Raw genomic sequence first — 121,896 nt, forward strand, 5'->3', positions numbered from 1 at the left:
GGGCCGACTCCATCAACAGCAGCGGCGAGAGTCTGTTTGTGTAGAAGGAAAGCGAGGAGCTCTTCAGGGAGCGGGGGGCGACGGAGACGCTCACAAAACTGACACTCTGATGTCAAAAGACGACTCCTGGATTTCTTTCCGCTGGGTTGAACCTCGGCGACCCCTGGACTGACTTGGCAGCTCTGCTGAAAGCAATGCTTCTACATGCGACACAGATTTAAAGGTCTGAAGAGTGAATGACTCATATTTCGCTTCAGGTGAATTATTGATACCACGCTGTCAACAATACTCCACTGCAAGGAAGTTATAGTAAGTATGGAAGTGTGGTCGGTAGTTAAAGGTCCCATACTCTGCTCATTTTCAGGTTCATACTTGTAAAAAGGAGTTTCCTCTAGAACATGTTTACGTGCTTTAATGTTCCACAAACACATTCATTTTCTCATTCTGACTGAATTGACCCGTTTGAGCGCTCCGTTTTAGCGCCTGTCTCTTTAAGACGCCATCCTGAAAGAGCCCAGTCCGCTCTGATTGGACCAACAACAAATAATCTGCTAATTGTTTTCTCTGTCCGGCTGTTCGGTCCGACCTAACGCCCTTTCAAAATAAGATTTCCGGGTCCAAAAGCTTCATTGAAACAAAACAGACGACAACGGCCGAACACGTGAACAAGTACGATCACTTCTTTCTTCGGTGCGACGCCGTTGTCAATGAGAGGAAAGAGGTCAAATTACATTTACGTTGTTTTTAAAAAACTCAGATCTGTTCGAACGACGGGGAACACGGCACCGCAGCGTTGTAGAGACACGAGGCTCGGACCGCCTCGGACACAATAATCACATTTTGAAATGGCGTTACATCACGACTGATGAGCCAGATCAATCCATCTATTGTTCAGCTTCTGTAAAAACTCGTAAAACAGTGTTTGTTTAAAACTAATAATTCATTAAAACACATTACACACATTTAAGAAGCTGGGACGCAGTAAGAGTCGACATTGGTGCATTCAAAATGATGGTTGTGCTTCTCCGTAAAGAAAAGTAGGCTATTATAAATGTTACCAGATAAACGTAGTGGAATAAAAGGTACCATTGTTCTCTCTGAAGTGCAGTGGAGCATGTTTATAAGGTGGCAGAAGAACAAAACTTGCACTCAAGCAAATGTTCTAAAGGCGCACTCACACTGTCCGTCCGTACCGTGCCCCAGCACGCATCACGGGTAAAGTCTAGTTCCTTTGACCAGTGTGAGTGCAACCGTACCGCGTCTAGCAGCGGCATGCTTGTCGTCCGCGGCCCGTTTGGGAGAGGTGGGCTTTTGTAAAGCACGTTTTGCACATGTACGAGCACGAGCGTGTGCATGTGTACGAGCACGAGGCCTACGGCGGTTCTGACTTCATTTCCTGTGCGCCTGTTGGGACGTAGAAAAAAGAAGGAGGGACCATGCGCGGACATTTCAAACTATGGCGGTGAAAGGTTCACGTTGGTGTGATGCGGAGGTGGAGTGTTTACTGCAGATTTGGTCGATGAAAAGATTCAAAAACAGTCGACAAGACGCACAAAAACTCTGAGGTCTACGGAAAGATTTGTAAACAAAGCCAAGCATCGCCATGACGTCATCAATGCGTGTGACGTGTTACGGCGTGATGACGTATAGACAGCAAGAAGCATTCTCCGAGGCCCAGGTAGTGTGAGTACAAACGGGCCTGGAGGGGGGGACAAGGACCCTAAAGCACGGGGCACGGGACGGAGGCACAGTGTGAGTGCGCGCTTGGTTACATTTAAAAACTACCATGTCGTGTAAACTTACAGAACGTTATAGAGCTGCACTTCCTGTGAAAAGAACCATCGTTAAGCATCCTTGTGGCCCGTCGGCAGCTCTCCCGTTCACACAAATGACGCAGACCTCTCAGAGTTTACGTGGTAAGGGTTTATTGATGTTAAAATGCTACACAGAGCACCTTCACAGGTCAGGGGTCCACAGTGGCTGAGCGCCACGGGCTGGGGACCCTCTGTTTACTGTCCGAGCGAATGGAAAAAGCGGAGGGCTCAGAGAGGGGACAGCGCAGCAGCAGCAGCGGCAGCAGCAGCAGCAGCAGCAGCAGCAGCAGCGGCGGCGGCGGCGGCGGCAGCAGCAGCAGCAGCGGCGGCAGCAGCGGCAGGTAACGTGCTCCCAAGATGTTTGTGGGTTTTTTTTATTTTTCACTTTTGTGGTTGAAGAAATCCTTTGTTTCTCAAAAGGAAGAAAAAACACGTTTGAAACCAAGCGGTTCAAAAAAGCGCACGGGTCGAATCTGCAAAACGCCTACGCGCCCCCGTCCCTGCCGCGTGGTACAACGTTATAACCGTGGCTAAAAAAAACCCAAAACAAAAAAAGTCAAAATGAAACTCTCCAACATCGTAAGCCTATTGAACGCGTCTCAGAAGTATGGCACCATTTCCAGGCTGTCATAGAGTCCAGTGTTTCGTGACGAGAGCGATATTTACAATTTAAAAAAACGAACAAACGACAAAAGAATCGAGGAAAGGAGTTTGATAAGCGTGTGTTTTAAAAATAGTGCTGAGACGAGTGACTTGACGTTAAACTATGTACACACCTGTAATTGTCAAAGCTTGGTTGCCTTTATATACACACACACACACACACACACACACACACACGTTTGTTTTCTTCACATTGTTAATAAGTCACGTCAATCGTATTAAATATAGCAAACATTTGCGCTGAAGTAAAAAGAAAAGGGGAGGGGGGAGGGGGGTCAATTCGAATGACATGTAACCACGCGTGTATCACATTTGGACATAAAACAATAATATTAATACCCATAGTCATGACATTATCGGAACAGTTACAATGGAAATCTCTTTTCAGCATCTCTTCGCCGTGGAATAGTTCGACCCTGCATCGCTTCCCAGTCCTTTCGCTATTTACAAGAGACATTCAGATCTGTGGCCGTTCCAGTAGAGATCTCTCTTTTTTTTTTTTAACACTCACATTTGGTTTTTCAGTGTTTTTGCCGTTCTGTCACTTCTCCTGAAATCACCGACCTGATGTGTCGTCGAGCTTTCTACCGTTTTAAAGGACGAGTCTCACATTTTGTCAGGAGCATAGACTGTTTAATAAAGATGGACTTAGGGCGCACTCACACTGTCCTTCCGCACCGCGCCAAAACAGGTTTTGCGGGTAAAGCCTAGAGCGTTTGACCAGTGTGAGTGTTACTGCTCCGCACCCAGCTGCGGCCAGCTGGCCGTCCACAGCCCGTTTTGGAGAGTTGGGCTTTTGTAGAGGGCTTTTGCACATGTACGAGCACAAGCGTGCGCACGTGTACGAGCACGAGTACGAGCACGAGTACGAGCACGAGTACGACGCCTACAGCGGATCTCACGTCATTTGTGTGTGCCTGTTCGGACATAGAAAAAAAAAAAGATGGACCATGCGCGGACATTTAACAACAACAACAATGGCGGCGAAAGGTTCACGTTGGTGTGATGCAGAGGTGGAGTGTTTACTGCAGATTTGGTCGATAAAAAGATTCAAAAACAGTCGACAAGACGCACAAAAACTCTGAGGTCTACGGAAAGATTTGTAAACAAAGCCACGCATCGCCATGACGTCATCAATGCCTGTGACGTGTTACGGCGTGATGACGTATAGGCAGCAAGAAGCATTCGCCGAGGCCCAGGTAGTGTGAGTACAAACGGGCCTGGAGGGGGGGACAAGGACCCTAAAGCACGGCGCACGTTGCGGAAGGACAGTGGGAGTGCGGCCTTAGGGGTCTGAGAAGTGAGGTGGAAGTGTCTTAAACCTGCATTCTCTCTAATGTCCAGCTGGGGGCGAAAAGAAATGTCGTTGTATAGAAGTCAATGAGAAAATTAGCCTACTTCTCATTTGATTTATTGCCTCAGTAAACATTTTCCTAATGCGTTTATGTCTCAGTCTCTACTTTCAAGTCTTCTTCATGCATTTTGAACTGTAGTTTCGTATCTTTTTTTTGTCTCTTAGTCTACGTTCAGGGTGATGCGGTTTTAGATTTTGCAGATTTTTTAAGAAGTGCAATTTCGTTAACAGGGGCGGCACGGTGAGGTGGTTGTCGCACTGTCACAGCACAGAAAGAGGGTTTCTGGTTCGAATCCCGGCTGGGGCCTTTCTGTGTGGAGTTTGCATGTTCTCCCCGTGTCTGCGTGGGTTTTCTCCCGGTTCTCCGGTTTCCTCCCACAGTCCAAAGACGTGCAGGTGTTCGGTTCATTGATGACTCTAAATCACCCGTAGGTGTGAATGGTTGTCTGTCTCTGTTCGTCTCTATGTGTCCTGTGATAGACTGGCGTCCTGTCCAGGGTGGACCCCGCCTCACGCCCGATGTCAGCTGGGATCGGCTCCATTCCCCCGCGACCCGACAGGGACAAGAGAATGAAGATGAATGAATAAGTCTAGGTTTACACTGCAGGTCTTTACGCACAATTCCGATTTATTGCTCAAATCAGATTTTTTGTTTGTCAGGCCACATTTAAAGACGTGACGTGAACGGTCTACAGATTTTTGTGTGAACAGCTCACACTGCTCTATCAAAAGCACAACCAATGAAATCGAAGCAGAGAGCGACATCAAGCCGGTTATAAAAGATGGAGGAAAAACTTAGTGTTTGTGCGCCCAAATTTTCCGTTAGATTAAATTCTCATCACGATATCGGAAGAAAAAGCATCACACCAGGTTTGTGAAGAGGCAGTTAACGAGCTAACGGTTGTTTTAATGCTAGCGTTGATTTAGCCGTTTACTGGGTCTCTGCGCCCAACATCGCGGTGAGCCCAGCGCAAAAAAGCTCATGTGAAGGCCCCTTTAGCGTGCCTCCCCAGCTCCGCCCTCTCGTCCAAATATGGTCACGGCAACAACTAAATGCTAAGTTAGTCCACTTCCTTTATACAGTCTCCGCTCAGGTGAGAAGTTTGATATAATTTCACCTGTGTGAGTGTTTATATCAATCTTCCCCAAAGATGTCAGACTCGTCCTTTTTATAAAACCGGGATCGTACTGTGATGTAAGTGTCTGGATTCACCGATTCCCTCAGGAGAGCGAGCGCCAACGCCGCTCAGCTGAGAGGAGGACCAAGCATTTTCTATTTTTTTCTTCTTTTTGTTTTTTTGTGTACAAGAAAATCTCTTACACGTCGACGTCAAAGACAATCAAGAACGCTTACTTGCTGCAGGAATAAATACAGAGAAAATGAAACTTTAAACCAAAAGAAAAAGAACAAAAACTCATCCAGGAGGTCCAAGATCGTCAACGTCATCGATGAAAAACAAACAAAACAATTCAAGTGGAATAACGACGACGACGCTAACGGTTGTACAGGAGTGTTTGTGCTTGTGAGGACATTAACCCATCACCTGAAATGTGCCTCAAAATAAGAATGAACAAAAAAACGCAAACTGGTCCGTGTTGCGTCCGAGAGAAACGCGTGGCTTTTACCCCTGACTGTGCATCTGCGGTAAGTGGGTGCTTGAAATAAAGTGCAGGATATATCTAAGCTTAATTTCCATACTCTATACTTTTTTTTCAAACGTATACGGGTTAATTAATCTCATTGTTGACCGGTTCCAACAAAGAAGTCACTGAACGCTGAAGGATTACATTCTCGTAGCATGACGGGAAAAAAAAAAAACGATGCCGTCGCCTGGTTTTACGTTGGAGTTGACGCGGATGAAAGTGTGTTTGGGTGGTTTGTGGTGCGTTCAGGTACGACACGAAACCAAATTAAAGTCGTGAGTCGGATCCAAATATACCTCTGTACATTCATGAAGAGGAGACAGACGACGACCTCTCTTTGCCTCGGTCTGTTTGCATCTTCAGAGCCGCAGCTAACGGTCATTTCCGTAATTTTCTGGGTTCTTGTGTTATCCGTCTCTTTCGCTGCGTACGCATTATAAAACGTCCTACATGAACTGACGCATGTATACGGCGTTTTAAGATTTTAAACATTAGAGCGACCCGTATTTGTCTTTCTCGTGTTGTATCTGAACGTGTGAAACATCTGTAATAACTCATATTTACCTCTCTGTGTTACCTCAAATAAACTCAACTGAGCACTCTTGACTGCATTATTGTAAACAAAGGACTCGTATGATAATATGACTCGAAAATACAACACAACGACCCCGAACCCTAACACACGCACACACACACGCACGCACATACGCGCACACACACACACGCAAAAGTTACAGATTGGAAAGGAAATAAAGAAAACACGTATAGGCCTACGTTTCTTCAGCTTTGTTTGTTGTGTTATCTAGATGTATAAGGCTGGTCCAGTCCTGCTGCACGACTGTTCCCGGTCAGCTGGTCAGAGGTAGAAGCCGGTGGCTGGCGGGTCGGGGAGGCTGGACAGAGTCTCAGGGACGGGCATCTGGACAGCGGGGGGCGCCGCTCCGTTTCTGTTGGGCAGAGCGCAGCCTCCTGGGTAAGTACTGTTCAGGATGCAGCCGTTCTCCATCTGCACGGGGGAGAGAAGACAGCAGACGGACAGCTGGGAGCAGCGGTATAAAACACAGTGTTGTGTGAGGAAGTGGGAACGTAGGAGAACCTCCTCAACGCCCAGCTCCACCCCGTCCAGTTTAGGTTTAAGTTCAACATTAAAAGCCTTAATGGTCTACCCCTGGGGTCTGCAACCCACAGCTCTTGGGCCGCATGCGCCTCCTCAGCCCCTTTTCAGTGGCTCCCTGTAGCTTTGCCAAAAAGTAACATGGAAATAAATAATGTTTTTATGCACAGTAGACAATATTTCAAAGGGAACACATACTGTTCAGTGTCTCTGCGTCCTTACCTTACTGGGACTGGGGTCATGAGGGATCTCTGAGGTCACCATTGCGTAGTGGTCCAACTGGGCTCGGCAGGGCTTGGCCACTCCCAGGATCTGCTCCAGGGAGGCGTTGGGGGGAGGGCACTGGGACAGGCTGGAGATGACCTGAGCCAAAGGAACTGGGATCTGCTCCTGCGGCCGTTTGTGGTTCATCCCCTGAAAGGACGAAACCGTGGACTCGGCCGCGTGCTGCTGTCCGCTACTCCCAAACAAACCGCTTCCACTGATAGCGTAATCCGCATTGTCAATACCAGGCATGCTGTAATCCATGCAAGAGTCTAGTGAGGTGTTTGTCAGAGGTTTTTGGCCGTTATCGAGGCATGAGTTGCCTCCCAGACTCTCGCTGAATCTGTAGTCCTGCCACTGGGATTTTCCAGCTGAATGCTCCGAGCTGGAGACGCCGCACAGTCCGTTGAGGTTGGCTGCCTTCTGTTTGGCATGGCACTGCTGTGAGAGGTGGTTCTGCATCCTGGGCTGCTGCTGCTGCTGTATGTAGTGTTGATGTGTCTGCTGCTGATGAAGCTCTCCGTCCAGCCCTGAGGCCTTGCCGTTGAAAATCTGCTGCGTCCTGTAGTGTTCCACGTGTATCCCTGCAGTGAGCAGAATGTCCTGGGCTGCCCATTGTCCGTTGACGATCGGTTGATTTTGCCCCAGCAGCTCTCCGTTGACTATCGTGTTAGCCAAATGGTCGCTCTGCTGGCCCCAGTCATGCGCCACTTTACCCGGTCGCATGCTGAGGTGCTGTTGCATCTGCTGGGACAGCTGGAGGATGGGCGCCTGCCCCACCAGGGGAGGCTTATGGTGAGGAAACTGCATTTGAACATTAGTGTCAGAAGAAGCGGCGTTACTTTCAGGAAGCGACGCTGTTGTGGCTGTCGACGAGGCGGTACTCGGAGGCACCTGTCCTCCGTGCCCCGTGGAGTCTATCTTCCCCTCTATGGAGTCGTAGATATATGAAAGGATCTCATCGTTTGTCAGAAGGTCGTCCAAGGTGGGCACGCGTTCCGGGTCCATCTCAACTCTGATCATCCGCTCGTCCAGCAGCAGCAGCTCCAGGTCCTCGGCGCTCAGCCCCAGCCCCTCCAGAGCTCCAAACAGCTCGACGTTTGAACAACCCCCCTCCTCCGAATCCTCAACCCCATGGCCTTCCAGGGAGAGGGAGTCCAGAGTGGCCAGCAGCGGGTCAAAGCTGGTGCCGGGCTCTGTGATGCCGGGACCCAGCCCGCCGTTGCTCGGCTCGTCCCAGCTCCTGTGCATGCTGGAGGGTTCGGAGTCAGAGAAGCCCATTTGGTCTCCAAAGAAGCTATGGAAAGACATTTTGGGCTCCAGGGCGGGCTGGCAAACATACACAGACTCGTCCTGACTCATGAGTGCCCCGAGAAGAGAGCCGGGGTCCAGACCCTCCCTCACTAGCCTTTCAGTCCTGCTCTTCTTTGACTTAGTGCCATTTTTCTCGTGGCCTCCGTCTCTAAAGGCTGCTATGGGATGGTTGGACTGGTAGAGCAGGGCCTCCCCTGTCGCGTAGGTAAAGGGTAGATGCATGGAGCGCTTACGCAAGTGTTCTCCTCCTTCTTCATCCCTATAAAGACAGAAATCAGGATTATTGTCATTTATTTAACATCAGAGTGGGGAGCTGTGTTTCTGACAGAGTTGCTGGTTCAGTTCTTACCCACTACTCCATGACTGAAGGTGTTTTATGTGTCGTATGTGTTTAAAAGTGTGAGTCTGGGCTCCTGTTTACACCTTACACCTGCATTAAAATGCGTCTCGTAACCAGATGTGAATAACCTGATTACATTAACACCTGCTGGAGATATGTGTCAATATGTGATTGATTGATTGATTCATTTAATAGTTACCTAATCAATCAATCGCCAACTACTAATCGAATAATTATTTTTAGACTGAACTCTCTGATTTCAGCTTTTTAAATGTGAATATTAATATAATATCTGGTTTCTTTTCTCCTTTCTGACAGTAAACTGAATATCTTTGAGTTGTGGACTAAACCAGACACGTGAGGACGTCGGTCGTTGTGGACTTCGGGAAACACTGATCCTTCTTCCACAATTTTCTGACATTTTATAGAGCAAACAACTAATTGATTAATGGAGGAAATAATCCACGGATTATTAAACAACAAAAATAATCATTAGTCGCAGCCCTAGTGTGCTCCCCTGCGCCCAAGCCCATTAGAAGCTGGTGCTGGTTGTGGATTGAAAACAGCTGCATCTCGACTTGATTGAGCGTGATCCCCGTGTCCCTGAGCACCTTCAGAGGCACTTCAAGCTGATTGCTCCCAAAACACATTTTAATGAAGGTGTAAAGTGGGCCTGTGTCAAGTCATAACTGAACACTAAACATGCTTCTCCACTTGTGATAAACCCCCTGCATAAACATTCAAACACATCATGTTCTCTCGAATAAACCTTGATATTATACCAAGGTTCTGTTGCTGTGATCAAGCCCGTCTCTGTATACAACTGATGCATTTTGTTGATTTACTACACAACATGAACCGATGGTAAAACATACAACAGAGGCCTCTGGGTGGCGATGATGTAGTCTGGTTTGCCGTTCTTGTACACCAGCCTGGCGTTGGCCTGGACCCACTTCCAGCGGTTCTCCTTGGTGAGGAGCCTGAACACAGTCAGACCGCTCTCTCCGGTCTTCATCACTACAGATAAGAGGAAGACAAACAAAGTTATAACAAATGAACCATCCATCTTCAACCTCTTGTCCCTGTCGGGGTCGTGGGGGGCTGGAGCCGATCCCAGCTGACATTGGGCGTGAGGGCGGGTCCACCCTGGACGAGACGCCAGTCTATCACAGGGCACATAGAGACGAACAGAGACAGACAACCATTCACACCTACGGGTGATTTAGAGTCATCAATGAACCGAACACCTGCACGTCTTTGGACTGTGGGAGGAAACCGGAGAACCCGGAGAAAACCCACGCAGACACGGGTCAGAACATGCAAACTCCACACAGAAAGGGGCCCAGCTGGGATTCAAACCAGAAACCCTCTTGCTCTGAGGCGACAGTGCCAACCATAACAAATGAACTGTACTACTAGATAGCTTCATTTGAGCAGTCAAAGTCAAAGCTATACTTTGCATTTTTTTTGCATAGCGGTGGCTACGAATGTCTTTAAGGAACACTTCTATTAAACGGGAAATCAATCAACAGAAATCATGTAAATCTCTGGGAACAAGTGGAAGTCGTGACTCGCGGATGGCAAGAAGAAGAAGAAGAAGAATTCCTTTTATTTATCCTGCAAGGGAAATTACATTTTTTCACTATACACATGCACAAACAGGACCTATATAAATGCAATTAATGGAGAGATGTCATAGCGAGGGGGCTGCCAATGGCTCAGCGCCCCGAGCAGTTGGGGGTTCGGTGCCTTGCTCCTGAATCTGGCAGTGCCAAGGAGATGAACTGGCACCTCTCCAGCCACCAGTCCACGCTCCATTCATGGTTCACACAGGGACTCGAACCGGCGACCCTCCGGAATAACAGGAACGTTCATTTAAATCTGGCCAGTGTTGGATTTACGACCCAACTGAATGACGTAACAATATATCAAGTAAGGTGCATTCACTGCTTCCTATTACAATGGATCCTGAGCACTTACACAAGATCATCTCGATATTAAAAAATGCTGTTTGTCAGAGCCCATGAATCTGCTGTTCCCTCTTCTTTCTGTACAGTTTTCAGGAGCATGGAAAGTAAACTGGGAGGACGACTCGAGCCGATGTTGAACTGAAAGGATGCTGTCGTGCTGAAGTTCTACTTGTGACTGTTGTACTCCGGTAAACCGGGACAGTGGTCAGTGAGATACCTGACCTCTGAAGTGTGTGTTGGTGCTGCTCTATGGATCATCTCTCATGCTTTGCTCATGCAGTGGATTTGTGCAGCCCTATCCTCGCCACTGGCAGCTCTGCAGCTTTGCTCAATCTGCTCCGTAATCCAGCGGGATTAAGAGACCGAAAGCTGTCTGAACTCTGTGACCAGGTTGGACCAGACCAGACTAGAGATGCTCCAATACCATCTTTGTCTTTTCCGATTCCAACTCCTATTCCTGAAACTGATCATCAGCCAATACTCAGTACCAGCGTGTTAAAGTAATGTGTTTAACAACTGTGTAACCCTGTATGGGTGTGATGTGATTGTGGTTCAGGTTTAACCTTTAATAAAACATGAACAAATACATACAGAGAATAAATGAGGAGCTCTTTTCCAAAACGCTATAAATTCATTTGAATAGTTTTCAGGAAAATGACATTTTTTACCCAGCTCCCCTGGTCCACATGTCGAAGTGTCCTTGGGCAAGACACTGAACCCTGAATTGCTCCCCGTGCTGCACATGGGTGTGTAAATGTGGTGTTAATGGTTAGATCAGATTAGATGGTCTGTAGATGTCCACTGCCATCAGTGTGAATTACTGTGTGAACGGGTGAATGTGACAAGTAGTGTGCAAGTGCCTTGAGTAGTCAGAAGACTAGAAAGGCGCTATATAAGTACATAAGTCCATTCACTATGAACCTCTTAAATAAAGCTTCAGTATAGAAAAATACGTTGTTGCCAATAAAAACTTCAAACAGCGAGTGTGACAGCGCTAAAAGAACTTACTTCTGACGTGGTTCTCCGCGCAGTACAACATATCTGCAGCGTGGATGAACTGATATCCAGATCCTCGTACCCGCAGCTCTGCCTCTGTGTACCCCAGCACTATCTTCCCCCTGTAAAAACAAAAACACTTTGCAAAGTACTGCAGCAGAACAAACACACATGCTATGTTATTATCATCATGATTTTATGAACATTAAATCCTGGTACTGTTGCTTCATCCTCATCATCTAAACAAGCGTCACGGGTTTAATGAGACGCAAAGCGCTGAGATATTAAATTTAAAGACATGCAGAGTGTCTCCGCAGCGGTGTCTCACTTTGCGTCACAAGCCAAAGGTGTGAAGTCCAGCTTGTGTTTGGTTCGGAAGATCATGTTCTTCGTCCGGATCTCCAGGATGGACGGAGGCTGCAGAGGAGTCGCGATGGCGAAGAGGGCGAGCTGAGGCGGCGCCTTTCCTCCGTTTTCTTGCCGCTGGTTCTGTCCGTGCAGAAACTTCAGTCTGCCCTGGATGTTCAAAGCCTGGGAAGAACAGAGGATGGAAGATGTCTGAGACCGCAGAGCGCCACTCAGCCACTCGTTTTACCATCCGTTCATGTGCTCCGTCACTTTTTCCACTAAAGTCAAGCTAAAAATAATGTTTTCGTCTCAATCCTTACACACAACGTACTAAAAACTCTCCTTCGGCACCTCTCAACCCCAGCCCAAATAAACTTCATTCTCAATAATGTTTGTTTGTATTTCCTCCTGGACTATGTGTGAATATCACGGCTGTATCACAAATCGTTTCTAACCAAAGTCTGCACGTGGACGAGGTCGTGGTGAATGGATAGGTCAGATTACCCGTTTGAAATAAGTCAAAGTTAAACTTATTTAAAGTTAGCTTATTAAACACATTTGATGGAGCGTGCCGCAGCGTCATCCCCTCTCTCCCCGACTTTGCTGTCGATCTTGAGCTGTGCTGTCAAATCAAAAATCCTCAAAAATAATCAAACAAATTAAGTATTTATCTTCAGTTACGTGTCACTTATTTTAACCCAAACCATGATCTTTCCCTGTACCAGGGGCGGGTATTTCCGGTCCTGGAGGGCCACTGTCCTGCATGTTTTAGGTTTCTCTCTGCTCCAACACACCTGAGTCTAATGATGTGCTCGTAATCAAGCAGCTGAAGCTTGTCACAGTTGGATTATTGTTAGGGCGCACTCACACTGTCCTTCAGCACCGGGCCAAAACAGGTTTCTCGGGTAGAGCCTAGTGCTTTTGACCAGTGTGAGTGCGCGTTTGCACATGTACAAGCACGAGCGTGCGCACGTGTACGAGCACGAGGCCTAAGGCGGCTCTCACGTCATTTTATGTGCGCCTGTTCGGACATAGAAAAAAAAAAGACGGAACATGCGCGGACATTTAACAACAACAACAATGGCGGTGAAAGGCTCACGTTGGTGTGATGCGGAGGTGGAGTGTTTACTGCAGATTTGGTCGATGAAAAGATTCAAAAACAGTCGACAAGACGCACAAAAACTCCGAGGTCTATGGAAAGATTTGGAAACAAAGCGACGCATCGCCATGACGTCATCAATGCGTGTGACGTGTTACGGCGTGATGACGTATGGACAGGCAAGAAGCATTTGCGAGGCCCAGGCAGTGTGAGTACAAACGGGCCTGGAGGGGGGGACAAGGACCCTAAAGCACGGAGCGCGGTGCGGAAGGACAGTGTGAGTGCGCCCTTAGACTCAGGTGTGTTAGGGTAGGGAGAAACCTAAAACATGCAGGACAGTGGCTCTCCAGGAATTGGAATCTCCACCCGAATTGCCCACCCCTGCCCTTTACCAAACCAAGTAGTTTGTCCTCTAGTTCACAAACATGCACCTGGCACTGAGGATGTGTTGAAGCAAACTTAATCTGGGAGAAAGTATATTTCCCTCTTCACTTCACTAAGAATGCAGTTCAGTTGTTTGGTAACGTAATCTTTATGAGGCAAAGCTGCTCAATCTGAACCTGTTTTATTAGACCTTTAAGAAGATCTCCTTCCTGCACAACTATGACATGTGCGATGACACATTTTTAAGAATAAACTCATATTGTTGGGTATCGGGGCAGGATCTCGATGGCACATCTGTGGGACATCAGGTGGTGGGAACTCTTGTTGACATAAACCTTCATCCTGCAGGCGCGCTCTCCCTGTTTTGTTTGGACGTTATTCGTACCAGGAAGCCGGAGGAGTTGTCCAGGAGGCAGCGGAAGCGACACATGAAGCTCCTCTCCAGGAAGGACGAGTTCTCCGGGGGGAGCTGTTCGGGTTTGTAGGTGACCACAGCTGAGCTGCTGTCCGGTTCCATCTCTGTCATTGCAAAAAAACAGAATCTGGTGTCAGTGACAGTGACTATGAAGAAGAGCTGGTTTAACATCTTAATCCTCCACAATTTTGTAGCATACATTTGTTCACTGAAAAAAAGAATTTCATCAAATTCTTCTTGAATTGACACCCAACTCACATATGAGTATATTGTGTTGAACACCTCTACAGTCATATATTTAATTGACACAGTGAAGAAATGTTTTTGATTCCTGGTTTGTTGCCTTAACCCTATAAAGTCTGACCCATGAAAAGATAAAATTCAAAATTTTTCGGGACTGAAATGTTTATTATACCCTCAAACAAAATCCAAATTTATTTTTTTGCCACACCATTTTGTTTATGATATATTTTTTGTATCACATTTGATACATGGGGTTGTTTTGGCAACTCTTTGTTCACAACTTATGTTCATTTTAGCTACAAAAACTGATTTTTCCCACAACATTTTGACAATATAGAACATTTCAGGTAGGTTTTCTCCTGGCACAGCGTTCATCTGTGCCTTCCTCAACACATGCAATGAAATCGACTGATTGAAATGTAATTTAAGATGGCATTTCAGCCATTAATTAGAATAATAAAATCGTCCAAATAGTCTGTGTATTGTAATACATGTGTTGATGTAGATTATATTACAAAATTCTGTCATGAGTGTTCAACGATAAATCACCTTATATACCTACAGTATCAAATTTGATACACTATTTTTTAACACAATTTAACTCTAATATAAATAATGAATAGTTAAATAATTATGCATTGTTACAATACAGAATATATTTATCATGAAAAATGAGTAACAAAAATGTTTTTATTCTTACTGTAAGTTCTTGAAAATGAGTGTTTTCCTGAAAAAGGTGTGTGGCTGATCTGATGACAGCAGCCATTTTGAAAAGGTCAAATAAAGCCCCTCCAATGACTGCATTGTAATGATAATCCAGTAGGGGGCAGAGTACAGGTATCAAGTCGTATACATCAGGTTTTTAAGGAAAGTATTAATAATGGTGATAAAATAGATCTCTCAGAAATTAGCGTAGCAAATATGATACAAATGGTTTTATAGGGTTAAAGCACGGTTTCTACTCATTTTACAGGACGGACATGGAAGCTAAGACACTAACTGCTGTGGACAGGGCAGCAGCTAAACATATTTTAGACTTAGAAGTGTACGCTATAATTAGAATATTTTCACAGCTTCACCTTTCCATCAGACAGCCCTGTTTCAGTTCACACAAGGAGAACAGAAGATGTTGTCTCTGCTCTCATCAAAGCCACCAGACTCCATTGACAAAAACACTAATTTTACCTCAAAGAACACGGGAGATGAGATGCTGATCTACCGCTGCCTACATCTGTTAGTTTGTTTGTGTTGTTGTGTGACTTTGGTGTTTAAAAAGATAAGGAACTAACAAAACTGGAGTGCTTAGGTACAAACAAGCTAACCGATGGAGGCAGCAGTAGACCAGCAACTTCTGTGTTTTATGAGGTAAAATGATTGTTTGTGTCAAAGGAGTCTCGTGGCTCTGACGAGAGAACAAAGACAACAGCTTCGGTTCTTTTAAAGTGTAATTCTGGCGTAAAATCATCTAATGGTCTTTTTTGACACTTGCACAGATCAAATAAGCCATCGAGACAGTTTTTTTTTCGTGTAAGAGCTATTAAAATCTGGTAGAGTCGCTAACAGCCGGACGTGGCTAGCACTGATTAGCTCGGGGCAGCACGGTGAAGGCATTAAAACGTCTTTTTTAACCACTAATACTGCTCAAAATAACAGCAAACCTCTGCAGCAGCATGAGAAGAGTCCCTACACAGAAAACAAAGCACCAATGGGCTCCTTCCTTTGGGATTGACTTTGGTAATCCACTTGAATGGACTTTACTATGAGAGGAGCTGGTACCTGGGCCAGTAGGTAAGTCTTTAAAACACTCTCTCAACTCAAATATTTCACTTTAAATAAACTTTAACAGGAGAAAATATTCTAAATATATCGTAGGGATTTTTTTAGGTAGCTTAGATACATTTAGTTGCTGCCCCCGTCCTCAGCAGCACATTTCTTAGCTTCTATGCCTGTCCTCCATCTACCGTAGGAATTACAACCACCTAATACAACCCCACTTCAAAAACATTCCCTTTAATAATGTCATATGTGAAAATTAAGAGCATGTTTTCAGATTAAACTCAACACCGAGTGACAGCGTTTGTTGTGGTGGAGAGACCGTAAACTGCTTCTCAGCGCAGCGGTGAGTAAGTTGTGCCAGAGCTGTGGGTCTTAGCCTAAACGCATCACCCAGAACCAAAGCACACGGACGTAAGCATCTTAAAACCCAAATACAGATCTGGGACCACTCCACCTCCTAAGCCACAGTGAAGATTACAGGGTCATGTGACTCGACCTGAGGATGGTCTTACAGCTTAATGCCTAAAACTGTGTGTACTTAACCGTCTGATATGGAAGTCCAAATGTATGTATGTGTTCACACAGGCTGCGGGGCTGCAGCGGAGCACAGTTAGCACCTAGCACTTTACACAGACCGGTGTTTTACTTCAGGAGACTCTGGGGATTCATAGCTTCCAGCTCATGAAGCGAATATTTCACTGAACCCTTGTAGTTAAGTTGTCGTTCAGATATACAGCGATATCCGAGTCTGCCTAATTTTCACCAAATGTCTGCAAACTCTACAGATGTAACAGCCATTTATGCATAAAACAATTCATTCTGGGAGCATTACTCGGACCTTGCAAATATGATAATTCCTATATATTTTTGTGCTTGCTCTTTAGATCACGATGTCAGAGTTCTTGTGGTCTTAGTCTCATTTAGAAGGAGAGAGAGAGAGAGAGAGAGAGAGAGAGTGATCACCTTGGGGGGAGTCCTGGGTTATGGCAGATGCAGCGGCAGGAGGAGGATTCAAAGCCCAGTGCAAGTTTCTCCTGAGCTCCTGCTGGTCCTCCGTATGGACCAGCTCGTACACGCTCTGGTGCATGACGTCCGTCTGAGGAACAATAACGAGAGGAAGGATGAGCCAAGATAAAAGTTGAGTAGAGTCATGCTACATGGAGGCAAAATGATACACACACAGAACTCGTAAGGAGATTTAATTAATACTGTGAAAACCAACAGACCCATTATACAGTAGCAGCAGCTGCAGCGGTAGCTTTGGCAGCACTGGTCCCATAGTGTGTGTGTGTGTCTGCAGCAGTATGTATGAGAAAACTCTCCCTGTGGTGTGTACTTCCTCAAAACATGAGTGCACAGGTACACTCAGCTGTCCGGAGAGTCTCGGTGTGCGCGGCTCTGTCGAGCTGTGGGGGCAGAGCTTTGTTGTTCCCTGGCAGACCACTGCTGTGACTGGTGGTTTGTACTAAAGGCCAAGCTATAAATAGGTCGGGTCTTTTTGCTGTTGTTTGAGCCTCTGACTCTGCACCATGCAGAGAGCACACCAATGGATCAAACAAGACCCCCGAGCCGCTCCCAGCAGATGCTGCACGCAAGCCGTCCACCCAGAACCATCTATCAATTTGTAAAACACAGCCTCTGGATGTTTAAAGGTCCCATGTAATGTGTATTTTCGGGTTCATATTTGTATTTTTGGGGTTTCTAACTAGAACATGTTCACATGCTTTAATGTTAAAAGTAAATGACAAAAATAATGCATTTCTTAACGTCTTGCTAACAACAGGAAAAGGGAAAATTGACTAAGGTTTTGCCAGGTAAGCTTCGTCAGCTGTTATTGGACCACAGCATAAAAAGGGGGTCATCTCTATGTATGTAGCCCGTTTTTCCATAAAAAGGGTCCTTTTTTCCCTGGTCGCAATGGACACCTCCTGAGATAAGATAAGATAGGACGCAGCCATGAATTTAGGAACTACTTCTGTAATATCCCCAAAGCAATTTCTGTCAAAAGCAACTGGACCTGGTTATTTGTCTAGGAAGACTAGGTCCAGTTGCTTTTGACTGAAATTGCTTTGGGGATAACGATGACCTGGACAAATGAGAACATTCACAGGCTTACTTCTGTAATACAAAGGTCGGATTTTTCTACCGAAAGAATGAGGTCGCGGGTACAATCGGCCGAAATGTGTTTCCTCAGGAGGGGGTCTGGAGTCTCCCTTAGAGAGAGGGGGAGAAGTTCAGCATCCGTGAGGAACTCGGAGTAGAGCCGCTGCTCCTTTGTGTTGAAAGAAGCCAGTTGAGGTGGTTCAGGATCATCTAGTAAGGATGAACCCTGGGCGCCTCCCTAGGGAGGTGTTCCAGGCACGTCCAGCTGGGAGGAGGCCTCGGGGAAGACCCAGGACCAGGTGGAGAGATTAGATCTCCACACTGGCCTGGGAACACCTCGGGATCCCCCACTTCGAGCTGAAAGGGAAGTTTGGGGTCCCCTGCTAAAGCTGCTGCCCCCATGACCCGACCCCGGGTAAGCGGTTGAAGATGAGTAACTGAGTGAGGATGAAACTGAAGTTACGTTACATTAGTTTGAGGCCCCAGGGTAAAGAAAAACTCTGGTAGTGATACAGTACCTGGTGGAAGCCCAAGTAGTCCTGGATGGTGTGAGAGGAGTAGAAGATGGTCCCACCAGCAGTGAGAACCATGACAAACCCGTTGAGAGCCTGCAGGTAGAACAACACGCGGACAGTTAGCTGATAACTCTCATTCACACACACACACAAATCCAGTTTTAAATGCGACACAATAGAGCCGTAAGAACTGTAAACAGAGGGGATTATCACAAACCAAACATGTTATTTATAAACTCATATGTGCTCAAATTTACAGATTTGATGGACTTTAAACTGCACAATTAATGTACAGAAATAAGATACTTCCAGACTATCCAGAAGTTGTTGAAAACATATTATTTTTGGTATAAATGCAGAATAAACGTGTTCCTTTGTAGACAAACATATGTGAAGCCTATGGGCGTACAGATGTGAGAGCTTCATCCATTTCTGTATGAGGAAAAACATCATATACAGTTTCGTCCATTTGTTAGTCACAGCTGCGGCGTGGGCATTCATGTTTGTGATATCAGAGTCGATGGCGGTCGTTCTCACTCCCAGGGCGTCAAATTCCGCCGGTTTGTCACGGCCCTCGGCGTTTGGCACAGATCACACCAGGCATTCAACTCTAAACCCTCCGATATTAGGCGCTCAGAGCATGTGCTCCAGGATTAAGAGCGCCAAACTCTGCATAAGGAGGAAGGTTGGGGAGGTGAATGGGTCAAACAAACACTGTACTTTCATCCAGGAGGCTGCGGTTTACGCCCTGTTCGTGTCACGCGTGTCACCGTATTTACAAACGCAGTTAATTTTAACCTCACCCGTGATCTTTCCCTGACCCTGACCAAGAGTTTTTGTTGACCTGAACTGAACCAGGTAGTTTCATGTGAGTTCATAGCGTCACACTTCTGACACGCAGGGCTCAGGCACTGACAAGTGACGCCAAAGGGTCCTGACAGAACAGCCGTGTGACGAGATGGGAACTAAAGTAAAAAACTGATTGGATCACAAATAGAGGTACAGTAGGAAAGAGAGAAGGAAGGAAAGGAGCGAGGAAGGAGGGAAGGAAGGTAGGGAAGAAGAGAGGGAGGAAGAAAGGGAGAAAGAAGGAAAGGAAGGGACGAAGGGAGGGAGGAAGGAAGGAAGGAAGGAAGGAAGGGAAGAAGGAAGAAAGAAGCGAGAAAGGGACTAAGGAAGGAAGGAAAAAAGGCAGAAAGGAAGGAAGGAAAGGAAGGAAGGAAGGCAGAAAGGGAGGAAGGAAGGAAAGAAGGAAGGCAAAATGGGAGGAAGGAAGGAAGGAAAGAAGGGATAAAGGAAGGAAGAAAGAAGCGAGAAAGGGACTAAGGAAGGAAGGAAGGAAGGAAGTGAGAGAGGAAGGAAGGAAGGAAGGATGGAAGGAAGGAAGGAAGGAAGGGAAGAAGGGAGGGAGGAAGAAAGGAAATAAGCAAGGGAGGAAGGAAGGAAAGAAGGGATAAAGGAAGGAAGAAAGAAGCGAGAAAGGGACTAAGGAAGGAAGGAAAGAATGCAGAAAGTGATGAAGGAAGGAAGTGAGAGAAGAAGGAAGGAAGCAAGGAAGGCAGGCAGGAAGGAAGGAAGGGAGAAAGGAAGGGAGGAAGGAAAGAAGGAAGGCAAAACAGGAGATAGGAAGTAAGGAAGGAAGGAAGGATGGAAGGAAAGGAGGATATTCCTTTATTAGTCCCACAAAGGGGAAATTTCCAAAGGAAGGCAGAACGGGAGGAAGGAAGGAAGGAAGGAAGGGAAGAAGGGGCGAGGAAGAGAGGAAATAAGCAAGGGATAAAGGAAGGAAGGGTGGAAGGAAATAAGAAGAAAGAAGAGAGAAAGGGAGCAAGGAAGGAAGGAAGGAAGTGAGAGAGGAAGGAAGGAAAGAAGGCAGAATGGGAGGAAGGAAGGAAAGAAGGAAGGCAAAATGGGAGGAAGGAAGGAAGGAAAGAAGGGATAAAGGAAGGAAGAAAGAAGCGAGAAAGGGACTAAGGAAGGAAGGAAAGAAGGCAGAAAGGGATGAAGGAAGGAAGTGAGAGAAGAAGGAGGAAGCAAGGAAGGCAGGCAGGCAGGAAGGAAGGAAGGAAGGAAGGCAAAACAGGAGATAGGAAGTAAGGAAGGAAGGAAGGATGGAAGGAAAGGAGGATATTCCTTTATTAGTCCCACAAAGGGGACATTTCCAAAGGAAGGCAGAAAGGGAGGAAGGAAGGAAGTGAGAGAGGAAGGAAGGAAGGAAAGAAGGAAGGCAAAACAGGAGAAAGGAAGGAAGAAGGAAGAAGGAAGGAAGGAAGGGAGCAAGGAATGAAGGAAAGGAGCGAGGAAGGAAGGAAAGTAAAGGAGGAGAGTAGAGAGGAAAGGAGGAAGCATGTGAGGTGAAATGGAGCACGCTCATTGTTTCTCTTTGAAGGGGGAGCAGCTGGTGCAACATTTCCACCTCGGTGAACACACTCCTCCTGTATGCTAACATGTCCTAAACCAACGCACAACAAACACACAACTGTCCGCACAGACATCCGTGCACGAGCACAGTCATCTCTGTCCTAAAATCAGCCCGCAGGGTGCAGGGATGACTTACGCTGGAGACGTGATTCTCTTTGATATAAAGCGCAGGTGACTCAGCGCAATTATCCTCCGCACCGTGCCCAGAAACACACAAACACACTCAGATGTCCAGCGCTGAGTCACTCGGATGCTAATTTCTAATATCAGTTTTTCAGTTGCGCTGATCTTGACCTGTTATGTAATTCCTCCGCAAAGTGTGTGCAAATTTAGGGAACACTGCACAAAACGCCGCGTTGGTGCTTGAACCCGATGTGACGCGGAACGCTGTGCAGCCGTCAGAAATGAGGCCTTTGTTAACACCAGATAGTCTACTCGTGTGCACTCATTAACCTTCCAGCTGACAGTGATTCGACGCGCTCACGGGTTAAGGGAGCGGCGACGGCTCACAGATTCTGCATTAACGTAGAAAATAAAGAGGTCGGCGTACGACGTTGGAGCAGGTCGTTGAATTCTTTTGTTTTCAAGAACGACTTCATAAAAAAAGAAAGCACAATTAACACATCCGGCCACGTTTCCTCCATTTTCGGAGTCTGAATTATTGATTTGCTCGCAGCTCCTCTATAATTCAACGCGTCTGATGTGAAGGACGGCAAAAAAGAAACGGGCTCAGACGTGGATTCAGAAATAAACCTTGCATTCCTCGGCCTGTGAAGCGCTCACTGTCTGTCTTCCCTCTCATCCCCACGATTAGGAGACGGGAGGAGGAGGAGGAGGAGGAGGAGGAGGAGGAGGAGGAAGAGGCCCCTGTGGAACGCTCACTCGCTTTTCCTCCAAATGAGCTTTCATTTCTCATTACTGACAAGCTGGGGGGAAATGTAGGCTTATGATAATAACGAAAGCTCCCCGGTCGGGTCGGGGTACGGCGGGCAGGCTGTTTCCTCTCCTCTCCTCTCTCCTGGAATGCCAGTGTGATGCACATTGGGAGGAACTGGACTGGAAAATCAATGACTCCAGCGGATCCCAAAAAGATCTGGCAGCCGGCGAGCTCGCCCTCCACTCCATCGCACATACAGTGCAGAGGGCGCATGTAGCCGCCGCGGAGACATTGTTTGTTTCCAACGGTTTCCATCGCGTTTTCTTAAAAAGCTGAGCTCTGACGTGAAAGACTTTTCAGATCCTCAAGCAGAAAAATGTTCCAATCACCACTGATGGTTAATATTTGGGTTTTATTTAACTCAATCCAAGTGGTCGTCATATTAGAGTAGTTTTTCACAACCATGTATGGAGGACGGAAGGAAGGAAGGAAGGGAGGAAGAGACGTGAACCTGCTCTTTAAAGAGTAGTTCTTGTTTTTTTTAAGCTTTTATTTTAACCCTCCTGTTCTCCTAAGGGTCAATTTGACCCCGTTTAATGTTAAAATCTCTTAATAATGACGTTTTTTTTTTTTTTTTGCTTTATATTTATGACTTTTCCTTATTTTATGGGGACAACTCATAAAAAACCTAAAATTGTCATGATTATATATACTTTTTTATTGTCCTTGTCGTACATGTACTTGTCTCATCGGTGTTCCTTTGGGTCAGTTTGATAATCTGGATGATTTAATCATTATTATTATCGTCTATTTTACAATTCAAATATTATATGAGGTCAAATTCATGCTGCTGTCCTTGATAACGGACGTTACTTTCATTCCAGATGTTACAAATAACACAAAACAGCACTTAAAATAACAGACTTTCTTTAAAACACACACACAGAAATCCCTCCATGCAGTTTAACATCAGTGATATTTTTCATTTTGTTAAATAAATTCATAAAGTTCCCGACTTTACTTGAGTCACAAATGAATTATGATCATTTTCGAGATGTTTAAATTGTTACGGTCAAATTGACCCCTAGAATAAATGGTGTTAGTAAAATTTGAGGGCAACAGGAGGGTTAAGAGTGCAGCTAAAGAGTCCAAGGAAGACAATGGGGGAGAGAGAGACATGCAGCAAAGGCCCGCGGACAGGAGCTGAAGCAAGGACTTAGGCTCTGTATATGGGCTCTACCAGGTGAGCTACTCTGCTCTACAAAGCCAAAGTGCATCAACTACGAAATAGTCCGGCAGCACACTGGCTTCTTTAAAGAGTCCACTGATGTTTCATGAGGGCACGTCAGGCAGTGCCAGACGTATTGAGTGGTAAGCTCCCCTGAGCCTCTGAGCCTCTGTCATTGGCCTAAATAGATTTTGGGCATTTGTTAAGAAGAAAAAAAACAAACACTGTCCAGAGCCGTCCAGACACACAAATTGAATCAGAGCAGTTGCCCGTCAACAATCACCGTCCGCCAAAACCATATTGAACAAACTGAACATGTTTGTTTGGCTGTTGAAGTGTTTGAGTTCCCAGATATTGGAACTTAAAACAATGAAAGAGTTCATAAAGAGATATAAATGAATATAGTAATGAGAATAGTGACCTGCAGCAACAGTTCGCCTTCAGGGATCTTGGTCTCCACCGCTCCCGCTGTTTTGCTGTCGTCATCGTTCACAGCCGCTGGAGTCGCTCCGTTCAGGGCAACTGCAAAGAGAGAGGGAGGGACGGGAGGGAGGTGGAGGTGGAGGTGGAGAAGAGAGGCAGACAGTTCTTTATTCCTGTGATAATGTTTGCAAAGCACTGCTGTGACTGTCAGACTGCATTACGCTTACGTACGCCAAAGATGCTGCATGCATGCACGCCCGACCCCCAGCACATTAAACATTCATCACATGCAAATCTTAAAGTCCGATTCACCAAATCCAGACCTGTTATTTTGTCTAGCTTGCTTTCATCATGGTTTCTATGACAACAGTGATGTATAACAGTGGTATACACTGAAATACAACAACAAAACAAAAGGAGTTTTGTTGTTTCAGTCTCCTAAAACCAGGGAAAGAGAACATATTACACCAGTGATGGCGGCATTAAACAACACTCTTAAATGGTTCATATCTCTGTGACTGCTGATGTGAGTTTGTTACAAACTGTCCCCTAAGGCACGGGCTCTCAAACTTTTTCAGCTCGAGATCCAGAAAAACTAATTTGGTGTCTCCCTGGGACCCAAACTCTAAAGGAATACATCGCAATTCCCACGATTGAGAGTGAATTCACACTCAACGTTACCTCGACCGCAGAGCGTGAACACATTTTCAGGGTCAAGGTTCATGAGAAGAGAGAGAAATGGGAAGTAAACAGTCCAAACCCCCCCCCCCCAAAACAGTATTAGAGCTGAACAGATCAACTCTTTTTCAAAGTCTTTGACTCGTCTCGGTCTCATGTCTTGTTGGACTCAGCTATACTGGTCAAGATGTTCCTGGCTGCTGATTCTGGATCAGTTGTACAGAAAATTACCTAAAGTCTCTGCATTGATTAGGCCTGGTCCACAAGAACACGGGTATTTTTGAAACCAAACTTTTACGGCCCCCGCCTCAAACTATGTCATGCACATGCCGAAACAGTAGGTGGCGATAGCACTCCTAACAGGAAGGCCATATGAGCCAATCACAAGGCTGGAAAAATTCATACCAGAAAAACAACAATGGCAGACCGAGGCCGGGCAGATTCCTGTTTCCAAGTTGTTAAATAGTATTTTGGCGAGGTCTTCCGTAACAGCAGCTCGTCAGCTGGTCACGTCCAGAGCGCTCCACAAGTCTCCATGGATACAACTAACTGTTAACCGTAACGTCAAGCAATGTCAACCAGAAATTGCGTTTTTCCTCGGTTTTCCTGTCCACACATGACGGCTGAAACAAGACTTTTCCAAAAAGTTCACCCTGGACTCCAGTTACAAAAAACTTGCATGGATGGAAGGCCAAACCGTGCAGAGAAACACGCGGTTTTAAAAAATACCCCTGTTCGTGTGGACGGCCATTTAGTTTGATTTCAGAGTACCGTATTATCTGCACTATAAGGGGGCATAGAATAGACGCTACAGTCGAGGCTGGGGTTACGTTCTGCATCCATTAGATGGAGCTGCGCTAAAGGGAACGTCAACAAAACAGTCAGGGGAGGTCGTCTTGTTGCTTCCTCCACTTCGGCACCATTGATTGGTTCATGTTCAACTCTCTGGCTGCTGCTCTATTCCCGTGTTCTGCTGCGTGACTAATGGCCTTGAGTTTAAACTCTGCGTCGTAAGCGTGTCTCTTAACAGGAGCCATTTTGGGCTCTTTACACAAACACACACATGGAAATGAAACGGCACGCTTCACACAGTCGTATATCTCAACATGCACCGCGCGTTACTTCATCTACGGGGAAAATAGAGTCGGCGGCTGCTCACCGTAGTTGGAGACCTGTTGTGGCTCAATATTGGTCCATATATAAAGGAGCACCGAATTATAAGGCGCACTGTCGGCTTTTGAGACATTTGAAGGTTTTTAGTTGCAACTTATAGTGCGGAAAATACGATGTATATCGATCATGTTTATAGATCCATCCTCACTCCTTAATCACTGTATTAGCACTGGAAAGACACCATCGCCTGTTATGAGCTTCTTCGCTCTGGACTCAACTCGACTCGGCCTGGTCTCGGACTTGACCAGGTCTTGCATTGTGTCTGCCATTTTTGCAAACAAAATGAATGCATATTTCTCCATGCATGGTTCATATTTCATATAAAACATGCAATATGTTCTTAAATATACTTATTTCTGTATCTTCTAACATTCATCAAAAGTGCAAGCCTAGTTTGTGGTACCAGAAAGAGAGGGAAAATATATTTGAATGAACAATATAAGTTGATTTTTCTTTTTCTTTTTTAATTTCACACAAACAGCAGTGAGGTCTGAGGGCGCACTCACACTGTCCTTCTGCACCGGGCCAAAACAGGTTTTTCGGGTAAAGCCTAGCTCGTTTGACCAGTGTGAGTGCAACCTCTCCGCGTCTAGCTGCGGCCGTCCACAGCCCGTTTGAGAGAGGTGGGCTTTTGTAGAACGCGTTTGCACATGTACGAGCAGGAGCGTGCGCACGTGTACGAGCATGAGCACGACGCCTCACGTCAATTTTATGTGCGCCTGTTCGGACATAGAAATTAGAAGGAGGGACCATACGCGGACATTTAACAACAACAACAATGGCGGTGAAAGGTTCACGTTGGTGTGATGCGGAGGTGGAGTGTTTACTGCAGATTTGGTCGATGAAAAGTACCCTTAAGCACGGGGCACGGTGTGGAAGGACAGTGTGAGTGCGCCCTGAGTCTCCAAAGAGCAAGAGAAGTAAAGCCAGCGTCAACAAAACACCAGGGTTAATAAACCAAATGAAGACTTTGGGACAGAACAAGTCGCATCTTTGCATGGGAGAAATATTATTTTGCAAATTTGTGTCAAAAAAGAGAGGAGAGAAAAGAGCTGTGTGAGAAAAGCTTTCCCACAAACGAGTCGCTCCCACGTTCGAGTGAGATGAGGCGACAGTTCCTTCAGGCGTCACTCTATTTACACGTTACTGCCAGCTCAGCTCAACCCCCCCTTACCCCCTCCCCGTCCACTCCCCCAGCTCCTCCCCCGGTCCCTTCTGCCTCCCCCCTCTCGGTTGGTCATTGGTTGGTGGCCCCAGCTGTTCCCATCCTAATGGGATTCTCCTTTTTTCCCAGCGTGACGTCATAACTTTATTTTTTTCCGTCTTCCATGTGCTCAAAGCATGTGAAGCTGATAGCAGGCTGGTGGGTTCGATATGTGGAGGGAAAAATACGTTTTCCAGAGTGTTTTGTTGCATTCAAATCATGTGCACTGGTAAAAGTGAAGATGAAGCTTTGAATAGAAGAATATTTGCATCCACCACAAACACTCATCTCCGTGCCTTCGCTGCAGGGTGCAGGACTATTTCTATGAAAGCAAAAACCTTGAACATTGCAAAGCTTTTAAGATTTCAGCAGCTCGCTCTGTGCACCTACAACGCATACAACCTTCCTGCAGCTTTAAGGCGACCTGCGGGGCTCTTTGACCGCTAGTGGCACTGCAGAGCCGTCTGTGGCAGCAGCTCTTCTGGTAAAGATGGAGCGGATGGTGCACACTTCCTGTCTCCTAAGTGGGCGTGGCCTCTTTTGAAAGCGTATTGAACGGCATGTGGATGGATGAAAAGTTATATGTGCATAATGCATTTTGTTTTTATGTATTTTATTTAGCTAACATTTGATATTTACACGTCTAACAGCCATCTTTAGCTTTCCAAAAATCTGTTTTCAGAGTTGGTTGGCGGTGTTGCCAAATCTCAAAAAAAGTTTTCTCCTTCGCCCGTCTTAGAAAATGCCATTTTATTGTCTGGAGATGTGGCCTGGGGGAAATTGGGTTCAATATTCAGGGTTCCTTCATCTTTTCCAAGCACTTTTCAAGAAATGTCAAAGTGCATTTTAAAGCTTTTCCAGCACCTTACAGCTTTGGTAAATGACACATTTAGACACAATACATACAGTATATACCAGTGGTCTGCAACCTTTACTATCAAAAGAGCCATTTTTCCTCCTCTTCCACCAGATAAAGTTTGTCTGGAGCCAAAAAACATATTTGATGTCACAGCTTATAGAGGTTTATATGTAGTTACTGTTACCTGTCCTAAAACTGTGGTTGTTCGCTAGTTTCTCGCCACATATCGAGCGTACGGGTAAGCCACCATCATGTGAACGCAAATGAATATGTCCACGAAACACTATTTTCCTTCTCTAATGTTTTTTTGGGGGGGTTATCCACCAGCAGTGCGGGTCACCACGTCAACATTAGCCCCCTGCAGGGAAAGGCGCTGGGCCGTAGAGCAAGGATGTGACGCATATTTTCACGTAATATTTTTTCAATATCCCCTTGAACTCCAAGATAAAATGTTTTCCCTCGTCCACTGTGCAAAAAACACGTTATTTACACGTTGTTTGAATCATTTTTTGCCACTGAAAAGGGGCTGAAGAGCCGCGGGTTGCAGACCCCTGGTATATACAGTATAGTGTTTTGCACTAATTCAGCACATTCAATCAGATGTTGTTGTGCTTCAAACAACCAAATTATGTTTTTGTGACTCTCCCTTGAGTGTTTGGACTGTTGGTCAGAATAAACAGGACTCCAGCTGACAACAGATCATCAGTTGATTCATGATAATGGAGTAAATCGTTAGTTGCAGCTGATATAATCATTTGTTCCGTTGACGTGAGACGACGAGCCGAGCTGCGGTGATGTCATGAGAAAGAGAGCAGTGGTCAAGCACATTAATCTCTGACCCCTGCGGGAGCACCGTGCTGCGACCCGTGATGACCTCTGACCCTGAGGGTGATGTATGACATGATTGGGTGACTGGGTTCTGGGTCAGATTCTTTTGTTGTCTGCAAACGGGGGTTAACAAGGAGTCCATCTGAGGGGCGGGGCGGTGTTAGGAGTGTCAGGGCAGACACTGGACAGCATATGGGCTTTGTGCGGGGAGTCCGACTCGGCTCGTACCTTCACACGAGTCACAGCTTTGGTTGGACACCCCTGACCTTATTCCCATACGGACACCTTGGATCGACTTTTCGAGGGCCGCGGAGAACAATGTGTGACATAATCTAACGTACCGGGGAGGAGATGGCGTGGGCATCGCATGCAAGATATGTTAGAGAGTAGCGTTCTTGACCCACAAAGAAACGTAGGAGCTACTCACAGCTGGCAAAAATAAGAATAAACATTGATGCCATGGCTCCCAGGCAGCTTGGAAAACAGAGGATGCATAAATGTGGTATACTCATGACCTGACGGTTGCTTTGCACATAATGCCAACGCAATGTCCCCGGTTTAATGAGAGACGGGGTTCTTTGTTGCTTCATCTCCCTTTGTTTGCCTCCTCCATCAGCTATCACAGAAGACAAGAATGCCGACCTGTGCTATTAATGAAGCTGATTTAAGTCAGTTGGCAAGCAAAAAAAGCCATTAATATGTTGGTTCCAGCTTCTCAAATGTGCTGTTTCTATGTTATGTAAATATTGCATGTATAATATTTTTGAGTATTGCACCATTGGCCGGATGAAACATTAATCTGAAGGCTTAACGTTGGACTCTATAAATCTCTTTTCCCCCTGCTTCTTCCCTACTAACAAAATATAATAGCAAACGTACAAAACAGACCAGTCAGCAGAATGAAATGTTGGGATTGTACGTTTCTAAAAACCACATATACGTTGATATGAACGCTATTTGGCACCCTTTAGCGTCTGAATGCACAGACTGGGCTTTCAACTCAACCGTGAACACATCCACGTCAATATCAGACGCCCAGAGCAACGACTACGCCACGTACACACAAAGCGCCAGTGTGTGACGAGTCGGGTCGCTGTGGTGCAAAAACGCGCAGATTCAACGTATCTAGGGTTCCTAGAAACTCTTAAAAGAAACAAATAATTTAAGTTTTTTCGATTGTTTCCGCAGTCACTATTGAATATATGTATATTTACATAGTTGAGAATGCATCCATTAATGTTTGCACCATATTGTGCAGCAAATTAGTTTTTTTTGGATACCAAGTGCAAACTGTCCCCTCATACATGCTCACAACCATAAAATGGACACAGATTTAGGGCTGCAATCATTTTCACGATTAATCAACTAGTTGTTTGCTCTAAAACGTCCGAAAATTGTGAAAAATTACAACCAGTGTTTCCAAAAAGCCCATAATGATGTCGTCAAATGTTTTGTTTTGTCCACAACTCAAAGATATTCAGTTTACTGTCATAGAGGAGGGAATAAACCAGAAGATATTCACATTTAAGAAGCTGGAAACAGAGGATCTTTACCTTTTTTTCATAAACAAATGACTCAAAACGATTTATCAATATTCAAAATAGTTATAATTAATCAACAAATGGCTGCAGCTCTACACAGAATTCCAGAAGGCATCTATAATTTAAAACACATATTTAAACAAAAACACAAGAAACTGGATCCACCCAAAGTCTCAAGTGTAATGGTAATGGACTAAAGCGTCTTTCTAGTCTTCTGACTACTCAAGGCGCTTTCACAATGTTTGTCACATTCACCCGTTAACACAGACATTCACACAGATGGCAGTGGACATCTACAGACCACCGGAGGAGCTGGGGATCGAACCCGAGTCGCCCCGACTCACTGTCACCTACACTGATCACACAATCACTACATTATGATTTAAGGATTTCTTTCTCTCTTCGTGCGACTGTTACACAAACGGTCTCTAATTATAACACTACAGTGCCTTGTATTTGTTATTCGGTCACTACAGACTACCGCAGACTCCCCATCCATCACTAACACGCTGTGGGACGTTCAGTTCGGCTGCAGCTGCAGTTTTAATAACTGCAGGTCGGTCTTTGCCAGGCACGTCTGCTGAGTTTAGATGAATGACTACAACATTATTATTATTATTATTATTTCAGGTCAAGATCAAAGTATTTTGTCATCTCGCAAAAGTTATAACATCAAATATTGTCTGATAAAGAAGAAGAATTAGAAAAGAAAGGTTTTAATGTGAAGATCCTATAATAAAATCACTGCACCGACCGTGTGTGTGTGTGTGTGTGTGTGTGTGTGTGTGTGTGTGTGTGTGTGCGTGTGTGTGTTGTGCAGTGTTTGTACTTTAGTGCTTTACACATCAGCAGAAGTGGGCCAACAGAAAGCCTCCTGAATGGCCGAGAGGAGGACAAAGAGCGGATCTTGTTAGCGAGCTTCACTGGGCACAAGTGTACATAATGAAAAATTTACATTCCCACTGCCACCGCGTACGTGTGGCATAATGGCGCTCCGGCAATCACCCCAAGGCGTTTTCTACTGAACTGAATGGAACAGCTTGGCTTTCCCCAAACATGCTTGTCTTTGCATAATGGAGCTCCAAAATATTGGACAACAAACAACAAACAATAAAACACAGACTCTGAGCTGAACGGGTCGGATCCCCACAGCCTCTGTTAGACATCTGAGGATCCCACGTCACCATTATCCTGGACAAAGTACGTCAGATTCACCATATTACCACGAGAATCACTAACATATGCTGCAGCGTCTCTACATGCATGCCACCTATTAAAGGATCACGTTAGCATTTGTTGTTTCGGTTGATAAATACATGCAATGTGATGTTAACTGAACACTACTACTTCTTTCAATAGGTGAGCATCTCTGTGTCACACCTGCTATTCTCCCTATGAGGAGCTTATTCATACTGACTACGTTCAAAATTAACCTTTTTACCATTGTTTTTAATGTTCTTTGTTTTATTCTTTGCGAAGTCAATTGCGAATTTTGTTTTTGTTGACTTTCTCTGTAGTTCTGCCTGCTTTCTTTAATAGTTTTCACACTTTTAATGTGTTTATCACTTGGATTATTGTGATTTTAACATTGTAATTTGTATATAAATACAAATATAATTGCATTGACTATCCAGACACATCCGGACACATTTTGTCGCTCTTTACCCGAGTGCCGAAGTGAATTCATTTATAGACTTTTAGGACTCTACAGGTGAAATTCCATATTTGTATGCGGTTATTTACATGTCTAATTTTTATACGCAGCTGACTTTAATGAGAGGAAGTAATAAGAACGTTTGGGCAATGCTTAGCCTGAGCAACTCAGGTGGTGGTTTACATTAAAAACGTATATTTTATCGTGAAGGACTGTAGTACTAATGTCTCTACAGCATTGATGTTAATTTGGACGATCAGCTCCCAGTGTTTACAGCAAATAGGGGCGCGTGAGTAACCTGACTCCCCCAGATGGATTGATTCTCATCGTCTCAGCAGATCCATCTGAACTCTGGTTTGGAGAACTTTTGGGAAGGGGCGAAAATACTGGATGATGATTGGATAAACCATCTGTCTATCACCAACATACGGGCCAAATCAACCAATCAGATCAACGAAGTGTGTGACGTACTAACAACGTTGAGGCAAAGCTCTGAAAGTAAACAACATGTGGGTAAAGGATATTTTCTGTTTGTGTTTAACGTGAATTTACGGATCAAAGGCCCAATTTCAGGAGCCCGGTCCATATTCCAACAGAAGGATCCAGAGAACAAAGAGTTAGCGAGCAGTTCGCTCCATAGCTACGCTCATCTCATCCGCGGAAGCCGCCATGATGCTTACACTGAACAGTCTCTTCTTGGTGCGTCACACTCAAATCCGCCTCAAAACCAACGCTGATCGGTTCGGTCGCTGGTCGAACTACAAATTTTCTCTGCCGCAAGTTAACTGATCTACGAGTAAAATACAATGGAGCTCGCAAGATCAGGGTGGCCTCACAAGGCTAGCGTGCGAGTAACACAAAGATGAAGTTAGTGGTTAAAAGTGTTTAATACAATATTCGGTTAGAAAGGTAAGAAGTCAGCCTTTAGTTTTACACCATTAAACAAATTAGAAACATTACACGAATTTTAGAAATCAACAGAAATTTGGATAGAACTTTAGTTAAACTCCAACCGTCCACCCCAGAAGAACGAGTCCCTTCCTGGACTGGAAGATAACGCTGCCAGTGAACATGATCCACGCGGGAATCTAGCTTCCTTCAACATGAACGTCATTGTAGGGAGACCCATTCTCAGAACCCAACAGACCTTCAAAACCAATTGTAGGCCATTCGTCGACACTTTCAGAGGACAGATCTCTCCGTTCTGGGACTGTGACCCAGAGGCCAGCTTGGCTCCGGTCCCGGCTTTCATCACGGAGCCTCCAGCAGAATAAAGCTTACCGACGCGGCTCCACAGAGAGAGCCAGACCTGCTGGAGGTTTATCTCACAGGGAGCTTTACTTTAAGCTGAGCCCCCCCCCCCCAACAAAAAACATTTAGCTCACTGCAAATATTTATCAAATATTTTGACCACTTTCAATTTGTCCCATCATGCTATTTACAAATGGATTAGCAGGGGATGTTCTGTGCCTGTGCCGCTTCAATTTCCTGTCCAATCCCTAACATGCCGTCCTGGCATCTTTCCAGCAGCGTTGTTACAGGCCGCCGTCCTACCCTTGATAGCAAAACAAACCCGACACGACGCTGCCAAAAAGAGACTTTACCGAGTGATTACAACCAATCACAGGACAGATTTGAGATAAAGTGTTGCTTAACACCAAAGAGCCGCTGTTAAAACCGACACTTTCTCTTGTCCGTAATTACAGGGTTATTTTTAGATGTAGTCGTGCAGACTTCAGGAAGCGCTGCCGCGACTGACGAGCTCCAACCACGCTGTCGTACGGTGTTAGCATCAGTAGTGGTGGAACGCAATATCTTTATTTATCAACTTTAACACAATACATTATATATAAGCCTTTCTTTTCCCAGTGAGTGAGTAAAAGCGCGTAGAGAACTCAGAGATAATTTGTTTGTTTACATCACATATTGCATGTCTTTGCTGTCAGGTCACATGGAACGACAATAGCAGGAGTCTGAATCATGAAACAGTGCTATATTTGGACAGCATTAACACAGCGTATTAAGCCCGATGGGGGAGAGGGGGGGTATGGTGACAGGGACCCGTGGTGTCGGACATCCTCAGCTGCGATTAGAGGACACGCCCAACCCACACGGCCCCCATACTGGTAACATGGTGCAGGGAGGAGGTGGAGGCGCTGCAGTTTGTTTTGGATCCGTGCCAGGGCCGATTCAGACCGCAGGCAGCAACGGGGAGAGCAAAATAAAGACTTGCTTGTGCGTTCACGGCTGAGAAGGTCATCAGTTGTTTGTGGCCGAGTGTATTTATTTTTATTTATTTATTGCAGGTGCAGGGTTTTTCTTTGTCACCGAAAGCCTCGACGACAGTGAGCCGATCCTCCCCATTACTGGTGACTGTGGCTCATTCTGTGTTTTCTATCTATCATTCGGCGTGTTTCTCTCGACCTGCTTTGTGCCGGAAATGCATCCGCGGTGATGTTGTTTCACTGAGCACGCTGTACTTTCAAAAACCAGCATGAAGGGTTAATGAACGTTCTGGAGAATCATAAAGATATTTGACAAATCGAGTAATTTCAAGTGGGCTGTACGAGAGAAAATCAACTAATATAACATGAAATATAAGCTGATTAGATCAAAATGGCTGCCTGCTGGTCTGTCATTGGTCAAAATCAGTTTCGGAGTCAGTTAAAGATGAGGAAGAGGCAATACAGATGTAGGAACATGCTTCAATTTAGACCTACGGTGCAATGTCGCTGTACATTTGGATTTTGTGATGCCGCAAAGATCTGTATCAAAGCTGGAGTGAAGGTGTCGGACGATCTAAGGGATCCGTTGGAAGGGGGCGAGTCAATGCTCCAAAGTTAGGCGAAGTTTTGGTGAAGGAAAAACTGGCATGACCAGTAGCAACGGTGTCCCTTGACCTCTGACCTCAAGACATCTGAATGAAAATGGGTTTTATGGGTCCCAACGAGTCTCCCCTTTACAGACACGCACACTTTATGATCATCAAAAAAAATGCATGAAGTACAATGTGTTATTTTGTCCTATTCTTAAACGTAGTATTGTAATATTCCTGCATACTTTGGTCCATAAGCAGTCCTGAATTACATGAACTGGGTCTGACTGTACAGCTGAGACTCTGGAGGATTCAAGGAGCCCAGTTGTCTTCATGTGTGACGATGTCAGTCCCCATAGGAGACGTTTCATTGTCTGACATGAGCGGTTGTGATCTCTTGGATCACTACTGCCTCATGAAACTTTACAACCGCAAACTAGAGACCGAGGTGTTTAGAGGATGAATGAGAACATTCACAGGCCTAGAGGATGGATGGTTTCATACAGATATTCACAATAATAAGGGAGTTTTTGAGCAGTTTACGCAAGAGCTTATAAAATGCTATTCTTGCATACATCACCAAATGTCAAAAGTTCTTTATCCCACATCACAGGATACATTTTTGGTGTTCCTTGAGGTCTGGGTGTCTTAATGAGGGATTTTTGACCAATTTTATCAAAGACGAAACATACCAAACAAAAGAGAATAAAGTGACCTGGAAAAGTAGCCTGCACCAGGGTTGTTTATTTACAAGCTCCTTTTAGCATCACACTGTCACCAGGAAGTCTAAATTCGCCGCAGCGCTCTTTCAAACGCTCAGCTCAGGTGTTAATCTGTAACATGTTATCAGGTTAATCAGGAAGTGCAGGTCAGGATGCTGATACTGTAGAGGAAGCACTCTGGAGGCGGATCAGTAGTGACAACTGTGTGTGTGTGCGTGTGCGTGTGTGTGTGTGTGTGTGTGTGTGTGTGTGTGTGTGTGTGTGTGTGTGTGTGTGTGTAGGAGAACACTTATAGCACAGGAGAAAATCCCCTAAAAGAGAGATTCGCTGCAACACGTTTCTCAAACCAACTCGCACATGCAGCCGTTTTGTCAGGACCCTCACTGACCGGCTTCACTTGTCAATGCCCTGGGCGGCCCTGCATGTCAAAAACATGACGCTCCCGGTTGCTGTATCGAACACGGGAACACGTTGTTTACGTTGTGAACTCATGTAAAACTATGTGCAGGGTTCCTTCGCCATTCCTGAGGTCAAATTCAAGGATTTTTCAAGCACTTTCAAGGTCCATTTCTAGCTTTTCCAGCACCTTACAGCTGTGATCAATTACATATTTCTATGAATACATATTGATAATTGTGATTTTTCATTAAAATCATTTAAATAGAGATGGTATTATGATATGCCTTTGTTTGTTCAAGTGTGTTGACTCATATACTGCACTTTGTTGATTGATGATTGTTAATTGTTGTCCCATGTCACTCACGCCGTTGTGTATTCCATCTCTTTTAACTATTAGCTCTTTGTCATCGTGTGCGTCATTATTGTGCATTTTACTGTTGTTTTTGCTGCTGACTGTGCTGCAAATTGCCCTCCGGGGACAATAAAGATCTCTTGACTTGACTTTAGTACAATTTTGAGGTACTTGTACTGTACTCCACTTTAGCTGTGTTGCAGATAGAGATCAATACAAATTATAGCAATTATTTATAAACAAATAAATTCAGATGTTTTATTATAGGGAAAGATAAAACTTCAAACTACCAAGACATATATAAATAATTAAAATGAGCTCCGACATTAAAGTGATTAACATATAAATGCATCAATTAAAATCCAACAATATAAAAAATTATTCTGAAATGGGCCATTCTGCATAATGAGTGCTTTTAGCTTTACTTTGGTAACTCAAAGTGTGTTTTGATGCCCAAACTTTATACTTTTACATTCATTGAAAAAAAAATGCATGGCCTTTACTTGTAACAGAGTATTTCTACACTGAGTTTTAGTTCAGAGTAAATAGCGTTAAGTTGGAGCGTTTAATACGTCTTTTTGTGTGTTTTTGTCAAATTAAAAGCAAATAAAACACAACATGATAATTTATCAGGAGCCTGCTCAGCACTGATCATCTTACAGAAAAACAAACAAAGTATAACCAGCTACATTTCACTTCTGCATGGCAGTGATGATATTTTCCTACTGCGCATGACATAGAGGAGCACAGTGAACGAGTGTGTCAGCATGTACGCATGCAGACACGCGCACACGGCGATGCATGCGTACAGTGGCGTACAGTATGTGTGTGAGCATGTTTGTGTGTTAATTATTCTACCAGAGTGTGAATGGCAGCAAGTAAATATAGAACGTTTCAACTCTTTCACCCCCCAAACACTGCAGTAAATGAACACGCGATGCACACATACCACCCCCACTAACATACACATGGATGCATGCAACACACACACACACACACACATAGAGGCTGAACATGAACACGTGGTCACTAATGCAGGGGGAAAGCACGCACCCTGTGCTGCTTTCGTGTCTCCCGAGGTTTCTCAATCACATGGTTGCATATTTGCTTATGGGAGGCCATCTAGAGAGGTGGGAGGAGGAGGAGGAGGAGAAGAGGGAGGTGAGGAGTGATGGGATTTGGGCGGGGTAGGGCGGGGAGGGGTAACTACTGATTACCAGGTTTCCCCTTTGGTGGCCTGCATTCCTCGTTCTGCCCGTATCGTGATCAGCGGGGCTGGGGGATGGGGTTAAGCCCCGCAGGGGAAGGACGGAGAGAAGGACGAGCAGAGAGAGAGAGAGAGATGGGGGAGGGAGGGAGGGAGGGAGGGGAGGTCGTCATGAAGGGATGACCCACTGCTGATCATGTAGCCCAGATAGCCCTGCCTTTCATTTGTGTGCGGATAGATAATCTACAGGAAGGAGGGGGTGCCGTTTTCGAATCGTCGCCCTCGTTCACACCAAAACAGAGATGGGTGTCATGACGTGTCACAAGACTTTCGCAACAGCTTACATAACCAATCCTGGAGCAGCAGCAGCAGCAGCAGCAGCAGCAGCAGCAGCAGCAGCAGCAGCATCATGCTACAGAAACGCCGTCGGACCGCAGCAGCTCTGACAGATATCTCCAGCTGTGTGCCAGTCGTATGCGTGCCGTGTCACTGCGGCGATGTATGCACATTCATTTCATTAAAGCGGAGCCTAGTTTTCCCTCAGACATCAGGCCCGTAGCAACATGCTCTGCACATGTAACCACAGAGAATTAATTTGAATTGATTGACATGAATTCGGCCGCATTGTTTTCGCCAAAACACTTCTCACACATCGGTGGAGCGAAGGGAAACAAAGACATGCGGGGTGCTACCTACTTTTCGGTCTACGGTGTACACTGGAGCTCTCCTACTTGGATCAGAATAGTGTTTTACATAATTCATTTTCTATATTCATGTCCCGATCCAGCGGGAGTTGCCTGATGCGTGTGCAGGTCCATGTTCGCCACGTCTCTATTAATGGAAGACATTGTACTGCTGGTGCTTTTATAATAGATATAATGGTCCGCCAGTATGGAAACTTGTGAAAAATTAATTTCTCCTCCACTGCCGGATAATGAAACGTGTTTTGTCAGTGTGGTTGATTTGGGGGGAGCTGGTATTTTAACAATGAAACAAAAAAAAATCAGCAGGAACACATTCAGAGGTCCTGTTTTCTCTTTATAAACGTTTATGCTGTTTACGAACGTCGAATTATGGGGCTAGAAATGCAGTTTATAAGGTTTTGTTCCTGAAAAAACATCTCTGTTAAAACTTAAAACAATGTTCAAGCAGTAAACTGCTTCTTTCAGAAATGGAAGGAGTAATAAACACACAGCTACACACATAATACAGGCATATTATCACTTCATAAAGTTTACAGGGCAACCGTGGTAGTAAACTGTGCACATCCAGCAGCTCACATTTGAGTTTTATGATTTTCAACATTAACTCTCTGGCTTCCAAAGTGTAGAGATGATCTACGATGTTTACCAGCAAGTTACTGACTTTCACAACAGGGTTCCTACAGCTGAAGGCAACTTTTGAAGACTTTAATGTCACTCTGAATGAAATTAATACAAATATAGGGGCTATTGGCGATCGCAGAGTATATCGCTGGCGGTAGTTTTTTGTAGCAATTTTTCCGGGCCATTACAACTTAATTTTGGTATTTTAACGGTCTGCGACGGAAGAACGCCTTCGGACAGCTGCTCATCAGACAGCGGGGGGAAACAGCGTGTAGAGACGGCACATTTTTAGCTCTTTATGATCGTTGGATCGCTGGACCAGTGGGCCAGTGGGCCAGTGAGCCAGTGGAAAGAAAAAAAACTGAAGATAGCGCCAAACCCTAGTGTTTATACTGTATGCGGACAGATTTTGATGCTGCGATAGCATCTAAAGCGTGGAAGATACAGTCAGGAAAGTTTAAAGACGTATAGTTGAGATCAAAATGAAGAGTTCAAAGATGTGTGTGTTCCGAGCAAGGGCGCTGGAAGTAACGAGGTCGAAAGTAGTGAACCCCCACTTGACACCCCTGGACTGACTGGTGTGATCCCAGCGCAGGATGGTCTCCAGTACGCAGCTCAGGTCCTGTTTAGACGGAGACGATCTAGAAAGGAAACGCAAAAAGCGCCGTTGCGTTCTCACTTTTTATTCAGAGTTTAGACGAGCGTCTTTGGGGGGAAATCTGCGTGCACATGGTGACACAAAAGTGTGTGAAATTGAATGTCACGTGCGCGTCGGGTGTCTAGGTGGAGCTGTGAAGCGCGGCCACACAACAGCACCCAGAGCTGGTGCATGCTGGGAAACGTCCTTCTCCTTCTCTCCCTAACAGCGGAGAAGCAGGACGCCGTACAGCGTGACGGGGATCTGCAGCACGGTCTGCAGCCTCCCACCGCCTCGGCTCCACCCAGGACACTTGAACACTTGTCCCACTGATGGAAACAGTCCCACATGTTTGCTGTTGGTTACCTGAACTCTGCACACAGATGTTACGGAAACACGGACGCAATTTCGCCTAAATGAAAGGCACATCTGATTAAATATTTTGTCGTTTTCATCCGCGAGCGTTGTCGTGTAAACGGGGCCTCGATCTGCATGTGGGATTCCACTGCCTTGATTCCTATTGTACTGAACTTTCTACCTCGTATACATGGCCGCAAAATCTTAGCTTAATAGCCAATCCGGGTCTGCAAGACGTAAATGTGGATTTACATTTTCGTGTAATGACTGATAGAAAAAAAAAACGTCCCATGTCTGAACGATCAGAAGATATTTTAATATCAATTATGGCCTAATTTTTTTATTAATGAATCCGATGCCTTTTAAGACGTTCTTGAGGATCTGTGGGAACCTTCTGGAAACTGATGGGGATGCTGACACTGAGCTCAAAAAGTAAAACGTTGGTTTGTGAGTTGTTGACACTGACCTGGAACAATCTGTGTTACACTTTTCAAATATTCCCACACAGCCTTCAGTGTCCAACACGCAGTCGACGCCAAACACACAGTGAAGTGAATCCCTCTGCAGTCACAGGGATTATTTCTCTTAATCTCCATCTATATTTACAATAGAGTGTATGTGAAAGAGCTGCGGTTCACTTTAACATGCTGCCAAGATAAAATCACCGGATTAATCATCATTTCATATCCTGCAACCGCTTCTGGTTTATGCTGTGCTCTAACTACGTTGTTATGTGAAGGCTCTGAGCACAATAACAACCGTCTGACATGCCTCTGAGAGAGTGCTGCTTATGCAACAGCGGTCATGTGACGTCAGGTTTGATTCTTGCGGCCTCCCTCGAAAAAACCCAGGGCACCTCTCCAGAGAAACAAGAGGAGGAGGAGAAGAAGAAGAAGGGATCGGGTGTGAATTAGGACAGGCAGCAAAAGGAAAGGGACAATCAAAGTGTTTGGCTGCAGGCAAAGAGGACTCTTCCAAGAAACCCAAGAGAGCCTTTATTGGCTTAGTTGTGTCATCCAGGATCTCGTCAGGGTTTTCTCAGCCGTAAACGCTTTCCCCCCCACGGGATCAATTCTGACCAACTGAAAGAAAGCCGAAACAACCCTGCCGTCATACACACCGTTGAAAAGTCGTACAGGTAATACAGGAGTTTAAGAAAAACACAATGAACGTGAAACCGTGTCGTGTTGGAGCAGCTACACGAGCAGCAGGAGAGGCTCTAAAAATTGTTCTTTAAATGCAGATAAAGTTACTTTTAACTATGACATTTTTTTTCGCACATGATGGATACGTCTACAAGATGTCACTTGAGCGCAAGTATGGTGGAGGTGATATACCAGTATGTGCAACGTACTCTCATTAACGGGTTTATGTGATATCTTAGGAAATACGACTATTCTGTTTGATGCTGTGAAACGGCCACCGGTGCGTGACCATGACCATGAAAATGACTTGGTTAAGATTAGAAAACAGGTGTTAAATGTCCCGGGTTTTGGGACCCATCCACCACCCCGATAGCTTCGTGAGTCCGTCCTGATCTCTGTGCTCTGTTGTATTTTACTCTCAGATCAGTCTTGTAACGTGCCGCCGAGAAAATTTGGAGCCGTTTGCCTGACGACCGAACCAATCAGCGTTGGTTTTGAGTCGGATTAAAGTGTGACGCAACGAGAAGCCACTGTTTAGTGTAAACAACATGGCGGCTTCAACGGATGAGATGAGCAGCTATGGAGCAAAACACTCGCTAACTCTTCTTTCTCTTGGATCCTTCTGTTGAATATGGACCGGGCTCCTGAAAATGGGCCTTTTATCTGTAAATTTGCGTTACACAAACGGAAAATATCGTTTACCCGCATGTTGCTTTCTGAGCTTTGCCTCGACGCTGTTAGCACGTCATACGCTTCGTTGATCTGATTGGTTGATTTGGCCCGTGTGTTGGTGACAGACAGAGATAGGAGAGTTCCCAGTTGGATATGCTGAGCAAATGAGAATCATGCAAATCAATCCATCTGGAGGAGTCAGGTTACCACCCCGACCCTCCTTGCTTTAATTTTAGCGCTCTTATACGACGTCACCTCATTTCCGTCTTTGCTCCGGATGTAACTCCAGAGTAACACGTTACTTTTATAGATATATGTACAAACAGTAAGTAAACAAGTAAGGTGAGCAGCAACAACAACGAAAGCAAAAGGTTATGAATAAATACAACTCATCACCACTGTCTCTTTTTCTCTACTGTGATCTTAAAACTAGGTAGGAGACAAACAAGAGGGAATCAAACGCCCCCTTTTATCAGCTAATGACTGTCTCTGCTCCAGATAACAGGTCCGACTGGACCAACTGTCCCCCAGCGTCAGTTCCACCTGGCTGCATTATGTTCACAGTCCCTGTTTCAGTTGTGATCATCCTTGAGGCCTAATAAACACACTGAATACATCCCCTTCCTCACAAGACATTTACATGAAAGAATGCTTCAGTCTGTGGCATGTTGATATGAAAACATCAACAAGACTGTATCACGTCACCCGTGCGTGCACGAGACACAAACAAACTGGATGAGAATTGAGAATAAATGTTGGTTAATGAGAAAACTGAGCCTGAATGTGACACTAGAGAGAAGGTCACGGTATCTTCCAAATAATCCGATAATTAAAAACCAAATTTTCCGGCAATCTGACAATTAGATTTTGAGACGAGCGTCTCCGGAGCAGTGTTTGGAAAAGTCACTCTAACCATGGATAAAGAGGAGAGAGCAAACTAACACCAACGAGCGTATCAGTGATTCTCCACACCAGTTATGTGTGACAGCACTAACACTCAGAGAGACACTGCATGTGGCCTTTCGGTGCAGTAATGTGGTGTAACGCGTTCAGCCCAAAGTGAAAATCTTGCCGGATGTGTTGCTGTTGACAGGTACACACGACACATAAGAGAAAAACTCATGACTAGTCAGCTTCAAAACCAGGTGCTGCAGCGCCTCCAGGGTCACAAAATAACTCAGATAAATGTCCACATCAACCACAGTTGTGTTTATCACGCATGGAGCAGAAATGATCCAAGAGGCAGACAACAGCTGTGAAGATGGTTCTTACACACCCAGAATGGGGGGATCCCAGTGTGATGGGTTTTCTGAGAGTTAACGCCCCTCTCCTCAGACTGGCTGATGGGGACGAGCCCACTGTAGCGCCTGACAATAACAAAGATGGCAGCTGGGCTGGATAATACCGTCAGCCAGATTAACTGGGCTTTGACACACGCGCGCACACACACGCACGCGCACGCACATGCACACACACGTTTGAGGGAAAAAGCAATTACAGTGCATCCCGTAACAGTTTTATTTGTCAACTATTTTGTCAAATAAAAAAACACTGTTGCCAAGGTGGTTGGGAACTATAATGATCTAGGATCAGGGGTCCTGAACAGGATGACCACAAAGAAACACAAAATAACCACAAAGAGACAAATCGACCACATAGAAACGTTAAAAGACTACAGCTACCTGCAAAAGACTACCACGAGACTTAAAATTACAACAGACGCACAGAACAACTAAAGATTGATACAAATCACCACGAAAAGATAAAAAACGACTACAAGAAGAAGCAAAACAACCACAAAATGACTACAAAAAGACACAAAATGACCACAAAGAAACATTAAATGACTAAATAGAGATGAACGAGACTATAAGGAGACACTAAATGACCACAAAGAGATGCAACAAGATAAGAAATACATGTTGAATCACCACGAAAACATGCAAAGCGTCTACAAGAAGCTTCAAAACAACCATACGATGACCAAAGGGAGGTGCAAAATGAATTAAAATGGACATAAAACAATCAGAAAGAGACAAAACAACTTCAAACGACAACAAATTACCACAAAGAGACACGAAACAACCACACAGACACAATAAACGATTAAAAAGAGACTATAAGGAGGACCCAAAATGACCACTAAAAGATTCAAAATGACTAAAGCAGACTATGTCGACAGGGTGGGGGACCCCAGGGGGCCCATTGTCTCATAACCCGTGCATGGGTAAAGCACTGCCTCTCGTATGTTCATCCAAACAGAGGCGAAAGTTGAAGCGATGGCAGCGTTCCCAGAGTTCACTGGAGTCGCTCCACAGCCCACCAATGGGCCAAGGGCTGGCACTGACAAGCAGGATTTGCACTGTTTACATACAACAACTACAGCTGATTGGAGAGGCGGCCCCGGGGCGACGGGCCCTCGGGGTCCGCGGAGCTTCCTCTCTCCGTGGAGCTGCGTCCTTAATGTAAGGGTCCTGAGCTCTTCAATTACTCATAGACTGTCCAGGAAGTGGGCTAATGCAGTTAGACAAGAGGGCTCATCTATGAGGCGACACTTTGACCTATTGGTACTGAAATCCATTATCAATAATTCACTGTGACAGGCCGGGTAGAATACTTCCATATGTTATTGAATGGGAAAGAAAAACACAACAGCTATTGATAGAGATGAAAATAATAGAGATGAGTCAGATGCTTCAGACGTCAGTGTGGTCTTCACTTTGTCTCTTCAGGGCATCAAACGCCTCCGAAAACGCACAACGTACCGTATGAACCAAGCCGCCGCGCACATAATAAAAATATGAAATGCGCTCGCTCCGTCCGCCTGAACACACTCGTATCGCCGCTGCTGTATCCTGTCCGTCTCACCCCAAACAGCCATCTCAAAACAGCCGCGGCCTTAAACAAACATTGCCCTGCCTCCATTTCATAAATTCTTTAAACTCCAGGGTTTTCTCTCAATTATTCATGCTTCAAGAGCATCCGGCGGCCGCATTGCAGCATTCTCCTTGAAAGATCACCGCCTAAAATAACAATGTTTTCACTCTGAGTCGCGGAGAAGACCGTACACATTCGTCCACTGGCATGCAACTCTTCTCCATATGCTTCGGCGTACGGTTTTAATGGACGCCAAGCAAAAGCTCCTCGGATAAGTGATGCCGCACACACACACACACACACATACATCGACATGGGTCTTGATGAAATATTGAGGGCCTCTCCCCGGGATGAAATCATCTGAATAAGGCGGTGGCTGGTTGCTCTTCTCTTGCCGCGGTGGTCTCCACATCTCTGGTTGATGAGATGAGCCGTGAGATGTGAGGAAACACATCCAGCGCAAATACAGAAGCGAGCAACTCGGCTGTTGTGACATTCTCTTAACGGTCGAAGGGACCAAAGCAATAACCGAGGGCATTTAGGAGCAGCCGCCCGCTTTAAACTGCTCCCTGCTGTTTGAATTCATCAAAGACAACTCTGCTAAAAGATGCTCAAGAGCTGAAGGGGTTTCGAACGTCAAATGTTGCTTAAAAGAACATGTTTTGGGGTGAAACTTCATTTGCTATATCGACCCAAAGGGAAGATCGATCCATTTTAGTTTCATCCTGTGTTCAGCTGAGATTGATCAAAGGCCTGACCCCATTTAAAGACTGGAAGAAGAAGAAGGGAACTGCTGCTTGTCGGGCAATCCACCAATCTACCCAAGAGTAACCTGGTGTTTCATTCAGTAAGAGCAGTGGTGGACGCAATCAGCATGCTTGAAGTTTGAAAAACCCGATTATATTGGGGTTAAGGTCAGACTCCGGTTTCTCAGACACCATGTAAACACCGTACCCCGGGTAAAATCAGAGTACTCATACCCCGGTTAACAGACCTAGCTACCTCCTTGAGTAGCCGGAGTTTTCTATATGGAAACGCTTTACCAAGAATATTATCGGGTTTCTCGTCTGCGCATGTGCCGGGGTTAGGACGCCCCCCCCGCCCCACTCCGCGCTGGTGGCTTTTGACCCAGAAATAGAATAAACCAGGAAGCAACAGCGCCGAAAGCAACGTCTAAAAAACAACAATAACAGAGCGTTACCTTTAAACTGAGGGAGGACTTCCCAACGGCAAGAAACATCACTACCACGAAGACCCGTTTCTGTCGTAATTCAGTCCAAAAGTCGGCTGTCCCCCCCCCCCCCCCCCAACGAGAAAATAAAGCTGTATTCAGATCAGCTGTATGTTGGCGGAGCTCCACCTACTGTACCGGAGGTCGAGTTACTTTGTCATTGTCCTATTCAACCCCCTCTCATGTAAACGTGGGCAACTTGACCGGGATAAGGCCATTTTCTGGTTACTGATGTGCATGCAAACGCACTGATGGAAATCTCTAATTAAAGCTTCTTTCACTTGTCTTGGTCCTGGTTTTTAATGTTCATATTCTAAGATAATGTGTATGTAGTAGGGGTTCAACAAGTACACACTTTGATTTGCACATTAGGGAGAAGAAAAACAACTGTTTCCATTGCTCTCTCTGTATTCGATCGTTGGCAAGGATAACATTTTTCTTCCATCCAGAGATGAGACAATACATCAAATCAAAAACTATTCTCTCAAAGTGTTACTCAGCCGAGGCAGTTTCCCCCTTGCCTTTAGGGCGCACTCACACTGTCCTTTCGTACCGGGCCAAAACCGTTTTTTCGGCTAAAGCCTAGTGCGTTTGACCAGTGTGAGTCACGTCCACGGCTCGTCTGAGAGAGGTGGGCTTTTGTAGAGCGCGTTAGCACATGTACGAGCATGAGCACGAGCACGAGGCCTACGACCGTTCTGACGTAATTTTATGTGCACCTGTTCGGACATAGAAAATAGAAGGACGGACCATGCGCGGACATTTAACAACAACAACAATGGCGGCGAAAGGTTCACGTTGGTGTGATGCGGAGGTGGAGTGTTTACTGCAGATTTGGTCGATGAAAAGATTCAAAAACAGTCGACAAGACGCACAAAAACTCTGAGGTCTACAGAAAGATTTGGAAACAAAGAGACGCATCACGATGACGTCAATCAATGCGTGGGACGTGTTACGGCGTGATGACTTATGGACAGCAAGAAGCATTTGCGCGAGGCCCAGGTAGTGTGAGTACAAACGGGCCTGGGGCGCGGGGGGAGAGGGAGGGGGGGACAAGTACCCTAAAGCCCGGGGCACGGTGGGGAAGGACAGTGTGAGTGCGCCCTTAGTCTTTGTGCTGAGCTCATCGCTCTGTGCCGGACACATGCAATAACTCATTAATTTGACATTGATCTTTTCTTTGAGTTTCATGGCACACAAGATGATTTCCTAAAACTGACCCACTAACTGGAAACAGGTTTTTGTGATAGACCTAATCGATGCATCCATGTGACCGTTCTTGTGCAACAGAGTCAACCTCGTACCAAACAAATAGCAGATATGATAAATGAGCAGCGTCCCAGCGCTCACAACACAACAAGTACCACTATGAGCCATTACCGATGCCAAAGAATAATGATCTGAAGACATTTACCCGAGAAGAAGTTCTTGGCCCGCAGGTAGCTGACGCTCAGGCGGAGGATGGAGAGTTTGTCCAGACTGGCGGTGACCTCCTCGGGGAAAGGCAGCAGGCTGGCCAAGCGCTCCAGCTCCCCGTTCAACCGGTCTCGGTGCCGTTTGGACGGGTTGGACTTGGCCCCTTCGGCTGGTGCCTGCTTCACCCTGACAAATGGAAAGAAAGGGGTCACTCAATCATCAGCATCCAGGGTCAGGACAAGATGGTGACCCTAGATTTTTTTTAAAACCTACAAGACTTGCTTTCCGATCACCTAAACTCATCTTAACCCAAATCTTGGGTTACCATTTAGAAACAAGCATTTAGGGTCCTTCAAACTAGTTTGAAATGAGACTTCTCTTTGAGTTACAAAGACATTTTGAGTCACGCAACAATGCATTTTAGAGGGTTTTATGGATTTAGTGATACATTCTAAGATGAGAACAAATATACCTTTGTGGTACTTCACCATATTTTGAATTAAAACATTAAATTCTTTTAACTTTGAGTCCACTTCTATACAAGATTTTGGGATGATATCAACACATGATGATGCTCTAGCAGGCATACCATACTCGACAGCATGTATCGGCTGTGGACTCTGTGGTTTCTGGGATCTACAATCCCAGAGGACCTGAGGTGGGAGTCCAAACATCAACAAAGTAATCAAAAGTCCCAGCAGCTCATGAAGTTTAACCTTCTGATCCAGTTTTACACTGCAGGACAGGATCAAACTACAACAGACAGTCAGGTCTGCAGGAACAAATCATCTGTGACGACCTGCTCGCCATCCAGGACCTCCAGGAATCACTGAAGACCCCTCCCACCCTGGACATCACCTGCTGCACCTTCTCCCCTCTGGTAGGTGCTACTGAACACTGTTCACCAAAACCATCAGACCCAGGAACAGTTTCTTCCCGCAGGCTGTCACTATGAGAAACACTCAAAGGTTGAATACGGAGAATGAGCAGAGCACTGCCATCTAATGTCCCATGATCATTGTCGCAGTAACAAAAAATAATTCCAGCAGTTGGGTTGCCAGGTTGGTCAGACCCGGCCCAGTGGCCTTCAGGGGACCGGTGTCTGTTTGAGCCTGTTTGAACCCGTCCCCTCCTGCAAATCGCACCATAAAAAACAAGTATTGCAGAAGAGTTAGAGTTAGCCGTTAGCCGTTAGCGATAGCCGTTAGAGCTAAGTAAACAGGACACCCAGTGCCAGCCTACAGTAGCTGCGCAGACAACCGGGGCAACCCACAAATGCCGGACGCTAATGGCTGGTACAAATTTAACAGAATGTGACAAAGTCGTTGTTTGTTTAAATATTAATTCAGACTAAATATATTTTCCATGGAAAAGTAATACGTTCACTCTGTTCCCCTTAAAACACCCCATGGGTGTATTAGCTTAGCTAATTATTAGCTTATTAGCTTTAGCTGTAAATATAGCTTTTCTACATATTCAACCTTTAATATCCACAGTGTCAGGAACCCTACAAAGCACCCGTAACATTACTGTAGTTAAAACAATGTTAAGTCCACCACTGGTGATGCTGCACTCATTTTTATGGCAACACAGTTGTTGATGTTGTTGTTGCTGAAGTCGTTTGAAGCTGTAGCCTCTACACTTCCTGTTCATTTTTTAAATCCTAGTGAAGAAAACAGTGTTGAAATCTTCTCTTCTGATACAATAATGCTTTTGTTCACAAAATAAAAGGGTTTTGTTGAAGTGCCTCGGTTATTTAAGAAAAAAGATGCAAGTACAGCAGAGGTATAGCCACAGCGGATAATCTATCAGATTCTGAACATTTAAAAAAACAACAATATTTCAGAATAAATCAAGTATATATAATTTGTTCTCTAATTGTGATCTCCAGTGTATATATATTCCACCTCTCCATACACACATGCATTTATTTCTCTCATTTTGCATCTAAATGTAAATTGTAACACACATTTTTGATGTTAAATATTGTCCTTTGTGCACCTCTTTTTGTTCAGATTCTTGTTTTGTTGTTGTTCTTTCTTATACATATTTAATAAGCGTTATTGGAGAGACCTAAGATGTTCATTTCATTTCCAACGACTGCTTCCTGCATAAAGGAATAAAGACCTGGAACTTGAAAATATTCCAAATGTTTAACAGAATCATAAAACATTAAGAACTTGGATTTAGTTACCATCTTTCTTTTTACACACACACACACACACACACACACACACACACACACACACACACACACACACACACACACACACACACACACACACACACACACACACACACACACACACACACACACACACACACACACACACACACACACACACACACACACACACACACACACACACACACACACACACAGCTATGAGAATAAAATATATTTGTATCATAATTAATCCACTGATTTGTATAAAGTACAAAGTTATGTCTTCAAACTGCTGATTTAATCTATCCATCTCAATAAATCATGATATGGCAGGTTTTTGATTGATGATTGATTGAAATTTTTATTTTGATTATTTTGTAAATAAAATTAAAACAAACAATTTTAAAATAAATCAAAATACAATAATTAATCCAATTCCTATTCTGTTTTCCTGGAAATTAAAGACAAAAATAAACATTTTACATGAAATAAAACACATGGTAAAGCCTATTTTTGTATATTCCTGTGAAATAAGACAAATATTCTTTTATTTCTCATTTTAATGAACAACTTCCTCAGAAAACTGAATGTGAAATATTTTGAGTTAGCATGTTCTTGTTATTATCAATAAACTGAATTAATCAAGTTATTAATTAGTATAACTCTAAATTATTACACTTCAATTTAATCCTTTATTAACAGAATATTTACTTAGTTTTAATTGTATTATCATTATTATGTTTTATTTGTTCTTTTTGCCTTTTCTCCTCTGGTTTTGTATTTCATTTATTGATTATTTTAGTTTAGTTTTGTCCTTTACACTCTCGCTGAGAGGAAACTACTGTAAGGCACCAACAAATAAAGAATATCATAATAATAATTAAAGTAATAATTAAATAGTAATATTAAATATTGGCAAATAAACACATGGCATCAGTGTGACTCTGCCTGATTATGTCGCACCAACACACTTGCTGCAGCAGCTGAGGCTTTGGTATAATAACACATTATTTATTTGGATGTTTTCATCATCACAACTCTGAATTTAAGTAATTTAAGATAAAAAAAGACGTTTCTGGGTTTTTACAGCCAAGTCAAAGCCTTAAAATGGTGACATGCAATTAAAAAAAGGAGATTTTCAACATATCAAACCGAACATATGCATGTTTTTATTATTAAATATTGGCAAATAAACACATGGCATCAGTGTGATTTGCCTGATTATGTCACACCAACACACTTGCTGCAGCAGCTGAGGCTTTCATATAATAACACATTAGTTATTTGGATGTTTGCATCATCACAACTCTGAATTTAAGTAATTTAAGTGCTGAAAAAAAGACAATTTCAGATTAAAAAAAGAAAGTTTGTGGGTTTTACAGCCAAGTCAAAGCCTTAAAACGGTAACATGCAATTAAAAAAAGGAGATTTTCAACATATTAAACCGAAAATATGCATGTTTTTATTATTAAATGGTGAGTAAATATCCTAGAGGATCAAAAATAACCCGAGGAGAGAAATAAAGTGTCTCCTCTGAAGGGCGTTTGACAGAAAATGGCGCAACCCCGTGCGCGAGGGTCCCGGCGACCCAGTGGCGTTTCCACAAACACAACATTGTAAAAAAATGCAAAAAGTTTGAAGTGTGTGTTGCTTCAGTTTTTCTGCGATTTAAGAAAAAAGTGTGTAATTAAAAAGCAAAAGAGAGAAGAGGTGAAGGTTAAAACCAGGCCGCAGTGAGGCCTGCGACAACCCGCAGGCATTAAAGCAACACTGCACATTTAAAAATGCACCTTTCATTACAAATATCCTGCAGAAGACACTGTGCGTCACTTTGCAAGGTGCATTAAAATGAATTTGCGTTAAAATATAAACGAAATGGCTCGAGAAGCGGGTGCTCCGGGCGGTGCAGGTCCAGAAACGGACGTCCCAATTAAGGATCCGGACCAGGACCGTTTGACATTTTAAACCCAGGCTATTTTCAATTAAAGATCCCCTGAAATTAACAATTAAATGTTAAATAAAAAGCAACTTACGCCCTTTGGACTGGTTTCCTCCTCTTGCGCCCCGCGTACATGACGGCTCTTCTTATATAAGCCTCCGATGAATCCCTCAGAAACGCGCAGAGCCTCTTTCCTCCGCTACATGTAAGCCACCCGACAATGTTACAGTGCTGTAATCCTCCAGATCAAGACAGTGAACGCATTCTTTCACACACACAAAAATAAAAAAGCAATCAAATGAGGGAAGGGAATAAACGCCGGACGAAAGAAGTTGGATGGATCAGCACCACCACGAAAATCTGCAGGGCGCAAAGGAGCCGAATCAGATCCGCTGAAACGCAGAAGCAGCGGGGTGGTGATGATGCAGGAGCCGCTGTCCCGTCAGCCCTCACGGAGAGATGAAGTTGCTCCAAGTGCAAAGGCGAGGTTGAGTTTTCATCCTCGCGCAGAAATAATAAAAGAAGGAGATGATGATGATGAGCTCACGAGAGGAGAGGTGCAGTCTGCAGAGAAAGCCTCCCCATCACCCCTCGGGGTCACGGCCGCGAGTCTCCAAAACTTCCACTAACCGCAGGAAAAGCTTCAAGTATATTTACATTTTGTGGTCGACATCACTCCAATTAAGCGTCGGACTTGTGCTGCAAGAGAGGGAGTGAGGGAGGGGGGGGTGCGTGCAGCGGATGCGCGCATTCCACTGGCGGGCACGCCCGACACAGATTTCAGATTTCGGACGCGAGCGCGCACTCAAGAAGCTTCCTATAAATTGCAGCTGAGGGTGGTGGTGTTGTGGGGGGGGGGGGGGGGGGGGGTGCATGCGCGAGCACGCGGGAGAGTCTCCTGGAAACACAGGCCGGGCGCGTCCACGCCGGCGCGTTCCCGAGCGGGCCCCGCCGTCCAATCAGCGCGCAAGAGGAGAGGTGGAGGTTTATGTTGAGCCTGCGGTGGCCCGTGCTGAATGTGGGTCAGGGGTTAGACTTTTAAATAATGTAGCTGGATTCATTTGAGCATTCACAAGAGTGTGTGTGTGTGTGTGTGTGTGTGTGTGTGTGTGTGTGTGTGTGTGTGTGTGTGTGTGTGTGTGTGTGTGTGTGTGTGTGTGTGTGTATGTGTGTGTGTGTGTTTGTGCTGATGTTCAGCTGCTGAGGAGCCGGTTGCCAAAAATTACATTATTATTATGAGGAAAAAACTAATAACTGATCTGAAGGCAGTTATTAAAAGTATTATTTAAGGAGAGCATGACTGATGATTTGGAAACAAATACAAACAGTCAGATAGGGACGGGAATCGAACCGGAATTGCACGCCGCCAGGAGGTCTACCGCTACTACCATCACCATGCTGTGTGAAGAACACCTGAAGAAGAATTACTTTTGTTTATCCCGCAACGGGAAATTCAATTTTTCCACTCTATTATTATTATACAGGTCACACACACACACACACACACACACACACACACACACACACACACACACACACACGCACACGCACACGCACACGCACACGCACACGCACACGCACACGCACACGCACACGCACACGCACACGCACACGCACACACACACACAAACAGGACCTATATACATGCAATTAATGGAGAGATGTCAGAGCGAGGGGGCTGCCAGTGACCAGCGCCCGAGCAGTTGGGGGTTCGGTGCCTTGCTCAACAGCACCCCGGCAGTGCCCAGGAGATAAACTGGCACCTTAGGAAAATGTTGACTCATATATATGAAATATATATGAATAATTGAAATAATTTGACTTGGAGTGGAATCGCACTCACAACTTCCGTCTCCTCTTGTCAGATTGTGAGATAAAAACTTTAACGTGTTCTGACAGCAGACAAAAACAGATAGGTCTCCATGTGCATTATGGAAATGCATACATTGAGTCACATGACCTCGTCAGACCCCCTTAGGGTGCTGAAGACCCCCACAACACATGGGGAAAGAAAACTAGGCCAACATGCTGATCCTATTGCAGCTGACTTCATGTATATACGGTTTCATTTGTAAAGCAGACCTCTGCTGCCTTTCAGGAGGACTCGATGACTTGATGATTGATTTTGTGGCTTAATGTCACAAATATTTGACTCAGTGATGGTGATGATGGTGATGATGGTGATGGTGATGGTGATGATGGTGATGGTGATGATGGTGATGATGGTGATGATGGTGATGATGGTGGTGATGATGATGATGGTGATGATGGTGATGGTGATGATGGTGATGATGGTGATGATGGTGATGATGGTGATGGTGATGATGGTGATGATGATGATGGTGATGGTGATGATGGTGATGATGGTGATGATGGTGATGATGGTGATGATGGTCTGTCTTTTCTCACCGTTCTAATCCCCAGAGGGTCAAATGCAGAAGCTTTGTTGGCATCTGATACGGATGCACCAAGCTTTTTAAAAAGTGTAATTCTGGCGTAAAATCCTCCCAGGGTCTTTCCCGGCACTTACTGTACATACATCAAATAAGCCATCCAGACAGTTTTTTTTTTCGTGTATGAACTATTAACTCTAACTATCCTCGAGAACTACTAACAGAGAAATCCGGGAGAGTCGCTAAGGCATCAAAACGTCTTTTTTAACCACTAATACTGCTGAAAATAACAGCAAACCTCTGCAGCAGCATGAGAAGAGTCCCTACACACACAACAAAGCACCAATGGGCTCCTTCCTTTGGAATTGACTTTGGTAATCCACTTGAATGGACTTTACTATGAGAGGAGCTGGTACAGGGGCCAGTAGGTAAGTCTTTAAAACACTCTTTAATAAACTCCGGCTTCACTAACTACACTGTTTGTGTGTAGGGACTCTTCTCATGCTGCTGCAGAGGTTTGCTGTTATTTTCAGCAGCATTAGTGGTTAAATGCCTTCACTGTACTGCCTTGAGCTAAGTTAGCGACTCTACCGTACTTCTCCGTTAATAGTTCATTCACGGAAAAAAAACTCAATGGCTTATTTGATGTATGCAAATGCTGAAAAAGACCATGGGATGATTTTATGCCGGAACTACACTTTAACTGTAAACCCATCCATAGCAATATTAAGCCTTAGCAGGGACCACTATCTTTTCCTAACCCAAATCAAATGATTTAGTTTGAATTCACAACGATAACCATGTGTTCGTAGCGGAGTGTCATAGTTTGACATTCAGAGCAACACTGTGCATTGAAAGGTGGCGTCTACGGGTCCTGTCCAAGCGTCTGAATGTGATGCGTTTGGATGAGAACGGGTTGGTCTTTAGTCTGCCAAAGAGCTTCGTTCAGAGCCAGATATCTTGACTATAAGTGACCCGTCTTCTGTGAAATTTGCTCCCCAGAGGTGAAGCCAAAACACCTGGATCGCCCCCTGGTGGCTGGCTGCAGTAACGACCATATGTCCCGCCCCCGCCATGTTAGGGGAAGGGACATGGGCATAACTAAAAACTCAAAGTGCACCTCAAATAAAATGGTTTCTGTATGCTCAAGCGTTCATTTTCCTGCTTAGTTTGGTTTTCATTAGATTTGTAGGACCGTTAATTGATGCAATGGGTTGAAACGTCCTGATTGATGGCTGTGATCGACTGACGATTGGTCGGGCGGGTGTCTGTACAGGACTTCGATGGTGGGACTCTAGCATCAAACCTCTTTAAGAGTAAGATTTAAGCAGTAGCTCATGACAGCCTGTGGTGTGTTCTGAGTATATCCCAGCACAGGGGCGTTGTTTAGAGTGAAATGAAGCAGACACAGCGTCACAACCGTGAGAGATTCAGTGAGCAATCTCTACAGGTGTGTAGAGTGATCAAATGAGGTTAGAAGATGGATGCGGGCAGAGCAAAGGCATCGGAGGTTCGGGTGTAAGAAGTGGTGCAGGGGCCACTTGCCTTTGAATCGACTGTGTGTTGTTTATTACAGCAATCTGTAGACATTTGCCCTTCATGCCTCCAGGAGCTTGGGGCCGAGAACAAGAAAGGTTCTCTTTGTTTGTCCCACGGGACGGACGCCACCACAGCCGTAAATGTGTTTTTCATGCTCTGAGCTCACCAGGACAAAGAGCTCAGAGCGCTGTGGTCTCTTTAGTCGGTCTGCTCGTCAAGGTCGTCCCGCGGAGGAGCCATTCAGTCTGGAAGGAGCGCGTTCAGCTTGTGGGTATGGGGCGGTTACAATATTTTTTACCCCTGTTGTACCCCTTCCACTTGGGAACAGACGGATAGTTAGCCCTGAAGACAAATGCTACATGTCTTCCCAGGCATTACTCAGTGTTATACACCAGAGAGATTCTTCAAACACATCGTACATACAGCAACATCGTTCAGGTGATGTGTGTGTTAGGGGTTTGATTGTATAGTGTTTGTACTTTTACCTCATGTTTTGGGAGAACCGTATTCACGATGGGAGGAGGTCTCGGGGAAGACCCAGGTCTAGGAGGAGAGATTATATCTCCACACTGGTCTGGGAAGTGAGGCGACGATGGAGCGTGAGTTTGGCCAGAGAATCGGAGCAGCGGGGGCGGTGCTGCAGTCGCTCTACCGCACCGTTGTGACGAAAAGAGAGCTGAGGAAGGCAAAGCTCTCGATCTACCGGTCAGTCTTCATTCCTACCCTCACCTGTGGTCATGAAAGCTGGGTCATGACCGAAAGAACGAAGTCGCGGGTGCAAGCGGCCGAAATGTGTTTCCTCAGGAGGGGGGCTGGAGTCTCCCTTAGAGATAGGGTGAGAAGTTCAGCATCCATGAGGAACTCTGAGTAGAGCCGCTGCTGCTTTGCCTTGAAAGGAGCCAGTTGAGGTCGTTCGGACATCTCCCTAGGGAGGAGGCCTCTGGGAAAGACCCAGGACTAGGTGGAGAGATTATATCTCCACACTGGCCTGGGAACGCCTCGGGATCCCCCAGTTAGAGCTGGTTAATGTGGCCCGGGAAAGGGAAGTTTGGGGTCCCCTGCTAGAGCTGCTGCCCCTGCGACCCGACCCCGGATAAGAGGCTGAAGATGAGATGAGATGAGATGAGAGATGAGTATTCACGAGTGGGAATAAAAAAATACTTTTTGAGAATGAATTATTGCTCACGAATGTTAACAAATGCAGGTTAAACCACCTGTTAAAGTCAGCGATGCTCCTGGTTTCCTCATCGCTGCGGTTGAAAATAGCGCGGGGAGCTTGGACATCGGTCAGCGCAGGAAATGAAAAAGCATCTGAGGGGGCAACTTTTGCCAGCCGCTGTCTAAAAATGCCTGGGAAATATCACCAACACTGGTGATCATATAATCATTGTAAATGTCTTGCATGCAACATTGACAAGCTGTCGAAAGTAATAGTCACTGCCTGTATCTGTCATTAAACTGGATTTCCTTTTCTGAAGAAGTCCGCGGTGTTAAATGAAAGGGATGGACTTTCAAAGACAACTGGGAAATCACATTATACCATGAGCGGTCTGTAATATTACGTTAGCACGCAGGCTCTTTGTCCTCAAAGCCTGAAATGTGCCTTTGCAGTGGAAAAAAAAAGCCAAACTACTGAAAAATGTATGAGGGCTGTGGTTTTGGAAGTCATCGTTTAAATTGTGGTTTGGGGCCCGCTCCGGTTTTGAAAAAAAATTAAATAAAGGGGCCTGTTATTGTACAGTTTTCAAGACAATACAAACTAATAACTTTAGCAGGAGCGTAATTGTGACCATCTCCCTTCACTACATGTTGACTCACTGAGTACGCGGGCCACAGAGATTTGGATTTCTTTGAAATGAAGTCAGGCTGATATAACGCAGACATATATGCTTTTCAACGTATATTTGTTTCTGTTTTTCCGGCAAACAATCAATCAATCAGTACTTTATTTGTTAGGGACAGTGCACATTAATGAACAACGATAACAACGTATCACTGTAAAAGTGCCGGATTATAGCAAAGATGCTCATTTGCATCCTCTGGACAACCTGCTGTCTCTGGGTTACCGTCGCCATCTTGTAAAATAACCAGGAGAGCTGCCAGATTCATAGGGTGTCCAACATTCAGGTAAATTGTCACCAGGTGTCATAATAACACAAATAACTGTGAGGGATCTGAAACTATTCTCAGTGTGCACACTGTTGTTTCACAAAATAAAGGTTGTTGTTGAAGTGAACATGCTAGTACAGCAGTGGTAAAGCTAAAGCGGATATTCTATCAAATTATGGACCGTAAAAAATAACCATAATCCAGAATAAATCAAGTATTAATTAGTTGTTCTCTAATTTTGATCTGATTTTAAAAAGGAACCGGAACCAATGTGTTTCGAATGGTCGGAGCGCATTGCTGACGGAACGGAAATAAAGCCCTTCCCCCTCCTCCCTGTTGTAGTTTAGTTGTAGCTCCGCCGCCGTCACAGACTTCAGGCCGCTGCCAGAAGGAAACAACGTAAACTAACTAAACTAAATACAGTTCGGGACAGTTGAGAGTTAAAACATTTAAACGTTTTACGGGTAAAAACACGGGACATGGTGTGAAAGCAGCACTTACCTGTAGTTCTCCTCAGTGTGCGGGTAAACGGCTCGCTCCCCCGGATGTTAACGTCCTCTCTCACCAGACGGTTAGCCGTTAACGTCCGCCATTTTGTCAAATCTCATTACCGTTGTTTTGTTTATGTTTTTAACCGGAGACTTGGTTTTGTCACTATTTCCCGCCGCCGGTGAACACCTGCGTGTTTAATCTCTAATGTTTTATCTAAATAGAGACTTTTAAACGTGTTTTATTCGATTATTAACATCTTTCGTCATTTGTGGCGACTTTACGGGCGTTAAACGGACGTACGTTCAAAGGGATAGCCAATCAAATTGAAGCAGGGCATTACGTAATCACGCAATTATGGCGAAACACCATTTTAAAAATATTATATCACTTTTTTATTTTTATTTTTAATTGAAAATTTAAATTTAATCAAAAACAAACATTTATTAAATACCTAATTACTAATTACAGTCTTAAAACTATTATAACTTTTTATTTTTATTATTGAAAAAATTAAATACAAACATTTACGGCGAAATACCATTTAAAAAATATTATATAACTTTTTAATTAAAAAAAATATATTAAACACAAACATTTATGCCGAAATACTATTTTACAACTATTATATCCATTTTTTATTTTTATTTTTTATTGAAAAGATTAAATACAAACATTTATGGCAAAATACCATCTTAAAACTATTATTTCACTTTATTTATTTATTTTCTATTTTTTTATTGAAAAGCTTAAATACCAACATTTTCCTACATGTTCCAGAGTTAAACACAAAACCAAATATGTGTTAGAAACAATAATAACACTGAAATAACAGCAGCAACTAAAGATTTTAACATCAGGCTATATGTGTATAATTATAATTAATATATATATTAATAAATATATATATGTGTGTGTCCTCCTCCAGACACGTTTAACAGTATGTTTAAAGGCACTTTCTCCACACGCCACCTTTTTAAAAGTGACTTCTGTAAAACCGTTCATCCGGACTCTTTGTATTGTGAAGTTTTAATCTATGGACCTTTTTTATATTTGTTAAAAAATTTATAGGTGAGAAAAGTGGTTTAAAAACCTGAAATCATAACTGACGGTAAAAACTGTAGCCTGAGCAGGAACACCTGAAGTAAAGTAGTAAATATAGCTTTGTTTCATTTACTGTAAGTTAAAGGTGTAAAACTCCAATTCACAGTGGGCCAAATTTAAAAACAGGGACAAAGCTGCAAATGTGCATGTGTTTTCCTTCTCTCCAGATGTGTAACGTTGAACCTTTCCAGTGCAGCTCCTTGTTCTTGTCGTGGTGTTTCTCATGTTTGATTCTTTGGTTACAGCCACGGTGACAAACAGCTCTTTACCTTCACACACAGATCATCTGCTGAAAGATCCTGTCCTCCATCTTTCTTTGGGTCGTTTGGGTCGTTTTTGGGGAGGGGTGGATTAAGTTTGTCTGCAGAGACTGGTAGCATGGATGCTCATGTGTGTCAACAGAAAAGTAGACGTGTATGTGCTTTATACTCACAGGCCAGCTCTCACAGAACCTTGATATGATCTTTGGGGCCAAATATAATCACACCCGCGGGCTGGATTTGGCCCATGGGCCTGAGTTTGACACCCCTGATGTAAGTTAAAGATGACAAGACCTGCTGTACGACTGTAACTGTGTGTTTAAATAATAATAATTATAGTTTCTTCATATAGTATTCTTTATATTGCAGTATTTCTGGACCTTAGGTGGCACACAGTAAACTTCTCCTGTTGTTAACAGTTAACTGTCTGTTAATGTTATTAATAATAACAGTTTCATCATATAGTTCTTCTTTATATTGCAGTATTTCTGGACCGTAGGTGGCACACAGTGCACTGTTCCTGCTGTATACAGTGATGGGGAGGAGAGGGAGCCCCCTGGTGGGCAGCAGTGGTGCTCTGTGTGCTGCTTCCTTAAACCCTGTCTTCTTCTTCTTCTTCTTCTTCTTCTTCTTTTCTTTCTGACTTTATTCCCTAAATATTTGGATGGTTTCCGTGCAGTTAACGTGCCTCCTCCCCATCGTCTCCCTCGCCTCCTGCTCCAATCAATCTCAGCCGGGACGGAGGAAACACTTTGTCATTCTGAAGACAGCTGTTGATGCTCAGGTGGTTTCATGATAAATTTTGGGTTCATCTAATAATAATATTTGCCTATGAAGAAGATTATTTCTACTATCATTTCATCTGCTGATTATTGTCTCAATTAGCCACTTTAAATGTTGGGGAAAAAAGCAAATATAAATGCCTTTAAGCCCAAAATGAGCAAGAATAGAATCAGTTTGATTGACAAATAACCTGTGAATGTTCTCCTGTGTCCAGGTCGTCGTTATCCTCAAAGCAATTTCAGTCAAAAGCAAATGGACTTGGTTGTTTGTCAGGAAGACGTTTCACCTCTCAACCAAGAGGCTTCATCAGTTCATGTACGCATCTGACCAGCACAGTTACACAGATGCTGGTCTTCCTCTGCCTCTGTGAGTTAGTTTGTGTTATTGTGTGACTTTGGTGTTTTAAAGGGTTAGAAACCAACAAAACCAACAGATCATGGCAGCGGTAGACCAGAAACTCCTGTCTTCTGAGGTAAAATGTCTGTCTTTGTACCTCATAAACTCCTGTCTCCTGAAGTGTGGTTGGATGGTTTTGTACCTCATACAACCACACTTGAAACATCTGAACTATCCCTTTAACTGGAGGTCTGTCACTAATTGTGATTCATTTAAGGAATCAAGTTCAAGTAACTGTGGCTTTAAATAACATCCATAGTCTCAGGTTTGGTACAGGTGCTTAATATCCCTGAAAGTGCTTGAACTTTAATGTTGTGTTGTTAAAGTCTGAAAAGTGCTTGGAGATGATGAAATTGTCTCCGTATTGCATTGCTTTCACAACAAATAGCAACAGAATAGAGATTTAATTTAATTTCTTATCCTTCTGGTGTTAGAAAACACAATTTTAGTTGTTTATAGCACATTACAATCTACTTAAAGGGGATAAAAAAGGGGAAATAATCATATGTTGCTTGAAAATGGACCTAAAAAGTGCTTAAAAGAGGTGCAGGAACCCAGGATCCAGTCGTTTCCCTCAATGTTCGGTTAAATTCCTACCGATTAAAAAAAGCAATGAAGCCAACACAGTCTTTATGATTGCACGCATATATTTATGAAAAAGCATTGAACAGTAGACACAGGCTGGTTATTCGTTTCAACATATACTTTCATATAGATTCTATAACTACGTAATGGCTAAATGAGTGGATTACATGACGAGTAGTTGTGATTTTTTTGTCTCAGAGTAACAGAAATATGGCAAGGCACATATGAGCATAAATACATCGACACCGCCGTGAACAAGACATTTGGCTCCAGGTTCCTTTCATAGTGGCTACAGTCGCGACGCGTCTGCGTTAAAGTCCGACATCCAGGGCGTCCTTAAAGCCCCCCACAGTCCGAAGTCTCGCACTGAGGTCCTCTACGGGAGGAAGAGTCCCTCACTGCTCTTCCAACACGGGAGAGGAAGCGCGTATCCACCTGTGCGCCGGATGTTTTTTAAGCATTGTGTTCAAACGTGTTTCCAAAACCGTACAATAGTTTCTTAAGGAAAGGTAAAATACTGAGTGATTTCCCACAATGCAGCAGGAATACGGTAAAGCTGCCATGTTAATGCTGTTTTTTGTGTTTTTTATGTAGTGTGGCTATTACACAGCTGTGGTGAGAAGCGGATAATTATAATAATAATAAAACAAAATGAGCACAAACAGGAGACAGACGAAGGTAAAATAGGATCTGAATGCGTCGTTAGACCAGTTTTTTAAATCTCCACGTTCTCCGCACTAAACACTACGAGTCTTACCGTCTCCGTGGAGACAGGTCAAGTTAAGTATTTTCCCTTGTTTCCATTGTTCAGGACGTGTGTGTGATGGAAGACGGACTCGTTCACAGTGGAAATACTGTCTCTGCTGTGGATGCGGCTTCCCTTAACTGAGTGCGGCTCTAAAGGACGACCGTGCTACGGAGGAAAGTCATATTTTGAAAATGCTTTACACAGGAAGGCACAGGTATAGTTATGTGAAGACACGTTTAAGCTGCCCATTTGGCATGAAGGCACAAGAAAATGGTTATGGTCATGCTGTATGGTATCATATAAATTAATGTTTGGGTTAAGGCGATATATAGATAGGGTCTTGGGGAGATTGGGAGTGTAGTTGGGTGAGGGTGCTGCGCAGTTGTACGTACGGAGGCTGTTTTTATCCAGATTTAGGGACCGAATCCTTTAAAGTCTGCGTTTCGAGAACAGTGCGACATAACAGATGGACGACCAACCAAAGACTGTACAAAGGAAGTGAACGTAACTTCCAGAGCTGAGAGGTGAAGCCAATGATCAAGTGCCTTGAAGCTGCGTTCTCTCTAACGTCCAGCAGGGGGCGACTCCACTGTCTCCATACAGGAGTGGGTTTGTATAGAAGTCAATGAGAAAACGAGCCTAAACTTCCCACTTGATTTCTTACCTCAGTAAACGTTTTACCGAAGAGTTCGAGATCTCAATCTGTAGTTTTAAGTCTCCTTGAATAGAGCGCAGTGTTCATTTAGTGAATGATGTTCCCATTTAGAGTCAAATTGATGATTAGCGACCATGTCATCGACAGGTCGCTGTGGTAGCGAGTACAGCAACAGGATAGAGGCTTAGCGGTGCGTGTCGTGTTATTGTGTAGGTTAAAATGACTGTGGACTTGTTCTCGGACCCTCTCAAAGTGTGTTACCACTTCGTGAAGGTCAATGGGAACATTTTTGTCTTAAACAGCTCCGTATCACTGCAGAACAAAAGTCCGCTGCACCATTGCGTCAATCGGGAGAAAACTACGGCGTTTGGCGTTCGAACGACACCGGCTTTGCGCTCTGCCCTAGTTTGACCCTTTTGTCCAAATATGGTCACTCCAAAAAACAGGATGGCAACGGACGCAAGGCTTCATAAGGGTAGTCCACAAACCAGTGGGTGACGTCACGGTGGCTACGTCCACTTCTTTCATACGGTCAACGCTACTGAACCGTTTCTAAGGCTCGAAGACGTCCATCGATCATTTGTTAAACAGTTGGTTCATGTTATCCTCTTAAAGTCAGGCGTATTTCTTTATAGACATGAGGAAGATCTCATCTCATCTCATCTTCAGCCTCTTATCCGGGGTCGGGTCGCGGGGGCAGCAGCTTTAGCAGGGGACCCCAAACTTCCCTTTCCCGGGCCACATTAACCAGCTCTAACTGGGGGATCCTGAGGCGTTCCCAGGCCAGTGTGGAGATCTAATCTCTCCACCTGGTCCTGGGTCTTCCCCGAGGCCTCCTCCCAGCTGGACGTGCCTGGAACACCTCCCTAGGGAGGCGCCCAGGGTTCATCCTTACTAGATGATCCTGAACCACCTCAACTGGCTCCTTTCAACGCAAAGGAGCAGCGGCTCTACTCTGAGTTCCTCACGGATGCTGAACTTCTCACCCTAACACGAGGAAGATGCATCTTAACACAAGTCCGAGTTAGCAGCGGTTCGATGCCGGATGAACTCAACTGCAGCTGTGCACGTTTTCAGATTGAAAAAAAATGTCGCCGAAACGGAAAAAACGCAACAAATTAAAAGGTTTGCATCCCTGACAGCAGTTTGCATTAAGCAGCATTTCTTTTCCTGATGTCTCTGCTTCTTTATCGCATGTTTACTGTTAGGATTGGAGATCTCTCTGCATCCCTAAGCGGAGGGCATTCTCCATAAAGGCGCACTGATATCGATACTGCACACGGATAAACACGTGCGTCACATGCCGAGGCGTTCTGTACGTTGATTGATTTTTTTGTGAGCCAAAGCAGCAACTTTTGGTGAAACAAATACAACCAGTACGATTACAACGTGTATTTATACGCTTAACGTTAACCGCATGTAAGGGTAATATTATAATATATATAATAATAACATTATAATATTGTAATATTCATGTGAAGGTACAGCTGTGCTCTCCGGTAGCTTCCACTTTGAGTCGTTACACTGAACTTTTACGATGACGACGACACCTTTAAGGAAAAGTCAGCATCAAAGCCTAGAGTGATACTATATATATAAATATATATATATATATATATATATATATATCTATAAACAGCAAGTTTTTCTTTTTGTATGTTTCGTTGTGATACTCGGGGGATAAATGAACGTCCCTGGCTAAAAACAAGGACGCGACAACACCTGGTTTCCCTTTTAAAAACCTATTTCTTTGGCTATTTGGATCAACTTGACCAATCCTCGTAGCTGGCTCAAGCTCCGTCCCCGTAAACGCACTTGTGGCTTTATACTTCATTATTACTAAAGTGTAGCTTCACTGAAAACTGACACGCAACAGCTTCTAAACATTACACACAGGACAACGTATACATGGAACAAGAGTGATACAAAACATATGTGACGAGAAGCACGAGAGTCTGTGGGTAAGCACTGATACAGGCGAACTATACTTTGTTATGTCCTTCTCCGGGAGCCGTCGCGGCGGCAATAGCGACACGGCGTCCCTCTAGTCCGCCAGGTACATGACTACGTCACGGGCAGGAGTGGCGAAAATCCCGTTGCGTTCAGCGGCGGAGACTCTCTCGTCCTGATGAACAGAGCAGAGGGGACACATGATTAGAGGAGAGTGCGGTTTGCGGCGAGAGTTTGAGTTTGTTTGTGTTTCGCAGAAAACAAACAAACACACACACACACAAAAAAATCATCTGTGGAGCCCCCGAGGGGACCGAGAGATAAATACTAATGCGAAACTTTCCAGGGAAAAAAATTAAACCCGTACTTCTGGGGTCAGTTCTGCACCATGGAAACAACCACAACAATGGAAAACACACACACACAGACACACAGACACACAGACGTACACACACACACACATACGGATATTTTGAGATTGGCCTCCAATAGAAAAGACATTAAATCCGTGTTTGGCAGCAGACGCAGTTTTCACATGAGGTTCCTTTCATTTAGTGGGATCTGTATAAGCTGTAGTCGAGGCAGCAGCTATTGTTCCTGAGGGTCCACACACACACACACACACACAAGTGAGACATCTGAAGACGATACGAGCACAAGCTCCCTCCGCCTCACTCCCTGCTGCTGAGAGACGATTTCCCCGGGAGGAGCTGCCCTTCAGCCAGTGTAAGCCCCAGCACCGGGGATCACAGCGGGGTCTAACACGCGCAATGGCAGCAACAGGAAGTTTACTGATGGATCACGGAGGACCGGGATCACTGCTGCTGTGACCCCCGGGGGCTGAGGTTTGGGCTGAGGCTTGTGCTGGCTGCACACTACTTCAATTCACTACTTTAATCGAATTTAATATTAAAATCAAACTCTATGAACCTCTCTGTTGTTGCGGTTGTTTCCTAAGCGACGGATCCATCATTTTTTTTCCCCCTTCCTGAGAAGGGTTTGCGAAGAACCCAAAAGTATTTGTCTGCCTTTGTCTTTAACCCACAAATCCTTAGAGGCTCCATTTAAAAATATATATAAATAATAAAATCATCAGAGCCGAAAACATAATGCCAAAAAAATAATCACTAGTAAGGCCGTTTACTTTTAGCCTTGCCTGCCCATCCTGATCTCTGCGCTCCGTTGTATTTTACTTACAGATCAGTCTGGTGACGTGCGGCGGAGAAAATTTAGAGTTTGCAGAGCGACCGAACCAATCAGCGTTGGTTTTGAGGCGGATTTAAGTGACGAAACGAGAAGAGACTGTTCAGTGTAAACAACATGGAGGCTTCCACAGATGAGATGAGCAGCTATGGAGCAAGCCTCTCACTAACGCTTTGTTCTCTGGATCCTTCTGTTGAATATGGACCGGGCTCCTGAAATTGGGCCTTTGATCCGTAAATTCACGTTAAACACAAAGGGAAAATCTCCTTTACCCACATGTTGTTTACTTTCTGAGCTTTGCCTCGATGCTGTTAGCACGCCATACGCTTCAGTGATCTGATTGGTTGGTTTGGCCCGTATGTTGGTGACAGCAACCAGTATTTCCACCCCTTCCCAGATGGATCTGCTGAGACCATGAGAATCATGCGAATCAGGGCGCACTCACACTGTCCATCTGAACCGTGCCCAAGCACGTTTCACGGCTAAAGTCTGGTTCCTTTGACCAGTGTGAGTGCAACCGTACCGCACCTAGGAGCGGCACGCTTGACGGCCAGGGCCCATTTGGGAGAGGTGGGCTTTTGTAAAGCACGTCTGCACATGTACGAGCGTGCGCACATGTACGAGGCCTACGGCAGTTCTGAGGTCATTTCCTGTGCGCCTGTTGGGACATAGAAAATAGAAGGAGGGACCATGCGCGGACATTTAAAACAATGGCGGTGAAAGGTTCACGTTGGTGTGATGCGGAGGTGGAGTGTTTACTGCAGATTTGGTCGATGAAAAGATTCAAAAACAGTCGACAAGACGCACAAAAACTCTGAGGTCTACGGAAAGATCTGGAAACAAAGCCACGCATCGCCATGACGTCATCAATGCGTGTGACGTGTTACGGCATGATGACGTATAGGCAGCAAGAAGCATTTGCCGAGGCCCAGGTAGTGTGAGTACAAACGGGCCTGGAGGGGGGGACAAGGACCCTAAAGCACGGGGCACGGGACGGGTGGACAGTGTGAGTGCGCCCCCAGTCCAGGTCAGTCAGGTTAGTATATTTTATTACAGTCTGAAAACATTTTCTCTTAATTCTTCCGTTGGGTGAGATGAGCCGTTTACCTGCGTTTGTCTGTGGCATTCCAGGTAGTGCTGAATGTTGAGCGTTTGCTCAGAAGAGGACATGTTGGGCGGAGCGGTCAGAGGACTGATGTTGGCGTTCTCCTGCATAATGGCCGACGTGCCCACGACAGACTCACTGTGGCTCCACTGGAAGTAGCAGGAACCTTGAGGAGGACTCTGATCCAGAGACGTGTCGGCCCCCCCCATGCCTGAAGACCCGGAGAGCGCCAGGACGTCGCCTCCCGCCGGACCGGAAGAAAAATGCTGGTCGAACATGCAGCTGCTTTGAGTGGCTGCCTGGCCACATGTCAGCCCTCCCTGCTGAGCGTGGTTCGGTCCGGGGACACCCCTTGGCCAAAGGCCCGCGGGTGGGAATGCTTGACTTTCTGCAGTTTGGCACGCTGGCATCAGCTCATGTCCATTCTGCATGATGCCGGCATGAGGAAGCTTCTGCTGCTGGCTCTGCGGCCACTGCTGAACCTGCTGGTTGTGCGTTTCAAAATGGGGGCTTCCTTGCAGACAAGGTGTGGCAAAGGGAATGTGAATATTAGGTGCACTGGCTGGATTAAAGTCGTTACAAGGAATCAGGGGCGGCACAATGTCCATTAGGCCGGGTGCAACGTTGTTTGGTTGACGAACAGAGCTCTGCCGCAATTGTCCGTTTGCTGCCAATGCCGGAGCCTGCAAATTATTTTGAGGATGCTGCAGAAGTTGGCTGGACTGCATCTGTGCAGAAATCCCACAGGGGCGTGCCATGTGGCCGATAGATGCCTGCCCACCACAGGGCTGAAAAGGAGCCGCCGCATGAGGGACAGTGAGCTCTGGGAGCTCTATAGACGGGCTGAAGATGTCCTGGAGCTGCAGCTGTTGAAGAGGAGGCAGGCTGGTGTCAGCCTGAGGAACCAGGGGACCGTGATGGGAGAGTTTCTGGACACTGCTGAATATCTGAGCAGACTCCGCCAAGCTCTGCCCTGCCATCACTTGGCCGTTCCCTGTATCCTGCTGGTGAGCGTAGACGCCATTCATCGGAGAGTACGTACAATCGGGGCTCGGGGTCTGGAACAACTGGGGCTCACAGAGTCCGGTTGCCGAGAGCCGGGAAGCCTGAGTGAAGGGGTCCTGCTGACCGTTGTTGACTGTGAGGCAGCTGGGGGGGCTGGCTTCTCCCTTCTCCTTGAACAAAACGCTGTCGATGTAGTCAAAGATGTCATTGGTGAGGATGCTGTCCAGCTCAGACCTGACATTATTGTGCTGGTTCTCCTCCGGACCGAGTTTCTTAAGGGCATTTTCCCACGCCACCAGCTCAGCATCGTTGACATCCAGATCCTGCAACGCTGTACTAAAGTCACCGTCTTTAGACAGATTTTCAAGGTTTTCAATCATATCCATTACGGACTGTTTGGCCTCCTCTTTTACGACGACGGGCCCGCTGGTGGTGGCTGTCGTCCCGCTTTCCTGCCAGGAGTCCCCGGCGATGCTCACCAGGGCCTGGCTGTCCATGAACACCTGATCCACCGGTAAAGGCGGGTCCACCGTGTTCATGTAGGCCGTTTCATCCTGCCTCAGGAAGCAGTCCAGCAAAGAGCCAGGGCTCACGTCCTTGCTCATCTCGTCCATGTTGCTGAATATCTTGTTGAATTGAAACTGCTTGACGTCCACCGTGGGGCCGGTGTTGTAGAGGACGCCCTCTCCCGTGGTGAAGCTGAAGGGGAGCTGCAGCCTCCTCTGACGCAGATATTCCTCACCCTCCGCGTTGCTGAAACAGACCAAATAGCACTCGTTACATTACTGACACTTGATCTACTGATTTTCATAACTTCCGCAACCAATCGAGACGCTGACGGCGAAGTTGTTAAACGGCCAAACACTCACAGCAGAGCTCTCTGATGTGCGATGATGAACTCAGGTCTTCCCCCTTTGTAGATCAGCTTGGCGTTGGACTTCACCCATACCCAGCCACCCGACTTACTCAGGAGCCGGAACACAGTCAGGCCGCTCTCTCCGGTTTTAATCACTGCGGCAGAAAGACAAGCACAAGGAGAGGTTATCAGCGATGTGGCAGCGAATGTCCTTCACAACTATTCACAAACGTTATTCAGCGTGAACTGCGATGTGCTGAAGTGGAACTAAACAGGTTTTCACCGGGTCATTGAAACATAAATGCTTCATCCTTTGGGTGGCATTTGGATTCCTATGTCTTGATGACAATGGTAAATTTTGTCCACATGAGAAGCTCGAGGAGTTACTCAAAACTCAACAAATCACTCTGGATATTCAATAGTTAACTGTTTTATCTGCACATATTTGAAAGAGAAAGAAAGGTCAGACACAGAAAAGGTGAATAGAATAAAGAATACACGTGCAGGCGAGGTAAAAAACCCACTATGGACTAAAAACCTCACCTAAAAGATGGATTTTTACTCATAATAATAAGTATTTCATGGTCTCCACAGTGGAAACAAGCATTTAAACAACATGCGAAACAACCTAAAGTTCTTAGTTGGTATAAGTCGATTCATTTTTTTTTTTCTTAAACATGTATTTTTCTTTAGACTGCCTCTATCTTGGGGTTATTATGGATTCGGATTTACATTTCGACAGTCACATCAAATCAGGAACAACATCGGCCTACTATCACCTCTTAGAGGGCTCGTGTCAGCTCAAGACTTTGCAGCTTGTTCAGAACGCTGCTGCTAGAGTTCTGACAAAGACCAAAACATGTGAGAACATTACACCAGTTCTTAAATTCTTACACTGGCTTCCTGTACGTCAGAGAATCGATCTCTAAATCCTCCTGCTCACGTATAAATCACTACACGGTCTAGGGCCGAGGTATATCACTGATATACTCCCACTTCATAAGCCTTCTAGATCACTAAGGGCGCACTCACACTGTTCTTCCGCACCGCGCCCCGGGGCTTTAGGGTCCTTGTCCGCCATTGTTTTAAATGTCCGCGCATGGTCCCTCCTTCTATTTTCTATGTCCGAACAGGCGCACATAAAGGACGTCAGAACCGCTGTAGGCCTCGTGCTCGTGCTCGTACACGTGCAAACGCGCTCTACAAAAGCCCACCTATCTCAGACGGGCCGTGGGCGGCCCACTGTCCGCAGTTATGCACTCACACTGGTCAAACGCACTAGGCTGTAGCTGAAAAAACGGTTTTGGCCCGGTGCGGAAGGACAGTGTGAGTGCGCCCTAAGATCCTCTGAGGCCAATCTGTTAAACTCAAATCAAGGGAAAGCATCTTTCAGTCATTATGCAACAAACAGCTGGAATAAACTTCCTTTAACCCACTCTGACCACTTTTAAACTTTTATGATCACCTCAGCTTTCTGCTTAATCTTTGCACTTTTAACGTCCGCACTGTTTTCATTATTGTCTGTGTTTTTATTCTCTTTGTCTTTCTGTAACGCATTTTAATTCATGACATGTTGCGCTGTGAAGCACTTTGAGTCTGCCTTGTGCATGAAAAGTGCGTTACAAATAAAGTTGCCTTGCCTACGTCTCTCGCCTACTTGTTGTTCCATCAAACAGACGATGTGAATGTTTTTGTTGCATCGCATACCAAAAACAAAGACTCTTTTATCCAAAGCGACTTCCAATAAGTGCATTCAACCATGAGGGCACAAACCCAGAACAATGATCATAATTAATGTAAAAGCCAAGTTGAAGTTTCCAACATACTGCGGATGTGGTTGTCGGCGCAGTACATCATGTCGGCTGCGTGGATGAACTGGTAGCCGGAGCCTTTCATACACAGCTCGGTCTCCGAATAGCCCAGAATGATCCTCCCTCTGGAGAGAGAACGTTAATCTTGTTAGAGACGGAATAAAACGATGTTTGAAATGATTTAAAATGACCCTTTTTTAAATGATTGATTCAAAAAGACGCATGTGCAGCACCTGCTGTCAACGCCCATGGGTGTGAAGTCCAGCTTGTGCTTGGTTTGGAAGAGCAGCATTTTAGCTCGGATCTCCACAATGGTTGGAGGCTGGACGGGCACGGCGATGGTGAAGAGGGCCAGCTGGGGTTTGTTGCCGTTCCCTTTCAGGACGCTCTGGCCGTGGAGGTACTTCAGTCGCCCCTGGAACTTCAGAGCCTGTGTTCGGGGGAAAGAACATGAGGTGGGTAACTCTAGTTAGCACAGCTTATTGTGTTAGTTTTCTAAAATGGCTCCCAATAGGAGTGTGGTGCTGGGGCATTAACCCGCAAAGATCTCGAACGCTACTTAAACAAACTGTGACAAATATTGACAGACGTCCGGATGCATGTGCTTAAAGTTTATGTAAGTCATTAAACCATAATATTTCATAAAAGCTTTGGAATTGTGTCAAAAATCAGACATTTTTTAAAATATTTTTACCAAATAAACGCACAAAACCTATTGATCCAAAAGCGTTCTGGAGACACACGAACAGAATATCTCTCCGCACTGTAAAAGTTATTTGACCCGTGTAGATTTTTTAGATTTTGAGGGGATTTTTATGTACTTGAACCGAGGTTTTGAAGCGGACATCATGTAAGGAGAGGACGCCATCACGTGTATAACATGATGGCGTGAGAGACAGAGCCCTTCGCTTTCTGCTGCAGAAAGAATGAATGCTCTAGATTTTATGGTTTTTATTTTATATCATTTTATGCAGGAACCTGTAAACCACGACTGCCTGCGGGAGGTACGTCTATTAAAGGGTTAAAGGGTCACTTCTGTTGTCAACCCGTGCATATATTTTTGATGACGTTGGCTGACAAAGGGTCTATAACTTAGAGTACGTCCACACGATCGAAAACAACCTTTTTTTCTCTGTTGTTCTTAAAACGTCCACACGGCATCAACGCAAGAAATCTCTGCGTCCACAGGCAACCAGTGAAACTGACTCAAAATGCTGCAGTACACATGTCAGTCCTGGAGGTGGCGCTGTAACTGCCACAGAGATACACCAACAACGGAGAAGAAGAGACGGGGAGACGCTGTGGAGAATCCAAACACCGGAGAGTTTCTCCCCAAATCCTCCTCCATCCTAGAGACAAACGTGTCCCTGGTTCTGGTCTTAGTGGAGACTTTGGTGCTGTTCTGGACTCTGATGCACCCATCACTCTGCAGTTAGTGTCCTCACTGAGCAGAGGGTGCTGCTGGGAGCCCCTTCACTCTGCAGTTAGTGTCCTCACTGAGCAGAGGGGGCTGCTGGGAGCCCCTTCACTCTGCAGTTAGTGTCCTCACTGAGCAGAGGGTGCTGCAGGGAGCCCCTTCCCCGTCCCAAAGCACTCCCAGGCGCCACTTTCTCACTACATTTAGAGACTTTTCACAGCTTCTTAGAACTGGATTTAGAAACAGAGCCTAGAGCAGTTGAGCTCCTTATTCAGAGCATCAGGGAAAAGGGAGACATCTGTGCTGGGCCTCATTCAGTCCCATGCATGTGGCTCAGAGTGGCTCAGAGTCCAGTTCAGTAATCAGTCTCTGGGTCCGTCTCTGTCCTCTCACGCAGCAGCACTGTTGTTGTTATGTGACGCCACGGGGTCAGAGGTCAGAGGTGGGGCCATGACACCATCCTTTAACAAAGTCTGAGGTTTCACCATCCAGACCACAACGCCATGTGGGGCGTTTTCAAATCTTCCTACTCTTGGACCCGGTTTCAAAAGATCCCGTTTTCAGGCTCCGATGACGCCGGCTGCGTGTGGATGGTCGGACAAACCGATACTACAGTGTGGTTACAGGAAAACGCGTCTCCGTGTGGACGGGCCCTTAGAATATTGTACTAACCAGGAAGCCAGAGGAGTTGTCCAGGAGGCAGCGGAAGCGACACACAAAGCTCCTCTCCAGGAAGGACGAGTTCTCTGGGGGGAGCTGCTCCGGACTGTACATCACCGTACTACCACAGCCCTGCAGGCCTGAGGACACAGCGAGAGAGAAAACAGGTCAGAGTTTGAAGTTTGGGAGGCTGAGCTCGGGTTGGAAAAACCCGAATAAGAGAACACCCCGTCTTTCATTCATAGTTCTTACCATTTCCACCCGCGCCCTCAGACGGAGGGTTCAGAGCAAAGTGAAGCTGCTCTCTGAACAAGGCCCGGTCGTCAGTGTGGATGAGCTCGTACACGCTCTGATGAACCACGTCCGACTGTCGGCCAGAGGGGAGAACACAGCACTTCGTCAACATTCAGCTCATGTTTGTTCGTTTATATGCAAAATCAAAAGTAAATATAAAAAAATATACTTTCAAATATATATTTCTTTGTTCCATTTCAGTTGTCGACAGAAACTGAGGAATGGTCATCCAACATAATGTAAAACAGTGTGAAAGTCGCTCTTCGCTTGTGTTTTAATCACATACAAATGTTTGATTGATATTCTCGTGATGTAGATAGTGTTGCTTTTGTCAACAAACCTCTATCACGTGACGAAAACTAGACGAGAAGAAACGAAAATGCCGGGCATGTTACGACGACTAAGACTAAATATATAATGCAATTTCGTTGACGAATAAAAACGAGACGAAATAACGTTGTTTCGTCTCGTTTAGTCACGTTATTATTATTATTATTACTATTTTGAAGTTTCTCTCCCAATCTCACGTCTGGGTGACGTCACTTCCTCAATCCCCACACGCGCATTATTTGGATTCTGAAGCTGCCGCCGCTGTGGGTTAGCATTAACGTTAAAGTTAGGGTTAGCGACAACTAACAACAACTTAGGTAAGTCAAGTCATAACGTAACGATATTTTCTGTTTTAGAAAGCTCATGCGACATGAGGCTACGGTTAACGTGTCGGGTTTTAACTCTAGCTTTAGGGTTAGCCACTGTGTGCGTGTGTGTGTATGTGTGTGTTTAGGTAGCTCCTACCTGACTGTCTCACTCTATAGGTGCACTAAACTTCCTCTTGTTGACCAAATACTTTCACTAGTTTTGTATTTCACAGAGCAAAATCACACTGAACTGAATTTAGCATCAACATAAATTGGATTACTTATCCTAGACCTGTTCATGCTGTAAACTTAAGATATGTGCATGGGTTTGGCAAAACAACACTAGATGTAGAGCTCTGCGGGGGTCCTTCTGTTTGGAGTTTGCGTGCTCTCCTCATGTCTGCGTGGCTTTTCTCTTCTTCCCACTGTCCAGAGACACGCAGGTGTTCCTTTAACTGCTGACTCTAAATTGCCTCATGTGTGTATGTGAGCGTGAATGGTTGTTTGTCTCTGTCCTGTGATGCTCCGGCGGTCTGTCCAGGGTGTACCCCGCCTCTCTCTCTATTGTCAGCTGGGATCGGCTCCGGCCCCCTGAGACCCCGACTGGGATAAGCGGTTGCAGATGATGATGATGGATGGTTGTGTGGAGGACATTTTGAACTAAACCATGTACTTTATTTCTGTCTGTAATTTCTGTTTATTGCACGATTCATCACCGTCGGTACGGAATATTAAAAGCATCTGAAGCCTCGACCCCGGTGCTTTCCATTCAACTTAGATATACGGGGTAATATCTGAAGCTGACATGACTATCCCTCCTTTACAGTTGTTTAAATGGACATCTGTAAAACTGAGTTTCTCCACAGAGAATCCTGAAGAACAACACTTTAAGTCGTGTTTTTACCACAGATGTGCTCATAAGTTTCTGGGAAATACGTCATTCAGCGTGAAAACAGGGTAAAAAATGAGTAATCTGCGAAAGAAATCAATTCCAAAACCACCGTGTAGTCGATTAGTAGTGGTGTGGTGAATAATTCAGACCGACTGAACATCGACGGGAGAAGTCCACACCACGACTGTAATGACAACAATGGCAATCACCTTCAGAGCGTTTTCATAAACCTTAGAAACACTGACGGCCAATCGAAACCCGCGTGAATATGGCCCGGCACATGACTGATGGTGAAACCTGTGTTTTGGTTACCGTCACACTGTTGCTGATGTGTCACTGTTTTTACTTCCCCGTGCTCTGCAGATTTGACTCCCTGCTTGGCGTCGACAGCACGGAGGCGACCTTTTCTCTCTTGACCCAAATTCAAGAATATGCAGAATAGCAGACATTCTGGTAATCTAACCTCGCTGTATTAGCAGATTATGTGTTGTCATCAGCTGGAGCGTGCAGCGTCCACTGTCATCCGTCTCCCCCCCTCTCTCGGTTGTAACCGACACGACTTCGAATACCAACTTTTAAAAGCCCCCTTTGAAGTCTTAAGAAGGATGAGTATCCAACATTACTCGGCCGGCGTCTCACCTCATGAAAGCCCAGGTAGTCCTTGATTGTGTTGGAGACATAAAACACCGATCCGTCTGACGTGACCACGATCACAAAGCCGTTGAGCGCCTGCGGGGGGAACAGACAGTCCGTCAGCACTCACACAGGTTCATTAAAGCAGCTTAAAGAACATGAATACAGGAAAACTACAGCTCTGACCACAGCCACGGGAAGCAGCTCCACACCCAAGTGTGTGATATCACATTATAACATGGACATGCATTGTTTGCATTTGTCTTTATTGTGTTTAATGTGGGCTTTCTGCACAGTTGCAGATGGAGATCGTGCTACATTGATATTATTAGTAATGTAATATTAGGGGGCGGCTGTGGCTCAGTGGAGAGTGGGTCGTCCTCCATTTGAGAGATCGGCGATTCGATCCCCAGCTCCCCGGCATGTTGAAGTGTTCCTGGGCAAGACACTGCTCCCTGTGCTGCGCATGGGTGTGTGAATGTGGTGTGAATGGTTAGATTAGATGGTCTCTAGATGTCCACTGCCATCAGTGTGAATGTCTGTGTGAATGGGTGAATGTGACAAACACTGTGAAAGCGCCTTGAGTAGCCAGAAGACTAGAAAGGCGCTATATAAGTACAAGTCCATTACCATAATATAAGTGGTTTTAGATTCCAGTGGTGGCTGCACAGGAGTGTTACCGACTGGGGTGATGCAAACATTTCCAAATACAGAGCGTTGGAAAGTCCAAAAGTCTAAATATATAGAAGAAGATAGATTGTACGCAACACGATATTATGCTACAATCCATATTCAAAAACTGTTTGCTTCGTGTCTGACATGGGTAGTTTGGAGCAGACCCGCTGTACAACTATTCTACGTCTTGCAGTCTATGTCTTGCAGGTGGCATCTTAAGATTAAACCCCATTCTTTTAAAATTATTAAAAAATGTTCTGAATATAAACCTGAAATCCCTGCTGCTGGTTTATAGAGCGTTAAAGTCCAAAAGTCTAAACATATTGAAGTTGATTGTACATAACACAATATAACACTGGGGCGGCAGTAGCTCAGTCCATAGGTGACTTGGCTGGGAACTGGAGGGTCGCTAGTTCAAGTCCCTGTGTGGACCATGAATGGAGTGTGGACTGGTGGCTGGAGAGGTGCCAGATCATCTTCTGGGACTGCCGAGATGCTTTTGAGCAAGGCACCGAACCCCCAACTGCTCAGGGCGCTGGTCACTGGCAGCCCCCTCGCTCTGACATCTCTCCATTAATTGCATGTACATAGGTCCTGTCTGTGCATGTGTGTGTATTTCGGGCCTGTGTGTGTGACATGAATAATAATAATAGATCCATATTCAAACTGTTTGCTCCGTGTCTGACACAGGTTGTTGGGAGCAGACCCACTGTACAACTATTTTACGCTTTCTTGTGCACTTATCTGCATAACTCAATAAAACTTTTTGGAAAAAGACAAAAAGCAAAAAACTGTTTGCTCCCCTGCTTCGTAACACATAAAGGTCAAAACACATTCCTGCAGGATGGATGTGTCTTGCAGGTGGCATTCTAAGATTAAACCCCATTCTTTTATAATTATTAAAAAATGTTTCGAATATAAACCTGAAATCCCTGCTGCCGGTTTATAATCCGCAATAACACCAACAGCTGCTGCTTCTCAAAGGCCCTTTGTGTTACACAATCACTGTCCGTTGTGATCATCATGCAAAGCAAAGTGTGAAAATGCACCTGACAGCCGAGCGTCAACAAACAAGGTGCGAGGCACAACTCTGACAAAGCGCCGGTTTTGTTAGGAGCCACAGAGCGTGGCCGGGCCCTGGCAAGAGTCCCCGAGAAGAGCGGCCTCACCTGTCAAAACTTCCTCCCACACGGATAGATGTGGATTAGCCCGACACAGCACGGCTAACGCGCAAATAAACAAAGTCTGACTGGGCATTTATGCAGCTGCTAGCCTCAGGCGGCCCAATTATTAATCAGGCTGTGGGACTTTTTCTTCTACGCTCCTCCGATGACGCTGCGCAAAGGTGTATCTTCTATGTTTTGTGTGGGAGTTTGAGTTTGTGAGGCCTATGTAAACTTGTCACAGCAGCAGAGCGGTTACACAACCTTTGGTTTTTAACAAGGCGCGCGCACACGGACGGATTCTGAGCCAATGGGCCCCCGAGCACAGACATGTCAGAGCACCCCCCCCACAACACACACACACGCACACACACAACGCAGGGACGAGACGCCCAAATTCATTTTGTAGTAGTGGTGCAACGGATCATCATTGATCTGTGGCTTAGTGGTAGAGTGTGTTCTCCATTTGAGAGATTGGTGGTTCGATCCCCAGCTTCCCCGGTCCACATGTTGAACTGTCCTTGGGCAAGACACTGAACCCCGAATTGCTTCCCGTGCTGCGCATGGGTGTGTAAATGTGGTTAGACTAAATGTCAGAAGACTAGAAAGGCGCTATATAAGTACAAGTCCATTTTACCATTACCGTGATCTGTTCAGATCAATATCGGTTCGGCGCACGCGTGATCCGCAGATTGATTTATGAAAAATAAAGTTGCATGCATGTTCATTCCACACACTTCTTAAGAGCAGCGTGGTGAGCGGAGGAACGGAGGGGTTTGAACGCCCCGTGTCATTTGGATCCCCTGTATGGGAGCATTTTGGCTCCCCATCAAGTCTAATGATGAAGGAAAGAGGTTAGCGGATAAACTGTGGTACAAGAAGCCTTATGACAGTGGTAACGCATCAAGCACGGCCACGCGTCCAGGGGAACGCAGAGCTACGTGACGATAACCGCTCACTTCATCACAGCAGACGGGTAGATGAGAAGTCCGGTGCTCCAGACACGCCGCCTCTCCCAGAGTCACACAGGTACCGACGCAAGCAGTGGAGGAATGGAATAATAATTCATTGTCGGGGACACCTGCACGTCTTTGGTCTGTGGGAGGAAACCGGAGAACCCGGAGAGAACCCACGCAGACACGGGGAGAACAAGCAAACTCCACACAGAAGGGCCCCAGCCTGGGTTTGTACCAGGAACACTCTTGCTGTGAGGCGACAGTGCCTATGTTTATCCGTCTTGTTTTTTTTTTTTTGCTGATCCGATCTGCGACTCTGATCCGAGAAACGATCCCTTCGTTGAGGTTTTTTTTTATCCGTTGCACCCCGATTTTGTAGTAATTTTGTTTCTCTTTGTGATTTACAATGATTGTGATTGTTTTGCATCTATTTTTTAGTCATTTTGCATCTTAATGTGGTGGTTTTGCATCTGTTTCTAGTCATTTTATATGTCTGTCGTTTTGCTTCTCTCTGTCACTTTACATTTATTTTAAATACTTTTCTGTGTCTGATGTCATTTGTTGTCTGTATGTGGTCGTTTTGTGTCTATATTCAGTCATTTAGCATCGCTTCGTGGTTGTTTTGCATCCTTATGGTCATTTTTTGTCTCTATGTGGTCGTTTTGTGTAGACTTGTCGTCATTAGCTTAGCATTTAGCTCCTTGTGATCATTTAATGTTTTGCACCCTGTAGGCCGGTTCAGTAATCCATCCATGCTTGTGCACACATGCACCGCTGATTTGTGTGCACTATACTGTGATCTGTGTGTGTGTATTGAACTACTGTTGTAGACTTGGGCTTCTGTTAACAGTGATTATCAGTGACAGCAGCCGTATAAGAATAGATTGGTTCTCCTGTATGAAAGGATTACAGGTAGTTTCCCTGAATAGACGGACTCATGGGTTTGGCACTCTGTGGTTTTGGTTATTGTTACAAGGGTGTAACACCAAACATGTTAACTATGATCTTTTCCTATGCATATAAACCTTACAGAGATAATTGAAAACATATGGAGAAATGTAACTCTAAATGCCTTTGAGGTAAATGTAAAAGCATGGTCTGACAGGATGAGTCGGCCCCGTGGCGTACCTGCAGCAGTAGGTCCCCCTCGGAGAAGCCTTCAATGTCCATGTTGTTCCCATTATGTCCGTTCACTCCAGGAAACGTCAGACTGCTGCTGTTGCTGTTCTTTATGGTCGCTGCACAGACGGTGATAAAACAGAGAGGAGGGTCAGCAGAGGACAAATGAACTTACATGTTTTACCTATTTTTAGCAAAGTTACATGTGAGAGACAGTGATGTGATCAGGATTTAAACCGGTGAAAGGGTCAAAAGGAACATTTTGAAGAGTTATCCTTTACATTAGTTATACTGTAGTTATATTAGAGCTGGGCAAATATAGGGTATTACTACAGGTAGGGAATGAGTCCTGACCCCAAGTAAAGGAGTTCAAGTACCTCGGGATCACGTTCACGAGTGAGGGGACGATGGAGCGTGAGTTTGGCCGGAAAATCGGAGCAGCGGGGGCGGAGCTGCAGTCGCTCTACCGCACCGTTGTGATGAAAAGAGAGCTGAGCCTTAAGGCAAAGCTCTGGATCTACCGGTCAATCTTGGTTCCTACCCTCACCTGTGATCATGAAAGCTGGGTCATGACCGAAAGAACGAGGTTGCAGGTACGAGCGGCCGAAATGGGTTTCCTCAGGAGGGGGTCTGGAGTCTCCCTTAGAGAGAGGGGGAGAAGTTCAGCATCCGTGAGGAACTCGGAGTAGAGCCGCTGCTCCTTTGCGTTGAATGGAGCCAGTTGAGGTGGTTCAGGATCATCTAGTAAGGATGAACCCTGGGCGCCTCCCTAGGGAGGTGTTCCAGGCACGTCCAGCTGGGAGGAGGCCTCGGGGAAGACCCAGGACCAGGTGGAGAGATTATATCTCCACACTGGCCTGGGAACGCCTCGGGATCCCCCAGTTTGAGCTGGTTAATGTGGCCCGGGAAAGGGAAGTTTGGGGTCCCCTGCTAAAGCTGCCGCCCCCGCGACCCGACCCGACCCTGGAAGATGAGATGAGACTACAGGTATTATACCCAGGAGTTGGTGCTTAGGAATATTATTTTTTTCTTTGCGATCAATAAAGGCAAAATGCAAAAAAACAGTTTCTACAGCACTTATTAAAAACCGCTGGTTTAAAGGAACTCTGTTATTTCTTAATAAAGCAAATGGAAAGAGGCTTTTTTATCTCTGCGACTCTTAATCAGTCTTTTCTTGGAGCTGCTTCTTATCATTCATCACTGACTCTAATAAAGTGCAGGGCTATAATCACATCCAGACAGCACCGCGCGAGATAAACAATAATGTCTGAAATGTGGCTTTATTGCAAATCCAACGAAATAAATTATACGTTACAGCGTTATTTAGGTCGTAAACTACTGCGGCGGAGTTATGGAAGTTGTGTGTGACAGATATTAAAGCTACAAACCCAGCACGCAAGCAGGGTTTCTCAGTTCCTGTGTCCGGCACTACCGCTGTTATGCGGCGCAGCGCAGGGGAGCAGTTAATGGCTCTTTTATATAGTTTACTTGGCACCATGTCAAAAGGCAGCAGCATCAAATCTTTGCGTGTTGCCCGGAGACATATTGTTTGTAGTCTTTGACAGATTCCAGATGCACAGTGTGCAGTTTGCTTGATTACTCATTTAGAAGTAAAAAAAAAAAGTCTATTTGCCGGCTGAGAACCCGTTTCATGTTTGCCCCAGCATGTTTTTTTCCTCTAAGGCTATAAATACACGCTCCCCTGTTAATATAATGAGGCCACTTAAGAGGCCCGTCCACCCATCACGTATATGTGACTCTACTCAAAACGGGGTGAAGTAATCCTCACCTTCATCCGCGCCGTTTCAGAGGTCCCGTGACTGAACGGAACAGGACGGGACTAGCGTTCGTTTGAGCCGCTGTCAGCCAGAGAACAAAGCCAGTTTACACAACCACTTCCAGGTAGGGGATTAAGGAGGACTTGGCAACATGTCTGCTGTTTTTAAAATGAGAAAGATGTGTAAGGAACCCACCGACACATCCAACCAAACTCAAGACCGTAGGCTGAAGCTGCTTCGCTTTGTTAATACTACTCAGGCAGAGCTCGGCGTGTCCAATGACAGCCCGCACCCAAGCACAACAAGCGCTCAGTCCCGCTGTTTGGTTTGGCTTCGTCTTTGGCATCTGGGTGAAGTCGCCCAGCCCCCTGCAGAAAGCCTTCTCACTGCTCATCATTGTTCTCCGTCGTGTCACATCATGTTTGAGAGAAACCCAGAAGAGTCGCGCTATTGTTCTGAGAGACGTTAGCACGGGAGTCGCTGGGTTCGGAGCGGTCGAACGCGCTCGTGCTGTGCTGAACGTGAGTACGGTGCAGGTAAAAGCACGACTTAACCGAGAGAGATCGCTCATCGTGCACCGTCTTTATGTGAAAAAGATCAACCCCCGATTCTAAAAAATCCACATTAAATGGAATAAAAGACTCTTTTGTGATTCAGTAAAGAGTCTGAAAGTAAGCTCATGAGGTCGCAAAGGACTGGAAGGTGTTTTCCATCAAGTTCGGGAGTTTTGACCGGGTTTTTTTTTGCAAGAGAGTTGGAAACTTTCCATGGGAATCAACGGGAATCAACAAGGATAAACTGGACATTTTGGGGGTTTAAAATCATGTGTGTTGCTTCACATGCATAGATTGTTATCGTCTTGCACTCCACAGCCGGGCTTTTGAGGCCACATTAGTGTATGTTACTACGTCCAGTCAGGCGAGTGTTGAGGATATAACTGGGCTTGATACATTTGATCAATGCTATTTAAAGTTGTACGCCATAAGAGATATGTTGTTTCTAGCGGCCTCTGTGGCGGTAAGATGTAACTACAGGTTAGCATGTTCTTTCAGAGCCTCCATCTTGTCACGTTCACAGTCACTGTGTGTGTTGATTTATTATTATCTTCATCTTCAACCGCTTATCCCGGGGGGTCGGGGTCACTGGGGGGGCTGGAGCCGATCCCAGCTGACATAGGGCGTGAGGCGGGGTCCACCCTGGACAGGACGCCAGTCTATCACAGGACACATAGAGACAAACAGAGACAGACAACCATTCACACCTACGGGTGATTTAGAGTCATCAATGAACCGAACACCTGCACGTCTTTGGACTGTGGGAGGAAACCGGAGAACCCGGAGAAAACCCACGCAGACACGGGGAGAACATGCAAACTCCACACTGAAGGGCCCCGGCCGGGATGCGAACCTGGAACCTTCTCGCTGTGAGGCGACAGTGCTAACCACTACACCACCATGTAGCCTTTATTACTATTATTATGATTATTATTGTTATTTTATTTAGTTATTTTTTGCTCTTTTATAAACTTTATTGAAACGCATTCACCTCTCTACTTCGTCCGTCCCCTATATTTACTATCCTGCACTCTTATTCTAGTTTATATTTTGTATTTCTGATTGTTTTGTACCGCTGCTACGATGTCCTAATTTCCCCTTGGGGATAAATAAAGTTATCTATCTATATGTTCCACTCTTAAATCCACACACACATGCTCCTATTACACTTCTGCCCTTACTACAAGCCTGACTCAGAAGTTAAGGTTCCCGATTTCCGATTACAAGTGAACGCAGCATAACAGGTAGTGACGGTCTGGGCCGACAGACCAACGGGTGTCGGCAGCGTCACTAACATGGCAGCTTATTTACATCTATGGAGGGAATGTTGCCACAGACACACAGGGTCATGTGATCAGTCCCCATTGTTTTAACTCACTCTTTGATATAAAAACTTAGAAGACAATTAAATAGATGAAAATCTGACGGAGTTCAACTTTAAGTTAAATTAGCAAATCCTGAATCAAAATGTGTTTACGTCATTCAATAAAATAATCTATTTAAGTTCTAAAAAAGGAAAAAAAGGAAATTAAAAAGTGTAAAACAAGCATTTGCATGCTTATCCGTCTATAAGAATACAAAATGTTTATATTTATGTCCGTCTATGACGAGGTACAGTTGTGTTTTTTATATATTTTCCCCCTTAATGTATAATTATTCATATTAAATCCCACGGAAAGTTTAGAATATTCCCAGGTTTTGCAACCCTGGCACCAAAGCAAGCGATCTGTTGTTAGTTGTTGGTCCCACGCCAGAAGACAGGTTTTTTCATTGCCGGGGAACTGATAAGGGAGCCTGCATATCTGCGCACACACACATAACACACACACAGACATAACACACACAAACACTCGCTCCCCTTGCATCTGCCTGCTTTTCTTTTCCCCCCTCCCTTCTTGTAAGCAATACCCAACAAAAGCGCTTCCCTTATCTGGACGGCCACTACAGGAAAATCCCTGGATGTGGCCTCTCCCAACCCGTCGGTCCAGTCCTGTCACGCAACTTCTTTAAGGAGGGAGGGGGCCCCTGAACACCCCCCCCCCCCCCCCCCGTCCTCACAACACAGACGCGTAGACACTCCCCGCCCTTCAGCGAGAACTCACACCGTGTTTACACAAACAGCCAGACCTGCACGGCCTGACGATCACACGTCTGCGCCGCGTGGAGCTGCAGGTCTTACACACAACACCATCCGTGCGTACGCAAAATGTGGGTGACATGTGCAATGTGAATGCATGTGTGAAATAAACACGTTCACACACACACACTATTAATTATTAGTGCTTCAGCTAAGCATACACAGGCAGACCACACCACTAAGAGTCCCATTTTTGTCCTCTATTGAGTGTTTGCGTGAGTAAGCGGGCCTCAGTGTGGCCGTCTGTTTGTTTTCGGTCTAGTTTTCTTCCCCAGTGGTGGGACGCCGCATCGTGTTTTCAGTATACAGTGCCGCGCGCAGTTGTTCACGTGCACTTAGGGCGCACTCACACTGTCCTTCTGTACCGGGCCAAAACCGTTTTTTCAGCTGAAGCCTAGTGCGATTAAGCAGTGTGAGTGCACCCGCTCCGCGCATAACTGCGGCCAGCTGGCCGTCCACGGCCCGTCTGAGAGAGGTGGGCTTTTGTAGAGCCCGTTTGCACATGTACGAGCACGAGCGTGCGCATGTGTACGAGCACGAGCACGAGCCCTACGGCGGTAGCGGTATGTGCGCCTGTTCGGACATAGAAAAAAGAAGGACGGACCATGCGCGGACATTTAACAACAACAACAATGGCGGTGAAAGGTTCACGTTGGTGTGATGCGGAGGTGGAGTGTCTACTGCAGATTTGGTCGATGAAAAGATTCAAAAACAGTCGACAAGACGCACAAAAACTCAGAGGTCTATGGAAAGATTTGTAAACAAAGCCACACACACACGCATCAATGCATGTGACGTGTTACGGCGTGATGACGTATGGACAGCAAGAAGCATTTGCGTGAGGCCCAGGTAGTGTGAGTACAAACGGGGCTGGGCCGCGGGGGGAGAGGGAGGGGGGGACGAGTACCCTAAAGCGCGGGGTGTGGTGCGAAAGGACAGTGTGAGTGCGCCCTTATAGTCTTCAATGAGGCTGCAGCAGAAACACGTTTAATGGTACTTGGTCGGAGCTTGACCAGAAGTTGGAAAGACATTCCTGTGAGTTAGTGGGAGGCAGTAAAAGGCAGAAAAACTTAGATTCTCCCCCAAACATCAAACATCAAACATAAACGACGCCTTCACCGCAGGAAAAAGGGGGCCGTTCACATGTGACTGAAATACGATCGACATCATCCGATGTTTTCTGATGGCACAGTAAGTGTGAGTAGAAACTGAGAGGCGGGTTTATTCGTCGCTGAGCTGCTCCGGTGGTCTGGCTCTTCACAGCTACAGCATGAGGGCTGATTTACAGTGCAGCGCGGTTCTGGGATTTTCCCCGGCGTCACTGTGTTCTCGCGGGGCCAGGCGGTTCTCTACAGCGCTGGAGGAAAGTACGGCTGCAGGATTAGGGTCCCTACTCTCCTCTGGAGATCATTTACCAGGACTTTTGATCTAGCTGGCATGACTGACGCTAATGTGTTCCTCTCTGTGCGGAGGATCAGAAATGCCTAAAATGGTGGATTGGGTAAAAAAAAGTAGTTTTACTCGGATAAAACAGATATTTTCCCAAAAATGTATTCTTTGCCACTCTGAAACAGAAGTCTACACAGCAAATGTCCTAACGTTTACACCATAACAGCTTATTTTAAACACTCTTGTCCATAAACTTATGTTATTTGAATGTTAAATGTTGAATATGTAGGTTCTTTATGAAAAGCTTTATATATATATATATATATATATATATATATTTAAATAATACACCCACGGGGCGTTTTGAGGGGTACAGGATGAAAGTATTGCTTTTCCATAAAAAAATCTATTTAGTCTGAATTCGTATTTAAAAACATTTTTTGACGGGTTTGACGACGTTCGGTTTACATTGTAGCAGCCAATAGCGGCCGGCATTGCCAAGGTTTGTCTGTTGTTGCTACAGAAACAAGGAAACATTTTGAGTTGAGAGCTAGCTAATCGATTACACACCACCCGGCAACGAACCTGGCAACCCACTGCTGGGATTATTTTGTTGTTGTTGCGACTACGATCTTGAGACTCTAGATGGCGGTGTTCTGTTCTCCATATTCAACCCTTTGATATGATCCTGAGCAGAACTCAGACATTTTACTTTTCCTCTCATCGTATAAAGAGAACTGGATGCAGCGTTGGAGGCGGAGCCCCGTTCATTCCTATTAAAGCTGCTTAGTGGCGCAAGTGAAGGAGTTCAAGTACCTCGGGATCATGTTCACGAGTGAGGGGACGATGGAGCGTGAGTTTGGCCAGAGAATCGGAGCAGCAGGGGCGGAGCTGCAGTCGCTCTACCGCACCGTTGTGACGAAAAGAGAGCTGAGGAAGTAAAAGCTCTGGATCTACCGGTCAATCTTGGTTCCTACCCTCAACTATGGTCCTGAAAGCTGGGTCAGGACCCAAAGAACGAGGTCGCTGGTACAAGCGGCCGAAATGGGTTTTCTCAGGAGGGGGTCTGGAGTCTCCCTTAGAGAGAGGGTGAGAAGTTCAGCATCCGTGAGGAACTCGGAGTAGAGCCGCTGCTCCTTAGCGTTGAAAGGAGCCAGTTGAGGTGGTTCAGGCATCTAGTAAGGATGAACCCTGGGCGCCTCCCTAGGGAGGCACGTCCAGCTGGGAGGAAGCCTCGGGGAAGACCCAGGACCAAGTGGAGAGATTAGATCTCCACACTGGCCTGGGAACGCCTCAGGATCCCCCAGTTAGAGATGGTTAATGTGGCCCGGGAAAGGGAAGTTTGGGGTCCCCTGCTGGAGCTGCTGCCCCCGCGACCCGACCCCGGATAAGAGGCTGAAGATGAGATGAGATGCCTAGTGGCGCATGAAACCATTAAAGTTGCCAACTGCCGCGTCTAAAAATACCCGGATGATCGCCGCTGCTTTCTCGTAGTCACACTAGAGACTTCACTAGGAAAAGAGGCGGAGTCAAAGTCTGAAGAGATGGCGAGGATGATTCTCTAGGCGAGGATGATTGGATCAAGCTGAGAGAACGGACCCCGACGGGTATGCTACGTCCATATTTTATACAGTTTAGGGTAATAATGCCAAACATTCTCTGATAACAGCTCCTGTTTTCTTTGTCTGATAGAAACTTCAGGTGTCAGTGGTATTTAATCCTACAACCCCCATGAACGCCTCGACAGGAGTAAGTTTTGCCTTTGACATCTAAAAACTTTCAGATTGGTACATTTTTAAGTCATGGCTCTTGGTGGAGACACACTCTCATACAAAACATTTTACAGCCGCCCTGAAATCTTCTGCCAGTACTTTCGAAAAGGTGTAACTTGCAAACAATAGAGTTCACTTCAAACTGTAGCTTCCTGTTTAAGAGAAAAAAAAAACAAGCCATTATAGGATTGGTGAAATGCAGAGCATGCCTTTGATGCGAGATTCACTCCAGGCAAACATCCCTGTCACTCGGGGAATGAGGCGGCCTTTAAGGGATTTGGCGTCTTTTCATCATGGGGCAATTAAGTGAAATACAAAGACCTGCGAGGAGCCGAGGAGAAGGTTGTTTTTTTCCTCTTTTACCTGCGATCTAGTTTGACTATTCAGGGAAACAAGTTAAAGCGAAGGACAACAAGTCAAAGTGTATACCAGTGAAGAAGCTTGAAGCACTGGATTGTGAGAATAAAACAGACGGAACCGGCTTAAGACATATATTTAAGCACAATGACCGAAAGAAGCTAGCAAAAACCAAAACACACACACACACAGGGTCTATTTTAAAGCGTTAGCATGTGGTATGTTGTTGGGACACAGTGAAACTGAAGGAGAGAAAAAGGAAATGCTGTCACGGGTTGGACGTCTGCCAGATTCGGAGAGAGTATAAAAGCATACCAGCAATGCATAGGGGAATATTATCTTGATTTGAAAACATTTAGTTCCAGCAGATCCTGTACAGAGATCTGTGTTCTCACGCAGATGTGCAGGAAAAGGGCAGAGCTCTGCAAGAAATAGCAGCCAATGAGCTGGGTCACTCCGGTCCGCAGGTTCAACCTCCCGTGATTAATGTCTCCGTTTACTTCCATGACTTTGGGGGAAGGAAACGGCCTCGACTTTTTCATGATCACACAAGAGTGTCATCTCGTCAAGGGAAAGGCAGACGGAGCGGCTTTTGGATGGAAAACCGAGGTTTGCACAGGCGTGTTGTGGATATGAAGGGGCTGTTGAGATGCACCGATACTGATACTGGAAACCAGTACTGACTCAAATAGATGGACAATAGGGCTGATCTACTCAATTCAGTTCTATGTTAATATAAAGGCTGTTCTTGTTAACTGTTCGTACATATAGCTATGAAAAGTAGTGTAACTTCTGCAGAAATAACATCCTGAGCAAAAGAGGAAAGGAGGCGTAGTATAAGAGCACCTGAACTTGGCGTACGGAGGAGGGTCGGGTAGGTGGATGAGTCCTTTGTGTCGCCACTAAGGCAATCCACAGTGTTTTTTCTAATCCTAATAAGTAGTTTTGATGCTTAAACTCAACGGTTGAACATGGAGAATGAGCACAACACCTCCATCTAGTGTCTCAAGATCGTAGCCGCAACAAGAAAAAGTAATCCCGAGTGTGTCAAGCGAGGAGACAGGAGACCGGAGTCTGTTTGAGCCTGTTTACACCCGTCCCCTCCGGCAAAACGCACCATAAAAACAAGTATTGCAGAGCAGTTTGACTGACAGTTACCATTAGCTGTTACAGCTAAGTAAACATGAAAGTGATGTTACCGATCGAGGAGAAGCGTAGCCATTTGGGCGTGCGTTATAATGCCGTTAAACTCCTTTATGTCAGCCCATCGAATGAATGCTTGGCCTATATTGGATCTTGTTTTTCGCCTGTCCCCGGTCTAACTCAGTCCATAGGTGACTCGGCTGGGAACCGGAGGGTCCCCGATTCGAGTCCCTGTGTGAACCATGAATTGAGTGCAGACTGGTGGCTGGAGAGGTGCCAATTCATGCTGTGAGATGCTGTTGAGCAAGGCACCGAACCCCCAACTGCTTGGGGCACCGCTCCATTTGGCAGCCCCCTCGCTCTGACATCTCTCCATTAATTGCATGTATATAGGTCCTGTTTGTGCATGTGTGTATTTCGGGCCTGTGTGTGTGTAAGACACTATAATAACAGAGTGAAAAAATTGAATTCCCCCTTGTGGGATAAATAAAAGGAATACTTCTTCTCCTTCTTCGGACAAATAAGCAGCTGCAGGATTGGCAAACTCCATTTCACTTGGTGCCAGCCTACAGTAGCTGCACCCAACAACAGACAACCCTGGCAACCCTCATATATTATGGAAAATCAATGCTTTCCTTCTGTATCCCTCAAAATGTTACATTTAAAAAAAATATGCTTTTAATAAAGATTCTACATATTGAACCTTCGAGTGTGATCTAGACCTCACTATATGTAAAGAGTCATGAGATAACGTTTGTTATGATTTGGCACTTTAAATAAAATCTAATTGAAACGAATTGAATCAAACGTAACCGTAGTGGTCGACATGCGGTTGCCATTTCACCGCGTTAAATAGAACGTTGAATTGACGAGAACACATGTTATTTACAACATATACATTAAATACTGCAACTTGAATTACTGTTTAGGTTTTGACCAATTTGTTGCTGCATTTAAAAGGTTTACACTTGAACTGTAATTTATTTTAATCATAAACAACATGTTCTCCCGTGTCTGCGCGGTTTTTCTCCGGGTTCTCCGGTTTCCTCCCACAGTCCAAAGACGTGCAGGTGTTTGGTTCATTGATGACTCTAAATCACCCGTAGGTGTGAATGGTTGTCTGTCTCTGTTCGTCTCTATGTGCCCTGTGATAGACTGGCGTCCTGTCCAGGGTGGACCCCGCCTCACGCCCGATGTCAGCTGGGATTGGCTCCAGCCCCCCCGCGGCCCCGACAGGGACAAGCGGTTGAAGATGAAGATGAATGAACATGTTCTTCCCGTGTCTGCGTGGGTATTTTCCGGGTTCTCAGGTGTTAGGTTCATTGATGACTCTAAAATTGCCCGTAGGTGTGAACGGTTGTTTGTCTCTATGTGTCCTGTGATAGACTGGCGTCCTGTCCAGGGTGGACCCCGCCTCACGCCCGATATCAGCTGGGATCGGCTCCAGCCCCCCATGACCCCGATAGTGACAAGCGGTTGAAGATGAATGAATGAATAAACAACATATAATAATAATACAGTACATTTAGATCTGTGTATTTCTTTGTTTCATTTAGTTTTACAAAGTTGCAACGTTAAAGTCAAGCCTGATGCTGCTTTAATAACTTCTATACAGTTAGGTGTGCAGATTATTATTATCAATTAAACACTGATGTCAGTTCAGTACTCGCAGCGACTGAAACCCAAAGAGTTAGATCCGTGCATCCCTAGTTTAAGTTCATTTTAAGATGTTTATTAAACAGCTGTTGTGTAGCTGTGCTGAGCCAAGCCTGTCGGTCTGAAAAGGTTTGTTCGCTGCAGCACAGAAGCCACACAAGCAGACCTTGATGATCAAAATAAACAGTCATTATAAACTATTCAAGACACATTGTGTGTTTTGGAGTCTGGGGGCATCTGTCTTTTTAATCAAGCAGCTATTTTGGGCCGTCTGGGCTCCTTTTATCTGCATGAAAAGTAGCGTCATCGCTGTTTTTGACTGGGCACAGAAAGAAAAAGTAAACAAGAAAAAAAAAAAGGAGGTTGCTGCGATAGGTGTGCCGCACATATCATATCACTGAACTGATCCTTCAGGCTCCAGGCGGACGACAAAGCTCTCCGAGGGAAGGGATCATTCAAGGTAACTCAGGCAGAAATAACTATACAAATCATCATTGTCATTATAATAATAATACTTACCATCATCGTCACAATAAAATTAATTAAAACAACTCTAATGTTACTATATAAAATAGCAGATATTACAATAATACATCTTTTTTTTATTATATCATATTTTTATATACAATCTCAAGGTGCTTCACAGGAAGGTAAAACAATCATAATAAATTGTAGTAGGGATCCCAAAATCCCAAAGTAGGGATTGACCCATATGGATTTTTTAGGGCCGATGCCAATACCGATTTTTGTTTTCCATCAGCTTTAGCCGATGGCCGATACGGACCGCCGATTTTCTTGAGCCGATATTTGGAGCCGACCCTACTTCTGCACCCTAAATTGACATCATAAAAATAACACAATGATGATAACAAATGTTACCAGTCTCAATTTTTAAAAAAGGAACGTTTATTCAACTTTAAAGGCGTCTCCAGCGACACGGAGCTGCGTATCTGTAAGGGCGCACTCACACTGTGCGTCCGTCCCGTGCCCTTTGGTTTACGGTCCTTGTCCCCCCCTCCAGGCCCGTTTGTACTCACACTACCTGGGCCTTGGAGAATGCTTCTTGCTGCCTATACGTCATCACGCCGTAACACGTCACACGCATTGATTGATGTCATCGCGATGCGTCGCTTTGTTTACAAAAGCGCGCAGCCTTTTGGCCACATAATGGAAAGCATGGTAACGTTTTTGGCTTTGTATTTTTTTTTGACCCATGATGCGACACGACCCCGTTTAGTCAACGTTGCAAGGCGACAACATTGTTTTAAATGTCCGTGCATGGTCCCTCCTTCTTTTTTTTATGTCCCAACAGGCGCACAGAAAATGACGTCAGAACCGCTGTAGGCCTCGTGCTCGTACATGTGCAAACATGCTTTACAAAAGCCCACCTCTCCCAAACGGGCCATGGCCGGTAACCGTGCCGCTCCTAGGGGCAGTCCGGTTGCACTCACACTGGTCAAACGAACTACACTTTAGCCATGAAACGTGCTCGAACACGGTACGGATGGACAGTGTGAGTGCGCCCTAAATCATGCCTGGAAAAAACTATCGGCAAACAGGACAGGCGGCCGATGTATCGGTCCATCACTATTATGGGCCGGGATCATCTGGGTGAGGCAGAACACAACAGGTGAGTCTGAGGATTAAACTTGAGAACAGCGTCGTTTGAGTCTGAGGCCCTCAGCGTTCCTGGTAGCACTTTATCCCTGGGACAGTGAGTAGGTTGGAGCTGCCAGACCTCAGTGCATGGGGTGAGGAGCTCCAGTAGGTCGGTTGGACCGCTGCGATTTATGGCTTTGTGCACCATGAAGGGTAACTTGAAAGCGATCCGTTGGTTTATTGGGAGCGCAGTGGAGGGGAGTGGAGGACGGGGGTGATTTACATGTGTTGGTGAACCTCTGAATAGCTTTGGTTGGTAAGCTTTGCGAGCAGAGTAAACAGTCTCCCGGCCTCCTCGATGAAGGTGAATATAAATTACAAATCAGCACCAAAAGCTTAATGACGCTCCTGGGTAAAAATCGGTTTACATTTTAAATTAATCCCTTTCCAACCCTGACAGATTTTAATCAGGCTCCTTAAATAAATGAACTAATACGGCGTCTTCTGTGTTTCCCATCCCTCCGACCAAACTGTGAGTGGGACGACAGCTGATTTTGTTTCGGCGTATAAACAAACACCAGCGTTTTCTGGAAGACTCTAAATGTCACAGAAAGCCTTGGTGGGCGAAAGCTCCTCTTAGGGAACGAGGGAACGAGGGAGGGAGGGAGGGAGGGAGGGAGGGGGAGAAGAGTTTGGGTAAGAAGGGAGATGTAGCGCTGTGGTTTCTCGAAAAAAGCTGGAGGAGCAAGAGAACAAACCTTCCAGAGAATGGAAATTGGGCAAAAAAAATGAAAACATGATTAAATCTGTCTCTCAGCGGTCGCTCGCGCTCTCACGATACACTGAAAGGCGAGTCGTGCATCCAGAGCCAGCAGGCAGCTTCTGTCGCCCGGAGACGTCCTCCTCTGCCGCACTGTGATCCTGGGTTGACAGGTGAATTACGCCGCGAGGTCGTGAGGGCATGTGTGAGTAAAACACACACGTCTTCCTCCAACAACAACAACAACAACTAAAAATCCTCATAATGAGCCCATCAGGATTCAATAACAAACAAGACCGGGCTTCCCCCCGCATGACACTCTCTCCTCCTCCGAGCTGCGAGCGCTCGCCAGGACTTAAACATGTTTTTGTTACCTCTTAATTCCTCCTGTGTGTCGTGTGTACGGGTTCTGTGCGTACATGGTTCAGATGTCCCGAATACCAAATTATATCAAATTATAGCACATGATACGGTGTTACCACATCAACTGTGATTGCTAACAGGCCCTGGATGTTTTCAATGAAGTTGGAAAGCAAATGCACATTTTTCAGCAGCAGTGAGCCACAAGCGCTTTTTTTAAAGCATCCAGCGCTGCCTCATAAAGTCACGCTATGAGCCGAACGGCCCGGCCTCGCTGTTTAAAAAAGATCTGCCGTTTTGGAGGCGGCTGGAAATAGCACGTTTCATTATCAGGTCTTTCAATCTGGATCGTTTCCCCCCCGAAATTGCTCGCGTTCCCCAAAGCCTTTTTATTTTTACCTAACAATTTGTGGGATCATTATCTTCAATTCGAGGCATGCCGTCACATGAACACCCATCCTGAGACGTGTGTTTTGACTGGGATAACCCCCGGGAGTCAACCTTGGAGATCTCTCTCAGACGTAGAACAAAGACTCTGTGTTTTGGATCGAACTTTATTTTCATTTTTCTACGATTTTGGCTTTCGACGGTTATAAACTAATCAAGACAAACTGACAAACTGGGGCGGCAGTAGCTCAGTCCATAGGTGACTTGGCTGGGAACCAGAGGGTCACTGGTTTGAGTCCCTGTGTGGATCATGAATGGAGCGTGGACTGGTGGCTGGAGAGGTGCCAGCTTATCTCCTGGGCAAGGCACCGAACCCCCAACTGCTCGGGGCGCCGGTCACTGGCAGTCCCCTCGCTCTGACATCTCTCCATTAGTTGCATGTATATAGGTCCTGTTTGTGCGTGTGTGTGTGTGTGTGTGTGTGTGTGTGTGTGTGTGTGTGTGTGTGTGTGTGTGTGTGTGTGTGTGTGTGTGTGTTTGTGTGTGTGGTTGTGTGTGTGTGAGAAAAATAGAGTGAAAATTGAATTTCCCGTTGCGAGACGAATAAAGGAAATCTTCTTCTGATAATGTTTCACAATGATGCTCTCATTTTGTTATAAAACAAGCGTACCCTTCTCCTACAGCGGCAAGTCTAACGTAGTTTACAGAAGTGTTGGATTACGTTCGAGAGATTTCAGCAGGTTGAGAGCAAAACATGTCGCAGCAGAAAAAAAAAAGTGGTTTCACTCGACTTTATTTGTAACGTTACTAAATAAAGACAAACATACTTCCTTCTGTCTGCATATACGCCCCCCCAGCTGCCAGTAACACCACGAGCATTAGCTGCTAACTTGTGCTTTTACCCCTGATTTTGCTTGCATCCTAAAGGCATGTTACTAAAAAATGCATATTCCTTTTTAATTTATCTCTTTTTTTCCCGACACTTTTTTCAGTGCATAGTCGTGTAAAATAATTGTGATTGTGATTTTTTTTCTGGTATTTTTTCTATATTATGTTAGCTCAGTTTTTATTTTTTGCTATTCTTTGTTTTTCTTCTTAAAGTGTAAATCCAGCGTAAAATCATCCCATTGTCTTTTTCATCAAATAAGCCGTCGAGACAGTTTTTTTTTCATGTATAAACTATTAACGGAGAAATCCCGGAGAGTCGCTAACAGCCGGATGTGGCTAACAGTGATTAGCTCGGGGCAGTACGGTGAAGGCATTCAAAGGTCTTTTTTAACCACTAATATTGCTGAAAATAACAGCAAACCTCTGCAGCAGCATGAGAAGAGTCCCTACACACACAACAAAGCACCAATGGGCTCCTTCCTTTGGGGTTGACTTTGGTAATCCACTTGAATGGACTTTACTATGAGAGGAGCTGGTACAGGGGCCAGTTGGTAAGTCTTTAAAACCCTCTTTTAATAAACTCTGGGTTCACTAACTACGCTGTTGGTGCTTTGTTTTGTGTGTAGGGACTCTTCTCATGCTGCTGCAGAGGTTTGCTGTTATTTTGAGCGATACTAGTGGTTTAAATACTTAATGCCACGAGCTAATCAGTGTTAGCCACATCCGGCTGTTAGCGACTCTTCCGGATTTTTCCGTTAATAGTTCATACATGAAAAAAAACTGTCTTGATGGCTTATTTTGATGTATGTAAAGATGATTTTGCGCTGGAATTGTACTTTAAGTAGTCAGAAGGTCTCTTGTATAAACCTGCTTCTTGACCTTTCCTGATACATTCTTATATTTTTCATTATCTGGATTTTCATGTGTGTCCAAATAAAAATAATCAGAAATAATAAAAAAATACTCATTTAACGTTAGCGGCCGGCTAACAGAGTCCTGTGCAGAGGGCGCAGAGCTCCGTCCACGGTGAACACACCAGGCTCTGGCGTTACATTAAATGGCATCACGTCCAGTAAACTTCACGGAGAACAGCGAGGGCAAATCAGCATCGCCGACCTTTCAGTTCGTTACCATGTCGTTCACTACGCAGCTGACCTTTAATTCTTATACAGCCACTCCACTGTCCTGCAGTTATCACAGACGTGAACTAAACACAGCCAACCTGCGCCTGTGTAGACTGAATATGAAGAGAGAGACCGAGCTCAAGATTCATAACTAGCGTTGCATATTTAGACATCGTTCTGTTATTGTGGCCGCCCAATATCGCTTTGAATGATGATGTCATATCCCCCCCGGGGCTTCTTGACCTCTACACAGTTTCCTACAAAGAGGAAGTTTAGAGCTTATCACGCCGCACAGCTGTCGACGGGTTTATCGGGAGAAATGCGTGTTTGTTTTCTCTACTTTCTGGGTGAAATGGTACAAAACACTGCATGACTACGCTGTTTTAACTCCACTTTAAGCCAAGTCAAGGTCTTTGAACACACTCTTTACAGAACTTTGAACCTCTGTAACTTCCCTCCACTGTTCCCTTTTCTCCTGAGGTCAGCGATTCGACAATGACTCTTGCCGTCGTGTCTGTGAAGCCAAGTCATTCTCCTTATCATCTGATCCTGCCTGCTGTAGCGTTGGCTGTCTTCAACTCTTCACCTACATTCCCTTAAACCGTTAAAATGTTTGTCTAACAATTAAAATTCACTCTATTATGGAACCAATCACCCTGGCACATATCCGTATCCGTCCATCTGTTGCAACTATAGCACCAGAAGGCAAATTAGATGACATTTTTCCACACTGCATGCCTCCATTCATCTCGCTGTGCCTCCAGATTTCACTCTGGATTAATGTAAGCTTGTTTGAATGAGTAGCTCGAACAGTTTGAGCCCAATATGCTTTCAGAGCTCTCATTAATCATGAATCACTTCTGCAGCAGCCTCCGTAATCCTCCACCAACAAGGGCCACAAATGAAACGCTGAAAAACAAAGAACTCTTTGTGAGGCAAAGACCCGGCACCCACAATCGCTTTAGCGCTTATTTACACAAGACTAATAACATCAAATGACCTCTGGGTTTGATCAAATGTGGTCAGTGATTAAATACTTAAGGCTGTAGTTTTTACGGACCACAGAGAACTCAAGTCATGCAACGTTAGGGTGTAGCGACTACGTTCTCGAAAGGATCAATATATAATCTGATTATGTCCCTTCTTTTAGTTTGGAAAGCTCTGATGGGTTCATATTCTGTCTTTACAATTGTGTGTTTGCCTTTATGTCAATCTTTATTTATTTGTTAGTTGGTATTTTTTTATTCTAGTTCATATTTGCTGTTCTTTTTGGTCTTATTCGTTTTGTGGTAGACTGCTGATGGGCTGTTGAACAGTCTTATTGTCGTGTTTTTTTTGTTTCGTTGTTGGCATGTGTGTGTGTATGTGTGTGTGTGTGTGTGTGTGTGTGTGTGTTTGTTGTTGTTGTTCTGTCTGGGTCTAGCTGGTTTGGTGCCCATTCCTTTACATAACTGTATGATTTTGCTACTTGAGGGAATATCAGGTATGTGGTTTTGATTCAAATGTGGTATTATAACATTATAAAGCCCAATAAAAAAGTTTTAAAAATAAATACATACATATATATATATATATATATTCTGTCTTTAATATGAAGAACAACAAATTCGCAGTTATAATCGTGCAATAAGGAGGATTTTTTGCACAAGCTCGGATCAAGTGTCTGAGAAATCAACACCCTAATGGAACAAAAAAGAAAGCAACTGCCCCACAAAGGTGAAAGCAAAGCTGTTTGATGACTTCACTCAAAGCAGACAAAAGAAAACCTCTTGAGATACATGATGCTGCGACCCAATTTACCACCGAATAACAAACAACAAAAGAAATCAGTACTTATGTTCATCCTGTTAACAACACTGAGCTGACTGAACACAGCTGCTGCTGCTGCTGGTGGAAGACCTTTGCTACTGATTTTAGTATAAAATGAATAAAGTAAAAGTGTCATTTGGAAGTATTTAGCATACGAGGCTAACTACCAGGTAAGGCTAATGATGCAAACAAGCTGCATGTGGCTAGCGTCTAAATATAAACAGTAACGTTAATGGCGGAGCTAAGCAGCTAACATCATCCGTCCTGCCCGTGTAACGCTAAGAGCCGTTTATTTAAAAGGACGACACAATAACGTGTCTGAAAATTCAACAAGACAGAAACAGCGACCTCTGCTATCTATTTAATCAGCAGTGAGAACATGGAGCCGAGTCAGCAGAAACCCAGAAGATAAAAAGGACTGTAGCTGAATCCATTAGCATGGAGCAGATCCCTGTTTACACTGTGGAGAAACCTGACGAACAACAACTGATTCACCAACTGAATCCAAGGTTTCATGGAATCATTTAATGTCCACACAAACCCCTGAGCTCTACAACACAAGAAGACAAACAAGAGAGTTTAAAAATATAATATACATCCTACTTATGTGTCCCATCCATCATCATCAAACGCTTGTTCCTAACGGGGTCGCAGGGGGCTGGAGCCGATCACAGCTGACGTTGGGCTATCGCAGTTACAATTAGTGCTTTTATTCTTATTTTCATTACATCAGACAACTTTTTAAAAGTGTTATTGATGTTGTTTGTATTGTTCTAATCTTTATCTTAATAATTTTTTGTAATTTTCCTTGAGTATTGAGGATTTTCCTGGGTAGCGGTACCGACTTTGAAATGCTAGTATCGTGACAACCCTACCCATCAGACTGTCGTGTCAAACACACGTCTGGAGCAATGGAGATATGCCAGTGCCAACAGGTAAAGGGTGAGACAGGATACGTGTCTATAAGAACGTGTTTGACGCCTGTTAAAGCATTCAGGGGCATTCTGTTTGAATCCACACCCTGATACCACTTTCATACCGGAGACAAGCCTCGGACCTATTCATATGGAGACTATTGTGGGTAAGTCTCTGTCTGTCACTGTTAGTGGAGACTCCAGTCTGCTGTGTAGTTACTGGTGAACCGTAGAATTATGCACAATTAAATCTCATAATTACAAGTTACTTTCTCTTGTTCTTTCATGGACTCCTCTCTATAACTTTCTTCAAGGAGTCAAGAGTTTAAAATAACCTTTAAGCATCGTTATCACTGACTTAATAAAGAAGAGTCCCGCCCACTCTGACCCGAGGTCAGGAGGAAGGATCTGCTGATGCGTGTTGATCCGGATTTGACCCACATCACTGTGTCAGTAATCAGAGGCAACCTTCACGGACACATCCTCCAGAACGCGGTGGTAAGGTGGAGTCCGACTTAATCTTTATTATCCATGAGTGTGCAGTTTTGTGGTGCAGCCGGTAGTTACCACCACACAATCATGCATATTAGTCTGAAACGTCTCAGTTCATTTTTGATTTCCGTGGGGCGTTATCAACGGTGCAGCCCAGAATACCTCTGGACGCACTTAGATACAACCACCTACAACCAATCACAGCAACAGACAGAACATGTTGGGAAACATTATGCAAGTCGAGGCAGTGTTTGGTCCTTTTTGAAGCAGGAAGAAATATAGCTGACAGGTCACAAACTTTCTATAATTACCGCTAAACGGTGCACCAAAATGAGAGATAGGCAACACTGTAACAGAAATCAGCACCGCCTGGTTTGACAGTTTAATCCGAGTCCTGCGTTGGTTTGGTTATTACATCCAGTCATTGTAAAAAAAAAACCTCCCCGCATGACATAAACGGTTGTGATTGGCCTGCCCAGGATCTGGCTCATTGTAACTCTCTCTGAATGGGCGAGAGGCCAGACCAATCTGTGAGAGCAAAGGAAACGTGAGCTGGGCAGATTTGTCTGGTTTCCAGGCAAAGTAAGCGCATGACCATCAGACAAACAATAAACAACAAATACAATATAGAGATCACATTTCGTTATTTAAAAGGCCAACGACAGCAGGGACACATGAGTTCTTAAAGTCTATTGTTTCTTTCAAGGCCGTGCCTGGGAACGCTCTTGGTAAATAAGGTGTCGTAGGGATACAGACATGGGTTTAATGCCAGGGGTGCACACTGTCTCTTTAGCGACCATCACGCCTCTGCCAAGGGGGAAGGCTTCTCCTAAACCTTTGATTTCCAGATTGGACTGCAGGCAAAAAGACAATAGTTGTCATATTCGGTCAAGAACTTAACATTTGCAGCTTTGTTTCAGAGCGACTAAACCTTGGGAAGGAAGACAATGGGACGGGGTACGTGACGGTGGCCCCTTTCTCTTCACACCACCATGCCCAGCTCCGGTTCCCCACTGAAGGATCTGATCAAATGATCTCTGCCAAGGGGTCTGCAATGCCCACACTGGAGAAATTCATGGCTATACCGGTGAGGCTCCCAATACTACGCTCAAAAAGAGTCATCGAAAAAGGAGGGAGAAGTGAGTCATTGTTGTGGTTTCTGTCACATGCAGATAATTGAAAGGGAAAAAAATGGGTTAGTAGTGATGATGAACAAGTCAAACAGGTTAAAAAACCACAGCACACTGCACAACTGCTGCTGCTGCACGCTGCTATCACCAGCTCCGATGGCCTCAGAGTTATCCAGGTTCAGGGGCTCACAAGAGACAGACCGACAGAAGACAAAGCAGCAGAGGCTGATATAACCTGCCTTTTTAATGGCTAGTGTGGGTCAGGCTTCAGAAACACTGGATCTTACGTGATGGCATCTTTTCACTGCCGGGAAAAGGCCAACGGCTTTGTAACTCTGTGTTCCCAGTAACTAACTAAAGTGCTGTGTAAGATCCTTTTATTAGACCTGACAAAGCCCCAGAACCCCAGAGGGCTTTATACAGCTGTTTTCTCAGACTGTGTAGCGCTCCTGATGACTGCTCTACTGACTTTTACGCGTACAATTGGTCCGCAGTAATGTTGATAAGGGGCTGAATATGTTAATGTAATGGCTGCAGTAAGCAGTCAGTCAAAAGCAAACTGGACTTGCTTTTGACTGAAATTGCTTTGGGGAGAAAGCAGAACTGATGTCAGTGACATGAAAAAAGCCTGTGAACACACTCGCGGGAGATGTAAACATACCAAAGATGTTCGGTTAATGACACACTTCAAACTCGTCTCATCTATTGTTTTCTCTTTTTTGTAAAAATGCTTTCAAGGCCCAAACTTCCTGTTCTTCCAGCTAACAGCCAGCTAACTTACAGAGCGGTCTGTCTTTCTCTCGAAAAAACAATGAGCCCGAGTGACCCACAGACTCACAGGCTCCCGAGCAGCGAAACATAATTCTCATGGAATGATCCTGAAAGCAGCTCATTTTACCCAGAGTAATGCTGCCTGATTACTAACCATAACTGGATTACTGCGTGCGCATACGCACAACAATGAGCGACAGACCTTTCTAATCAATAACTCCGGTCAAAGATCACCTGATGAGACAGCAAAGGGAACTTGTGAAATAGTCTGCAGTGACGAAGCAGAAGTATTCGCGGGGTGATGGGTTGCACATGGGCTGCGCGATGTGACATGTGATTTTGATCGTGCCCTTGATTGCTACAGGGCGCAGGCCGTCTTCAGTGTGCCTGATTACCGTCGGTGTCAGATGAACCGAAGGGAGAGGGGTGAAGAGTAAAGTCAGGGAGAAGAGCAGAGGCATGAACACGGAGAAGAAACTGAAAACATATCTGCAACGTGTAACACTGCGCAGAGAATAACAATGGCTGCCTGAAGACAGTAAAGTTGAAATGTTCTACAAAGAACCACTGTGTGCAGTTGTTCATGTTTTTCCCACAGTTTTAAAGTTTATTCGTGGTCAAAACACCAAAGTCGGTCGGCTGGAGAGCAGCACTGCATTCGCAACCAAAATTGATTAGAGGAGTCATGCACTTGAACACACCGTCAGCAGAGCTTTAAGTCAGCGCACACCTTCGACAAGAAATACAAAGTCTGACCTGCCAATTAACATTGTCCTGCTTTCTGAGAACTATAAGTTAAAGCAAACGTTTTTTAGCGATTGTATGCTGACTATTGAATTTTCTAAATGTCAAAATAAAAGTGCTCCAGGTTACCGAACAAATAAGAGTGAAAATGAATTAGAGTGTAGAGGATCGCCGAGGGCGCGCCACCTTCACTATTGGAGAGGAATGGGAAAACACGGAAAAGTTGTTATGTAGCAGGTTCACTGAGACTTTCACACTGGGATATAAGGCTCATACGAAACAATATGAATATTTACGGTCTTACTGAGTGGTAAATGATGATGGGGACAGTTACTACTGATGGATCTGATTCAGTCTTTCGGTACACTATCGTATCAACAGTAATCATCTCATCTTATCCAGGGTCGGGTCGTGGGGGCAGCAGCTTTAGCAGGGGACCCCAAACTTCCCTTTCCCGAGCCACATTAACCAGCTCTAACTGGGGGATCCTGAGGCGTTCCCAGGCCAGTGTGGAGATCTAATCTCTCCACCTGGTCCTGGGTCTTCCCCGAGGCCTCCTCCCAGCTGGACGTGCCTGGAACACCTCCCTAGGGAGGTCATGACCCAGCTTTCACAACCACAGGTGAGGGTAGGAATGAAGATTGACCGGTAGATCGAGAGCTTTGCCTCCTTCATTAATTAAGATGGGGCAGTTGTGGCCTAAAGGTTACAGAAGTGAGCTCGTGACCGGAGTCCCCAGGACCGCCAGGATCAATCTGGGGGAGGAAGTGAAGAAGCAGCACCTCATTTCTACCACTGAGCTCCGGTGGAGCTGCTCAGTGGCCAGCAGAGCAGACTGCGGCTGTACTGGGCAGCTTCCAGGTGTGAATGTGATCAAGGCGGTCCTGAAAAAGAGAGCATTGCTCTCAGTGTTCTCCCCCTGGATAAATAATGGTAATGGTATATATATATATATATATATATATATATATATATCGCCGACGCTCAGGTTCAGTTAAGGTCACGAAACAATTACTCAACACGTCTATAAAACATATGTTTGTTTAACAAGGAAACGCTTACAAACTTGTCAGCAGTTTGATCAAAGTGTGCTCTTTGTCTCGAGTTTATAAAGCACACATTCTTCTCTTCTGCACTGGCACCATTTAAACTCTTAGGGGTGTCGACCATAACATGCACTGACCTCAGCTTAAGATATTAGATCCAGTGCCTCGAACTTAATATTCACTTCTTTTTATGGTTCTTCTTTGGCGCTGTAAAACCATGTGTTTGCACGAGCTGAAGTATGCGTGAGGTGCACACATTTTCACTGCATGTTCCTCGTTCATCAACACCAGTTTACGTGCGGGAAGTACCGCGCGCATAGTTTCAGTGTTTAAGCATCAATACTGTAAAACATCTGGCCCCAGGTGTTTGATAGGAGTCTGACATGACTCCGCTGATATTCCACATGTGCTGTTTGTACAGAAATATGGTCGAGGGGAACCGCGGAGGGCCTGCCCTGCATGGAAAACTACTTTTTTCTAATGATTCAAAACCGTATATCTAGAATGTTGTTTGACTTTTGTCCCCAAAACACGTACTGTACTTGGAACGATGTAACTGTTGAATCCCGAACTACGTGGGAGTTGTGTTCTCATGTATCCACCAGCTGCACGTTGGTTAGAATAATCTCTGAGGCATCTACATCCTTAGGAAAGAAACGTCGGCATATTTATCCATCTGTCAATCAATAGAAGAACAAATAAACAACTGCAGAACGGCTTACAGCAGGTGTTCAATCCTAAGAGGAAGTTTATCGTAGGTGAGAAACGTACAATTATAAATATGCACCTGTGTAAAGTTTACAGAGACTTTCTGTCGGTCATTTATTAGTGACACAACTTGTATTTGTTTTCATATATTTATCTTCAAACAGTATTTTACTCAGTTCTCTTTCTTTTTAAATCAACTTTAGGTGGACTGTAAATTTCTGGCTATTTTAGCCTCATGCACGATCTGCATTTGTATCGGTTCATCCATCAGCTTCAACCACTTGTCCCTGACGGGGTTGCAGGGGCTGGATTCGATCCCAGCTGATAGTGGGCATGAAGTGGGGTACGCCCTGGACAGGACGCCAGTCTATCGCAGAGCACATAGAGACAAACAGAGACAGACAACCATTCACACTCACAATTACACCTACGGGCAAATTTAGAGTCATTAATTAACAGTCATGACTGAAAGAACGAGGTCAAGAACGAGGTACAGCCGAAACGTGTTTCCTCAGGAGGGGGGCTGGAGTCTCCCTTAGAGAGAGGGGGAGAAGTTCAGCATCCGTGAGGAACTCGGAGTAGAGCCGCTGCTCCTTTGCGTTGAAAGGAGCCAGTTGAGGTGGTTCAGGATCATCTAGTAAGGATGAACCCTGGGCGCCTCCCTAGGGAGGTGTTCCAGGCATGTCCAGCTGGGAGGAGGCCTCGGGGAAGAACCAGGACCAGGTGGAGAGATTATATCCCCACACTGGCCTGAGAACGCCTCAGGATCCCCCAGTTAGAGCTGGTTAATGTGGCCCGGGAAAGGGAAGTTTGGGGTCCCCTGCTGGAGCTGCTGCCCCCACGACCCGACCCCGGATAAGAGGCTGAAGATGAGATGAGAATTAACCGAACACCTGCACGTCTTTGAACTGTGGGAGGAAGCCGGAGAACCCGGAGAGAACCCACGCAGACACGGGGACAACATGCAAACTCCACACAGATGGACTCAAACTTGAACCAGGAACCCTCTTGCTGTGAGGTGACAGTGCTAACCACCACACCACCGTGCTGCCCTGTATTGGTTCATATACTTCAATACTGTATTTTATACAAGTATCCATAGAAACCGTTAATCTTCAGGGCGAGCCTTAAAAGTTGTCCAGGAGAAAATGTCTGCAATGAATTGAATGAAGAATTGTTTACAGTAGAAACTGAAACTGCTCTCTGCCTGAAATCAGACAACTGTAACGCGCCGTTTGAGTTGAACTCGAGTTCCCGGTCGTAAAAGTGGTTAAAGGCCCTGCAGACAAGCTGGTTTTACGTGTCCTATGAGCTACTGAATGCCTACATTTCTCCCGGGATCAACAAAGTATCTATCTATCGGAAATAATAATACGATGGCGCAACTATTGTTCTTGAGGCCCATCTCGCCTGCATAGCAACAAATGCCTCTGCCTGCATGTAACATGTCCATTCATACGCTCACTGTACTGGATATTCACACTGCACACAACCTGGCTAATTATAGTCTGCGGCTACAGACGTTTTGATGGATTTTGGCCGTTTAAGGTTTTTCCCCTGTCAGTACATTCATCATTTCGCGGAGTTGTAGTAACAGTTCGTGTAATAACAGGTTGCTCGAAATGCATTACACAAGGACGGCTGCTATATAGGACTAGCACCCTCTATGCCGGGGGTCTGCAACCTTCGGCTCCCGGACCGCACGCGGCTCTTCAGCCCCCTTTTCAGCGGCTCCCCGTACATCTGCCAAAATATGACATGGAAATAAATGACGGAATCTTTTTGGCACGGTGGACAATCTTTCGAAGGGAACACCTGTTCTCTTGGAGTTCAAGGTGATTTAAAAATATATTATGTGAAACTAAAATATCCGTCACGTCTAACATCTACGGCTGGTGTAGTAGTTAGCACTGTCACCTCACAGCGAGAAGGTTCCAGATTGGAATCCCGGCCTGGGCCCTTCTGTGTGGAGTTTACATGTTCTCCCCGTGTCTGCGTGGGTTTTCTCCGGGTTCTCCGGTTTCCTCCCACAGTCCAAAGACGTGCAGGTGTTCGGTTCATTGATGACTCTAAATCACCCGTAGGTGTGAATGGTTGTCTGTCTCGGTTTGTCTCTATGTGTCCTGTGATAGACTGGCGTCCTGTCCCGGGTGTACCCCGCCTCACGCCTGATGTCAGCTGGGATTGGCTCCAGCCCCCCCCCCCCCCCCTGCGACCCCGACCCCGGGATAAGCGGTTGAAGATGAATGATTGAATGATAAAATATGCGTCACGTCTTACATCTACGGCTCAGCGCGGGTGGCTAATCTTGAGTTTATGACCCGCACTGTCCGTTTGCTAACCGTGGATAAATCCCACCAAAAAAAACTATCAGAGGAAAATGTGAGTGTTGCCATAAAAATGTTTTTCTTTATTGTCGCATAAAAACTATAGTTTTTTGGATATATCATGTAACTATATATAAAACTTTATAAGCTGTGCGGCTCAGGACGTATTTTATTTGGTGGAGGGGGGGGGGGGCTCTTTTGATAGTAAAGGTTGCAGACCCCTGCTCTAAACAAATAAGTTAATGAAAAATGACTGTAAAGATGTCTAATCCTGTTCATTCTCTGTTGACATTTAGGCCATTTGCTTCACCGGCTAGCAAGCTGCTCATTAATCCATCGTAGATGCAGCAATGTGCTTTGGAGATCCCACTACGGGGTCACGCAGGCGAAACGCTGCAGAGGTAATGTACGTAAAAAGCCACGGAGAATGGACGCCTAAATTCAAACAAAAAAACCAAAGTGAAGCCCGAGGCGACTCACTCAGCAGCCAGCTCGCCAACACCTCAGCTAAAATGTCTGCTCGGCTCAAAGAAAACTACCGTCCGTGGGCGGCGGAGATGCTTTTCACGTGACTCACGTATGCAGAGTGTTTGACACACACATGACTCATCAGGGTTTTCAAAGCCTGCAAGTTGAACCAACATAGAGTAGTGACTTTTTTTTTTTTTTAAAGGAAACAAAAAAGATTTCATACTTCTGTTAAATAACTATTGTACGCGCTGCTGGCAGGGAGGGTGGGGTAAGGTTACAAGTACTGAGGATGTGTTGTTTCCTAGACACCGGATTCCTGCGTGCTTCACATTCCTGTCTTGGCTTTAAAATGTACTGCGGGCACTGTTGCATGTTACTCTCAAATCAGCTCGGCTTTCAGAGATTGTTGGTGTTGGCAGGTTGGGCTGCGTCGATACAGATACTGAGTCACATAGCTGGAGCGGGTATTGGTGAGAATGGGGCCGATCTATTCAACTCTTCATTTGTATTATTTTAGTAATAAATAATTCAGTACATGTACATATCCATCTATTAGAGTTCTTTTACAAAGGTAGAAAAGCAGTGTTTGAGTCGAGCCTGATGCTGCCCCGGTTCAGACCAAAGATCTGTGATGAGACCGAACCGCTTCAGAACGTTGCTGCGGTGCGAACTGACCCGTTACATCTGGACTCGAACCAGCTGATGGCGTCCCCTGAGACTCAGCTTGTCTCAGCAGCCGCTTTTCAAAAACATAAGGCACTTCACTCGCTTCAACAGCAAGTTGGCTCGTAGTAAAGTCTGCTGGTCAAAAAAGGCAGCAACAACGAGCGCACAAGAGACGACAACAGACTAAATAAGGAGAGGGAGCGCCGTGCTAGAAATGCAGCTGCAGCAATCATCTCAACATCTCTGTCCTCATTTCTATTTTAGGTCGCACTCACACTGTCCATCCGTACCGTGCCCAAACATGTTTTACGGGTAAAGCCTAGTTCCTTTGACCAGTGTGAGTGCAACCGCACCGCGCCTAGCTGCGGCCCGCTTGTCGTCCACGGCCCGTTTGGGAGAGGTGGACTTTTGTAAAGCACGTTTGCACATGTACAAGCACGAGCGTGCGCACGTAATAAAATAAAGACGGAACATGCGCGGACATTACAAACAATGGTGGTGAAAGGTTCACGTTGGTGTGATGTGGAGGTGGAGTGTTTACTGCAGATTTGGTCGATGAAAAGATTCAAAAACAGTCGACAAGACGCACAAAAACTCAGAGGTCTACGGAAAGATCTGGAAACAAAGCCACGCATCGCCATGACGTCATCAATGCGTGTGACGTGTTACAGCGTGATGACGTATAGGCAGCAAGAAGCATCCGTCAGGGCCCAGTAAGTGTGAGTACAAACGGGCCTGGAGGGGGGGACAAGTACCCTAAAGCACCGGGCACGGTACGGACGCACAGTGTGAGTGCGCCCCTAAGATGCTTAAAAAAAAGCCTGAAAGTCAGAAGTCACAAGGGAAGTACTACACTGCCCTAGGAAGGGCTGGATTTGATATTCAGCAGTTGTTTTTGAACAGAGGACGCGTTTTAAAACGTCCATATCACGGTCGATTATGTTCATTTATTTGCGGGAAGCCCAAATCGTGATTGTGATTAATATTCGATTAACCACGCAGACCCGATGGCAGGTATGAGACCCTTAGCTGATCCTTCTCACCTTTGAAGAAGCTCTTGACTCTCAGGTAACCCACGCTGAGGCGAAGGACCGACAGCTTGTCCAGACGAGAGCGAACGTCCTCGGAGAAGGGGAGGAGGTCCGTCAGCCGGTCCAGCTCCCCGTTCAGCCGATCCCGGTGGCGCTTTGAAGGGTTTGATTTAACAACTTCATTGCCTTCAGAGCTCTTCTTTCTGCGGAGTCACAAAGAAAAACAGACACAGCCGGTTATCAAAGTGTTAAATATGCTGATTGAGAAAGCCTGTAAAACCAGGACTAATTCAGTTCAGGCCTGGCTAACCGGCCCTGCCAGAGTATGCCATCTGTTGTTGGGGGAGCCGGTGTGAGGCATGCCACTTAAACATGAGCCATATTATCTTTTAGCAGCTTCAAACCTGCTCAGGGAATAAAGACGCAGCCATTAATGTGACTAATAAACACGGCCGGGCAGGTGAGTCAGCAGAACATCCGCTCCCATGATGAGTGTTGGATAAAGAAACGCCGTCAGAGACAGAACAATTCTCATTATTTTATTTTAAGTACAGTACATAATCCTAATTTAGATATTCGTGGTAAATAAGACAACAGTATAATGTGTCATCTTTTCATCTTGGCTCTCTATAAAAACAGGAAACTGTGTTTGACTGACCTGCACTGTGCCTAACCAGATGATACTGGACTGTGCCGCATAAAACGTTGTTTTTTTTTTATTTTCAGGGCTCAAGTAGAGCACCAGGAATCAAACCGCTGGTCTTTGTGGTGGGGGACAGGACATTGAGTGAACATAGTATAATTCTGCATTAAAATAATCATGTAACACGTTGTTGACGACATCATAACAGCAGTCAGAGGAAGGTCAACGTCTTTGACAAACATGCCCTATGTCCTGTAGAAAAGGGGCATTGACACAAGAGTTGGCGCAATATTAAACAAATACAAAGATTTCCAACTACAGCAGTGAAGATAAACTGCTGGTAAGTCAAGCTAACGATGTAAAAGTTTTAATATCTGACTCTAATATTATATGAAACATTATCCATATTAAGGTCGTCACGATACCAGAATTTTAAACTTCAAATAAATGCATTAATTGATACTTTTTACCTCTTTGGACACCAGGGCAAACACAAAATAGGACAACAGTGTTTAAACTGTGCATCTGCTTCTTTTATAACATCGATACTTTCAATAGTGTATAATGAGGATGTCATATTAAATGTTGAATATGTAGAGTCTTTATTAAACGCTGTATTTTTTAAAAATAATACACCCACAGCGTTTTGAGGAGCACAGAATTAAAGTATTGCTTTTCCATAAAAATATTAATATTCTAAGACATTTTGACGGGTTTGACAATGACTTTCTGTCACGTTCTGTTTCCATTGTAGCAGCCAATAGCGTTGGGCATTGCGGGTTGCCAGGTTTGTCTGTTGTTGCTATAGAAACAAGTATAATTTCAAGTATAGAGAGCTAGCTAATCGATTACACACCACTCAAAGAAAGATTTCCAGTTGAAAAATGTTAAATACTGTTGTAAACTTAATTAATTAATTAGTCGTTACCCTGTATGATTCATCACTTGACATGGAGCAGGCTGATCGCTTGACACATTCGGCAACAAACCTGGCAACCCGACTACTGGAATTATTTTTTGTTGTTGCGACTATGATCTTGAGACACAAGATGGCGCTGTTCTGCTCATTCTCCATGTTCAACCTTTAATTGTAGAAGTAAGACACTTCTGAAAACCTTTATCTATATATAATAATACCACTGACGACTCTGATATGTAGCTGCTTGAGCTAATGTTAGCATCACAGGCATTTACACATTTAAATCTAAATTAAGAGATATTAAGAAAAGCACAAAACAATGAAATCTGCCGCTTAAATGATCAACTGCAGGATTGTCAACCGTTCGTCTACGCGACAACTACCTCGCTACAGTAGCTACCTGCTAGCTAACTGTCGTTGGTTGTTTATATGAGTAAGATGTTTTGACGCGTTTTGAACAGCGAAAAACATCCAGTCCACTTCTTTATCTTTCAAAACATGAAATCAACATGAGTGCCTTCTTCCCCAAGGACACGCTCATCAGCCCAACATAAATAGCAGTGACGCCCACATGCAAAATATACAGCGTGACCACAAGTCATTCCGTTGACTACTTATGTAGTTTGTCAAAGTGGAAACCGTCTTTTACACTGACAGCGGCTTTATTTGCTCTGCTCGACTTTTTTTTTTCCACCGGGTGGGTGAGAGGGTTTGAGAGACCACCCGTGCTCGAGTGCAAAATGCAAACTCACGAAAGCCCAGCTGGAGATACATGTCATTACTCGCAAATCAGACACACATGCTGCACCGGGAGCGGGACCAAGTGTCAAGTGAAAGGCTGCAACGGAGTCGACACACAACACCGCTGTGGTCATTCCTCCGCTGCACACCTGCTGAGAAAAACACTCACAGCTTATTTATAAAAAGCGTATACGTGCCAGGAAAAAGATAGGTAAAGAAAGAGAGTCTCAAGAGTACGATAAGTATCCAACAACTATGACAAAGCAAAAAGTATCACAGCAGAAATTAGTATCTTATAATTTGGTTTCCACCAGTTTGAACTTCATTCTTTATCCATTTAACTTAGTTCAGTCTGGTGAATGTGAAAATGCTGTAAACCAGGTGGGAAATATGATCAATTAGATGCATCAAAATTAACAATTTCTGCAAAAACGCCAGCTGCCGGCTTAGTTATCAGGCGCTCGCCTCGGCCAGACCAGCTTCTTTTATATACAGCGGTCACATTTTGCAGAAGGAGTGGGGGAGTCTAACGAGGTAACGACGTTATTCCCCAAATGAGATGAATGTGATGTTAATAAGCATGAGCCAATCTGTTGTTTAGTTTAACCGAGTTTAATGAATAAATCCCGCAGAGTGCCAAGCCCGCTGCCAAAAACATGTCTTTAATCTGAGTATTAACAGCGAGCTTCTCTGTGTGCACTGTGAAAAAGATGGTGAAAATCGCTCATCGGGGTTAATTAACTTAAAGCTATAATGGTCATTTTATAACAGTCCCCCCCCCATATTTGCTGGAACTGTCACTATATCCTAACAATGAGTCAGACGAAATAGTAATGTCCCTTTACCTCTCACCGTATGCTCCTAATGCCATCTGCTAGATCCACTGCACCGGGCTGACAACCAATCAGAGCAGAGGAGTCTTTGACGCAGTGCCAATAACTTCTCAGTAACTCTAATGTGAAACTAGTAAGGACTGATCAAATAATGAATCAAGATTATGTTACTGTACTGCATATTTTTCTTACATAAGCCGTATGCAGAAACATCTGCAGAGCCGTAATGGAGCTCAACGGTGTCTGCTCCGGCCGTCTCCGTCTCTACTGCGCCTGACTCTTCCTGCTCTTGGCTAATCTACAAACCAGCAAAGAGGTAGAGCGTTTATTTCCTTCTTCTTGATTATGATTTGTTTCAAAAATTGGGATTTTAACATGAGGCTCTATTGGGATTAACTCGCTTTTCAAAGCCTGCCTCCTGTGGCCGTTCGAGGAACTGCAGTTTTGGGCACTTCCGCGTATGACTCATTTTTCAACACTGCAGGTTAGCAGTGACTTAAATCAAGTAAGAGTAGAGGAGCTATGAGCAACATTATAATATGAGTAGAGGAAAAGCCAGCTAGCCTTAGGCTAATTTATAAAGTGTCAAATGCCAATGACTTAAAGTGAAATTCCGGCGTAAAATCATCCCAAATAAGCCATCGAGACAGTTTTTTTCGTGTAAACAACTATTCACTGAGAAATAAATTCATAAAGCAAAGCACCAATGGGCTCCTTCCTTTTGGGATTGACTTTGGTAATCCACTTGAATGGACTTTACTATGAGAGGAGCTGGTACAGGGGCCAGCAGGTAAGATTTTAAAACTCTCTTTTAATAAACTCTGGCTTCACGAACTACGTTGTTGGTGCTTTGTTTTCTGTGTAGGGACTCTTCTCATGCTGCTGCAGAGGTTTGCTGTTATCATGAGCAGTATTAGTGGTTAAAAAAGCTGTTTTAATGTGTTCACTGTGCTGCCCCGAGCAGTGTTAGCCGCATTCGGCTGTTAGCGACTGTGAGCGATTCTCTGGGATTTCTCTGTTGATAGTTGTTACACGCAAAACGTTGTCTCGATGGCTTATTTGATGCGTGTAATTGCTGAAAAGGACCCTGTGACGATTTAACACTTTAACACATTCCACTTTAAGCTAAGGAGGACTAGCGACCATTACTATATGTATTACTTTAGGTACACAAAGTCACTTTATATAACTTTGTCAATGTTTTGCAAAGCCTTTTGGGTAAATGTTTGAAATGAGGCAAAGGTCGTGGCCCCTTCAGATGTCCTCAAGCAGGAGTTTTCTCTGTAAATATTTACCAAGAGGAACCAATCCGTGATCGGTATCAGACAAGCCAAACCTAATCACATTAGATCAGTTGGTTTCAGCCCTTAAACACATCCTTAGGGTCAACAACGTATCCGGGGTCTGTCTACCAAACTTCAGCTGCAGTTTCAGTCTGTGAATCACCCAACTAAATTCCTCCCTAAATTTCTCCCTTTACCAAAACTTTGTTTAATGACAGGCTATAAAATTTCCCTCCTCCACTGCCACTGAATAATCTGCAGGGAACGCAGCCTGAACTTGATTGCTGGCTTCAGACCGGAGCTGTACCTTCTCAGAAACTGAGCAGGCCTGATCTCACTCTCGAGAAATGCCTTGCAGAAACAAAAGCCAGCATTCAGAACCTTTTTTTTTATTTTCACCTTGATTTGCTATGGATCACGGGGTTGAGAAGCAGACATCAGGACGTTCATTGTCGGGGATAAAGGCAGATGTTTTGCCTCTTCACTCAATCCTCTATTTGGTTTCCTTATCTCAAGAGCAAAGAAAAGCAGAGACTGTGAACCCAGTCACCTCAGCCTCCGAGTCGAGGCGGCTCATGTTGCACTCAGTCTGCTGTAACGACACCGACGCGCATTTGTCTGCCCGAAACAGGCGGAGCGTCTGCCAGATCCAGAGGGGGGATGACTCAGTGGCTCAGAAGTAGGAAAAGTGGGCTTTCTGCTGGAAAACACAGACTGCAAATTTGAAAGTAGGGTAGTTTACAAAAAAGCAAGCCTACAAAAGAGCTTTCCAGACAGAGAGGGAAAAAATAGAAGCGAGCACTTGCGAAGAAATAACAGACGTCGTGCATAAACATACGAGAACAAAGATGATGAATGGGTCTATCTAACGATATCCTACAGAGCAGCGTTCGCTCGTTCCAAACGTACTTTATGATCATGCTGAGATAAAAAAGAAAAGACTGTGGTAAATGTTGCCCTCCGGTTGCATCATGCAGGACAAACCTAAACTAAGAAGCTAGCATGAACGCATACAAACCCAAAAGAAATCATGGACAAATCAAATCTGAGGCATCGCTTTGCAAACCAATTGTTAATTCTAGGTATGCAGAGGCAACAGCAGGACACAGTAATGTATTCAGCTATGTTCTGGAAGGAAAATGTGGAACAGTGTGTGAGACATGTGGATACACAGTGGGGAAAAATTGAACGCAGACCATTTCTATAGACGTTTTAACATGTTTTTGTTGTTTTGCCGTGGCTCTGTGGGGGCACAGTTGGAGTCCATTGAAACTACCATCCTTTGGGAGAGATATCAAACTCTTTTAAGGAAACTTTCAAACACTGGCTTCAGGTCAAGTTTGCACCAAACGTTATTTAAGATGTCTTGGGCTGAACCTTTTGGCCAGCGTATTGCTTTTGGGAAGCAGCCTATTCTGTCGTCCGCAAGGAAAGGAAAGGAGGCCCGCGGGTTGCTTATATCTTACTGTCATACTAAGGCCGCATTCACACAGTCTCAGGCAGCTCCGGCCATTTACCGCAGGGTTGTGCGGCGGTGGCGGCAGGAGTGTCGCAAACAAATTGTTAATTTGCCGCGTCCAGAGGAGTTTCAGAGGTATGCAGAGGCAACAGCAGGACACAGTAATGTATTCAGCTATGTTCTGGAAGGAAAATGTGGAACAGTGTGTGAGACATGTGGATACACAGTGGGGAAAAATTGAACGCAGACCTTTTCTATAGATGTTTTAACATGTTTTTGTTGTTTTGCCGTGGCTCTGTGGGGGCACTGTTGGAGTCCATTGAAACTACCATCCTTTGGGAGAGAGCAAACTCTTTAAAGGCAACTTTCAAACACTGGCTTCAGGTCAGGTTTGCACCAAAAGTTTTTTAAAATGGGCTGAACCTTTTGGCCAGCGTATTGCTTTTGGGAAGCAGCCTATTCTGTCGTCCGCAAGGAAAGGAAAGGAGGCCCGCGGGTTGCTTATATCTTACTGTCATACTTAGGCTGTATTCACACAGTCTCAGGCAGCTCCGGCCATTTACCGCAGGGTTGTGCGGCGGTGGCGGCAGGAGTGTCGCAAACAAATTGTTAATTTGCCGCGTCCAGAGGAGTTTCAGAGGTATGCAGAGGCAACAGCAGGACACAGTAATGTATTCAGCTATGTTCTGGAAGGAAAATGTGGAACAGTGTGTGAGACATGTGGATACACAGTGGGGAAAAATTGAACGCAGACCTTTTCTATAGACGTTTTAACATGTTTTTGTTGTTTTGCCGTGGCTCTGTGGGGGCACAGTTGGAGTCCATTGAAACTACCATTCTTCGGGGAGAGAGTTGGCTTCAGGTCAGGTTTGCACCAAAGGTTTTTTAAAATGTCTTGGGCTGAACCTTTTGGCCAGCGTATTGCTCTGGGAGGCAGCCTATTCTGTCGTCCGCAAGGAAAGGAAAGGAGGCCCGCGGGTTGCTTATATCTTACTGTCAGGCTGTATTCACATTGTCTCAGACAGCTCCGGCCATTTACCGCAGGGTTGTGCGGCGGTGGCGGCAGGAGTGTCGTTAAAATGCGACGTCCCGTTGTGTTCTTTAACCCCCTAATGAAGCACAACAGACTCTATATTTCACAATTATTGTTTTCCGTCGGATCGTTGTTAAACTCTCGACATTTCCAACCGCACTTGAAGGCAGCCTCATTTAACGGAGAGAGAAAAGAAAGAGACAGAGAGACAGAGCAACTGTGCTGGAGCTTGTTGCAGGAAACAATCAGCTACAGGAAACAATCAGCTGTTGCACAAACTCCCGGGCAGTTAAGTCTTTTTTACCCTCAGTTTTTTTTTTTTAAAACCTTCTTGTGGCAGTGATAGAGGCAGGATGTTTACTGTTGACTGTACGGGACTCTCACATCGCCTCCAAATGGACCAACAAGTCTGATCGCGGGTTATAGTACGCCTGATCTCGTCTGTATTAAGTCAGGGATCAAACCTTCAACCCTGTTGTTTAGATGGATCTGATAACATTTCTTCCTTCCCGATACCTGAACTTCCTAACAGCCTCACTACCAACCCTGTACGGGTGTGATATGATTGCTGTCACTGTTGTATGGCTCCGGTTACACATACGGAGAATGAATGCCATACAACTTTCTTTTATTATCTAGTTTGACAGTCAGTCAGAATATAAAGAAACCACTTTAACGTATTTTCCCGGGGCTAGATTATGCGGTATCGTATCCGTGCATAGACTTGCAGACTCGCTGATACAGATACCAGCATTTTAGGCATCAGACACATTTCTGATACTGGTATTGGTATTGAAACAACTCTACTATTGTTAATAACCACCCAGGCTTTACCACCTGAGCAACAGCTGCCAACATGCACACGGATAATGATATGTTAGACCGGTTGAGAAATATTGCAGCTTTCAAGTTTTAATAGTAAAATCAGTTTTACATGTTGTTTGGTATTCTAACACAGCCTTAACACGCTCTATTGTTCGCTGTTAGCTATGCAAACAGGTCCCATTCAAAGCTCTGTTAAAAGTGGCGACGTTTTTCCTGTAAGGGAGTTAGACGAGCGTAAAACAAAAGTATCTAGCTGCTGATCTAGCTGGTGTTTGCGAAGACTCGTCTTTGAAAATGAAACAAAGGGCAAAGAACAAAGGGCAACTTTGTTGCTGCTCATTGGGAGTGTTTTGGTGTTCTGCCAAAAACCTCTTATCAGCATGTCTGCCTGCGTGTGTGCTTCTCAAAATCCCTTCAGATTATTGTGCGCAAATAACATTTGCACTGGTGTCATCTCTTCTTATTAAGGATACCATTGTTTGCTTAAATAATGCCTAGTCATTCTATAAAGCATATGGCTTATAACCCGCTTACTCAATGTTAAGTACAGATTACCATTGTGTTCTCTGGGGGGTCTTTAATGAGCCAGAGACACTATAATTAACTCATAGGAGTGCTGTTACTGTTAAAAATGATTCTGTGCAGGGCTGAGAAAAGGACAAAGCAGAGTTTATTCCAGGTACAATAAGACAATGTTGCAAGAGCAATGTCATAAATCACCGTCAGCTCTTATCGTTCACTTGTCAATTTGAGAAATTGCAGTTTGTGTTGAAATGTGGGCTTGTAACGACATGATGGTCGCTAGTTTGGCACTTGTGCAGGGTTTTCTCTGGGTTTTTAGAGCGTTTGGGTGCAAATGACACCACACACTCATCTGTATCTTGGTGACGCATCACTCTATCAATGCATTAGGTTTATGGTTGTTTGTTGCAGACAGGGAGTTAGACATCACGTAAAACAAAACTCAGAGCAGCAGCTTTTAGTACAGCTGGTCCACCTTAAAGGTCAGTCCACCTTAAGTAAGTGAGACTAAGCTGAAGTTGTCACCAACCGCCGTACTTGCAATACACTGGCAGAAACCTCCAGCGGCGAGCGGCGTCCTCCTGCCCACCCTACACCCACTGACTATAATAAGCGGACACCCGTCCTGTTCAAATGCTCTCCACATTGTGTTTATATGTTATGTTTAAAACGCCAAACCAAAGGTAGATACCAAACTTGGTTATCAAACGCAGATATCAAATGTAGTTACCGACTGCGGTTACCAAACGTAGATACCAATCGTGGTTACCAAACGTAGATACCAAATGTAGATACTAAACGTGGTTACCAAATGCATTTACCAAAAGTCGTTAACAAACGTAGATACCAAACGTGGTTACCAAACGCAGATACCAAACTTAGTTACCAAACGTAGATGCCAAACGTAGATACCAAACACAGTTACCAGACGTAAATATGAGGCCAACCACACCAAAAATCTACTTTATAATTCATTATACATGAAGATGTGATCTAATGCTAACCTTAACCTTAGCTGCTAACTTATCTGTCTGCCACTTAGGTTCAGTAACTACTTTCTAGCAGCTAAACCCTTATTCTCTCAGGGTAAGTAGAACAACATTACATGGGTATTTTTTTAATAATGTCGCAGGATGCATGGCAAAGGAGACTGGCAACATAGCCGCAGAGCGTTTGGATGGCCAGATGTGCCATGGAATGCCCCTGTGTGTAGTGACCACAGCTTTTTACAGTCAGGCTCAATGGTGCCTTTGTGCAGCTGAGCCCAGCTGGCCGTCCAGGAAACCTCAGTCCTCACTGCACAGTCCCACTTCTTCAGAAACACAGACGTCTGCACACAGGCCACCTTCTTATTTTGGGATTTACACTGGGAGCAGCCCGTACGCGAGTTGCCAGATCACTATAAGCGCACTCTGTTGCCTCATACTGCAACTGTGTTTGACAATATGATTTAAAATCACTGTTAAATGTCATTTATTATAAAATGTACTGCTGCATGTTCACTAATATTACTTACATAAACAATTCTTTACATGGATTAAGTTTGTCTGTTTAGTAAGTCTATTGATAATCCTTGTATTAAAAGAGGCGTCAGTCAATTTGAAAGTAATATTAGGACCCATTGTTTTGAATTGTGATGGAGGGAAGGGCATTTAGTTTACGTTTGGAACCATTAATCAGTGCATTGAGAAAGTAATCAGCAGAAGTTTCGAAGTAAAGTCCCACAAAACACTGTAATGGAGTCGTCCAACTACACCTGGACGAGCTCCAACATTGAAATAAAGCCTGTATGTAGGGCCTGACCGATGTAGGAAGTTTGAAACCAATACCGATGAGGGTAAAAGTTCACAGATTACCGATATGGCAGCTGATATGGTGAAGTTTGGAGCTGGAATGAAAATAGACCCTTTCTATGTGGATGCAGTTCATTAAAGATGAGGGATTTTAGATCAAGGGACCAAAGGCAGGAGTTTGTTTCAAAGCTGCCAAAGCTATCGGGCTTTTTTTTACAGGGACCGCGGCGGCAGCGGCGTGGCCGTCGGCGGAACAAGATCAGCCGTCTGAACCGTTTGCCCTCAACGTTTACTGAAGCTGAAGCTTTCACCGATGACAGGATCGCTCCTGTCAATCCAAGTGGCTCTGAGACAGCCAGCAGCGATGCTAATGATGCTAATGACGCTAATGGAAATCAACAAACTGACGCAGAGGGTAAACAACTGGCAGTGAACAGCGTTTCCCCCTCTTCTTCTTCTCCACTTCAGATATTGATGATGACAGTGACACATATCCTTTAGGGATGACCCGGCCCAAACTGCTCAATAGTCAAAATGGGACCAGTCCAGGTCAAAGATAAAGATTTACCACCGAGGAAAAAGGGCCGCAGATTCACAAAGGCAAACTACTACAGAGTAATGAAAAATGGGTTAACAGTAAAACATGTGTCACCAAAACTAATCTTATTGTTTTGTACGCTATTCTCATTTAGCAGGTGACACAACATAGACCACGCGGCCCCGTCCAGCCCCCTGCTGGGACTTGCTGGAAATATGTTCATACACATTCAATTAAATATTACATTACTGTAAATGGTCATTGCTTTGTGCATATCACACACAGCCCTGTATGCAATAATTAACAGATGTACGTAGATACCAAATGTGGTTACCAAACGTCGAAACCAATCGTGGTTACCAAACGTAGATAACAAACGTGGTTACCAAGCGTAGATACCAAGCGTAGATACCCAACGCAGTTGCCAAACATAACGTGGTTACTAAACTTCAATACCAAATGTAGTTACCAAACGTAGTTACCAAGCGTAGATACCAAACGTAGTTACCAAGCGTAGATACCAAACGTAGTTACCAAACGTAGATACCAAACGTAGTTACCAAACGCAGTTACCAAACGTAGATACCAAACGTAGATACCAAACGTAGTTACCAAGCGTAGATGCCAAGCGTAGATACCAAACGTAGTTACCAAACGCAGTTACCAAACGTAGATACCAAACGTAGTTACCAAGCGTAGCTACCAAGCGTAGCTACCAAACGTAGATACCAAACATAGTTGCCGAATGTAACTGGCATACTAAGCTATGTTGACACACAGTCAGTTATTAGAATCCTGCTACAACGGGACATTGTCGTGAACAAATATGAGGCCAACCACAACAAAAAAATACTGCTGGTTCGACTCCGACCTGCGGCCCTTTCCCTCTCTCTCTACCCATTTCCTGTCCGTCCTATAAAATAAAGGCTTGGAAAACTGCCACAAAAAAAAAACCTTAAAAAAAAAAAACACAGGTCAGTTCACGACGCCGCAACTTCCACCTGCGATGTTGCGTTGCGAGTCTTTGGTCTGAACTGGGCTTTACTCTCATCTATGGCGGCCTGTTCACTTGCGGTACTTCGCCGGATTCATCTATAAAAAAGGTACATTAGACAGATGAAGGGGCCCCAAATGACTGTTCAGCCCCGGAGCCCCCAAATGGCTAAGTTCGCCACTGGTCTGGCTCTATTTGTATATAATGATAAAAAAAATTAAACTTGTATTTTAATACATAAAGTACAAACTGACTTTTAAATGTGACTATTGTTGCATTTAAGCTTTTCCTGAAGTACACACACACACACACACACACACACACACACACACGCACACACACACACACACACACACACACACACACGCACACACACACACACACACACACACACACACACACACACACACACACTCAGCAGTGATCCCACAACGATGGAGCGCGAGGCCGTATCAGATTACAATAACATAGCTCGGAACCCACGAGCCCCCTCCGCCCTCCTCGGAGCATCGCGTGAGAGCAGCAGCCGACTCTCTAACTTGATTGTGATTAATGCGCGAGGGCAAGATATCCATGCCAGATCCAAGAGCGAGGCACATTCTTAAGGTCGTACGCCAAAGTGGAGAAACTAAACCGTAAAAGTCAACAAAAAACACGGCACCACGACACTTTACCGGGTGTTATATAATAATCTGACATGTTTTGTTTAAATAACAGATATAAAACTGATTTATCGATTATTTATTGTTAATGTATTGATGATAAAATTTAACAGGATGTGGACGACCTTAAATCGGTTTATTTTCATTTTCGCAAATATATCAAATTTGATCAAAATAACGGAGTTAATTTTAATTTATCACAATTTTTTAAACAAAAACAATTCATTTTAAACCATATTTTATATAAAACTTTCAACATTTAACTTAAAATAAACAGAAAGTTAAGCTAACATCTCGATGGTGCGTTTACGTACCGCGCGTAAATTCCACACTTGTATGTAGAAAACGAACGTTACTCGGCACGGACACCGAAAATTAAGGTTTTAAAGTTACAAATAAAAGCGCCCAAGTTAAACAAAAGTCTCTAAATTAAATCTTACTGCTTGAGAACAGGCTTCTTCCTCTTCTTGTTGGCATAAGATCCCGGGTTTCCCAACATGGTGTCACGTCGTTTCTCGTTCATAAACTTGACGTTAAACGTTTGTTTTGACTTATTCACTCCTTCGTTGCTGCCGAGGCTTCCTCCATCCGTACAAGCACAAGTCTGTTACGTTAAATCCGTCGTTTATCCAGCCGGTGAAGTCAAAATCCCATGTTCAATGAAAAAAAAAAAAAATTAAAATATACATTTAAAAAAAAAAAAAAAAAAATCTACCGGGGTGCCGCGGAGGTTCTGTAGCCGTGCTGCCTGCTCCCTTGGGCGGCCACTGACGCTGACCTTGGTCGGCGGTGCTGTGCGCTGAGATTGAGGCGCTTTAGTGAGACTGGAGGGAAAGGCAAACTTCAGGAAAGTTTAGTCCAACCCCCCTCCTCGCTCTGGATAAACAGCCTTAGTATTCTTATTATTATTATTATTATAACTCAGAGCCACTTGAGTTTTCCTCTCCTTTTTCTTTTTCTCCTCCTCCTTGCAACGGGGCGTTTTCAGGAAATGTGCACGAACAGTGTGTCAGAGCAGGGTTTTTTAAGGTGGAGAGGCCCCTTTGTGGCTGTCCAGCATGCTTGCTTCTGCTTTTGTAACATCCACACTGTGTGCTGTGAATCTGAGTTTGGAAAAGATGTTCCTTAACTTTGAGTTTTCTTTGTTTTTTTTCACCGCAGCAAGAAATATAATAGAAAACTTGCCCCTTGCCCTGTATTTTTTACTGTTTTTACCTATTTTGTAACTGTTAATTTGCCTTTTTACTGTTTACAAAGGCTGTTATCATCTGCTGCATCTGTTATTGATGCTTAAGTTATTTGCACTGTCCTCTTTTGCCGCTGCAACACTGAAAATGCCCCATCTGTGGCACCAATAAAGGATTCATTTATCTCACAACTTCCACAATATTCAGTCCATAGGTGACTCTGCTGGGAACCGTAGGGTTGCCGGTTCGAGTCCCTGTGTGCACCATGAATGGAGTGTGGAACCGTGGCCGGGAAAGGTGCCAGTTCATCTCGAGTACCCTAAAGCACGGGGCACGGGACGGAGCCCTAAGAGCAGCTTTTGCTGTTTATTTCATCCATCGAACCGTTGCTTCAACATCAATTCTTCTTTCCGTTTTATGGCACATTGCGACAGTTGCTTTAAAGTTTGCATACCGCCCCAGTGCCCCCTACTTTACCCTTGTTTATTAGGTAAACCGCTAAAACAAATGCATTCCTGCGGCAAATCTTACCATCATGAAATATTTGTTTGTTTGTTTGTTTGTTTGGCTTTTGCAGAAACTGTTTAAGAGCAAGTGTTGGTTCAACTTTATGACCTTTTTGGAGGCCGTTGTTCGTGGTTGTACGTATACTGACAGGTGTTTCTATTATTTCGTCCACCCCCTTTCTATCAACGGCGGTAGACTAAATACAGAAACGCTTCTCCGTATGAGTGTCTGATGTTTTGATTCCCGTCGTTATTTCAAAAGGAGCTCTCCACCTCACCCCGCCACGCATCGGTGACGGCGAGAGACTTGTTTCCGACAGTTGCCGTGGAGACCATTCACGCCCATGAGCTCTGCCCATCGTTCCTCTGTAAACAGCGAGGTGTTTATCTAGGGCACACTGTACTTCCTCATAACAGCTGTCTGTCATGAAGTTTGTTACTGGCTCAAATAATAAACTGTGTTTCCTTAATGGCACAAAAGAAAGTGACCTGACGCGGCAGATGTTTTTTTTTTTGTAGCACAAAACCCTCTGAGATGGCGCCATTGGAAACGTTTTGGAAAAGATGGGCATGCATTGGTAAATGGTAAATGGCCTTGTACTTATATAGCACCTTTCTAGTCTTCTGACTACTCAAGGAGCTTTCACACTACTTGCCACATTCACCCATTCACACAGACATTCACACACCCATGCGCAGAACAGCGGACAATTCAGGGTTCAGTGCCTTGCCCAAGGACACTTCGACATGCGGACAGGGGGAGCCGGGGATCAATGTGCCGATCTTTCGAACGGAGGACAACCCACTCTCCCACGGAGCCAAAGTCGCCCGTATTGATAAAGAATACCTGGGTGGTGATTGGATGAACCACCTGTCCATCAAACTCTTACTGAAGTCAGTCGGGAGAAGAGTGAAAACATCTTTTCTATCGAGGAGAAGCCTTTAGTGCCGTTCTTTGCTCTTTTTCTCAATGAAGAATAACCTCCAGTTGTGATAGTGCAGCGTCCACTTTAACCTCTTTGGGCGCTTCTATTGTTGTTTTGAACCAACAGTCGCCAAGCACAGGCAACAGTAAACCACGCGTGTAGCTGCCAGTAACCCCTCAGGATGCTGATTGGTCCAAACCAGTGGTGGAAAGTACTCAAGTGCTCAAGATAGATGAGCTGAGATACTTAAGTAATTTCATTTTGTGTTACTTTATACTTCTACTCAACTAGATTTCAGAGGAAATGTTGTACTTTTTACTCCACACCTGGAAAAGTACTCTAGTACACTCACACTGTCCATCCGTACCGTGCCCAAGCACGTTTCACGGCTAAAGTCTAGTTCGTTTGACCAGTGTGAGGAGCGGTACACTTGCCGTCCACGTCCCGTTTGGGAGAGGTGGGCTTTAGTAAAGCACGTTTGCACATGTACGAGCACGAGCGTGCGCATGTGTATGCGCACGAGGCCTACGGCGGTTCTGACGTAACTTCCTGTGCGCCTGTTGGGACATAGAAAAAAGAAGGAGGGACCATGCGCGTACATTTAAAACAATGGCGGCGAAAGGTTCACGTTGGTGTGATGCGGAGGTGGAGTGTTTACTGCAGATTTGGTCGATGAAAAGATTCAAAAACAGTCGACAAGACGCACAAAAACTCTGAGGTCTATGGAAAGATCTGGAAACAAAGCCACGCATCGCCATGACGTCATCAATGCATGTGACGTGTTACGGCGTGATGACGTATAGGCAGCAAGAAGCATTCTCCAAGGCCCAGGTAGTGTGAGTGCAAACGGGCCTGGGTCGCGGGGGATGGGAGGGGGGACAAGTACCCTAAAGCACGGGGCGCGGTACGGATGGACAGTGTGAGTGCGCCCTTAGATACACAGTAGGTGTCTGCAGGAACACATTTCACCACACAGGCACACACGCAGACTCACTCACAAGGTGAAAACAATACCTGTGTCGCTGTCACAGCTGGTAATCAAGATTCATAAATGATTTCCCCTCTTAATGCACGATTT

The 121,896-nt window shown here is 45.0% G+C and overlaps 2 protein-coding genes across 2 annotated transcripts; both read right to left on the reverse strand.

The window, feature by feature from the left end:
* Positions 1-6,331: 6,331 nt before the first annotated feature.
* Positions 6,332-50,638, reverse strand: LOC310953182 (aryl hydrocarbon receptor-like; the record flags this gene model as incomplete). The annotated part of the gene is made up of 11 exons (XM_083922138.1): positions 6,332-6,481; positions 6,812-8,426; positions 9,383-9,524; positions 11,486-11,595; positions 11,802-12,004; positions 13,690-13,823; positions 16,702-16,834; positions 18,360-18,449; positions 23,304-23,404; positions 46,396-46,583; positions 50,598-50,638. The coding sequence occupies 11 exons, from the start codon at positions 50,636-50,638 to the stop codon at positions 6,332-6,334; spliced, it is 2,907 nt and encodes a 968-aa protein (XP_083778264.1).
* Positions 50,639-60,215: 9,577 nt separating this feature from the next.
* On the reverse strand, positions 60,216-119,160 carry LOC310953181 (aryl hydrocarbon receptor-like). The gene is made up of 11 exons (XM_083922137.1): positions 118,640-119,160; positions 105,967-106,157; positions 77,951-78,060; positions 74,035-74,124; positions 71,824-71,938; positions 71,584-71,711; positions 69,728-69,924; positions 69,510-69,619; positions 67,697-67,838; positions 65,825-67,580; positions 60,216-63,689 (listed from the first exon to the last, which is right to left on the reverse strand). The coding sequence occupies exons 1-11, from the start codon at positions 118,720-118,722 to the stop codon at positions 63,609-63,611; spliced, it is 3,003 nt and encodes a 1,000-aa protein (XP_083778263.1). The 5' UTR covers positions 118,723-119,160; the 3' UTR covers positions 60,216-63,608.
* Positions 119,161-121,896: the final 2,736 nt, after the last annotated feature.

Source organism: Echiichthys vipera, assembly GCF_963691815.1.
Source record: "Echiichthys vipera genome assembly, chromosome: 10".
Taxonomy (NCBI): Eukaryota; Metazoa; Chordata; class Actinopteri; order Perciformes; family Trachinidae; genus Echiichthys; species Echiichthys vipera.

Bases quoted from the DNA above. Each gene is read 5' to 3' on its own strand.
- LOC310953181 (XM_083922137.1), bottom strand. From the start codon at position 118,722: ATGAACGAGAAACGACGTGACACCATGTTGGGAAACCCGGGATCTTAT. The intron at 69,620-69,727 runs GTGCTGCACATG...TTCTCTCTCCAG, and splicing joins CCCATGGGCGTTGACAGCAG to AGGGAGGATCATTCTGGGCT. The intron at 67,581-67,696 runs GTGAGTGTTTGG...GGTCTGTTTCAG, and splicing joins GCACATCAGAGAGCTCTGCT to CAACGCGGAGGGTGAGGAAT.